The 144,179-nt window shown below is 38.8% G+C and overlaps 2 protein-coding genes and 1 pseudogene across 4 annotated transcripts; 2 read left to right on the top strand and 1 right to left on the bottom strand.

Moving 5' to 3' along the window:
- Positions 1–17,954: 17,954 nt before the first annotated feature.
- Positions 17,955–19,811, bottom strand: LOC149822620 (protein NEN1 pseudogene; annotated as a pseudogene). The gene has a single exon (XR_016426236.1). The product of XR_016426236.1 is annotated as a protein NEN1 pseudogene (transcript).
- An 8,387-nt stretch (positions 19,812–28,198) lies between these two features.
- On the top strand, positions 28,199–128,974 carry LOC149822619 (uncharacterized). 2 transcript variants are annotated; one of them, XM_089981676.1, is made up of 17 exons: positions 28,199–28,259; positions 29,298–29,433; positions 29,511–29,696; positions 59,190–59,375; positions 60,003–60,411; positions 60,617–60,735; positions 84,561–84,638; positions 84,773–84,916; positions 85,105–85,149; positions 85,631–85,797; positions 92,197–92,275; positions 92,395–92,480; positions 109,778–109,907; positions 110,066–110,198; positions 127,300–127,463; positions 127,602–127,800; positions 128,339–128,974. In XM_089981676.1, the coding sequence occupies exons 2-17, from the start codon at positions 29,314–29,316 to the stop codon at positions 128,539–128,541; spliced, it is 2,448 nt and encodes an 815-aa protein (XP_089837802.1). In that variant the 5' UTR covers positions 28,199–28,259; positions 29,298–29,313; the 3' UTR covers positions 128,542–128,974. The 2 variants fall into 2 exon arrangements, with proteins under 2 accessions (XP_089837802.1, XP_089837801.1); XM_089981675.1 differs by lacking the exon at positions 28,199–28,259 and adding an exon at positions 28,724–28,861.
- A 1,848-nt stretch (positions 128,975–130,822) lies between these two features.
- LOC149822618 (uncharacterized) lies at positions 130,823–133,245 on the top strand. The gene has a single exon (XM_089981159.1). It carries the CDS (start codon positions 131,246–131,248, stop codon positions 132,914–132,916), a length of 1,671 nt encoding a protein of 556 aa, XP_089837285.1. The 5' UTR covers positions 130,823–131,245; the 3' UTR covers positions 132,917–133,245.
- Positions 133,246–144,179: the final 10,934 nt, after the last annotated feature.

Raw genomic sequence — 144,179 nt, 5'->3', positions numbered from 1 at the left:
GGAGAAAAAAAAAAAACAGGAAAAAGAAGAAGAAGAAGAGAGAGAGAGAGAGAGAGAGAGAGAGAGAAAGAGGAGAAAGCAAAGAAGAGTGAAGGAGCTAGAAGAGGAGGTTGGAAGCTTCGAAGCTCAGCCCACACGCCCTCCACAGCCTCTATTCTCCTTTGTTTTCCAAAAAGGTACGGGTACTCCTTCTTGAAACGAATGAGAAATAGGGTAAAGATTGGATTTTCCATGCATCTTTTGATGGAAATCCATAGAGGAACAGTGGACCCTCGATTTCCACCGTTATCCCTTTTCGTATAGGCTGTATTTTTGTTGTTTCAGAAAAATATATATATAGATATATATATGATATACTAGGGGGCAGTTTTGCAAAATAGGTATTTTGCTGTTGTTTTTTACAGCATACACAGGTCCAATCTGGACCTGTGTACATGTTTTGGACCCAACCGACAGGGTCGGCTGGGCTGGGTACCTTCTTTAAAAAGAAAATTTCAGTTTTTGTGATCAGTGGTGCTGTTGTTGTTGACAGCATACACAGGTCCAAACTGGACCTGTGTACATGCTATTGGACCCAGCCGACAGGGTCGGCTGGGGCAGGTGTGTGTTCTCTAAAAAAAAAAAAAAAGTTTTATGCAGTAATAAAAACCAGTTTTTGTGTGGTAGGTTTTGTTGTCGTTTTTGACAGCCTACACAGGTCCAAACTGGACCTGTGTGTATGCTTTTGGACCCAGCCGACATGGTCGGCTGGGCTGGGTGTTTTCCCCTTTTACCAAAAAAAAAAAAAAACACATGATATTTTTGGCAGGCAGTTTTGCGTAAATAGAACTTTTATGCTGTTGTTGTTGACAGCATACACAGGCCCACACTGGGCCTGTGTATATGTTGTTAAGCCCAGCCAACAAGGTCGGCTGGGCTGGGCAGGGTTGTAAAAAAAAAAAAAACATTTATAAAAAAAAATCAGTTTTCTTGTAACAGGTATGCAGTTGTTCTTTTGACAGCATACACAGGCCCAAACTGGGCCTGTGTACATGCTGATGGACCCAGCTGACAGGGTCGGCTGGGCTGGGCAGTGTTCTTTCAAAAAAAAATATAATAAATAAATAAAACAACTAGAACTTTGAAATCTGTTTTGTTTGAAGTATCGGCTGTTGGATTGGCTGGCTGGCAGCCAGCCGAGTGGTTCTCGGCTGACTGCCAGCTGCTGGCCGAACCGACAGGCCCAGCCAAGTGCTTGGCTGGGTGTGTGGTTGGCTGGGGCAGGCCCAGTCGACCCCGTCAGTAGGAGCTGGCCTGGGTCTTGGCCTTGAGAAAATTCTTTTGTTATACTTTATATAGAAAATTTTTCTGTATAGGAGGGGTTTCCTGACAGCATACACAGGCCCAAAATGGGCCTGTGAATACCTTGTCAGACCCAGCCGACCGGGTCGGCTGGGCTGCGCTGTTAGATACATAATTTTTCTCATGTGGGTATTGTAGCATGCTAGTGACATAAGTGTGTTAAATTATTAAAACAGGGCTGGCTGCGATTAGTAAAGTTAGGATTTTAAATCTCTTACTGCATGTTAAACCTTGGGAATAAGTCATGTACCTGAAATTTTAATTTCCACATATGTTAGGCGTTGATGTGGTTCATATGTGTGTTGGAACATGCTTACACATTACTCCATGACAAAGTTGTTTTGAGTGCTTACTTATTGATGGACTTAACAGGTGTGGTTGCATATACATAAACACATGAATGCTCTTTTGTTCATCTCATTACAATTCATGATTAGAACCATATGTGGTGATAATTGCATAAAGATGCATGCATGCGCATACCATGCATATGCGCAGGAAAAGGGGGTATAACATGGGTTGTGTAATTTGCATATGGGAATGTCATATTTCATGTTTATTATCAATGGGTTAATTTGGTACATATATGATTATACCTTGCAGGCATGTTAATACCACTGCATACATATGATTATGATTCTTGCATCAGTGCTTCGGTGATCGTAATGAATCATCGAGGGTTTGGTAAACCCGAGTTGTGGAATTGTTTTCCCTCATTCATTTCAATGCATTGTAAAGATCATGCTTTATTAATATTTCAGCTTTATTGCACTGTTCTATATGTTTTCACAGGCCGGAGTCCTGTGATGGCTCTCGCGAGGTAGATGCGAGCTTTTATCTTTCTTTTTGCATATGATGTTGCAAAACTTAAGAAATTAATTAAAAAGTAATAACAAAGCACACTGTAATATACCTTCTGGGATCACCCATCTGGAGAATGGGAATCTTAGAAATCCGGTCTTGGGGAGACTGTGAGGATACAAAACTCCGTGTGCGTAATTTTGGTCCCCTGAACCCGATATTGAGGTTTCTTCTCCTGGCCACGGTTTTAGGGAGAGTCCGCCACTTTACCCGGGAGTGGTGTGTTTGACACAGCTGTTGTTTTTTTTTTTGTACCAAGGAAGTGGCACTTGTGGGCGTGGGGTGTCCCTTGTGTCCCCGACATTAAATGTGGAGGTCTAATGTTCCGAAGGTGATTCGGTCGAGGGATAAGTTGGGAACCCAGTAATAAAATATAAATTGTGTGCTAAGCTACCCTGGGAACCTAACTTGACCTCGGGGTTTGTACCCGTTTGGTGTATCCGCGGGCAACGGTAATTAAAAAAGAGAAACTTAAAACTGTATGCATTTAATAGGGCATGCATAAGGAAACAAAAGACTTAATGGAAGATAATAAAATGATTCATGCATTGCACAAAAGACATGCATTTTTCCTGTTATGCATTAGATCATGCATACTTTAATGGTTTTCTTACTCAATACATGAGGGTAAGTGTTGAATGTTTAATTCTTGTTGCATGCTGAAATTTTAGTAGATGCTACTACTTTAATGTCCTTGCATGCTTAGCATTTATGATTGTTGCATGAATAAATTCTCAAATGCTATAAACTGTCTTGTATGTATTTCCCTTAATTGTTGCATGATATCTCATCTTAACTCTTTATCTCACTTGTTTCATTAAGAAGTAGTTGTGCTCAGGATTTCGATTCTGACACCTTACTTCATTGGTTTTTCGCAGGAACAGGTGATCAGTGAAGTCGACAGCTACTGCGAGGGCGCGAGAGTCACAACGAGTTTTGACAGTCTTCTTTGTGGACAGAGTGGCTCTTTATTTTGGTTTTTCAGTCTAGTGTTCTTGTTATTTGCTTATTGTCATCAGTGGTTACTTGAGTCAGACACTTTATTTTTGAGATCAGTTTTAATTCATGAATAAAGGTAATGGTTAGTTTATGGATGTTAATTGCAAGTTCTTTTGTGGTTTATGGCTATCCAGTTGAAATTGGAACTGTGAGGACCCCAGGTCTCTGGGAAGTTTTTCGCACTGTTTTAGAAAAAAAAAATTCCGCATTTTCAAAGGGGATGAGTTGGGGTCGTTACAGGTTTGGTATCAGAGCCACCACAAATACTTGCAATTTTATCGTCTTTGAGTGTTTAATTTTTATAATTGGTATGTGAGCCCTGTCCTGAAGCGTCAACAAGTTGTGACTCGTCCTCTAGAACAGTCTTCTTCACTGGTATGGTTGCTTAATACTTTTACTTAATTTATATAAGTCCTGTGTGATTATGTTACTTATAATTTAATGTTCTTTGGTGTGAATTAAAAGGCTAGTGTGATTACGGGGACGATTATCGTTCGCGATCAACCCTGAGGCGGTAGTATCAATAATAGTCTAATTTGAAAAAGGTGGTGCATTGTAGATGTCGCACTATACCCGTAGAGGCGCTTCGTCTTCTACTGCTGCTCCCACAAACTGGCAGGAGCAAAGAGATTTCATGATGGAGGTCATTCATACCCTGACAGAGACTATGACGGCTCAAGCGACACAGACAGCGCAGGCGCTGCAAGAGACTCAGAACCTTCAGGCGGCACAAGCTGCACAGACGGCCCAAGCGGCACAGGCTGCACAGGCAGCTGCACAGGCAGCCGCGCAGGCAGCGACTCGTGACCCTCCGGTCAATATTGTTCCCAACGCAGGTGGCGTTTCGTTCGAGAGGTTTCTGAAGTTGGACCCGCCTTCCTTTTCAGGAAAGGCAGACCCAGAGGCTGCCGAGAGATAGGTCGAGGAGATTGAGCGGGTGTTTGACGTCTTACTTGTCCCTGAGGAGAGAAAGACACCTTTTGGCACGTACCGCTTAAAGGGCGATGCCAAGAACTGGTGGGACACCCTGCGAAGGGTGAAATTTGCTGATTGGGATGAGATTCCTTGGGAGACGTTCAGGGAGGAGTTTCTGAACGCCTACTTTCCCCCTTACGCCGAGGAGCAGATGCAACAAAAGTTCCTCGATCTGACTTAGGAGACCATGAGTCTCGTGGAATACACTACTAGGTTCCGGAGTCTTGAGAAGTATAGCCCAAACCTCTTTAAGAATGAGAAGGCAAGGGCAGCTAGATTCGTGCGTGGACTGAAGGACGGGTTACGGACTCGTGTGCTCGGGGGTCGTCCTTCTACCCTGGCCGAGGCGATCGAGTCAGCCACTGTTCTGACCGAGGACTGGGAACGATCCAAAGGTGGTTTTCAGAAGAAGGGTGGCAACGGAGGAGGTTCTTCAGGCGGGACCAGGAAGAACCCTCCAACAGGAGGAGGAGTGCAGAATGGGAAGAAGCAGCGTACCCGTGACGGGCGACAGCAGGGCGCGCAACAGGGCCGACCTCAGCCGCGGAGACAACAGGGGAAGGCTCAGCCGACATGTCGCAGGTGCGGCAAGAACCATCCACTAGGTTTTTGCCCATCGTTCAAGGGGGTCTGCTACTAGTGCCAGCAGCCAGGGCACATTGCCCCCTTCTGTCCGAACAAGCCTGCGGTTCCGGGTGGACAGCAGCAGCAACCGCAGCAGCAGAGGCCTCAACAGCAGCAGGGTCAGCGCAAGACCAATGGACGGGTCTACGCAGCGACAGCAACCTCCCAGGATGATCAGGCTGATCTGATCGAAGGTATATTTTTAGTTGCCGAACACTTTGCACGTGTTATGTTTGATTCGGGTGCAACACACAGCTTTATTTCTTCCTCGTTTGCAAAGTTGCTCGATTTAGTTCCATCTAGCCTCGAAAGGGCTCTTGATGTGATGTCACCTATGGGTGCATCATCTTCCTGCGGGAAGTATTTTCCATCCTTATGCGTGGTGATAGAAGGCCATGAGTTGTCGGCCGATTTGGTCATTTTGGATATGACATTCTATGATGTCATCTTGGGCATGGACTGGTTGTCCAAGCATAATGCGACCCTCCAGTGTCGGGGCAGGAAGGTAATCTTGGAGCACCCCAAATTGTCTGCATTGTTGTGCCATTCGACGAGACCAACCGATGGGGTGAAGATCGTGTCAGCTTTGAAGGTCTCCAAGTACCACAAGAAGGGTTGCATGGTATTCTTGGCCAGTGTTTCTGCTCAAGACAGTTAGGCGCCGTCCTTGGAGCAGTTAGACGTTGTCCGCGAATTCCCGGATGTTTTTCCCGAGGATTTGCCGGGTTTGCCTCCGCATCGAGAAATTGAGTTCTCGATCGAGCTAGTGCCTGGTACAGCACCAGTTTCTCGCGCTCCGTATCGCATGGCACCTGCTGAGTTAGGGGAACTGAAAAAGCAGTTGCAGGAGCTTCTTGACAAAGGATTTATTAGACTGAGTGTATCCCCTTGGGGTGCCCCGGTCCTCTTTGTTAAGAAGAAGGATGGTGCAATGCGACTTTGTATTGACTACCGCATGTTGAATCAAGTAACGGTGAAGAACAAGTACCCTTTGCCTAGGATCGATGATTTGTTTGATCAGTTGAGAAGGGCCAAGGTGTTCTCGAAAATCGATCTTCGTTCAGGATATCATCAACTGAGGATTAAAACCGAAGATATTCCTAAGACAGCGTTCAGGTCCATATATGAGCATTATGAATTTCTAGTGATGTCGTTTGGACTTACAAATGCCCCTGCAGCATTTATGGATCTGATGAACCGGGTTTTCAGGTTGTGGCTGGATTCTTTTGTCATCGTGTTCATAGATGACATTCTGATATATTCAGAGAGTGTGGAAGATCACTGAGAGCATTTGCGACTCGTGCTGCAGACACTAAGAGAACATCAGCTTTATGCTAAATTCTCAAAGTGTGAGTTTTGGATCGATAGGGTGATGTTTCTTGGTCACGTGATATCCGAGAGAGGTGTAGAGGTTGATCCAGCCAAGGTAGAAGCCGTTTTGTCATGAGAACAACCGAAGACGATGACAGACATTAGGAGTTTCTTGGGATTGGCGGGTTATTATCGTCGATTCATTCAAGATTTCTCGCGTATAGTGGCTCCGATGACTCGGCTGTTGCAGAAAGGAGTGAAGTTCGAGTGGTCCTCTCGCTGCGAAGACAGTTTCCAAGAGTTAAAGAAGAGGTTGACCACAGCGCCGGTTTTGACATTGCCTTCCGGGATGGGTGTTTTGGGGTATACAGTGATGCGTCGGGGACTGGACTGGGTTGCGTTCTTATGCAGCATAGAAAGGTCATAGCATACGCTTCCCGACAACTAAAGGTGCATGAGAAGAATTATCCCACGCATGACTTGGAGTTAGCGGCAGTAGTTTATGCGTTGAAGATTTGGCGCCACTACCTTTATGGGGAAACGTTTGAGGTCATGTCCGACCACAAGAGTCTCAAATATATCTTCACCCAGAGGGACTTGAACTTGAGGCAACGTAGGTGGTTGGAATTCCTAAAGGATTACGACTTCTCCATCGCTTACCATCCGGGTAAGGCGAATGTGGTGGCTGATGCACTTAGTAGAAAGGCGTCAGTCACAGCAGCTAGCTTAATTGGCGTAGTTGGAATCTGGTCGAGTTCGTGCGATGGCAACCTTTTTCTGATGACTCTGAAAGCATCCTTTGTGCCGGGATGCAGGCACGACCAGAGATCATAGATCGAATCGAAGAACTCCAATCAGAAGATCCGGACTTTGAAAAGTTGTGCGATAGTGCTCAGAAACCAGATGCGCAGTTTCGCCGGAAGGAGGGCGGAACCATTATGTTCGGGGACCGATGGTGGGTTCCAAAAGCGTTACGGGAAGAGTTGATGAGTGAAGCTCACAGGTCGAAGTATTTCGTTCACCCTGGTTCCACCAAGTTGTTCAAAGATCTTCAGAGGACTTATTGGTGGAATGGGATGAAACGGGACATCGCGGAGTTCGTATCTCGGTGTCTTACTTGCCAGCAAGTGAAGATTGAACACCAGAGACCAGGTGGACTTTTGCAGCCTCTTGAGATTCCAGAGTGGAAGTGAGATGATATCTCGATGGACTTCATCGTAGGGCTGCCTAAGACCCGACGACAACGAGATGCCATATGGGTGATTGTGGATCGTTTGACAAAGAGTGTTCATTTTCTTCCGATCAGGATTAGTCAAAGCTTGGAGAGCTTGACCGATCTCTACGTAGAGGAGATTGTTAGGCTTCACGGAGTGCCTTGTTCGATAGTGTCAGATCGGGATCCGAGGTTCACATCTCGATTTTGGTGCCAGCTTCAGAAAGCCCTTGGCACTACCTTGAAGTTTAGTACTGCTTTCCATCCACAGACAGACGGGCAGTCAGAGCGAACGATTCAAACGCTCGAGGACATGTTGAGAGCGTGCGCTTTGGATTGGGCCGGTGATTGGGACAAACATGTAAAGCATGCAGAGTTTTCTTATAACAATAGCTTTCATGCTAGTATTGGCATGGCCCCGTATGAAGCACTGTATGGCCGACTGTGTAGATCTCCGGTTTGTTGGGATGAGGTTGGAGTGAGAGCAGTAGAGTCTCCAGAAATTGTCCAGCACTATGCGGATCAGGTGCGTTTAATTCGGTAGAGGTTGATTGCAGCTCAGAGTAGGCAAAAGAGTTATGCCGATCAGCGGCGTAGAGAGCTCAGTTTTGAGGTAGGCGATCACGTGTTTGTTCGAATCTCGCCTACGAAAAGTATCTTCCGGTTTGGGAAGAAAGGCAAGTTGAGTCCTAGGTATGTTGGACCCTTCGAAGTCCATGGACGTGTCGGAGAGACTGCGTATCGGGTAGCCCTTCCTCCTCAGTTTTCGCAGATTCACGATGTTTTTCATGTCTCGATGTTGAGAAAGTACGTACCTGACCCCTCACACGTAATTCACTATGAGGCAATCGAGGTACAACCTGACTTAACTACGAACGAGAAGCCGATAGAGATTGTGGAACGCCAGGAAAGGGTATTGCGCAGTAGGACGATTCCGTTCGTAAAGGTGCGTTGGCAGCATCATGGGCTAAACGAATGCACTTGGGAGCCTGAGGCGGATATGCGTCAACACTATCCTCTTTTATTTGGTATGTTCTAATTTAGAGGACGAAATTCTTTTAAGGGGGTAGGGATGTAAGATCTCGTGTTTTCAAATCTTAGTCGCTTCATGAAAACTTAGAAATTTGGCTAAGTCTGGCAGAAAAATCGTTTGAGGCTAGAGTCTTAGACCAAGGTCTTAGAGTTTGGGTTTGACCCAAGTCTCATCAACAAGGTCTAGACAAGCCAATCGAAGTATGTCAAAGAGTTTGAATTTCAATCTTTAAATTCAAGCGAAATTCAAGCGACATTCGGGTTATTTTCGGGCGAAATTCGGAATTTGATATTCATGTAATATATCATTGGATGCGTCTCGAAATTCTGAGTGCAATGGTATTTTACTTTTTCAAATCCGAGTTCCGGTTGGCCCAGAAATCACGTTTTTCTAAAATTTTAGCAGTTTGTTGGAACGGATCCGAAATTGGATCGGATTGAATCCAAGGTGTAGGATCCAAATTTTTATGGATTTGGGTCCTAGTTAGGTCCTATAAAAATCTGGAGTTGATATAAGTCTTAATCCAAATCTTGTATGAGTATGGGTTTGGATCTTGGATCCGATCCAAAATCCAAGCTTAACATTTTTATGACTTTAAATTCAGCTGGGAGCTTTAAATTGGGGTTATTATCATATAAAAAGTCTCCAGGGTCAACATGACCAATTTTGGGAACTTTTGAATACCTATTAATAAGTAAATTCAAAAAAATATATTTATTAAATTAATGATTTTTATTAATTTCGGGAATAGAGTTAAGAGGGTTTAGGGTTAGCCCTCTTCCCTAATTAAAAAGGGTATAGAGGATTCGCTACCTTTTAGGATTAGGAGGTCAAATAGTCAACCAAATGTTAATTAGTGGAGTCAAAAAAGTTTTGGAAACTCCCTAATGTGGGAGACCCAAATCTGGAAACTCACTAAAGAGTTTCCAGCTTTATATAGGAGAAGGAAGGGGGGGGCGGCAGCCTTTCTCTTTCTTTTGGCTGGAGAAAAAAAAAAACAGGAAAAAGAAGAAGAAGAAGAGAGAGAGAGAGAGAGAGAGAGAGAGAAAGAGGAGAAAGCAAAGAAGAGTGAAGGAGCTAGAAGAGGAGGTTGGAAGCTTCGAAGCTCAGCCCACACGCCCTCCACAGCCTCTATTCTCCTTTGTTTTCCAAAAAGGTACGGGTACTCCTTCTTGAAACGAATGAGAAATAGGGTAAAGATTGGATTTTCCATGCATCTTTTGATGGAAATCCATAGAGGAACAGTGGACCCTCGATTTCCACCGTTATCCCTTTTCGTATAGGCTGTATTTTTGTTGTTTCAGAAAAATATATATATAGATATATATATGATATACTAGGGGGCAGTTTTGCAAAATAGGTATTTTGCTGTTGTTTTTTACAGCATACACAGGTCCAATCTGGACCTGTGTACATGTTTTGGACCCAACCGACAGGGTCGGCTGGGCTGGGTACCTTCTTTAAAAAGAAAATTTCAGTTTTTGTGATCAGTGGTGCTGTTGTTGTTGACAGCATACACAGGTCCAAACTGGACCTGTGTACATGCTATTGGACCCAGCCGACAGGGTCGGCTGGGGCAGGTGTGTGTTCTCTAAAAGAAAAAAAAAAGTTTTATGCAGTAATAAAAACCAGTTTTTGTGGGGTAGGTTTTGTTGTCGTTTTTGACAGCCTACACAGGTCCAAACTGGACCTGTGTGTATGCTTTTGGACCCAGCCGACATGGTCGGCTGGGCTGGGTGTTTTCCCCTTTTACAAAAAAAAAAAAAACACATGATATTTTTGGCAGGCAGTTTTGCGTAAATAGAACTTTTATGCTGTTATTGTTGACAGCATACACAGGCCCACACTAGGCCTGTGTATATGTTGTTAAGCCCAGCCAACAAGGTCGGCTGGGCTGGGCAGGGTTGTAAAAAAAAAAAAACATTTATAAAAAAAAATCAGTTTTCTTGTAACAGGTATGCAGTTGTTCTTTTGACAGCATACACAGGCCCAAACTGGGCCTGTGTACATGCTGATGGACCCAGCTGACAGAGTCGGCTGGGCTGAGCAGTGTTCTTTCAAAAAAAAATATAATAAATAAATAAAACAACTAGAACTTTGAAATCTGTTTTGTTTGAAGTATCGGCTGTTAGATTGGCTGGCTGGCAGCCAACCGAGTGGTTCTCGGCTGACTGCCAGCTGCTGGCCGAACCGACAGGCCCAGCCAAGTGCTTGGCTGGGTGTGTGGTTGGCTGGGGCAGGCCCAGTCGACCCCGTCAGTAGGAGCTGGCCTGGGTCTTGGCCTTGAGAAAATTCTTTTGTTATACTTTATATAGAAAATTTTTCTGTATAGGAGGGGTTTCCTGACAGCATACACAGGCCCAAAATGGGCCTGTGAATACCTTGTCAGACCCAGCCGACCGGGTCGGCTGGGCTGCGCTGTTAGATACATAATTTTTCTCATGTGGGTATTGTAGCATGCTAGTGACATAAGTGTGTTAAATTATGAAAACAGGGCTGGCTGCGATTAGTAAAGTTAGGATTTTAAATCTCTTACTGCATGTTAAACCTTGGGAATAAGTCATGTACCTGAAATTTTAATTTCCACATATGTTAGGCGTTGATGTGGTTCATATGTGTGTTGGAACATGCTTACACATTACTCCATGACAAAGTTGTTTTGAGTGCTTACTTATTGATGGACTTAACAGGTGTGGTTGCATATACATAAACACATGAATGCTCTTTTGTTCATCTCATTACAATTCATGATTAGAACCATATGTGGTGATAATTGCATAAAGATGCATGCATGCGCATACCATGCATATGCGCAGGAAAAGGGGGTATAACATGGGTTGTGTAATTTGCATATGGGAATGTCATATTTCATGTTTATTATCAATGGGTTAATTTGGTACATATATGATTATACCTTGCAGGCATGTTAATACCACTGCATACATATGATTATGATTCTTGCATCAGTGCTTCGGTGATCATAATGAATCATCGAGGGTTTGGTAAACCTGAGCTGTGGAATTGTTTTCCCTCATTCATTTCAATGCATTGCAAAGATCATGCTTTATTAATATTTTAGCTTTATTGCACTGTTCTATATGTTTTCACAGGCCGGAGTCCTGTGATGGCTCTCGCGAGGTAGATGCGAGCTTTTATCTTTCTTTTTGCATATGATGTTGCAAAACTTAAGAAATTAATTAAAAAGTAATAACAAAGCACACTGTAATATACCTTCTGGGATCACCCATCTGGAGAATGGGAATCTTAGAAATCCGGTCTTGGGGAGACTGTGAGGATACAAAACTCCGTGTGCGTAATTTTGGTCCCCTGAACCCGATATTGAGGTTTCTTCTCCTGGCCACGGTTTTAGGGAGAGTCCGCCACTTTACCCGGGAGTGGTGTGTTTGACACAGCTGTTGTTTTTTTTTTTGTACCAAGGAAGTGGCACTTGTGGGCGTGGGGTGTCCCTTGTGTCCCCGACATTAAATGTGGAGGTCTAATGTTCCGAAGGTGATTCGGTCGAGGGATAAGTTGGGAACCCAGTAATAAAATATAAATTGTGTGCTAAGCTACCCTGGGAACCTAACTTGACCTCGGGGTTTGTACCCGTTTGGTGTATCCGCGGGCAACGGTAATTAAAAAAGAGAAACTTAAAACTGTATGCATTTAATAGGGCATGCATAAGGAAACAAAAGACTTAATGGAAGATAATAAAATGATTCATGCATTGCACAAAAGACATGCATTTTTCCTGTTATGCATTAGATCATGCATACTTTAATGGTTTCCTTACTCAATACATGAGGGTAAGTGTTGAATGTTTAATTCTTGTTGCATGCTGAAATTTTAGTAGATGCTACTACTTTAATGTCCTTGCATGCTTAGCATTTATGATTGTTGCATGAATAAATTCTCAAATGCTATAAACTGTCTTGTATGTATTTCCCTTAATTGTTGCATGATATCTCATCTTAACTCTTTATCTCACTTGTTTCATTAAGAAGTAGTTGTGCTCAGGATTTCGATTCTGACACCTTACTTCATTGGTTTTTCGCAGGAACAGGTGATCAGTGAAGTCGACAGCTACTGCGAGGGCGCGAGAGTCACAACGAGTTTTGACAGTCTTCTTTGTGGACAGAGTGGCTCTTTATTTTGGTTTTTCAGTCTAGTGTTCTTGTTATTTGCTTATTGTCATCAGTGGTTACTTGAGTCAGACACTTTATTTTTGAGATCAGTTTTAATTCATGAATAAAGGTAATGGTTAGTTTATGGATGTTAATTGCAAGTTCTTTTGTGGTTTATGGCTATCCAGTTGAAATTGGAACTGTGAGGACCCCAGGTCTCTGGGAAGTTTTTCGCACTGTTTTAGAAAAAAAAAATTCCGCATTTTCAAAGGGGATGAGTTGGGGTCGTTACATTGAAATCCTTTGAAAATAATTCATCACATAGCGGAAAGAAATATTTTCAACAAAACAATGATTCTATTGATGTATATAATAATGTTTACAAAATTCATTGGTGAACTTTTACGGTCTTTTTACAAAATTTACATCCAAACAATAATTGTGTTAACCATCCCAAAATACACATAGCATTCCTAGGAAGTTAAAGGGTCCACAATTCAGCTTCAAGTATACTCTAGTTCACTGCATCTGCCACCACCACGTCCGTCTACTCGTGGGTACTTGAAAAAGGGAAAAATAATCTAAGGTGAGACAAACCACATGTCTCAACAGAAAACGAAATCACCCACCTCACAGTAGCCAACATGGGTAGGTTACCAAACCAAACTGGACTCTAGCCAAGTCCAAGGCTCACCACGAGTCCCAGACCCCGACTCCCTACAGGATTTTACTCAACACGACCTATAACTTGAGAGGCAACTATGCAGAAACTAAATGCATGCATATCTTTTATTTCTTTTGCATTTTACCAATGCACACAATAATTAAATTAAGTTTTGATAAAACTATTATCTCTATGAGGGCACCACTGCCTTGTGTCACTATAAGCTTGTCGTTCTACATGGGGGTGTATATTCCATAGTTCGCAAACTCGTGACTCGAGCTCGAATCGGACCCCTATTGGGTCACTGAGTCAGCGGGTTGACTCGATGACTCGGATGAGTCAGGACTCTATATTTTATAGTGTAAGCACATGAATAAGACATGAAAATAATTAAACTCTAATATGTCGATAGGTAAGTTACAAAAACATATAATTATACATGATTATTAACTTTTTTCGTTGAACAATATTAGATTCATTGTAACAAGTGACTTTATATAAGAATTATGCATTGAAATAATAAAGTGAGGAGAAGCCCATAAAGCATCTGAGGATTGTACTGCAAACACTGAGGGAACATAAGCTCTACACTAAGTTCTCAAAGTATGAATTCTAGCTCGATAGGGTTATGTTCCTCAGTCATGTCATCTCAGGGAATGGTGTGGAGGTGGATCCGGCAAAAGTGAAACCAGTATTGTCTTGGGAGCAGCTTAAGACGATCACGAAGATCAAGAGTTTTTTGGGATTGGCTAGATAATATCATAGATTTATCCAGGATTTCTCTGGTATAGCTGCCCTGATGACGAAGTTGTTGCACAAAGGGGTGAAGTTTGTTTGGATGCCTCGTTGTAAGGAGAGCTTCAAGGAGCTTAAGGAGAGGCTGACCTCAGCTCCAATTTTGACGTTACCTTCAGGATCAGGAGGGTTCATGGTGTATAGCGATGCCTCAGGAACCCGACTGGGTTGTGTCTTGATGCAGCATAGAAATGTTATCGCATATGCTTCTCGGCAGCTGAAGGTATACGAGAAGAACTACCCGACGTACAACTTGGAGTTAGTCGTCGTTGTTTTTGCGCTAAAGATTTGGCATAATTACCAATCAATACTTGTACCCTTACAAGGGCAGACATGAATCCACATTTGAACATGTATATGTAGTTCCACAACTAGTGTCTACGTACAAAGAATCACATCGTGAACCTTTGTCCATGTTTTGGAGATAAAAAGGTGTTAATGGCAATTTAGCACTTCAGGTTTGTGTCAAAAGTTGAGCCAGTAATGACTACAAATAGTAAGGGAAAGGGTCTTGACACAGTGATGGAAACAGTCTTGCCAAGAAACATAGAATGGTTGTATTTCATTTCCTTTTCAGGAAATGAGAGCACATGCAACTAGCTTTTTGTGCATGTGCTCTCATCTACTCTGCAGCTTTTAGCATGACTGTTGTTGGCATTTTGTGGTGCTTTAGTGGATGTGCAGTTTGCGCTTAGTTAGCCACTAGCACCACAGAGTGATGGTTGTGAGTCTCCAAATGCTTAAAGATGCCAGTATGCTAGAATACAACTGGTTGAACTAAAAAGGACTTTGTGCAGTTGCTAGGTCATCAGTTAGCTAGGTCTTACCACCTACTGCTATTTTTGGCTTTTGCATTAAAAGATTAGAGAATCCAGTTTATCAAGGCATTGTTTTTAATATCTTTCCAATTTGGATTTTATTTGTGCCATTTTTGAATTTCATGGTTAATGGAATTTTCTCATGGTCTGTCTCTTCTCAACTGTGGAAGGTTTTCTTCTCCTTTCATAATCTAGTTGATGAATTGTTAAACGTTTTTTCTATTTTGGGATATGTGGCACAGCATTTTGGGGAGGAATGGCAATTCCCTAGTCCCGCCATTTCCATTTCGCCCTAACAGAGTAAAATCGGTCTACCCTTTGGATTTGTAGTTAAAATTTAGTCTACTTCAGTATGCAAGAGCTTGACAAGATACTTTTCTTCTCCAAGTCTTTTTATGTTCTGATTTGGTAAATTCTTTGTCCTCCAATTACATTGATGATCTCTCATCCATCCTTTGTAAGGGATATAACATCAGAATTCCACTTTTTAATGAATTTTTAGCAAGATCAAATGTCTCCAGATGTGTTGAACCGAAGGAAACAATAGAAGTAATTGCAAAGGTAATTTAAAACCCGATCCATTTTGGTGTGTTCTCTCAAAACAGCTTGAAAATTATGCATTGTATCAAATTCTACCTGCAATAAGCAAATTATATGAACTGTACAGGGGAATTATTTCAATAAGTTTGTGTTTTACTTTCATCTTCTTCTCTTTTTGTTTAATACGTTGTTAGCACACACTATCATCTTAGTGCTTGATTCACAATCTCTATTTGGAACAACCAAAATTTTGAATTGTACACACACTAATATTTTTGCTTTTTCTTTCATCTTCTTCTCTTTAAATGCAGTTATAACAAGCTGTCAGATATTTTTGGACATCCATACTGATCTTTGCCACCAAAAAACTATGAAATAGAGTTCAAATAGTTGAATGGTTTAAAAGAATTGAAGTTGTCTACCCAGAACCAGATGCACTTGATCTCTTCTGATATCGAAGTCATGTGCTTCATTATCTTGATTTTCATGAAGAATAAATTTGAGATTTTTTTTATTTCAAGTATCCTGATGGGTGGGTACAATGACTTCCGTTGAAGAGGGATTCAACATTTTGTGCTATGTAAGTTTTAGTTTCAGCTTACATTTCTGACGAGGAGATCCAATAAATTGACTATATGCATTGAGTTATTCTCTTTTTGGCCTTGTGTCCAAGGTAATAAGACTGCAGTAGCAACTAGCAAGTTTAAATGTATAATAGTAGAATGCCCATTTTCATAGTGATTTGAGGTTCCATTTGATAATCTGCTACATTTGTCGCAGCAAGTTGTTATTTATCACTTATGGTGCCTGTAAAACTTCAAGTAACTGCATTCTTCTTCTTTTGATTATTTTGTTTGTGGAGAAAAGTCTCCTTTTAAAGGGGAATAACAAAATCCAAGTGGTTTTCTTTTGTAATATTTCAATCTTGCATGTTGGTTCTAGAGTTGCATACTACTGGACTTCTTTTTTTTCCATAGCTCAAACATTATAAATCTACTTTTCATTAGGTTAACCTGGCTTGTCATTCATGTAGAGTATCTATACCTGCCATGTGACCTGCATCTGATAGAATAGTGCTAGGTTTCAATGCTGAAATTATGTGAGAAATACTTGCTTCTACAAGGAGGTGCTGTCATTGCGACCATTTGATTTTTCGGTGCCTGATTTAGCTTTTGATATTTCTTTTGTCTTTGTTGATTCAGTTGTTGTTAGTGCAAAAATCAGAGATTCAGAGGCTAGACTTTCTATAAGTAGTCATCCTGAATTTTGCTATAAACGGAATTTCCCAGCTATGGATCTGAGGTTGGTTTGTTAATGATGTTATTCTTTTCTTTGATCTGATTCTGTTTCAATTTTACCTTTTTCTAGCTTCAGGGAGGTCTTCATTCTAGGGATTCAGGTTCTTGGTGCTTGGTTTGCTTAGGGTGAAGTGATGGTTAGGGTTTTGGCTCTCTTCTTCGATTGATCTGGTCGGTTTGGCATTGTTTCCTTGAATTTTCTCTATTAGGAGAAGGAATCTGATGTTGCTTCCATGAGTTTCTAATACTTAGAGCTTGAGGTATGATTTTCATTCATGTTTTCTTCTCAAAGTTATTAAATAAGTTGTTAAATATTTCAGAGTTTGTTGCCTGTAAAGTTTTTCAGGTTGGAAGTAGGTCTGAATTTTCTTATACACGAGCAGAAATTGAATTTTACTTTTGAAAGCTTCTGAATTTCATTAAATTTGTTATTGCTGATTGCATTGTTCTGTAATTGGTCTCAAGTATTTCCACCTTTTCCAACTGCCCTTCTGTTTGAACTCAACTTCTTGTTTTTGCCACATGCATGGTTCCTAAGTGCCCTTCCTATGCAAATCCAGCTTGTTTCATTTCATGTCCATTTGTGTTGCTTAATTAGATTGCTTTGATCTTCTAATGTTTCTCCACCTTGTTATTTGTTTGTTTTGCTTCATCTTTTGTTCTTACATCCACTGTATGTATTTGCATTTAAAGTATTTATTGATGTGATATCAACCTCGCTTCAAATGCTCTTAATACAGCCTGCCTTTTGAAGCTTAACTGCAACTGTTTGTAGATGCATTCTAGTTTAAATTTGTCTTTATCTTGCTTGCTGCACTAAGTCTGATGGTCAGTGTCAAAGCATGCTAGGTTAAGTGATGTGTCTATTGAAGTCTATACTTAAAAGGGGAAGAAACACATGGACCTTCCTTGAACAGGGTTTTGCTGCTTTTTTTCTCTGCTTTCCTTCCAGGTGATCACTCACGACCTTTTGTCGTTTGTAAGTCTTTCAATCTGGTAGTAAAATTTTTTAATTCAAACAAAAAACTGATGGCTCATCCTGTAATTTTTGACAATTCTTTAGCCATGTTCCTTGGAGTACGGGTCTCATCATTTGACTTAGGCTGGGTGTCATACTACATCCAATCTTAGCCGTCCAATCATCAGTTGGTCCACAATTTCACATTTATGTGGATTGATCCTAGGGGTAGGATCAACATAGGACGGATCTGGTAGGGGTGGTAGGGGTCTGCTTAACCCCAGCTTGCCTTTCCAAAAAAAAAACAAGGGTTACACGAAATTTCAATCACTTGCAGTGCAGATCACCATATAAACAATTCAATATTGAAATTTCAATCACTTGCAGGTCACACATAAACAATTCAGAACGCATCCTAGGCTTCATTTCTTCTGCAGTGAGCCAAGAGTCGATTACATTGAATAAATTTCTAACAGCATAATTTACAGCATCATTTGTTTTTATTAGCAAGCTTGGGTTAGACAGACCCCTACCGGTGCATAACAAGATACAATTCAAGTCATCGTGCTCTTAGTTAGCATACATCCAAATTTATTAATCCAACTATAATACATGTTGAGAGAATCGTGTCATTGGTGTATGCATCGGCAGGCATTGAGAAGGTGGTGGTGTGGGGGTGGGGTGCAGGAACAACCTTTTTGCTACCAACCGGATACCAGCATTCTGCTGATAGTCATACACGTCCAAGCAGAAGCAGGCATCCACAACAACCCCAGGGAAGAACACCAACTCCAGTTCAGAAACATCTATTTTTGAGAAAACTAGTTTCTCTGATGTTCCTGCAGGACCTCGCTGGTATATTTCTGTTGAGTAGGCACCATTCTCTCCATTTGCTACGATGGGAATGTGCAAACGAATGGTAGGGGCCGACTTCGGGAATCCACTCTTCCTGATCACTACGGCTCTCCACTCCGAGTCGCTACCAGCATCTGCGGATAATCGCCGAGCAAGTTGATCGCATCTGTCCAGAATCTCACACAAGGCCAGCGAGGGCTCAACTACGATACTCAACCGTGGCCGTCCAGCATGGTCGACAAATTTTGAGCTCACACCAAAGCGAACTTTCAGATCCAGACCATAAATTTGCAAGGGGACCCCGTTGTGCAGCAGGACAATCTTCTGACACCCCGGAATGAAGGGAACAAGGGATGCATTCAAAGAAAGCAAGGAAACTTCATGTGATTGCAGGATGCCAGCACAAGTACTGCCACAGCCCTCAGAGGTAGTAGGAGATATGTTGAAGGGCATTTCCGATGAACCTGTTTGGGCGGTATCTGTTTTCATTGCATCAATCAACCTGGATAGGTCAAAAGGATCTGCGTTGGCATTTACGGGACGATTCGGCTGGACCTTACGCCTTGACGATGCTACGGAGCTCGGACCTGCCTCTTTAGGACATGAAATTTCATCATTAGAGGAGGGTACTGTCAAAACGTCAGGGAGACTCGACTCCAAGAACAAGACGGTTGAACAGTTCTTGATAACTTCCAGGTTCAACCGAACGTCATCCAAGCTCCTGTGTTTCTGTTTGCCGAGCCCAAAATAAGAGGCCAGAGTGGCCATCTTCATGTTTCCCGCCCTCCTTCCGAACCTCTGCGTCAAGAGCTTCAGGGAATCGATGATACCCTTGGGTTGAGGGGAAGGACGACCGACATCCGCAAAAGCTTCGCGAATTCGAGCGCAGTCGAACCTCGCGATGTTGTGCCCCGCCCACACCCGCCCATGGAGCAGATCATAGACGTGGTCTGCGATCTGGTGGAAGGTGGGAGCGGTGGAGAGGGCTTCCCTCGTGATGCCGTTGCATCGGACGGAGGCGGAAGAGACGCAGGACAGGTCGTGGGGCCTCACCAGCGTGGAGTAGCTCTGCAGCTCCACCAGCTTCCTAGGGCACACCAGGATCGCCCCGAACTCCAAGAGCTCGAACTTTTGCCCGCTTCGGGTGGGCACGCTTGTTTCTACATCGAAGAACACAATCTCTGTGCGATCTTCCATGGCCCCTATCTCTCTCTCTCACGCCTTATCGTTTTTGAGATTGAAGGAATAAGGGGGAGGCTATGATTAAATTTGAAGGATGATGATGATGGATGGCAAGGAGAGGCAGAAAGGAAGGGATTGTTTGCAGAGTAAGAGCGCTGTGCGTTTACGGGGGCGGAGGAATGTATGCCTTGTGTGAACGATAGGAGGAGATGTGACTCTTCTCCTAAGGTTCCCACAGAGTTAGGGTTACTTAACTTCCCTTCCATTTCTTTTGTTCATTTGACCGGTTCACCCCTGACTAACTTTTTTTTCCCTTTTTTTCCATTAAAAAGTACTACGTTTTTTTTATTGAAATATTATAAATAAGCGGAAAAGACGTGGATAGGATCTGCTTCCACACTGATCGTGATTTTGGTTCTAAGGTTGCCAACGGATTGGATATGGCTGGCCGCCACACTTGATCCAAATTATATTCCACAGATCCAAATCCTAGCTGGATCGAAAAGAGATATGTTGAATTAGGATTGAATCAGGATCCTAAATGTTTATTTGTCATATTTGTGATCCATTAAAGAGAAGAAGGAAACAAGCTTTGTATATGAAAAATTACAAAGAGATCCAATTTGATATGAATGGAACACAGATCTGATAGAAAAAGTACTGAATCCAAATTAAAAAGTAGTCTCGCTGACCAAATACGAATCTAATCCAATTTTGCGTTTGGATCTTGTTTTAAACATTCATATAAAATGTTGAGAGAGAGAGAGGAGAGAGAGAAACACGTTGGGAGAGAGGAGAGAGAGCAAGGAAGAAAAAGATCGGTTGACATTAGGTAATGATTTCGTTCTCGCAAATTTTTTTGGTGATTGATTATAGGATCTGATCATGCTCATTTTTTTTTGTTTTTAGGTGTTTGATCTCATACAAGGTCTATACCTTAAAATTTTTGGAGATATTTCAGACATATGGAAGCAATCTCAAAAAAAAAATGGGCTCAAATGAGTTTTGGGTTTAAAAATATAACCTTCGCAAGTCAACAGAGAGTTTTTGCTTCGATAGAAAATTTGTTTAGGCTACATATTTTTGTAAAAAATATATATTTCAAAATATTTAGGATTTATGGTTGATATTCTTATGTGTCAGCCTGTATATGTCAGAATACACACTAAAAATCGTGTGTGCTCATTCTTTACGGTTTGAGAATTAAAAATCAAGAAAGTTCATTCCAAAACTTGTATTTTTTGAAAAATAGTTCATTAAATAATATAAATAAATTTCATCATATTATTTTTAATTATTTTTTAGGAATGATTTGAGTTTGGGTTTTTGGGAACTTTTGTGAGACATATCAAGCTACCCACATAAAAAACTTATAATTTATTTATTTTTATGTGATGCATGGTTGATTTTTCTTTGCAAATATTGAATCGGACAAAACTATTTTATGAACAAAAAACAATCGGTAGTTCTGAAAATTTTCTTTTCTAATCTGAAATGAGTTTAGGTAAGAGTTTTTTTTATAGACAACTAACATGAATATCAATATAAAGATAAAATTATATCTCCAAAATAGTTCTGTATGATTTATAACTGATTTTCTAAGAACATGTAAGATTATATTTTTACAATTTTGCATGTAAACTATTTTAGCATATTTGCATGTGATGTATTGAATTGCATGCATGTGATGGTTCTGGATTTGAACCAAGTGTATTATGTGCAGTATGATGATAATGTATAATATAATGTGATGCTATATATGTTTATGATGACCATGTATGTAACGCTCTGGATTTCCAAAACAAAGCTAAGTTAAAATTTTCATGAATTTCTTTTTTTTTTCTTTGTAGCGGAACTTAGAAAATGTTCTAGCAGCGGAATCAGACGATAATGAGTCGTTGATTTTAGAAAACTTCGAGCACGTTGCAGGTATGTGGCCAAGCAACTCATTGACCACTAAAGTGTTCCATTTTATCGAAAACCACATGTTTATTACAACACTACTGCTTGGAAGAACAATGTAGGTTCAATAAAAGGAAGCAGTACAACTCTGTCTAGAGAAACCCTGAAACTTGATGTCGCCTTGCTTTGCATATCACAACGCAGATTCAACACCTGAAATCCCCACAAAACGGGGTCAGAACCACTGACGGTCTGGTAAGCAAGCAAATGCATATCCATTCAACTCAAGTAAAAGCATGACCACTCAGGGTCGCAGTTCGCAATAACGACGCTCTAGTCTCCACGACTTAACGTATATCGTAAGAGCCTCCTCAGGGCTATGAGTTGAACATCCACGCAAGTCTTTATGACTTCGCGTAAGCCTCTTCAGGGTTGTGATTTAGAATAACTGCTTAAGTCTCCACGACTTAGCCTTGACCTCTTTAGGGTCTCGAATGGATGTCTAACTCAAGCCTTTATGCTTGGAACATCCGTATCCTACGAATCTAAGGACAACTCTCCGAGCTTCGCTTAGTTGTACGGATATCTTTTGGGTTCTTTCCCAATCAGTCCAGTAGTATACCGACCATGACACCTTCACAAAGGTTATTCATGATTGACTCAACAACGTTCATACACTCATACATTCAAAGTATTGTTGTACCTAAGCTAATGCTTTGTTTCGATAATTGCACCTCCCCCTGGGCTTATGAGACTCATATCTGGGCGACAACGCGATGATCTGGGAGTTGATTATTCTATGTATTTTAGATACCCCAGAGGTTTGTTGACACCATCTCCCTAGTAGGACGGTACAACATACCAGAAGAGACCCTTACTAGATAGTCGGATGCATCCTGCTAGTGCAGTAGTTGAGTTCAATCCTTAGATATTTAAGGATAACCATGACTTCCATACCTCTGAGTGACGGAGGCCATCAATGAACTCTATCAGGTTCAGGTGAAATCTATGTCACTCAAGGTTGCGCCATCACCGTCTTCCTCGGTGAGAAATTCTGAAAGGGGTCTGACAGTCTTACAATTACTTGACGAACATTGCAAGGGCAACCTTTGAGAACTATGTACCCGACCCCAATCACCCACACTGCTTTCACCGTGGAACAAAGGTTTTATTCATATGCATGCTTAACTCTGCTCTCGACACTTCGACCTTGACAAGCACTTCACCTCTTTCGGGTGGAAACAACACACTCTGGCTCAGCGGCCCTTATGAGTCCGGTTGTCTAATAATTCTCAATGAGCATGCACATGACTCGATCTCTACGGATTAGCTACTCGGCGTATTTTTACGCAACGAGCTCAGGACCTTGTCAAGGCGCTACCACTACTTCGGCGCAACGACTCTTACAAGTACGATGCCCTTATAGGTATTAGGGAGATGAGTCATTCTGACATCGTTTCAACAAACGACATCGTTGTGCCGCTTATCTGGTTCTGGCAATTCTCCTGCCAAACATTTCATCAACACCTCCTCTGCTCCATCGACAATGGTGCGACGACTCTTTCTACATCGTAGAAAGTATTCCATGAACTGGGTAGCACTCCGCTATATGACAGAGTATTCTGCTACGTTCTTTCTGAGCTATTCTTAGCTTCTTCAGAAATTTTAGCAGCACTTCCTCTCTTTAACAGATAAAGCGTATGCTTATTTTATCCATTTCAGCGGCATCTCTCCTCTTTGGCGGAAAATCACTATGCTTAACTTGGGAAATGGATGTGCACCATTGTGCGTACCTTGGAACCCTGGGCTATAACCAGCCCATACGTAATTGACTTAGTCTTTACGAAAAGAGCATTTTGCCAAAAAGTGAAGCCTTTCAAATGGGAGCTTCATTCGTCAAACATAATCTTGAACGAGGAGCAGTAAGTGAATCACATTGCGATTTGGAGTTGATCTCTATTTGAACGCTCATTTACGCGCCATATATGTCGTATAAGCAGAAGCTTGTGCTTTATACAGCGGCGACATAAAGGAAATGCATATACTATTATTCAGGGTGTGTAATTGAACGAAATATTCTGCGTATATATTTGCAGAAAGCAGGAGCCTTGGCGTCTTTCAACGCGACATTGTAAATAAATGCATATCAGAAGTGCATTAATCGGAAATTACAGAAAGCACAAGCCTTGGCATCATACAATGCGACGACAAAGGTAAATTACATAGCCTATGCGATATAAGACGCGCCAGCAGTATCAACAGATATACATCTAGATCTGTATCCAACGATAGTTACGAGACGAGCGAGTGAACAACAAAGTGTCCTAGAGGGCTCAACCAAGAACTAGGGCAATATACTATTTTGAAGAACACATATACTGCGCATTCGAACATATATATCCGACGATAGTTACGAAGTGAGCGAGTAAACACCGAAGTGTCGTAGAGGGCTCAACCAAGAACTAAAGCAAGATATTACTTCAAAATGTATACATATATACAAACAAACAAATACTTGAGAGAGATGGATTAATGAAACAAACTTACTTCAAATTACGGAAAAATGACTCTGATATGCTCTGATGCTTCGAATGAGGTTCGATCCTTCCTTTGAGAGGTCCGACTAGGTCTGGGTTCAGAAAAATCCAAATCAGAATCTGGGACGAGAAAGGACTTTGACTTTGACTTTAAACCAAACCAGGTTCAAGTCAAGTCAACTGGGTTTGGACCAAGTCAAGTAGGTTCAGACCAGGTCAGGCAGACCCAGGTGGGCTAGGCTAGGTAGGGGAGGTTTGGAAAAGAAGGAGAGAGAGAGATAGACGATTTTTCAAAGGAGGGGGGCTAGCTCCTCTATTTATAAATTCTGAAACTTGGGCCCCAAAATTCAAAATTTCCATTTTAGTCCATAGCTTTCTTAAAAATTCTATTTGATCTTATCCAGATGAGGCACTGATCTTATCCAGGTGACTCACTGATCTTATCCAAATGAGTCACTAATCTTATCCGGATGAGTCATTGATCTTATTCATTCGACTGTTTGATCTTATCCAGAAGGAATATTTTATGAAATATTCCCTAGAAGGTCCTGGAAGGCTCTGGAATATTTTAGAATATTCTAAAATATTTTTTGAGAAATATTTTCGTGGGTCTCACAAATATTTTCGTGGGTCCCGCAAAAAAATTGAGTTTTCGGCATTTTTTTCCAAATTTTTTTGAGTATGCCATTATTTTCGTATTGACGTAACTAAGAAAGTTGGCTCGTACAAATCTCTTGATTTCGTTTAGGTAGAAAGTTATTACTTCTAGAGTGTTTGAGCATATATTCATGAAGATACAAATATTTTAAGTATATTTGGGTCGCAGGAATCAGTTTGATTCACTTTACAGTAAAAACACTATTTTTTATTGAAAAATGCCTCAAGAATTTATTCAGAGTTTGAACTGAAAAATTGTGGGTACATGTTATTATGATATATGACTTGTAAGCATGATATGCCACATAATATGAAATGTTTACTTTAATGCATGAGACAGTTTGAGAGATGAACCTGATTATTTTATAGCGTATGATTGAACTACATGTAGGCCTATTTAGGCTATGTGCTAATGCAATATTGTTGAAATAATCATGTTAATACATTGCTTATATTATGTTATGATGTATATGATTATTTGCACTTATTGGCATACAATGATAAACTGTTATCATCAAGCAATGTGGTAGCCTAATCAGATGGTGCATGTTATGGATGTGTGGATCCATTGTGTTTTTGTGTAAATAACGTATACTAATTTAAAAGTGGTATCAGAGACCTGAATAATGTATTAATAAACTTGATTCCTTGATTGCTCTCTGTTGGTGATTGAATCCTTAGATGACAGTTATAGAGGACCATGAGAATACTGAAGGTCATGCGTATTGTTTATTCTAAAAACTTGATATCGAGGTTCGTGTTTCTAGCCATGATTGTAGGAAACTTTCTACCATTTTGCTTAGAATAGTAATGTTGGGTCAACTACAATGTATTAATATACCAAAGGAAGTGGCATTAAAGGGTGTAGAGGCTCTTGTTGTCCCAACATTTGGTGATAATGCACGATGTTCTAGCCTAAGTTGATGATGCTCGAAGTCGATCGAGGAACATGTGTGGGATCCTAATGCATAATAAAATATAATTGTGAGTAATTAAGATATAATTGAGATCTACCTTGGACCTGAGGATTTTACCTGTGCCAATATTCACAAAATGGTCAGGAGAATAACTTAAATTGGTTTGTATTAAACATGAACATGCATTCAAAGACAAATGCCAATAAGGAGATAAAAGTTATTTATGCATTTTGCATTGGTTCATGCATCGTATATGCATTGGTACATGTATCATATATTCATTGATTTTTGTATCATGTGATATCACAAGTATGATTAAATTTGTTTATGTTGCAAGCATATCTGAATTATTATGTTCATAATTTTTTCTAAACTTGATGTTTGGTTGATTTATATTTTATTCTCTGATATTGGATAATATGAGACTTTATATAAAAACAGTGAGTTCTCACTTGTCATTTAATATTTTTCAGATGTTCAGGCTTTGGTTTAACTGATTAGGCGATGGCGAAACTAGTTTGTTGGAGATGGAAAACTTTATGATTGGTTGTTGGATACTAAACTTTATGGGATCGATTAAACTTTGTGAACTTAAAGGTAAAGTTTATTAAGTTTTAATTAGGGTTTAAACTATTTCAATTTAAATTAGGGTTTGAAATTGATGGTTGCTGTGTTGGGATGTGAATCTGTGATGCGCCTCAGATTCGTAAGATATTTTTTGCATTCATAAAAAATATAGTTTTTGTATTTTTGATATAGGCATTTTTATTTGGTGTCTCTTTTGCGAACTTAGTTCTAGTAGGTTAATAAACACTAGCATTTGTGTACAAGCTGACCTCCTAAAAAACAATCTAATTGGAGAAGGATCATATATCAATTATTATGTTATTCATTTTCTTTTAAAAAAAATTATGCATTTTTAAGGGTGAATTTGAGGTCGTTACACCGATACAGATGACATAGTTAGAACTACACCTGTATGCCGATAGTTGTGCGCCTACAATGTTCTAGTTTGAGGGACGATGCGATGACGTATCCCACACTCTGGTCTTAGTCTATTGTTCTCCAGAGGATTAAGATGTAAAAAATAAAAATTGTAAACACCCCCAGTAGGTCTGAGTACCCATAGTTGGCCAGTGCCTCGAGGTAATAAAATAAAATTTAAAGTTTGGTGTTTGAAAGTATAACATGAATTGCAAAAGAAAATTAATGAAAATAAAGGAAAATACTCATACACGAGGTAAGTCATGACATGTCTACACAATTGTATGCATAAACTGTTTATAAGTATATTCATAGGATTAAATATGATACCTGCATAATTGTATGCATAAGGTATGTGTGAGTATAGTTGCATGCTTAAATAAAATAGATGTTTAACTGTATGCATGAATTTGCATGTGAGCGTAAGTGTACAGTCAAATGACCTGTGTGCATAATTGCATACACAAATACAAATACATATAATTATATGTGCATAAGAGAATACATGAATTATATCTCATATATGCATAAATGTATGCATGCATTGGATGATTGATTTACGCACGAGAAGATGCATAAATGGTTTGCTTATGTATACATTAAAGAATGCGTGCATTGTATGTGCATGTTTTTTATGTTTACCTAATCATAAAATGAAGTAAGGGTTATGTAGATTATACTGTATTCAATATATACTGTGTTATTTGCTTATGAGACCTAATAAGGGTATGCAAAATTGTGCTGAGATATGATGTATCTTATGTTTTTTTATTTTTATTTTTTTTTATACTTTTCAGATCCACAGGAGTAGGCGGACGAATGTCAATGCACATGGGAACCATTTGTTGGATTTGACTGTACTCTTCTATTTTTTTTAGGTTTTTGTATACAAACTCTGGAATTTCATTTATAAAGTAAATAATTTTTTTTTGTAATATTCAAATTGTCATAGTTTGATTCTAACTTTGTTATGCACCTTCCTTTGAAAATAGTTTCGAATTAATTCAAAAAAGTCTTCTGTTGTGTTAAAAAAGTTCTCTTTGAGTCGAGGTGAAACGTTACATGTGGACTTTTCTCGTAAATAAGGTTCAAGCCGGGATTGATTCTTGGGTAGGGCCTTATTTGGCTAAGTCAGGTAAAACAACATTGATTTGTCATGTTCTTAACTGCATACCTTTGCATCATTTGCTGTTATTTTTATATACCCAATAATCTTGAAGCACGTTTAATACTCATTTTCAAGATATTTTTATGGGATGGTACTGGTGCTTCTAAAGTTTTAGTCAATTGGAATCATGTCACTTGCTCATTGCAAAGGAGAGGTCTTAGCATTAAAAGGCTTGCACAGTTCAATATCGCCCTTTTAAACCAGTGGTGGGGATGGTTGGCATCGGAGGAGATGCCACACTTTTATTTTCTACAATTCAAATATAAAGATGTTAAGCTCTAGAAAGATACTTTTTAAAAACGAGCCACCTCATGATCGGCTCGGCTGATGACAAGCTCAAGTTCGATCTGGGTTATACCCTTAACGAGCCTAGCCCGAACAGCCCAGCTTGGCTCGTTAGTCTCGTTAACCAGCCCTAGAGTCGCAACCCCTAACCCTCGGCCCTTTTTTGTTTTCTCTTTTCTTCTTTTCCCCTCCTCCGTCGGTGGCCCCTACTGCTTCTGGTAACTCTCTCTCTCTCTCTGTGGTTCAATAGACTCCACCGCCATATTCATCATCATAAACATCACCGGCATTATGATCCAGAATGGCTTATTGTGCCTGAAGATAGTGAACTCTATGATGCCTTGCACAGCTTGCTTTTCAAGTTTATTTCCTTTACAAGGACAAGTGTTTTGCTGCTGATGAAAATGCTTGACATACTTATGGGTGAATATTGGCATTTATTTTTGTGTTAATTTTTGCATTTATTTTAAAAAATATTTTTTTCTTATTTTAATATTTTTGTATTGTTTATGTTTTTTATTTAATTTTACGTTTTTTTAATAAAAATCATTTTTAAATATACCATTCGATTATTTTTTTTAAGAAACCGATTCACCTAGTGAACCGATTTTAACAACAATGGTTTGAAGGGCGAGAGTATAATTTTTTAGTTTTAAGAATTTGTAAGCAGCATCCGTGGTCCGCCGCTCTCCGCCTGCCTCCCGTAAAGCCCTCTCTCTCTCTGGTATCAGCCAGAATCCTCTCTCCCCACCTTGACTTTCCTAATCTCACCCACCTTCTCTTCTCATCTCGGACGTTCTCCCTGCTCATACTGATCAAGGTTAGTTAGTCCCGTTTTCGATTTTTTTTTTGTTGGTGTCAATTTTTCACTCACCCTTTTGCTCTATTTCTCTACACGTTTCATGAGTATTTGCGTTCTCCATATTGAGCACACCACGTGTTCCATGAAATGCCTTAAAGAAATTCGAGCTACCATATAGAAATCCTTTGTTGGTCTGATATATTTAGCATTTTCAGGATACCAACAAAATATTTTACATAGAAAAGCATATTGGTTAATTTAATTACTCGGTTTGAAGAATGGTAGCCTCCATTTTTTCGTGTAGTTAAGATTGGTGAAAGTGTACGCTTAGACTGAGACTTTTAGTTAAGTATTATTGTTAGTTCAGAACTTCTATTCTATGTTCCTATCTCATTGGTGCCATATATGACGCTAACCTTCACTTTCTCTTTCTTCTATGCACTGTTTGATTTAGAAATATATTGACAAACATGATAACCGGAGGAAAGAATTTGGTGTCTCGGCCTCCGGCTTTCTCTAATGATGGAAAGAAATTGCTTGTCTGTACGGGGAATACTGTTTCAATCTTCAGCACCTCCACAAGCTTGCTGGTAATCTTTCATACCCCACTTAATCTTCGGTTAATGAGTAATATGGTCTTCTCAGTCCGTGAACTCTTGGTTTACAGATATCAGAGTTGGAAGGTCATACAGCACCAGTTACTTCTGTAATTGTTGTACGAGTTTCTGGTCCTGCAAGTAAGCTTTTATGCAACTGCTGGACATCGTCGTTGGATGGTACCGTGAGATATTGGGACTTTGCGTCAGCAGAATTGATTAAGACGGTGGATGTTCGGCTTCCGATCTTCTCCATGGTGAGTCGTTTTTGTGCTACATCTCCCCATTTTCTTTTGTTCAGTTTTCTAGATCAATGTAATGAACATTAATGTCCCTCCTGATTTTACCGTGGCATTCCTAACTATAAGAGATGCTGATTCAGATGTGTCATGTGTATACTGAATTCTTGTCCATGTATTCTACTGTAATTGTGCCAAACGATCTAAAACTGACTTCTTGTAGTGGATCTCTAGTTCTTCGATAAATGACACATATATCTGCAGGTAAAGGTTTTGTATACCTTAGCAGAATGTCCATGTATTCTATTTTAACTGTGCCAACTGATCTAATTTTTTTTTGTACTGGGTCTCTAGTTCTTCAATAAATGGCAGACAAATACATGTGAGAAAATATCCAGTTTTCTCTGCTAAATTTTGTCCGTAGATGTGTGCATTAACATATATGAAATGTGGAGCGTAAACACATTTCCTGCATGTGCAGAAAGCTCTTGAAGTCCTAGATGAGGTTAAAGTAGTGATTGGTAAATGACATGGTGTGGAAGAGGGGCGAGAAAGGAACCCTCTCGTTTAATTTTTTTTATAGGCATCACTTGAATATTAGGTTGGTAACACCCCCTTTTAGGCTTTGAAATTGGGGTCCTGATCTGGATTATGATATTTGTTTAGTTGATGCTCAAGGGGAAGCTATTGTCTGACATCTATGTAACACAGACTCTTCTAAAAGGCCAACACACCCATGTCACACCCGCATTCGTGCACGTGTGACACTTGGACATGGCTTCCTTGGTGTCTGGTGCAGTCAACCTCATCGGGTTCCATTTCTGTCTAAAAATCTATAGTACACACATGCACACACACACACACACACATATATATAGAAAGGCTACTGAACGTCACCCCACATGTGTGTGTGAAGGTTGGGAATGTCTTTGTACGTGTATATGCGCATGCATGCTAAGTAGAGTGTTATCAAGGTAGATGATTTAAATGCAGTTTGTCACTTTTCATGTGAGTACAAGTTTTCAGCTGTCTTTCTTACCTACAAAGAGCAAGTTTCGATTAGCTGAATGGACTTATTTGGTTCATGGATAATTTTGTACACAATGGAGTGTAAACTTTGATGTGGCTCTTTCTCTTTCGTCTTCTTCCCTCTCCTCCTCTTCCTCTTTGGTTTTCTTCTTCCTTCTCTTCTTCTTCTTCCTCCCTTTATCTCCGACATAAAAAAAAAGGAAAAAACAACATTGGGTCATGTTTTTTTTTAATGGTCCAAAATGGACTCGGTCAAAGTTGACTGAGTCCATTTTGGATAAATATAACCTTGGGTGAGGGTTGACCGCACCCAGGGTTATATTGACCGCACTGGGTGTTGCACTCGTGTCGTGTCGATGCGGGTGTGACACCCAATTTAGCGAGTCCCTGTGACATAGGTCATTCCTTATTCCTTTTCTCATTTATATTAAATAAACATCTTTTACATTGCACAAATACCCCTATAAGCAAATAAAACAAAAACTATACAGGATGGAGTAATAAGGTAATCAGACAATACATGTAATATGATAACACAGTGAGACTAGATCTTGGATCCACAATCCAATCCAGATTTCAGCACATCACGGCTCAATAGCCTCCCTCAAGTTGTACATGGTATTTTACCATGGACAACTTGCTCTTCAAAAACCAAAATCTTCATCTGGTGTGCCCTTCTGTGAACTAAGTCAGCAATCTAATTTTCTGTCCCAACAAATCTTGCTTCTAACTCTTGGGCCTCATTTGTTTTATCTTTTCATGATAAATAGGATTGAGAGATATTTTGATTGCTCCTTGATTGTCACAGAACAACACAAATTTGGAAATGACCTCACCCAAGTCATTCAACAAATGTCTACTCCATGTCGTTTTAGCTGTCACAACAACCATCGATCTGTATTCAACCTCTATACTTGATTTGACTATTGCTTTCTGCTTCTCCAAGATACTAGATTTCCACCAATAAAAATATAGTACCCTGACACTGACCTTCACTCATTTGGGTCTCTTGCTCAATCTGTATATGAACAAGCCAGAATGGTCAAAACATCTTCTCCACTTGATCTTTTTATATACATCAAACCATCTCGTATGGTCTCCTTTAAATATCTCAAAATCCTTTTTACGACCTCCATATGCGTGGTTCTGGGCTCATGCATAACACCTGATTAACGACAAAAAAATATCAGGCTTAGTGAAAGTAATGTACTGTAACCTACCAACTATACTTCTGAACTGGGTTGGATCTTCTTATATTTCTCCATCATTCACACTCAACCCTTGATGGATTGGAGTAGGGGTCAACACGGGTTTGCAATCCTTCATTCCCATTTTAGTGAGTAGATCCACTTGTATTTGTGTTGGGTCAGTATAAGGTTGTTGTGCTTCTAGTCTACCTCAACCCCAAGAAAGTATCTCAATACACCAAGGTCTTTCATTTTAAATTTTCTACTCAATGACTCATTAACTTCATTAATGTGCTGATCAAAATTCCCAGTAACAATTATATCATCAACATATATGAGAAGCAAGGTAATAAAGTCATATTATTTGTAAATGAACAAAGAATAATCCAATAGATAGTGATAAAAACTATAACTTTGAATCACCAATAAAAAGCTCTCAAACCAAAAACGTGAAGCTTGTTTTAAACTGTCACATGGGTGCGGGTGCGGGTGCGGCACAATTTAAAAATTTTTGGACACGGGGACTCAGCAAAAAAAAAAAAATATATATATATATATATAATTTTATTTTATTTTTAAAATGCCACAACATAGTCTGTGTGACTGTGCACAGGCACAGTCCACAGCACTGTGACTGTGCACAGTCACAGTCACAGACTGTGCGAATGTGCACAGTCACAGACTGTGCGACTGTGCACAGTCTGTGACTGCAGCACAGTCACAGTCTGTGACTGCACTGTGCACAGTCACATAGTCACAGACTGTGCACAATTTATATATATATATTTTTAAATAAAAAATATAAAAAAATGATTTTTTAGGGACATTTTTGGACTCGGTGAAAGTTGACCGAGTCCAAAATGTGGATGGACTCGGCCTGGACTCGTTGACCGAGTCCGACTCGGCGTTGATCGAGTCCGGGCCGAGTCCGAAGCCGCACCCGAGTCCGCACCCGTGTCGGGGCGTGTCGACTCGGGTGCGGCACCTCCTTAGCCGAGTCCGTGTGACATAGGTTTTAAACTATAAATTGCTCTATTTAATTTACACACGTGTTCTCTTATCATTCTTTATAACCTGGTGGTTGCTCCATAAATACCCCCTTGAATCTCAATGTAAGAGTGCATTTTTGACATCTAGGTAACTTAATTTCTAACCATGATCATCTGCAAGGGACAAAATAATTTGTATTGTCCCCATCTTCACCATAGGATTGAAGGTTTCTTCGTAATCCTGACCATACTCATGCGTGCATTCTTTTGCAACCAACCTTACTTTATACCTTTCGATGCTGCCATCTGTGGATCCCCAAATTTTTTTAAAACAAAAAGGGTTTTCACGAAAAAATTAGAAAATAGGTCCGAAAAGTCGGATCCAAATTCTAAAAGTTGTGGGGTCCTTTCTTTAAGGTAGTGTGCCTTTCCTCCTCCGTTGAGCAGAAATCAATTGTACTAGGAGCTTCAGATTTTCGTATTTGGGGTGATGACTTTTGAGTAGACGTACCTCGTACGCGAATCCTAAAAAATGTTGAGTTCAGTGGCGGGAGCTACCAAAACTAAAAAAAATACGAAATAAATAAAATATACAAACATTAGAGCTTTCAAACATTATAAAAATGCAATAAAATGAACAAAATAATAAAAAGAAGAGGAATCGAATCTCACCTCGAGCTTAGGTAGCCCTTTCTACGTTTAATGAGCATGGGGGAGGATGGGCGACACTTTGGCTAGGCGCGAGCTCCAAAAAGGGTGTGAGATAGGGGATCTGGGTCCTAGACTAGGCTAGATAATGGTGGACTAGGCTAGGCCATATAGGGATTTCTACATAGTAAGTTTAGAGCTAGAAGTGAGAAGACCAGATGCTGAAATAAGAGGTGGTGGTTGTGGTACTATTTATAGTTATTCGGTGGATTTGGATACGTTTCTTGCGTATTCGAGATTCGTCATTCTGGACCTTGTCCAGATTGGGATGTACGACTCCCATTGGGCAACTTTTGAGTGAACGATTGAGATTCGGCCAAGGCATGTTGCCTTGGATAAAGGTTTTAATTTTGTAAAAGGGTTTTGGATTTGAAATATTTCGTTCCGAGTTTGGAAGGAGGGTATAACGGTTTTTCTCCAAAGAACGCACAAAAAAAAAGGCGGCTGATGATAAAAGGTGTTGACAACAAATATTGTTGACGGCAAATTGATTGTTGTTAGCAAAATCAGGTCAAATAAGCTCGACAGGTTCGACCATAACTTCCTGTTTTGATGTCTGTTTGAGGTGATTTTTGATGTGTCAGAAAGCTAACATCCTCAACTTTAATTCTACTTTTAAGTAAACAACCAAATTTAATTGTTCTGGAGGTCAAAATGCGCTCAAGATGGGCCTTACCTGAGAATGTGACTTTTTACTAAAGTCACCTTGTTTTGGTCATAACTTTCTACTCCGATGTTGTATTGACCTGATTTTTGGCTTATTGAAAACTAAGATCTTCTAGTTTAATTTATTTTTTAAACAAAAACCTTGAAGATGTCATTTTAGAGACAAAAAATAAATGTGAAGTTAACAAAATTTTGGAATGGGCCAAAAGCATTGGATTTTTGTACATGACTCTTGACATGAAATAACTCGGTCAAAATTAGGGTGTCTAAAGAAATGGACACACTGGGTTTGAAAAGCGAAAATATTGACTTTGACATTGTGTTTTGAAAAAGTCTTGTGAAAAGACAAAGACATAGATGGTTGATGCTGCGGGATGACAACTAAAGGCGTGTACATAACTTAACACAAGGATCTCTCTGTAATGCCTGTCTATATAAGTAGAGAGGTCTTGCCAAACGAGATTGAACCAATGACTAAGCTAGTACTTTGTTTCACACGAGGGCTTTCCCTTGAACTCGGTAACAGTGAGCGAAAAATCTTTGTTAAGCGTAATAAGACAAAAGATGAAACAAGTGCCTTGTAGCTTGAGGATCGCAAAGAAAAAGGACTGATAAGTTTTGTAAAGACAAAGACAAAGACAAAGACAAAGACAAAGACAAAGACAAAGACAAAGACAAAGACAAAGACAAAGACAAAGACAAAGACAAAGACAAAGACAAACCTTTTGCAGCAAAAGTATAAAAAAGACAAAGACATTTTTTAAAATGGTGTTTGTTTTAAAGAAGCACTTTTGGAGAAAATGATTGGGGTAAGGACGATTTACATACTCATCAAATGAGTTTCAGATAGCGCCATCAATCCGTTGAACAATCTATGGACCTAATGTTCATTTATCTATAAGTTGATCCTAAAATAGGATTGGGTAGGCTTTTCCTAATGGTACAATTAGGTTCCTAATAACTATGTCAGTTGCAAGAGAATTAGTTAGTAACATGCGCAAAAAAATGCATATGACATGACATGCTGATGCATGATGAAATACTTTGATTTGATCAAGTGATCAATAAGAAAGTTCTTAAGACAATTTTTTTGTTGCATAAAAGATCAACTTTTTGAGAAAGCAATGCAGAAGATACTTGACATTAGTTTGCTTGAAGTCAATATTGTCATCTTTGACAAAAAAATGATTATGTTGACAAAATGCATTTCTAGGCGCTCCTCACTTCCCGACTTAATGATTAGTCGTTCAAGGTAGGGGTGGCAATCGGGTCGGGTTGGCGGGTCAGAATACCTCAACCCGAACACGACCCGTTTATTAAACGGGTAACCTGACATGACACGGTTAACCCGTTTAATAAACAGGTCGGGTCGACACGACCCGATTACACGACACGGCGACCCGTTTATTAAACGGGTCGACCCGATAACATAGACACAATTCATGTAGTTCTTATTAGGTCCGAGTAGTTCTTATAAGCCTCTCTCTCTCTCTCTCTTCAGTAGCATTAAAATAAAACCCTAACAAACTCTTTAACCATCAACGAGCAAACCCAACAATTAACCCACGACCATCGATCGATCATTCATCAGAGAAATCATCCTCATCGGCCGAATCAACTTCCTCACCATCACCATCACCATCATCGTCGTCTTCGAACACCATGTCTTCCTCATCATCGACGTCCTCCTCATCCTCTTCGGTGCCGGAGCTCCAGCGACCACTAGCGGTGAAAGTTCGAGGGCTGTTGGCGAAGAATCGGGGAGCAGCGGTGGGTCTGAGGACGGTGCTGGGTGGTGGCAGATGCGAAGGGGCGGAGATGTGCCGAAGGAGGAGGTGGGGGATCAGGAAAAGGGGAGGAGTCGACGATACCCTCCGCAGGATGATCGGAGAGAGCGCAGAGGCCGCAGTTCGCCACATCCTTTCTCTCTCTCTCTGGAAAGTACTCGGGGGTTTCCGAAGGGAGGGGCAAAAGTTTAGGGTTTTAGTGGGTTAATAACTTAATATATTATATAAGAGGGAATATTTTTGTTCGGTCAAAATGGTGCATGATCTTTTCCATCAAAGACATTAGTGTCCCTAAACTTGTGACTTGGGTGGGTCGGACCTGGGGGTGTTAATTGGTCGGGTATAACCCGCCCGCCTAACCCGTTTATTAAACGGGTCAAACGGGTTGGCATACCCCTAACACGAACCCGACCCGTTTAATAAACGGGTTAGGCGGGTCGACCCGTTTATGACACGAACCCGTTTAAGCCAAACCCGAACCCGCCTAAGAAGCGGGTTGGCGGGTCGTGTCAGGTTTTGCCATCCCTAGTAGTAGGGTCTTGCCGATGACCAATCATCAGTCTCAAGACAAAACAAGAACATTGTTTCACACAAGGGTCTCCCTGGCATAATAAATAGTTGTTCAAGGTGGGAGGTCTTGCCGACGACTAACCATCATTCTCAAGACGAAACAAGCAAGAAGAAATGGATAAAGACAAAGACATATTTTCAAAGATTGACTTAAAATGACATTTCTTGCAAAAGCTATGACAATGATTTGTGCATTGTGAAAAACCCAATTTGGATAAAATTGAGAAAGATTGCAATTTTTTTTTATCAAAACAAACCTTGTTGAAGGAATAACTTATAGACCTTTGTGGTCAAATGAGACAATCAAATCATGATGCTAAATAACTTCATGACAAAAATGACAAGACAAAGATGATAATGCTTGAATGCCATGGTGAGACATGAAATGCAATGCCCATGATGACCTAAGTCTAAAAATGATGCTCCATTTTTTTTTAAAGAAATTGCCCCTTGCCATTTTTTTTAGAATATGGGTGTTTTGCTGAGTATTATGGTATTTTGCAAGATTAAGCATGTTTTCTATAGTTCTATAATAGGCGATAACCAATTTTTGGTCTTTGATGTGTGTTGTTGTGCTTGCTCAGATTTGTTAGTGCGCTCACTCTTTTGATGATTAATGTGTAACTAATGAGTAGTTGATGGCTGGGCTGTGTTTTGAATGTTGATTTTGGCTTGATTTTGTGTGTCGACAACTTGGTATTTTGGTTTTGTTGGTGTTGTTGCTGAATATCTACTTGTGCAACTTATTAGTCTGGGTACTTTATTATGTATCTAGCATTTTTGGTGTTTCTGTGCAATTTTGCATTGTAGTTTGGGGGTTGGTGTGAATGGAGAAAGAGACATTATTTAGTTGATTCCAGTGAAACTGGATGAGACCAATTATTCATTTTGGTTTGACTTCATGGTGGCCATTGTTGATGGCAAAGGGATAGGAGGATTTCTTGATGGGACTACAGTAAAGCTTAAACTGGAGACCAAAACTGTGAGAATGCATCAGAGAATGAAAAATGAATAATGCCAAGGTTAAGTCATGAATTCTTGGCTCTTTAGAGCCAAGAATTGCTTTGAATATCTCAAAATTGTGGAGGCCAAAGATGCTTGGGGCTATCTCAAGCAAGTCTATATGCAAGAGAATTGGGTAAGACAATATCATTTGATGCAAGACCTGAGAGCTCTAAGGCAGAGAAGCAAATCAGTGAAAGAATATCACTTTAAAATGCAGCTGATTTGGGATTCCTTGGCTTTGATAGATAGTAATAAGAAATGTGAAAAGTGCAAGGACTGCAAGGCATGTATGGAAGCAAAAGTGCAATATAGGGAGACAATGAGAGTGATTGAGTTTCTTATGGGTTTACGTGCTGAGTTTGATAATGTTAAGAGTGCTATCATTCACAGAGTATCTCTTTTGCAGGTTACGCAGGCTCTTTCTGAGATAATTGTTGAGGAGACTAAGATAAAATCACTTCAGTCCTACTCTTCCAGTGACTCAGTCATGGTTGTAGCCAGACAATTCAACAACTATGGTGGAACAAAGATGGGAGCTCGAAAGTATGATATGAGTAGTGTATGTTGTTACTATTATAAGGAGATGGGACACATGAAAAAATCCTGTCTCGTATTAGGAAAGAAGGGGATGAAGATGGGAGGGAGTGCAAAAGGAAAAATGAATGCTGTGAAGGAAGAAAATCAGGTCTCAACTGTTGCTTCCACCTCCATTGATTCCTCTGATGCTCATGCTTCTGTTACCTCTTGACTTGATCAACTAGCTCAACAAATCTAGCACCTTCTCTCCTTATCTACCTCCTCTAGCTTGTCTACTCTTACTGATACGTATGATTGTGCCTATGCAGTTATTCATAACTTTGGTTTCAGACAGGTTGATAGACTATGAGTCTATATTAACCAATTGTAAACCATGTTGCAGTGCCTTTCACACTGCAAATGGCTCTCTAATGACTATTTCAAAAGTTGGTTATGTTACCTTTGAGTCCAATATGTTTGAAAAACTTAATGTCCCCGAAGTATTTCTTGTTCCTTCTCTCGCCATGAATTTAGTTTCTGATGGTAAAATTACCCAGTATAACTGTGATGTTAATCTTCACCCCTAATGGTTATTATGTGCAAGATCGGTTGTCAGAGAGGAGGATTGGGACTGGGCGTAGGTGGGGCTATCTTTACTTTCTGGATCAGTTGGATTAGAGTCCAAGAGCTGCTGATGGATGTAGATCTGGTGTTGCAGTTTTCTATTCTTCAATTTTGTGGCATCGGCGGTTGGGTCATTTTTGTAGTTCTAGGCTTCAGTCTATGCTATCCTCTGGTTTACTTGAAAGCATTAGTACACATGATGTTTCTAGTGATGTCAAGTGTTGTGAGAGTTGTAGGTTGTCTAAAAGTCTTGCTCTCTCATTTAGTTCTAAGAAAATTGAGTATGTGCGTGTCTTTGAGATAGTTCATTCTGATGCATGGGGTCCTTCCCCTATAGTGTCCAAAGGAGGGTCTATGTATTTTGTGACATTTATTGATGATCTTACCAGGTATACATGGATATATTTTATGAAAAATCATAGTGAATTGTTTGATATTTTTAAAAGATTTTGTGTATGTTGAGACCCAATTTACAGCCAAAATAAAAACCCTGTGTTCTGACTCGAGGGAGAATACATAAGTATACATAAGTAATGCGCTGCATGAATTCATATTTGAAAAAGGGATTGTGCATTAGAGGTCTTGTCCTTACACTAGAGCAAAATGGGGTGGCAAAGAGGAAATAGACATATATTGGAAACCACTAGACCATTGTTATTCAACAGTGAAATGCCTAAGGAGTTTTGTGCATAAGCAGTGATAACAGTTGTGCACTTGATAAATCAAATGCCCTCCAAGGTGGTTGGAAAAGTCTTCCTATAAAAGACTGTTTGGAAAAGAATCAGATATGACATGCTGAGAGTATTTGGGAGTAAATGCTTTGTTTCGGTTCCTCTACAATTCAGAGATAAATTATCTCCTAAGGTTGTAAAGTGTTGCTTTATAGGATACCTGGAAGGACAAAAAGGTTATAAATGCTTTAACCCTATGAGCAGGAAAGTATGAACATCAAGACATGTGGAGTTTCAGGAACATGTGTCATTTTACAGTCAGAATGACCTAAAGGAGAACATGGAGTCTACTTTGTCCTTCTTGGTACCTTTTTTAGTGACTCCAGATAAAGGTAAAGACAAGGAATGGGTTACATATAACAGGAGACCATTGGAGATTCCTACACAGTCATTCCTTGATCAACATGATCTAGATGAAGAGTCTTTGTCAGAGCCAAGTCCCAATGTCCCTCAGACCGATCCTAATAAGTCAACATCTTCATCTTGTTCTTCAGGTGCGTAAAAGTTCTAGACCCTATATTCCTCCCTCTATATTTGTTTCCTATGATTTATTTTCTGCTACTCATCAGGTTTTTCTAGCCCTGATTCAATCTTATTACGAGCCAAAATCCTATGTTGAATATGCATCATATCCAAAGTGGCAAAAGGCAATGACAGAGGAATTGAAGGCATTGGAAAGGATGAATGCGTGGGAGCTAGTTAAACTACTAGAGGGGAAAAATGTAATTGGGTGCCAGTGGCTGTATAAAATCAAGACAAAAGCAAATTAATTGATCGAAAGATATAAGACTCGTCTTGTAGCAAAAGGTTATAATCAACAATATCAAATAGATCTTGCTGAGACCTTTGCACCAGTGGCTCACATGACTACTATTAGAACTCTGATGGCAGTGGCTGCAGTCAGGAGATGGGACTTGTGGCAGATGGATGTCAAAAATTCCATTTTGAATGGCGAATTGAGGAAGATGTGTATATGGAGTTACCTCAAGGGATTGTTGATGAGGAGGGTAGAGTGTGCAAGTTGAAGAGGGCTTTATATGGGCTGAAATAGGCCCCAAGGGCTTGGTTTGAAAAATTTAGTTCAACAATGGTAAGCTTGGTATTTAGATAAAGCTATCTTTGACTTGCTTTGTTTGTGACATCTTTTGATAGGGGTCAATATTCTTCTTTTGCTTTATGTGGATGATATGGTCATTGTTGGAGATGACAGGGCAATGATTGCCAAAATAAAGACACAACTGGCCCAAAATTTTGAGATGAAAGACTTGGAAAAAATTAAATATTTCCTAGACCTAGAAGTTGCATACTCTAAGTGAGGAGATCTGTTGACTCCACAAATATGCATCAAATTTGATTATAAAGCAAGATTGACTGATGATAGAAAACAAGTACACTCCTATGGAAGCCAAACTGTAAATTAAAGCACACTGATAGTGAACTACTCAGTGATCCTACCGTTTATAGGCAACTGGTTGTGAGTTTGATTTATTTGGCTATATCACGATCAGACATTACCTTTGCAGTTCACATGGTAAGTCAGTACATGAGTACCCCTAGGTCATCCCACTTAGTAGCAATCCTAAGGATTATCAGATATATTAGGGGCACTATGCATTATGGCTTTTCTTTTCTTCTACCTCACCATTGGAGTTTAAGGCTTACTGTGATGTAGATTTTAGAGAAGCTTCTCAAGATAAACATTTCACCTCTGGATTCTGTGTATTCCTAGGTGAATCTTTGATATCATGGAAAAGCAAAAAACAACAAAGGATTGCTCTATCTGCTATTGAAGCAGAATATCGTGCTATGGCTCAGGTGACTGCAAAAGTTATTTAGTTGAGGTAGTTGTTGCAGGATATGAGAGTGAACATAGCAGCTGCAACTACTTCGCATTGTGACAATCAAAGTGCTATTTCATATTGCTAAAAATTAAGAATTTCATGAGAGGGCTTTGCATATTGAGATAGATTGTCACTTTACTCAGGCATATCAAGATGAAATCATATCTTTGACGTAAATTGGGACTCAGGGTCATATTGTAGATTATTTTAAGAAAAATTTGCCTTTGAAGGCTTTCCAATCATTCCTTTTCAAGCTTGGGTTTATTGTGTTCTCATCACCTCAAGCTTGAGGGAAAGTGTTGAGGAAATGCCACATTATCATCTTTTGTAATACCCTTTTCATAAGTTTTGTGTACACAAATTAGCTTGTACACTACTTTGGTAGTTTTGTCTTATAGTATTCCTTATGAGGGTCGACCCCTCTTTAAAATGTTGTAAGTTGTAACCCTAGTTAGTCAAATATAACGAAACTTCAAGTTCTTCCTTTCTTTCTTCTTCTTCCAATTGAGCACGGGCAACAAGAGAATCTTCGTTGAAGATGTACATATTCTCACATTGCTCCCCTTCATCAAACATCTTTTTTGTTTGAATGTCCTTAACATACACAAAAAGAGTGAATTCAACGTAAGAATTAGTATCATCAACAAGTTTAAACATAGACACAATATTCTTTTTAATGTTGAAAGCATAAAAGATCAGATAACTGAATGGAATTTCTTTTAGACAAGGGAATAAACACATTTCCAGACTGAGTTATGGGGTGACAAGTATCATCTCTAATAATAATATTGTTTCTATCAAAATATGGAACTGTAATGAAATATAAGAAATACAAAGAATTGTCTCTTAGGGGCTTGAAGAATACAAGTAGGAACACCATCGAGGACTACTTATGGGTCAATATAAAAACACAAGCACAATGCCACTAATGGGCAACACAAGAGCATAAACAATATATATTTATATTCCAAAGAGAGCTTGAAACAGGTATACGACAAAAAGGGATTACTCCCCTTTATATAGAGAAGAGGCCATACAGTCCTTGAGAACCACCTCGAACAACTATAAATATAGTTGTTGGGGAGACACTAACAACTCTAATGGCTAATGACCAGAGTTACCGAAAGCTTCTTAGATAGGTGGAAAGCTCGCTTCGAAAGCTCGATACTCATCGCTTCCGAAACTTTGAGAAGCTCGATTCTCCCATGCTTCTCCTATGTTTTACACATGCTTCATCCATTCTTCTTATATGTTCTCTCACTCTACTTTTCATGTTTTTTATGTGTTTCCTCTCACACTTCTCACTCACTTCCACGTGCTTTCTGTAAATTGGCAATCATCATTTTTGGATTTCGTTAAAAATTTAATTTTTATACTAAAAAATCATGAAATTTAAAAATAGTCAATTTTATTTTAGTTTTTATTTGCTTTTCATTTCGATTTCCATTCAATTCTTATATTACTTTTTTTTATTCCTCGCTTTTCGCTTCCTATACATTTTAAAATGCATTGCTTCTTGCTTTCGCTTCTTGTATCGTTTTCTGCTTCCTAGTCTGACAACCTTGCTAAGAACCATTATGTCCTTATCTAGAAATAAAAAAAGAACAAGAAAAAAGTAAAAAGTAAAAATGCTAAAGTGCCCCCAATGGGCACAACCTATTACACAAAGTGAAATGACAACAATATCCCTAATGGGTATCATATATGCATATATAAACCATATTATATACCTATATATATACAATTTAATACTCCTCCTCAAACTTACGGTGTAATCACCGAAAGTTTGTCAAGTAAGAAATGAAATCGGGGAGAAGAAAGTGCCTTTGTGAAGTAGTTGGCTAATTGAAATTCCGATGTTACATATGACAAGTTGATAGCCTTCTAAAGGTATTCTTCACAAATATTGTGGCAGTCCTTCTCGATATGCTTAGTCCTTTCATGAAATGTGTGGTTGTCAGCTATATAAATGACGCTCTTGTTATCACAACATAACCTCAAGAGTGACTTCATCAGCACTCCCATGTCTTCTAATAATCTTCTCAACTATACAATCTCGGACGTCGTGGTAGCCATGACACAATATCCAGCTTCAGTTGATGACAAAGAAACTTTCTGCTGCTTCTTTCACTTTCAAGACACCAACGAGAGACCTATAACGACACAAAAACCAGTGGTTGAATGTCTATAATTGGGATCTCCTCCCAAATCTGAGTCAGTATAAGCAATTAATTCAAGTGGGGTGGAAGAAGATAGTAAAAGTTCTTTGGACATAGAATTTTGTAAATATCTAATGATACACATAATAACACTCATGTGCATGGTAGTAGGAGAGTGTTGAAACTGATTGGCTTTGTGCACTTGTGAAATATCCGGTTTGGTAATGATTAAGGGCCTCTGTCGATAAGGAGTGGGGTCATCCAAAGGGGTGCCATCATCTATCTTCATTTTGGCATTGATCACTTCAGGAGTGTCCACCCTTTTTGCATATGTAATTTTAGTCTTGTTGATAATATCAATAGAAAACTTGGATTGAGTTAGAAAATAGCCACGTGCGGAGTAAGCAACCTCAATCCCTAGAAAATATCTCAAAAAACCTAAATCAATCATTTCAATACTTTGTTTTAAAACATTTTTAATAAAACTAACTCCCCGTGTGCCCCCTTCTATGATGAACATGTCGTCAACATAAAGAAGGAGAATAACAATTTTCTTGCATCAGATTACTTAACAAACATAGTAGTGTCAGTACGGCAGGATATAAAACCAAGTTTAACCATAACATAACTGAACCTATCATACAAAGCCTTAGGAGTTTGTTTAAGGCCATATAGGGCTTTATGTAAACGAAAAACCTTTCTTAGTGAAATCTCATATCCTGGTGGATGATCAATATATACTTCTTCCTTTAGTTTACCATTTAAAAAAATATTTTTGACATCTATATAATAGATGTGCCAGTTCCTAATGGCAACAACAACTATATGGGTTCTGACAGAATTCATCCTAGCTACTGGAGCAAAGGCTTCTTCATAGTCTATACCGTATTCTTGAGAATAACTTTTAGCTACTAACCTAGCCTTATATCGCTCAAAGGAGCCATCATTCTTGATTTTGACCTTGTATACCCACCTATATCCTATAGATTTCTTTATTTTAGGTAAATTCTCTATCGTCCAAGTACTAGATTTGTCTAAGGCTTCAAGCTATAATTCATTGCTTTTATCCATTCAGGATGATATTTGGCTTGTTTGTATGTATTGGGTTCAAAGTAGGAAAAGATTTTTACTAGGCATGCTGTATATTGAGGAGAAAATGATTCATAGGACACAAATCTATCTGTAAGTCTAGAGTCCTTAGTGGATCTTCTAATTAAGCTAGATTCCTGAGATTCGAGTTTAGAATATTTTTCTAAAGCACTAGGCCCATTATCAATGTCTCTTCTTTTATACTACCTAACAGATGGTTCACGATTATCTATTTTATACTTTCCATCATCAGGAGTATTTAGTTGAGGTTCGTCATTCACAATATCTATGCATAAGGAATCTTCCTTATCATTAGGGAGCAATTCAAACAAAAATAAGTAATAACTAGATTTTTAGGCACATCTTGATCCAAAAAACTTTCTTTTTCCAAAAAAGTCACATGCCTAGAGATATGAAGTTTATCATTTTTTGCATCATAATATCTAAAGCGTTTGTGTTTCACCATATCCAAGGAAGACACTAAATGGCTCAAAGTTACGAGAAGCTTCTTAGATAAGTGAGAAGCTCGCTTCAGAATCACGATACTCGCTTCCGAAACTTAATGAGAATCTCGATTCTTCCACGCTTCTCCTATGCTTTCCACATGCTTCATCTATTCTTTTTATATTTTTTCTCACTCTACTTTCCTTGTTTTTTATGTGTTTCCTCTCAAACTTCTCACTCACTTTCATGTGCTTTCTTTACACTCATCATTTTTAGATTTTGTTAAAAATTTAATTCTTACACTAAAAAAATCATGAAATTTAATAATAATCACTTTTATTTTAGTTTTTATTGGCATTCCATTTTTATTCCCATTTAATTCTTACATTGATATTTTTATTCCTTGCTTCTCGCTTCCTATACATTTTAAAATGCATCGCTTCTCGCTTCCCGCATCGTCTTTCATTTTTGCTTCCTAGCCTGGCAACCTTGGAATGGCTCTAGGAGATAATTTGTCATTTTTTGTTGTAAGAATAAAACATTTGCAACCAAAAGTTCTCAAGGTAGAGTAATCAGGAGAAATTTTGTAAAGTTTTTCAACGGATGAAATATTTTGAAGCTTTACAGATGACATTCTATTTATGAGCTTCAACCAAAATTCCTTAGGAACATTTTTTCAAATGAGAAGAGTTCTGTTAGTTTCTATGATATGCCTATATTTTTTTTAGCCAAACCATTTTGTTGAGGTGTATAAACACAAGATCTTTGGTGTGTAATACCATTGATTTCCAAATATTTTTTGAAATCATTTGACATAAATTCCCTCTTGAATTGGAGCAAAAATTAACAATATTAGTTTTAAATAAATTTTGAACTAAATTGTAAATTTTTTAAAAATCTTATTTTTATGCCTAAGAAATGAATCCAAGTATAATGAGAGTAGTCATCAACAAATATCTCATAGTAAGCATAACCATCCTTAGAGACAACCGGAGCAGAACCCCATACATCAGAATATATTAATTCAAGTTGCTTAGAAGCGAAGAAGGTTCTTTCTTAAAAGGGAATGGCCTTCATTTTACCACGAATACAATACAATCAAAATTTTCATTACAATTTTTTTTAAATGTGGTACATTGAATAATTTAGATATGCTAGGATGACCTAGCCTTTGATGCCACAAAACAATATCAAAATCTTGTACATTGCAATAAAAAATATTTTAAGGAATGATCAACTGGTCCATTGTAGTAAAGATCTCATTCTATGACCTTTCCCAATCTGCAACCCGGACTGCAGATTTTGCACTAAACATTGGTTCGATGAGGAGATTTTAAAACCATGATTGGCTATTTGAGAAACAAAAAGAAGATTTAAATTGAGTTTTGGAATAAATCTAATTTCAAGTATATAAAACTTTGAAGAATTTTGCAAATTGTCAATTCCTTTAATATCAAGGGAAGAACCATCCGCAATAAAGACATTAGACCCACTTGAATTATTTTTATATTCGAAAAACAAAGAGATATTCAGAGTCATGTGAAACGAAGCACAAAAATCTAAAGCCAAGAACCTTACCTAGGGGAGAAGAAAAGGAAACCACGACACCCGAGATGTAAGAGGACGAACCCTTGAGAAGCTGTTGTAAGGTCTCCACTAGTTGGGTCAAAGACATGTTTTTAACAAATTTTTAATCGCCATTGATTTCATTCTTGTCCCCTTGAGAAACTTCCATACTCACCACTCTTCGCTCATCCTTTCCTTTGAATTCAGAGCAATAAGGCTTAATGTGCTTTGACTTTCCACAATTCTGACAAATAATCTTTTTTCTCCCTTCTTCAATACGTTGCCTCCAGTAATTAAGCTTGAAAAAATGAGGAGGCTTATAGGTGTTGGTGTTGGCTTCGGGTCTTGAAACGACTAACACATTCTCTTTGAGTTCCTTATGCTTCGAGATAGCTTTCAACCTAGTTGCCTCCATGCAAACTTCGGCTAATACTTCGTGAAGGGCTGAAGGTTCATCCTTCTCACGATGGGCAATGTTGACCCTTACATTTTCGAATTCGGGTCCAAGTCCTTGCATAAATTGGAAGAATTGATCTTCTAATACTTGCTTCTTCCTTTGGGGAGCATCATTAGTGGTATTCCAAATGGGCTCAAATTTGGCCATTTGATCCTAAAGTCTCTTTGAAAGCACCATAATATTCTCGCACACTTTTGTCACCTTAAGTATATTTGTAGACTTTGTTACAGATTTTCCATTTGTGAGCGGCATCCTTTTGGGTGTAGGTTTACTTGATAAAAATCCAAGCCTCATCCGCTCTCTACAACAAACAACAACAACAACTACGCCTTCATCCCAAAACAATTGGGGTCAGCGATATGAACCAAAAAAGAAATTCATTTTGGGTCTTCCACATGAATCCTATTCCTCCAATCATTTCTATCCAATGCCATGTCCTCGGTGAGGTTCAAAGCATTCATATCCTTTCCTATCATCTCCATCCAAGTCTTCCTAGGCCTACCTCAACCTCTTTTAACTAATATATTTTCCCATTTCTCCAACCTTCTAACAGGAGCATCATTAGGCCTTCGCTGAATATGTCCAAACCACCGTAAACGATTCTCTCGCATCTTATTTTCAATGGGTGCAACACCTACCTTCTTACGTATCTCCTCGTTCTGAATCTTATCTTTTATTGTATTTCCACACATCCATCTAAGCATCCGCATCTCAGCTACACTCATTTTTTGAATATGATGTCTCTTGGCAGCCCAACATTCCGTACCATATAGTAAAGCGGGTCTAATAGTCGTCCTATAAAACTTTCCCTTCAACCGCAATGGCATTCTACGATCGCACAGCACTCCAGTTGCACTTTTCCATTTCATCCACCCAACCTTTATCCTATGATTTACATCTCCATCAATTTCTCCATACTTTTGAATGATGGATCCCAAATATTTGAAATAATCATTCACCGGTATTTCTTGCTCACCAAGCTTCACTACACTCCCATCACTACTTCGTTGCTTACTAAACCGACATTCTATATATTCAGTCTTACTCTTACTCAACTTAAAACCTCTAGCTTCCAATGTCTGTCTCCATAATTCTAACTTAGCATTAACCCCAGCTCTAGACTCATCAATCAAAACAATATCATCAGCAAACAACATACACCACGGTACATTTTCTTGAATTGATCTCGTAAGCTCATCCATCACTATCGCAAATAGGAAAGGGCTTAAAGCAGATCCTTGATGTAACCCCACCGTTATTGGAAAATTGGTTGTCACCCCTCCACAAGTGCGGACATTGGTTACTACTCCTTCATACATATCTTTAATTATACTAATGTACTTGAGAGAAACACCTTTCTTCATCATTGTCCACCAGAGAACGTCCCTAGGTACTCTATCGTATGCCTTCTCTAAATCAATAAAAACCATATGCAAATCTTTGTTCCTCTCTCTATATCTTTCAATAAGTTGTCTAAGAAGATGTATAGCTTCCATAGTTGATCTTTCAGGCATAAAACCAAATTGATTCTTCGATATCATGACAACCTTCCTCAACCTAGACTCAATCACCCTCTCCTAAAGTTTCATAGTATGACTCATGAGTTTTATACCACGATAGTTTGTGCAATCTTGTATATCACCCTTATTCTTATATAAAGGCACCAAAGTACTCTTCCTCCACTCATTAGGCATCTTATTTGTTCGCCAAATCAAGTTAAAAAGATTTGTCAACCATTCTTCACCTTTCTCTCCCAAGCATTTCCAAGCCTCGATAGGAATACCATCTGGGTCAACTGCCCTTCTTGATTTCATTTTCTTCAAAACCTCTGCAATTTCTTTCTTTTGAATCTTGCGCATGAAGTCACGATTAATCTCATGAAAAGGAATGGAGAAGTCTCCAAGATCTTGTGCATGACTATCATTAAATAGCTTATCAAAATAATCTTTCCATCTCTCCTTAATCTCCTCATCTTTGACTAAAACCCTTTGCGTTTCATCTTTGATACATCTAACCATACCCAAATCCTTCGATTTCCTATCTCTCATCTTTACAAGCCTATAAATATCCTTCTCGCCTTCTTTGGTATCCAACTTGTCATAAACCTCCTTATATACCTTAGCCCTCGCGTTTCGAACAACTTTTTTAGCTTCCTTCTTTGCTATCATATACTTCTCCAAATTCTCATTATCACGACTCTTACTTAGATTTCTATAACACTCTCTTTTAACTTTAATAGCTAATTTGACATCCTCGTTCCACCATGATGTATCCTTACCTAGTGGTGCACCGCCTTTAGACTCACCCAATACCTCCTTAGCCACTTTTCTCATGCCACCCGCTATCTTATTCCACATTGATTCTGAATCCTTCTCGAGACACCAATCAACTTCGTTAACTACCTGCTCTACAAACATTCATTGTTTAGCTCCTTTCAGTGCCCACCACTTAATTCTAGGATCTATCCTATGTCTATCCCTTTTGCGACATTGTCTAATTCTAAGATCTAAAATTAAGACTCTATGTTGTGTAGCTACACTTTCTCCCGGTATAACCTTACAATCGATGCAACAACCCCTATCTCTCTTTCTAAGTAGGAAAAAATCTATCTGACTCGTATTAACCCCACTTTTAAATGTTACTAGGTGAGACTCCCTCTTCCTAAACCAAGTGTTTGCTAAGATCATATCATAGGACAAACAAAAATCTAAAATCCTTTCTCCACTTTCATTTCTTTCTCCTATACCATAGCCTCCATGGATACTCTCAAATCCATCCCTACTAATGCCTACATGTCCATTAAGGTCACCGCCGATGAAAAGCTTTTCTCCATAAGATATCCCTTGTACTACATCTAAATCTTCCCAAAATTGATGCTTAATGGAATCATCTAAACCTACTTGAGGTGCATAAACACTAATAATATTAATAATATCCGTACCTAATACTAATTTAATAAGTAAAATTCTATCACCCTTCCTACGGACCTCAACTACATTATCTATAAACTCACGACTCATAACAATCCCTACGCCATTCCTATTCCTATTTATTCCTGTATACCAAATCTTATATCCCCAAGGTTCTATCACTTTAGCTTTCTCACCTACCCATTTGGTCTCTTGAAGACATAAAATATCAATCTTTCTCCTACACATAACATCTACTAACTCTACCAACTTACCAGTTAAAGACCCTATGTTCCAAGTGGCTAACCTAATTTTATGGTCTTGGACTAACTTCTTTACCCCCACCCGTCCAACAAAGTGAGGGAACCCTTGCCTATTTGACACCACACCCGGGCGCCGGTGTGACGCGTCGCTTCTGGGCGACGACCTAGCATGCCTTGCCCATTTATCACTGCCTCCGGGCCTAGAGAGTACAGCCCGTCGCTCAGTAGGGAACGCCCCAACGAAATTCTCATATTGGTTCATTTTCATAGGATATGACAATTTTTATGCTGGCTGTCACAGGCCTACCGCAACCCTCCTCCTTTATCCGGGCTTGGGACCGGCAGTGTATAACTAAACAGTTATACACAGGCGGAGTTAAAATATTTTTACATGGTTTCTCACACATGCTCCTCATGAAAAGAGATAAAACTTTAGCATGCCCTACTTCACATGCTTTATATGCCTTTTTGTACCCCAGGAGACCATTTCCCCTCTCTTTTCTTTTAAGAGTCGCCTCTTTAGTTGCACCATCCTCTCCCATGACAAATTTAGTAAAAATGGGTTGAGGTTCAGGGGTATAACCATCAACCAAGTGCTAAAACTCCTTCCTTACTAGATTCTTTTTACCGTAGTGGCCCACAAGTTGTAGTTGGTCCCATCAAATTTGATGGGAGCAAGAGTAACAATTTTCTTGTTGGCTATGGAGGTAAAGAGAAAGATAGAGAGAAAGAGGTAAAGAGAGGAAAAAAAAGTTGGAAAGAGGTTGAAGAAGATAGATGGAATGCTTCCCAAAGAAACGAACGAGCGTTCCTCCGATCTTCATGGCCCACCATGCAATCTTCAAACTCAAAAAAACAAGAGAGCACCAAGGCTCTAATATCATGTAATGAAATATAAGAAATACAAAGAAATGCCTCTTAGGGGCTTGCAAAATACACAAGTAGGAACACCATTGAGGACCACTTATGGGTCAAGATACAAACACAAGCACAATGCCGCTAATGGGCAACACAAGCATAAATAATATGTATTTGTATTCCAAAGAGAGTTTGAAACAAGCATACAACAAGAAGAGGATTACTCCCCTTTATATAGAGAAGAGATGTCATATAGTCCCTGAGAACCACACCCAACAACTCTAATGGCTAAGGACCATTATATCCTTAGCTAGAAATAAAAAAATAAAAAGACAAAAGTAAAAAGTAAAATACTAAAGTGCCCTTAATGGACACAACCTATTACACAAAGTTAAATGTCAACAATACCCCTAAAGGGTATTATATATGCATATGCAACCATATTATACCCTTATACATGTACAATTTAACAAGAACCAATTTAGAGAACTTAACCACATCACCGGTGACATGGTTTGTTGCACTCAAATTGATATACCGTACTCTTTGCTCATTCTATTTGAAACTCAACTCTGCCAATGCTGCCAATAAAAGCTCTTTATGTGGACCACTCTGAGAATTGCTGCCTTGACCTTTGTTCTGACTCAGATTATTTTGGTGCCCTTTGTTCTGTGCCGCAGAATTGTACCTAGGATCCTCTTTGAACCAGCAATTTGCCTTCACATGCCACTGCTTCTTGCATATGTAACACGTGGAAAATTTTCTTTTAGGGTTATTATTCACAAAAGGAGTCATGTTGGCGTGGGAAGTAATCCACGACCACCTTGATTACTATCGCGACCACGGCCACACTGTCCTCAGGCTCCTCCTCGTCCACGCCTTGCAAAAGTGCCAGTGATCAAAACTTTGTCTGCCTTTGCATTCTCTTTGTTAGCTTCATTAGAATCCCTTTAAGAGACATCTCATAATGCAACAACTTAGCCTTCAAATCATCAAAAGTCAATAAGTTGGATGAATATTGTAATGTGGTGGAAAAAACATGATACTCTGGACCCAAACCACATGTCTGCTGAATTTTGTCTTTATCCTTATATTCATGTCCAACTAAAGCCAGTTGGTCAATGAAACTTTTGATCTTGTTGAAGTAGTCCAACATCGACATAGACGACTCTTTCTTAAACAATTGAAATTTCCTCTTCATATATATTAATCTAGCATCTGAGATTTGAGAATAGGTTTGAACCAACCTATTCCACAATTCCATAGTGGTACAGTCATCTGGAACACCAATCAACACCTTGTGACAAAGTAGAGGTGATATAAGCCACCAAGGCTTGATCACACTTCATCAAACTGACAAATTCAGGATTTTGGACGGTCCTCGATGCAATGACTGCCCGTTTGTCATCCTTATCCTCCTGCAGAAGAAATTCTGGCGGGATGGGTATTGTTCCGTCTGAGCCACCAGCAATATCTTGACTCCTAATGAAAGGAATGGTCTGCCTCTTCTAGGTGAGAAGGTTGGTGTTATTCTGTTTCTTAGATACTAGTTGATTAAAGAAACTAGAAGAGAGGGACGCTTGAGCAGAATTTGGATCCATGGGCAGTTATGGCAACAAATGAAATGAAAAATACCACACAGGAAAAACCAAATAAAGATGCATGAAGGAAAGTAGGAATAACGTGTATGAAACCGAAACCAAGAAATGCAGGCAAAAACCAAAACCGAAACTGATAATAAATTCAAAATAACTGCTAAATTAACATAAATTTGTGATGCATCTTTGTGGATAAACAACGACAAATGATCTGCATTTTTTTTGCAGATCACTAAGGACAGCATCAGACTATGCTATGAAAGTAAGTTGAACAAACCTAATTGATTTCCAGTTTTGGTTTGATTGCATACCCTTGAAGATAGGAAAGTGCAAAGTCGTGGGGTGTGAATATAAAGCAAACATCAAAGAAGGATTTCATGACCAGGAATAGAAAAAGAGAAAGAACCATTTAGGAAAAGTCAAAGGTAACTAGTTCAAAGACAGATTTTAAAAGAGGAGATGCAAATTAAGAAGGGTCGTGAACAAGGTTTTAATGATTGATGATATTAGGAACCAAAAATGAGAGTTTCTCAAGCGTTAAAAATGGAAAAGGAATTGGAAGAAACAGTAGATGAAAAGATTGAAAGGAATAGAGAAGAGGAACGATACTTTGGAGTGGAAGGAGATCTCGATGGTCACTTAGACTTAACAATCCCATATCCCATATATCATGGCCTGCTCTGATACCATGATAAACCGTGGGTCATACCAGAACTCACTGCAAGAAGAGAGAGTATGACACCACATAGAGGGGCTGAATCTTGCACGATCCCCAATATATGTTGTGTCCTATTCCTTTTCTCATTTATATTAAACAAATATATTTTACATGACACAAATATCCCTGTAAACAAATAAAAAAAAACTATACATTAAGGGGTATGTATAGGGGTAATAAGGTAATCAGACAATAAGTGTAATATGATAACACAGAGAGACTGGATCTTGGATCCACGATCCAATCCAGATTTCAGCACATCATATCTCAATAGTGTGTTTGTGCGTGAGAGAGAGAGAGAGAGAGAGAGAGAGAGAGAGAGAGAGAGGTATATTCGAATCTTACATGCTTTTTCAAAATTTCAAAAACATTTAGGAAAGCTTTCATATCAAGATAAAATCAATATGCTCTGATATCATAAAATTAACATGGTGACAATTTTCCATATATTTTTTAAGAGGAACAATCAGTCTTTCATTTTGTGTTTTTTTTTGAAAAACTGTACAAATTTTCTCAATGTTTTCCACTGAGTGAACAACTTATTTTAGAGATCACATTGCTGATTTCCATGTGCTGAGTCTGGTAGGTCATGATAGTCAAGACTCAATCAGAGCACTGTTTGAATTATGTTGGTTGCTAAAATATGTGTATTATCGTCATTTGTAATCTCGTATATATTTATATTCATATATATATAGATACATATACATATATATATATATATATGTATATGTATATCTATATATATATATATGAATATAAATATATATTCTTTATTCACCCAAAAGGGTATTTCTGTAAATTCCTGTTTTGCGCATATTCCACTTTGGAATATTGCTTGTAATTTTCCATTTTTATTTTTTATTTTTCTTCTTTTTTCCCTTTTTAATTTTCGGCTTTTGTGCCACATAGGGAGGCTCCCCAAAGAGTCGTTGGGGAGCCTCCAACGGTCACATATGTGACCGTTGGGGGCTCCCAACGACTCTCTTGGGAGCCCCCTTTGTGGCTCCTTTTCTTGCTTATAAATAGGGGCTCTCCCCTTTGTATTTTTTCACTTCTTGAGGGAGCTTATGCTCCATTGTAATGGGGTTTTTACCCCTTGTCCATTGTTTCTTCAATGATATGCAACTTATGACTTTATGTCATATTTTTCCCTTTTTATGGGTTTTATGGGTTAGCACATTATGTGCTTGTGTTGTTTCCCTTTAATGGGTATATTTGCACTTCACGTGCATATGTATGGGTTCATTATTGAACCCAATGTATTCCAACTCACTTTCTAACATGGTATCAGAGCAAGGTTGAGATCGAGTTGCTCTTTGATGCATCGGGAAGCGTGGTATTCAAGAATTTGTTAAAGAAAAATGGTGAAGTATTCATTTCTCTCTATTGTCTTTCTTATAGTTATTCGGTATGCATTCTATTTCTTTGAGTATTGTATGAAGAATGGAATATGTTCTTTTCTTTATGTGTGCTTTTTGTCATTATGTCTTTTTTGAGTTTCTTGCTACTCCATTGAATCGTTTTCATATGTTTTTCTTTGAAAAACTTTAAATGATAACTTGTTTGGCGAAAAATTAGATATATGATTGCTCAAAACTTGCTTTAATGGATCGGTAAAAATTTATGACCGTTGGAACTTTGAATTTACATTTTAAACCTAACCTTGTTTATGAAAATACCTTTATATGAATGTTTAGTCTTTAAAGAAAGGTATGTTAAGATTAAAATGCTTGTGAAATATAGTTTTTTGAAAAATGTTTGGCATATATGAAAAATTCCATATTATGTGTCCGTTTTATATGAGCAACATTTAATTAAGAAAGTTTTTTTTTTAATACCGGTTGAATTAAGTTTTAAAATGGTCTTATGGAATATGGTGATTTTCTTTCCATCTTTACACTCTTAAGGATGTTTTCAACATTTAGAGAGTTCTCTCTCTTTTCAATAAGAGACATTTATATTTTTATGTTGTGATTGTCTCTTGTGGGTTTTGGTGTTTGCCCTTTTGTTTGTTCATTAGTGAATGTTGTAAGTGCTTAATGCACTCTTTTGCTTTTCCGCATATTTCATTACAAAAGTTATGGTCTTCACTAATGTTTATTGTGTACTTATTACATTAGGAGTAGGTAATAATCTATTAAGTCATGTTTTTTGATAAAACTTAAGAGTGTTAAATTTTTCCTCAATAAATGTTTACTTTTTATTTAAGCCATAGTACAATCTTATTTATCATAAGGTTTTGTTAATGAATCTATTTTGTTGGGATTTCTTCCACTTTAATGGAGTTTTCTCCTTCTTTGGGAGTTGTATATGTTTTTTTGTTCAAACTCTCCTCAAGGAGCCTTTCGGTCCTTATAATCTTCTTGTGAGTATATACTCTTTTATGAAGATTTCATGATTGTTTATCATTTTTAAGTTGCAATAGTAGATTTCATAAGTTTTTCGAAATTCACCATCTTTATGAATGCCTATATTGGCCTAAGTTTGTTATTTTTGAACTTCACCAACTTCACCGTTTAATTGCACCTTATGTCTTTCATAGTTAAGGCTTGTTTGTTCCAAATCGGTTCATACACATGATGTTGCTTAATATTTCATGTTATGTTGCATAGTAAGCCTTTTTTGGTGTACAAGACTTCTTTTGAAGATTAAGCATAATTCGTGTTTATGCAAAATTGTTTTGATGGATTATATTGGACCTTTGATTCAATTTGTTAATCGGTCCTCTTTGTAAAAACTTTTATTTGGAAAATGATTCCTTATGCGTTTATTGCCCTTTTGTGGCATTTATGTTTGTCCATCACATGTTATTTAATGCATCATTTATTTGGCCTTAGTATTGTTATATTAGAGATGTTTGTCGAGGTGAGTTATGGGCACCTCGTGTTGTATCATTTTTAGATTGTCCACCTTCCATATTATAGATGGTTGTTAAGGTGAGTTATGGGCACCTTGGGACTCTAAAATGATTTGTTATTTGATCTCTAATTATGAGTGTGTCACTCATTTTTTCTCTTGTGCCATTGATATTATGGATGCTTCTATGTAAATGTGATGGACATATGGTATTTGAAACCTTAAATGTTTTAAGGTACTTTTAAAATCAAGATGTTTTGGGATTATAGCCCAACCTTTTATTTGTTTATGAATCTTATGAGTGCATTTGCACATTTGTGATTCCGTATGTTGTGCTCGTTGTGCACATGTGTTCTTGTGTTTTTTCACAAGTGTTCTTGGTGTGTATGTTCACACATTTGTTCTAAAGAATATTATTTTATCGGTTGTAGTATCTTGTTGAAGATACGTTTTACTTGCATCTATTCCAAAATGTTATTATGAGTATTCTTTTTTAAAAAAGAATATTGTTTCATTCGAGGTTTATTTTCATTACAAGTTTATTGCCTCAAAAGTCTTTTCCTTTTATGCCTATTATCTAAGTGTCATCATATGTAGACAAGAATTTTATTACATCTTCGTGTGTTTTTAGCCCTTTGTTGGCTTTTTGCTCTCTTGGTCTAGTAGCTGAACACATTTGACTTGAGTGTTTTTATATGTAGACAAGGCACGTTGATTCACACCATGGTGTGTGATTTTTAGCCTATGTTGGTGTTTGTGTTCTTGTTCTAGTCGCTTAGATGTATGCCATGGTTGGCTTATTTCACTTATTTCAAGTGCCATCTTATGTAGACAAGATATGCATTGTGTTTTAGCCCATGGTTGGCTTATTACTCTTGTTCTAGTAGCTGAACATACTTGGTTTTAAGTGTATTTTTTACGTAGACAAGAGATACTTTTTAGTCCATGTTGGCATGTATTCTCTTGTTCTTGTCGTAGATGCACTTATTTCAAGTATTATTATATGTAGACAAGAGGTTCTTTTACACATCTTTGTGTGTGTCTTTGGCCTTTAATGGCTTTTATATTCTTGATCTAGTAGCTTATACACTTGATTTATGGGTCTTGGAGGACTAATGAGGTAGTTGTTTGTAATGGATGAACTATTGTTGAAATTTGCAAAATTTCATTCATGACTTGTGTTTTTCAAATGAATCATATTTTTTATATGCATATCAAGTTGATTTCTTAGCATTTAATCGATATATTAAGTGCTTATGGTTTTTGCCACCCTTATATGTAGAATGTGTTTTTTGTCAATTAAGTGTGACTTTCATAATCAATTTTAAAACCTTGTGAACTCTTGGGTTTATTTTGCCTAAAGTATGCTTGGAAACTTCGTTTCTCTTGTTTGGGACTTCATTACATGTTTGAAGCATGATCATTAATGAGTTCTTTGAGTATTAATTTATTTAATGATAAGTATATGCATATGCTCTTTATGGCCTTTTTTGGGCTCTCATTCAATAAAGCATAGGTATTTTATGCCTCTTCGTAGGCTTCTTGTGGTATCCTTTTGTGGATCATTTTGTTATTCCCCGTTATGGGGTTATATTTGTCCAATGTTGGACCTTATGAATGCATTATGCATTCTTGCAATTTATTTTTGCATAATTTGCTTCCGCTCAGTTTGTTTTAACATGATGTATGATTTTGAAACTTTAAGTGTCATTTCTGCATAATTTGCATAATTTTTAACATAGGTCATCCATAATTATGCTAGTTAGAAATGGTCCATTTGAGTAAAAGTGCAAAGATATGTTTTACTTGTTTCTTTGTTGATTCTCTACAGGATCGCTAAAGATGTGGAACATTAGATGCATCATGGATTCGATCGATGGGGAATTGGACTTGAAGACCTAGCTCAAACTGTCATGAAGATGGAGTTTTTTCTTAAAGACTTTTGAAGAATTGGACTTCGTCTCAAGACTTCCCTTTGATTTTCCAAACTTTCGGGTTTTTTCCCCGCAAAGTTTGAGGGGGGATGCTAAAATATGTGTATTATCGTCATTTGTAATCTCGTATATATTTATATTCATATATATATAGATACATATACATATATATATATATATATGTATATGTATATCTATATATATATATATGAATATAAATATATATTCTTTATTCACCCAAAAGGGTATTTCTGTAAATTCCTGTTTTGCGCATATTCCACTTTGGAATATTGCTTGTAATTTTCCATTTTTATTTTTTATTTTTCTTCTTTTTTCCCTTTTTAATTTTCGGCTTTTGTGCCACATAGGGAGGCTCCCCAAAGAGTCGTTGGGGAGCCTCCAACGGTCACATATGTGACCGTTGGGGGCTCCCAACGACTCTCTTGGGAGCCCCCTTTGTGGCTCCTTTTCTTGCTTATAAATAGGGGCTCTCCCCTTTGTATTTTTTCACTTCTTGAGGGAGCTTATGCTCCATTGTAATGGGGTTTTTACCCCTTGTCCATTGTTTCTTCAATGATATGCAACTTATGACTTTATGTCATATTTTTCCCTTTTTATGGGTTTTATGGGTTAGCACATTATGTGCTTGTGTTGTTTCCCTTTAATGGGTATATTTGCACTTCACGTGCATATGTATGGGTTCATTATTGAACCCAATGTATTCCAACTCACTTTCTAACAGTTGGTGAGACCTGTTTTGGGTTTATTAGATTTCTGTCCTTTTACGTTTCTTTTGCTGTGGAAAGTGCAATGTGCCTGATAATCACACTTGATACCGTGAAGTTGCCAAGTCATTTGTGTTACTAAGAGTTGCTTTTATTGCTTTCTGGATTTTGACTTGGTATTCAGTTCACATCTGGTGCTTGTCTTGCGAACTTTATTTGAAGTTCTAGCTTTGAAAGCAATCACAGTTATAACTGATTTTGAACGTCTTGTTCTTGCAGGTTATTCCAAAGATCTCAAGTTCAAATATAGATAGCAGCGATAAGTTATCAAACTTACATGCTGTTGTTTCTGTTGAAAGTACAGCTCTTGTAAGCAATGGTAGTGGGCAGCATAACGTAACAAGCGGGCAAGTTCATCTGGTTAACTTGACAAAATCAGTTCTACTTCGAGGGCTCTTAACAGAGGTTGGCTTATTTTCATGTGCCTTTGTTTCTCATTTTTTGTGTCGGTGTGCCCATGCTGTGTTGTACCTGTGTGTGTCTGTGTGCATGTGTGGCGTAGGATTTTCTGACAAAAGGAAATAGCAAAAACCTTACAAGAAGATGGTAAATTGGTAATAAAAGATTTTACTGCATTAAACTTTCAGAGTGGTTCCATTAGAGTTTTGAGTCTTTTGACTTCTAAGAGTGCCACGGGAAAAATCTTGTGTGAAAATATGTGCTTTTTTTGGTTTTGAGGCTTCAACTGTGTGACAAAGGTTTCTTCCTTTAAACTTTAGGGTGTCTTGCCTCTGCCTTGCATTCAGCTGAATTCTTCAGCTCAATGTGAGTGCCTTTATTACCATGACTAGTTGGAGTAGAAGTAAATGATCTCTTAATGGATGTCAAGAGTATTCTGAATAGGACTGAAATGCCCCATTAAACCTGAAATCCGATAGGTTGACCTGACTCAAGCTAAGTCAGGTCAGGTCTGGGTGTTGGTGACTGCATTGTTTGATATTTTTCTTCTTGTTGACTGCCATTTTTATTTCAAGCCTACTTGTACCGGTTATGTTTCCTCAAATTGTTTGACACATGCTTCTCATCTTGTAGACGTCAAACATTGAATCTTTGGTTGTTAGCAGCTCTGGTGATTTCTTTGGCATGTGCAATGTGAACAAACTTCTTGTATGGAAGGTTCCCATGAAATATTTCAATCAAAACGAGGTCAGGAAGATAAAACTGCACCATACCAAAAAGTTGACAGTTCTGGCATTTCACCCAAGTGAGAGGATTGTTGCTGGTGGTGATATCACAGGAAGAATTTTGATTTGGAGAGGGTTTGGAAATAAAACTTTTACTCAGAATGGACATTCTCTGAGTAAGATTATGACAAATGTTGAGGACAAAGGGCCTGGTGTGAGAGACAATGATGATGCTGACTCTTGTTCAACATGGCATTGGCATCCAACTGAAGTGAATCTTCTTTCATTTTCCTCTGATGGGGCGTATCTATTCTCAGGTGGAGAAACTTTTGATTCAGGCTATTCTTGTCCTGTTGAATATTATATAAGATAATCAAATATTTGGTTAATAGATCCTGTTAATTGGGTTCTACTTTTTGATGGGTCACCATAAGTGGTTAAATTAAAAGAGTACAAAATAAAAGAATATCATTGCTTAGTATTATTTTTATCAATTCGTTTATTTTATTATATATCTTGTAGGCGGAAAGGAAGGGGTTCTTGTTTGTTGGCAGTTGGATACACAGAATAAGAATTTTCTTCCACGTATTGGATCCCAACTTCTCTATTTTTTGGAGTCCCCAGATCCTGGGCTTTCGTCTGTAAGCTTTTCGCTTCATACTTCCTTTGTGTTAATTGATCTTTGGATTCTTCTCTTGCATCGAGTTCTGTGTAATTGGAAACTGACATAAAATCTTCTAAACATATGTAGAGATCATATATGATGTGTGTTTCTCTTATAACTCTTAGAAGATAGTATAATAAGTTGTTTTTTCAAGCCAAAGGGTTTGGCTGGAATCTTTGAGCTGCAACATAAGTTGTACATTGCTGCACATATAGATCGGAGATATGTTGGGGTGTCACGTGCACATGCAAAAGTGCACATGTTCATGGACACTATTGCACACACCAACGTACCATATTTCTTTCTCACAAATATCATAACTAATTTCAAAGCAAGAAGTCTTACTAGAAGGCGAGGAAAAAAAGACTAATAATGCTATTTTTAATAATCTGAAAAACTAGAAAATACTAGAATTTTTTCAGAAATTAAGTAGATTTTTTCATATATATTGTTAAAATATGTACATATTCTTATATATATATATATTATACATATGTATGGTCAACCAAGTTGACCTTGACTAGCTGTTAGAGCTAGTCTAACGGCTAGTAGTCCTCTCTCATTTGCGTGTGTGTGTGTGTATATATATATATATATATATAGTGTTCCCTCTCATTTAAGTATGCTTCTTGCATACTTGGGTATTAATAAAATATTATTTTTTATATTGTGATAGCTTCCTTTGTGTGTGCCCATTGTGGGTTTTGTGAGTGTGCCCTTTGTCGCTCTCTTTTGTGATTATCCATTTTGAATTTTGTGGTGGACATTCTTATTGGTGTTTGAAGGTTCTCATTTCCTTACATGGTATAAGAGTCATAGTTCTCTTGGCCTTTTGAAGTTGTTCATCACAAGTTTGTGATTCGTAAAAGCTTTCCAACTGTTTGTGTGTTCGTGGTGACTCAAGTGAACGTGTTCATCCACGTCTTTCTCTTTCTCTCTCTCTTTATTCTTTCTCTCTATCTATTTCTCTTATCTTTCTCTATCTTCTCTATCCTCTTCTCTTTTGTAAAAAATGGAGGACAAGGAGAGTGCTACCATTATTTCTACTAAGCTAAATGATACTAATTATGTAATGTGGTATTCAATTACGAAGCACATCATATGGGTAAGGGTTTGTGGGGATTGGTGAATGGATTCAATCCAGAGCCTAAGTTTTTTCTCATCAAAATAGAGAACTTGAAGGATGTAGCTCTAAATGATGATGAGAGAAACAAAGCAATAGACGACTACGAGAAAAAATGGAAGGAATGGAAAATGGGTCACACAAAAATTATGTCATGGCTCATAAATAGCAGACATTAAAAAGTGCTCTAGTCTAGCTAAATTTGAGCATGCCTCAAAAATATGTATTCTCTAAAAGATATTATACATTCTTTTTCATGAGATGAATCGTGACTTCATGCGCAAGATTCAAAAGAAAGAAATTGCAGAGGCTTTGGAGAAAATGAAATCAAGAAGGGCAGTTGGCCCAGATGGTATACCTATCGAGGCTTGGAAATGCTTGGGAGAGAAAAGTTTAAAATGGTTGACAAATCTTTTTAACAAGATTTGGCGGACAAATAAGATGCCTAATGAGTGGAGGAAGAGTACTTTGGTGCCTCTATATAAGAATAAGGGTGATATACAAGATTGCACAAACTATCGTGGTATAAAACTCATGAGAAATACTATGAAACTTTGGGAGAGGGTGATTGAGTCTAGGTTGAGGAAGATTGTCATGATATTGGAGAATCAATTTGGTTTTATGCCTGGAAGATCAACTATGGAAGCTATATATCTTCTTAGACAACTTATTGAGAGAAATAGAGAGAGGAACAACGATTTGCATATGGTTTTTATTGATTTGGAGAAGGCATACGATAGAGTACCTAGGGACGTTCTCTGGTGGACAATGATGAAGAAAGGTGTTTCTCTCAAGTACATTAGTATAATTAAGGATATGTATGGAGTAGTAACCAATGTCCGCACTTGTGGAGGGGTGACAACCAATTTTCCTATAACGGTTGGGTTACATCAAGGATCTGCTTTAAGCCCTTTCCTATTTGCTATAGTGATGGATGAGCTTACGAGATCAATTCAAGAAAATGTGCCGTGGTGTATGTTGTTTGTTGATGATATTGTTTTGATTAATGAGTCTAGAGCTGGGGTTAATGCTAAGTTAGAATTATGGAGACAGACATTGGAAGCAAGAGGTTTTAAGTTGAGTAAGAGTAAGACAGAATACATGGAATGTCAGTTTAGTAAGCAACGAAGTAGTGATGTGAGTGTAGTGAAGCTTGGTGAGCAAGAAATACCGGTGGATGATTGTTTCAAATATTTGGGATCTATCATTCAAAAGTATGGAGAAATTGATGGAGATGTAAATCATAGGATAAAGGTTGGGTGGATGAAATGGAAAAGTGCAACTGGAGTATTGTGTGATCGTAGAATGCCATTGCGGTTGAAGGGAAAGTTTTATAGGACGACTATTAGGCCCGCTTTACTATATGGTACGGAATGTTGGGCTGCCAAGAGACATCATATTCAAAAAATGAGTGTAGCTGAGATGCGGATGCTTAGATGGATGTGTGAAAATACAATAAAAGATAAGATTCAGAACGAGGAGATACGTATGTAGGTAGGCGTTGCACCCATTGAAAATAAGATGAGAGTGAATCGTTTACGGTGGTTTGGACATATTCGGCGAAGGCCTAATGATGCTCCAGTTAGAAGGATGGAGAAATGAGAAAATATATTAGTTAAAAGAGGTCGGGGTAGGCCTAGGAAGACATGGATGGAGGTGATAGGAAAGGATATGAATGCTTTGAACCTCACCGAGGACATGACATTGGATAGAAATGATTGGAGTAGAAGGATTCATGTGGAAGACCCAGAATGATTTTCTTTTTTGGTTCATATCGCCGACCCCAATTGTTTTGGGATGAAGGCGTAGTTGTTGTTGTTGTTGTATCTAAAAGATATTATACATGTGTAACCTTCAAGATAAAATAAGAACCATGACACAAGGGGATATGAGCATAAGAGAATATTACAGTGTTCTATGTAAAGTTTGAAAGTAGTTGGCCATTTTTGAGCCCAAGTGGCATTGCCGGAAAAACATTGAGCTCCGGCAAAGGCAAATTTATGTGGAGCACTTTTATAAATTCGTTAATGGTTTGCGACCCAAATTTGAGACTACCAAGTCGACTCTCCTCCATCGAAGAAAAATTCCTTTTATTGTGGATACTCTTCAAGAGGTAAGTTTGAAAGAAAATAAGTTGAAAAGATGCACTTTCAAGAATGAAGATGACTCGGTCTTAGCCGTTTCTAGGCTGAAAAATTACTCCCGCACATATAAGCCACCTCACTTTGGAAGATAAGACAATGAGTATAACATCGAGAGAAAATCACTTGTCACTGTTGCCATGAACCGAGACACATCAAGCCTTTATATCTCAAATTAAAAAGGAGGAAAGAGAAAAAGGTGGCTTTGGTTAGACCACTTCAAGAGACTAATGACATAAGCAACCCACAAGATACATCTATTGGAAGCATGTCCTTGTCTCAATTGGTGGAGGCACTTCAACTTCTTTTTTAAGGGCATCATCCTCAACTAGAGCCGTAGTCTCATCTTCTATGATCCTGGTAAGTTTTCTTGTTTTTTTATTTCGGTGCATCACTCCATATGATCCCCGATATTGATATTTTGTTTGGATGTCATATTAACTCAAATATATCAAATGTCTTTATTGCCGATGATACATCTCTTGAAATAAAAGGAATAGGAAATTTTGAAAGTAATTTTCAAAACAATTATTTTTTTAAATAGATATATTCTTAATTAAATTTAAACCTTTTGTCTGTTTCTCAAATATTAGACCATGAATGTAATGTCTTCTCATCTGATAGTTATTTTTTTGAGAGAATAATATTTGCATTTAAATGAGAAAAACCGTACAGATTTGGCGAGTATGATGAGATATCACACTCAGCCCAACAACGAGGGGAAAACAGAATATCTCCAAGAAGAAAAAGAAGGAAAACACCCATTAAACATAGTGGCAGCGGGTCTAGCAGAAAATTCTGTTTTGACCGATCCAAAGAATAGGTTGGTCAAGCCACTTCCTGCGTGCCCTACAAGTGAGTTCTCATCTGAGTTGCTCAAGGGCGAAGTTCAGACTGCTGTTAATGTTTCTGAAAATACGTTGGTTCCGCTCCATCCATACTAGTTTCCAAGCCGTCAAAACCCAAACACGTCACAAAAATTTCCATTTTTTCCCTCTTGAGTGTAGATGGCTTGCTATAAGAACCTGTCTAGGAAAAGAGATATTGTCCCAGCCGAATCCAAGGTCTCCCCATGCTTTCTGCAACAAGAATCTCATGAAGTCGCAGTCCCAAAACAATTGTTGGGTCGATTCCTCTTTTTGGTGTCATAGGGAACATCTGTTGCACAAGTGGAAACCCAGTTTCTTAAGTGATGCAGAGCAGGAATGGACCCGGATCCATACAACGTGACCCAAGCCGGGGAACTTGATCTACACTCTGGGGATCGGATCCAAACAGCGGATCCAATCCAGGTATTGATTCCAAGACATGGGGAAGAGGTCCCGTCGCGTGCCAACTCCAGATCCAGTAGCACATCGGAGCGGCATCGGGTCCGGGGCCAGACCCAATACCCCGGATCCAGCCAAAAGCCTTTAAAAACCCTTCTAGGGTTTTGTGCGCAGAACAAAGAATATTGAATTGGAACAGCCATATTCTTTTTTTCAGCAGTTTCCCTTTGTTTATTCCAGTTTCCCTTTGCTTTACATTATTTCAATTTATCATTCGATTCCTTGTTACTTGTTCTTTGATTTTATCATTGCAATAAAAGAAAGCCAACCTTACCTATTATCGGTGGGGGTTTCTTCTGAGCTTTTGCGCATCAGGCGATCTGGAAGGATCAGCCTTCACTTGTCAACTGACTGGTGTTTCCACAGCCAACTCCTCCACTGCATCAAAGGTAGGTCTACCCTATGACAGTCCCTTAACGTGGCTGTTGGGGGGTTCTCACGTGATAGCAAAGAGCAGCCACATCAGATTCAAAACACCGTGAAGGCTTCATCGTGCCCTCGTTGCATCAAATTGTTATCAAAGCGCCAGCATCTCCTCCGTCATTAGCAATATGGTTCAAGAGGCGAGGAGCGATCCGGCGATCGGAAACGAGCAAGAGGTTGCCGACAGCAGGGATCCGCTGTTGCGTATGCTTGAGACGATGACCCGAATGGAGGAAACTGTGCCGACGATGAACATAGACATAATGGGCATATCAAAACGACTGGACAAAATGGAGGATCGACTGGTCGCCCTCGAAGCACAGGGAGAGGGGCGCACAACGTCAACCCAAACTCAGGGGGCAGATCTGGGTTGTCAGCCGCTGCACGCTCAGTCTGTCCAAAACAAAGTTCCAACGTCCGCTCTCCCTCCCTACTCTGATTTGTCTCCTCCGCTCCAGACGAGCCATAGAGGTATGCTGCCTCCCTCGGGTGTACCCCTTTCTTTGCAGCAAACCCCTGCGGCTGCACCGCAGGCCAGACCTGCTCTTCAGGACCCCAACTCCACGTTGGGTCCTGCCGAAGGTCCAGTCCCGTGGCCGCGAGCTGCTGGAACGACCCCACTGGGTGGGTCGTGCCAGCAGGGTCCCAGCAACTCGCTAGGCTTGGCTGCTGATCCAAGCGTGGCGGCACGACCTGGGAAGGTTTTTTTTTTTTGAGGATTCTGTGCGTGGAGGCAAGAGGGCAGCAAACCACGGACCGGGGCCGGACCCGAGAGGGTCCATATCCGAGTTCTAAAATACAGGGCCCGGGCTCGGGTTTCGGGGACCACCCTTTGGGTCCTAGGGAGCGGGTCCGAGTGTCGAACCCTCTAACCCGACTTACCCAGTGGGGTTGGCTTCGCGGGTCGTCCCGAATCTGACCCGACCCAGTAATTTTGAACCTCAAAATGGACCCTTACTGACCCAAACCCATATCGGGCCCGGACGGAGCTCCAGTTTGGATTTGAGCCGGGTCAGGACCAGACCCATACTCATCTGGATCGTGGATCGAGTTCAAACCAGACCTTTTATCTCCACAACTCGATCCACGATCCAACCTATCCATATCCGGGTCTGACGCATAGCTTAGGATTAGACCCGATCCAAATCCAATCGGGTAATTCTTCCCAGTATTACACTACCCAAACCCAGTACCCTCACCAGACCCAGGCCTTTAACCCAACCCAAATCCAAAATCCTGTACCAAACCCAATCCACTGCCCCTACCCTAATTCAGCTCATAACCCAGGCCTGTACTACCCAGTTCCTACCCACCTCGAGCCCAAGACCCAACAACGCCATCCACCTTACCTTGGACTTCCTGTCATCCCGGTGCCCCAACGCCGTCCGCAGATGGCTCCCGCCCACGGGCAAGCCAGACCGAGGCAGAATCAGAAGGGACCGACGCGACATGAGCGTTGGCCACCCATCAGTGGAGTTCGTCAGCACCAGCATCCAGGCGGGCAGTACCGCACAGAGGGCGATGAAGCAGTATGGGACGATGATACTTTTTGGAACGAGTACCCAGCAGGCATGGTGGAAGCCCGACAACAGAGAGCACCAGAGCGCCCCTCCACGTATGGGGTGAAGTTGGAGCTTCCAGAGTTCGCAAGTCGGTTCGATGCAGAGCAGTTCTTTGATTGGTCATATGTCTTTCAATTCTTCTTCGACTACCACGATGTCGCCGAACACCGTCGTGTCTCCCTAGCCTGTACTCGGTTGAGAGGCCTAGCACAGACATGGTGGGTCGAGATGCAGAGGTCGAGGGAGCGACAAGGATTAGAGCGCGTACAGACTTGGGAAGAGATGCATCAGTTGATGCAGTCTAAGTTCGTGCCTTTAGATCACGCCGAGAGAGCCTATAAGGAGTACCTGACCCTGCGTCAAGTCACCAATACTGTGGCGGATTACACTGCTGAGTTTCATCGTCTTTCCCTACGAGTGCAGATCGAAGAGACCGCCCGCCAACAGGTATTTCTGGTCTTCGTCCTGCTATTTTTGACGACTTCAGTTGTATCACAGTCGAGCCATTGGATCAGGCCAGTAGTTATGCCATGAATATGGAGGAGAAACTGAAAAGGAGGCAAGAACATATGACTTATCGTAGTGACTATTCCAGTCAACCCAAGTCGAGTTTTCCAACAAGGGGAGCGAGCTCTCCTAGGAAAGAAGACTCAAAGTCCACCCCAAGAGTCGACCCTAGCAAAACTGACTTGTATGGACCCGCATACCACACCAAGTCCAAAGGTAAGTCCAATGAGTCTACCATTTGTTGCTTTAGGTGCCAAGAGTTTGGTCATGTTGCATCCAAGTGTCCCACCACGATTTAGAACACCCATCTAGCAGAAGGCATTGTTGAGTCTGCGTCCGATAGTGAGAGCGAGGGAGAGTCGCCTGTTGAAGGAGATGATGGGATGAAAGTTGTAGAGTTCGATGGTAGCATCAAAAATTTGATAACCATTCGTCATGTTTTGACCACCTCTCGAGAGGCAGCACCGACAAATTGGTTGTGTAATAATATTTTTAGAACCTAGTGCAACTGTGAGGGGCACATGTGTAATGTTATCATTGATACCGGGGCATGCGAGAATATGGTGTCCGAAAACGTCGTGTCCACCTTGAACCTAAAAACGAAAAAGTTATCCCAACCTTATAAGATGGCATGGTTCAAGAAGGGGAGCGAAGTACCTATCACCCTACGTTGTGTAGTTTGGTTTTCCATGGGAGAGCATTACCACAATGTAGTGTGGTGTGATGTGGCCCTATGAGTGTGTGTCACATCTTTTTGGGGCGCCCTTGGCAGTTTGACCGTAATGGCACCCATGATGGCCATAGGAACACGTACACATTTGTCTTTAAGGGGCATAAGATAGTTCTTCCCACCAAGGAGGTCGGGTTTCCCCGGCTCGCAAGCCTGTTAGACCGATCTTACCTCCTTGAACTGCCCGAAGATCGGCACCATTCTCCTATATCTACTATGTTTGATCTAATTGCTTACTATGGAGGCAACAAATTGTCAGAGTCGACTTTTCCCAACCAGGGAAGAATGATGCAGAGTAGGAATGGACCCGGATCCATACAACGTGACCCAAGCCGGTGAACCAGATCTATACTCTGGGGATCGGATCCAAGCAGCGGATCCAATCCAGGTATTGATTCCAAGACATGGGGAAGAGGTCCCGTCGCGTGCCAACTCCAGATCCAGCAGCACACCGGAGTGGCATCGGGTCTGGGGCCGGACCCAATATCCGGATCCAGCCAAAAGCCTTTAAAAACCCCTCTAGGGTTTTGTGCGCAGAACAGAGAATATTGAATTGGAACAGTCGTATTATTTTTTTCAGCAGTTTCCCTTTGCTTTACATTATTTCAATTTATCATTCGATTCCTTGTTACTTGTTCTTTGATTTTATCATTGCAATAAAAGAAAGCCAACCTTACCTATTATCGGTGGGGGTTTCTTCTGAGCTTCTGCGCATCAGGCGATCTGGAAGGATCAACCTTCACTTGTCAACTGACTGGTGTTTCCACAGCCTACTCCCCCACTGCATCAAAGGTAGGTCTACCCTGTGACAGTCCCTTAACGTGGCTGTTGGGGGGTTCTCACGTGACAGCAAAGAGCAGCCACATCAGATTCAAAACACCGTGAAGGCTTCATCGTGCCCTCGTTGCATCATTAAGTCTGATTTCTGTTTTCATTTTTCCTTCAGAATGATCCATCCCGTCAATGAGCCATGCAAAGGCAACCCATTTCCCCATAACACTTTAGTGGGCAGCCATTGCAAAGTAGGGATTGATAATGCTGTGTAGAACGAGGATGTGGGAAAAAACGCCATCCTTGGACAACGTCCAAAGTAAGTGGTCAGTTCTCTACGTCAAGGAGAAGTTAGCCAATTCATTCATGGCAAGTGTCCATTGTTGAAATACATCAGTTGGATCCCTTCTCAATACGATCTTCCATTCATTGGTGGATGATGACCACCCTACAATACTTCTTGTGTGCAACATGGTATAAAAGAGGATATGTTTTCCGTAGGGATCACTCTCCCATCCATACATCATGCCAAAAGGGGGTGCTACTTTCATTAGCAACCATGATCTTCGAGAAGCAACAAAATTCCTCAATAACCGTCATCCAGCCCTTCCATATACCCAAACCTCCTTTCCCTCTATACGTTTCCACCTAATTCTATGGCCATTCCACTAAATCATATTTTTCCGAAAAAAAATTCTACAACCTTCCTTCTTGCAAATAACCCACAACCATTTTGTGAGTAGTGCCTTGTTAAATCTACCAAGGTGATGTAGCCCAAGGCCACCAACATCCACATGTTGGGCAATGACATCCCAACGAACTAAAGAATAAGACCTCCCTTCCATATTGCCCTTCCAAATAAACTTTTGAAACATGGAGATAAACCTCTTTTCCACTTTTTTGGAATGACAAATATTTGCAAAGAATGAGTAACCATAGTGGAGATATTGTGATGTACCAGACTTACGTGTCCTGCCTTAGATAATTCTCGAGCTGCACACGATTGTATCTTCGCACGAAGACGATTCTCCACCTTACCCCAATGCAATTCGCGGGAGATGCCCAAATGAAGTGGTAGGCCTAAGTCGTTGAATGGGAGAGAGCCCATCCCACATTCAAAAATATGTGAAACCCTTGTTTGTAGCATACCTGAGGAGCTATGTCACAGGGATTCGGCTAGGAGGGTGCCGCACCCGCGTCGACGCGACTCGACGAGGGTGCGGGTGCCGCACCGGGTGCGGGTGCCGCACCGGGTGCGGGTGCCGCACCGGGTGCGGTCAACCCGATCCTGGGTGTGTTGACCGCACCGAGGATCATTAAGGTCCATTTTTTTTTTAAAAATTGCCCAAATGGGCTTCTCGATTTTTTTTTTAAAAAATTATGCTGAGTCAGCTGCTGACAGTCTGTCAGCTGCTGTCAGCAGCTGTGCTGACAGCTGCTGCAGCTGTCAGCAGCAGCTGTTCTGTCAGCTGCTGACAGCTGCAGCTGCTGACAGTAGCTGACAGCTGCAAAATAAAAAAAAAACCCCTATTCCCCGACCTCCTTTATATATATATATATATATATATATATATATATTACATTTTTGCCCCTGCCGCACCCCCGCACCCGGGTTTTTTGGAAGTGCCGAATCCCCGCACCCGCACCCGCACCCGCACCCATGTGACATAGCTGAGGAGTCATTCATGACAAAAATATGACTCTTCACCCCATTCATATGCAGCCCCCATATCTCCCTGAAACACCTTAAGATAATCCACAATGTCCACATGTGGTCATCCACAAACAAAAGGTGGAAAATGGTAACACTACTTGAGACCTGAAAACCATGGTATAAACCCATCCCCTCAGCCGAAGTAATCATAATCGATAAAGCCTCCATGGCCAAAATAAATAGCAAGGGAGAGAGAGGGTCGCCTTTTCGTAGGCCTCTCCTAGGCTTGAAAGGTTCCCCCTTCTCACCATTCAAAGAGACCACAATCGAAGTAGCTTGGAGTAAGCATTCAATCCAACAAATCCATTTTTCACCAAATGCCTTGTGTTTTAAGCAACATATCAAAATATTTCAATCTAAAGAGTCAAATGCTTTCTCAAGATCAATCTTCAAAATGAATGAGGGCTTACCCAATTGTTTGATGGAATGGATTGTTTCATGCGCCAAAATGCATGTATCATGCAACCTCCTCTCTGGGATTATGGCACTTTGCAAAGGTGAGACAAGATGGTTGATGATTAATTTCAACCTCATGGCCAATAATTTTGTGATAATCTTGAAACATTTGCCCACTAAAGCAATGGGCCAAAATCTACTAATGTCTTTAGTTTGTGGCTCTTTGGGTATGAGAATAAGGGCTGATCTACCCATGATGCTTGATACCCTTGCATTTGAGTGAAATTCTTGAAGCATATGTAATAAATCTCCTTTTACACATTTCCAATTGATTCTAAAAAATTCAATAGAAAAGCCATCCAAGCCCGGGGATTTTTCATTTGGTAGGGACCAAACTGAGTTCTTCATGTCCTCCAAGCTGAAATTAGATTCCAAACCATTTCGAGCAGCATCACTTAGCCTCATGAAACCGTCCCTTGTCATGTCATAGGATGACGAAACGAAGGATCCAAAATGATGTTTGAAATAATTGGAGGCTGCCAAGAGTATAGATGGTCCATCATGTCGTTGTCCTTCAATCATCAATGACACAATGAGGTTCTTCCTTCTTGTAGATGCACACATGTGGAAAAACTTGGTGTTAAGCTCCTCAGATTGTAGCCAATGTGCCTTTGCGCGTTGATTCCATCTAATGCTTTCCCTTATCCTCCATTTGCCAATATTTCTAATTGACTCTTCACCCTTGGCCCTCACCTCCAAGGCCTCAAATGCGTCCCTACTGTTTGCCTCAACTTGTTGTAGTTCTTTTAATTGGTCCTCTTAATCATGCAAGTCTTTGAATTTCGCTTCAAATTTCACTTTGTTCCATTGAATAAAATTTTTTCGCATAAAAGCAAGTTTCACAATCAATCTTTGGGCTGCCCACCTCCCACTCGACGACGACCCCTCCCACCATTCTCGAATAAGATCCACTAATCTCAGGACTCACAACCACCGTAGCTCTGTAATGAAACAAGGTGAAATGAAACAATAGTGAAACAAACACACTGGCAACAAAGGGCTTTAATAAACTCACTAAAGGTTAGTCACTAATGGACCAATTACAATATCAAAAGAGATAAAATACCAAATAGCAAAAGAGGCATGAAAGCCTATAAAACAGAAATCACTAATATAGAAGCCTACTAATGCTTCTAAGAGATTACGATTAGCAAGGGAGAACCTCACTCAAGCTAATGGAAGGCAATCCAGCTTGTTGGACTGCCACTCAACAGTCATAATATGACCGTTGGAAGCAGACTGCCATCCAACAATCATATTATGACGGTTGGAAATGCCTTTTATTAAAAGTCTAAAAACCTAAAAAGAAAATAGAAATTACAGAAATAAGTAATAACAAAAATTACTGAAATACCCATGGGGGTATTTGAATACAATTTTAACACTCCTCAAACTTATGGGGAAATCATCGAAAGTTTGCTAAGAAGATAAAAAAATTGGGGCAGTGAAAGAGCTTTGGTGAAGAAGTCTGCAATCTGAAATTCGGACTGGACATATGGCAATGTAATAGTCACCTTCAAATATTCTTCGCGAACATAGTGACAATCCATCTCAATGTGTTTTATTTACTCGTGAAATGTGTAATTGCTGGCTATATAAATGACACTTTTATTATCATAACATAGCTTTGAAGACTCTGAGACATCAACACCCATATCAGAAAGTAGTGCTCTCATCCACACAACTTCAGTGGTTGTGGTAGCCATTGCCCTGTACTCAACTTTCGTTGAGGATAAAGACACTTTCTTTTTTTTTGCATCGCCAAGAAATAAGATAATCACCTAAAAACACAAAAGCCAATAGTGGATTGACGGTTATTGGGATCTCCTTCTTAGTCAGAACCAGTATAAGCAATAAAACTTAAGGATGAGGAAGATGATAAGAATAGTTCTTTAGATATGGTTTTCTTGATATATCAAACTATTCTTAATATTGCATTCATGTGGACGGTTGTGGGCGCATGTTGAAATTGACTTGCAGAATGTACGACATGCGCAATATCTGGCCTTGTAATGGACGGGTACATCAAGGATCCAATAAGTTGTTGATAAGGGGTTGGATCGTCTAATAATACTCTATCTTTAATTCACATTTTCACATTTATTACTTCGAGAGTATCAACATGTTTTGTGTCAGTGATTCCCGAATGCTCAACAATATCAGTTGCAAACTTGATTTGAGATAAAATGTATCCTCTTGGTGACTAGGCTACTTCAATTCCCAAAAAGTACCTCAAAAAGCCAAGATCAGTCATATCAAAGGATTTTTTAAGCAAAATTTTAATATCTTCAATTTTCTTTTGATTATTCTCTGTGATGATCATATCAACATACAAAAAAAAAATGATCAATGAGGCACCTGTAGATCTCACGAAAAGAGCAGTGTCAGTGTAACAAGATTTAAATCCAAGTTTTAATATCGTACCATTGAACCGATCATACCATGCTTTGGGGGCTTGTTTAAGCCCATATAGAGCTTTTTGAAGACAAAGAATCATGCATTTTTCAATAGACAGACCGGGGGGAGGATCCATGTATACTTCTTCATTTAAGTTTTCATTCAAGAATGCATTTTCGGCCATTTTCGAAATGGATGCTACAACAACTAGAGTTTTAACTGTAGTCGTACGAGCTACTGGGGTAAAGGTCTCCTCGTAATTTATACCATATTCTTGAAAATATCTTTTTGTAACAAGTCTTGCTTTATATCTCTCAAGAGTCCCGTCACTTTTTGTTTTAATTTTAAACACCCATCTACACCCTATTGTCTTCTTTCCGATAGGAAGAGGTTGAATTGCCCAAGTGTGAGCCTTGTGTAATGCATCTAATTCAAGGTTCATGGCTTCAACCCATTCATTTATATTTTTGGCTTTGTTATAGTTGGATGGTTCATGATGGGAATGAATGGCTAGAAGACATGCCATGTGGTTTGGTAAGAAGGATTCGTATAAGACAAACCTACTTGGAGACCTATGTGTTCGTTCTGACCTTCTAACACTATTTTCTTCAGTATTTGTTAGTTGATTATATCTGTCAGGGGTACATGGATCCTCCCCAGTATTTCGTCTAGAGTATTGAAGAAGGTCTTGAGATGGTTCGCTACTTGAGTCATTAATAGACTCGAAAGTTTCAATATCTTTACTGATACCTTTATTGTGTAACAAATCAAATAAGAAAACATACTCGAATTCTTTCTTAGAAACTTCAAAATCAAATCCAGTGTCATTTTCTAGAAAGATAACATTTCTCGAAACGTAGAGTTTATCATTTGTTTTATCATAACATCGATATCCTTTTTTATTATCAGCATAACCAAGAAAGACACATTTTATGGCTTAGGAGAGAGTTTGCTATATTTTTCAAGAAGCACGAATACCCTTAGCCTTTTTAAATCAGGAGAAATTTTAAAGAGTTTTTCAATAGGAGACTTGTTTTTCAAAGTTTGAGAAGACATTCTATTTATCAAATAGACTGCTGTTAGGGCAGCTTCAGCCTAAATTTGCTTTGAAATTTCTTTTGAAATAAGTAGAGTTCTAGTAGTTTCAATGATGTGACGATGTTTTCTTTTAGAAATCCCATTTTGCAGAGGTGTCCTAGGGCATGATTTTTGATGCATAATTCCATGATTTTTTAGATATAGTTGAAATTCATTTGAAAGAAACTCTCCCCCAGAGTCAGAGCGGAAGACTTTGATGTTTGTTTTAAATTGATTTTTAACTAGATTATGAAAGTTTTTAAAACATGAAAAAGCTTCGGATTTGAGTTTTAGAAAGTAAATCCAAGCATGTCTACTAAAATCATCTATAAATGTAACATAGTACGAATAACCATCTTTTGACATTACAGGAGCGGGACCCCACACATCCAAATGCACTAATTCAAAATTTTCATGTGTCACAGAGGTTCTAGACCCAAAAGGTATCATTTGCATTTTTCCAAGTATGCAATCTTCACATACAAATTTTTTATCTTTACAGAATTTTTTCAAAAATGGAAAAAGAGATAATTTGGATATACTTGGATGTCCTAATCTTTTATGCCAACGATCTATATTAATGTCTTTGACATGATTACAAAATGAGTGTTTTGATAAACACAGAAAATCCATATAGTAAAGGTCTCCTCGTCTATGGCCTTGCCCAATTAGCTTCCCTGATTCGAGATCCTGCACCCAACAAGCCTTAGATGAGAAGGATACTTTACAACCATAGTCAACAATTTGAGAGAACGAAAAAAGATTTAAATCCAGTTTGTGAATGACTCTCACTTTTGGAACAAAGAATTTTTTTGAAGTATCATCAAGGTTTCCTAAGCTTTTGACTTTTAAAGAGGTACCATCGACAATTGTTACACATGAGAAATATGATTTAGTGCAATCGGATAATAGAGACTCATTGTGAGTCATGTGGAAAGAAGCACCCGAGTCTAGAATCCAAGAGGTCTTACCTTGAGGAGACGAGGAAGAGGTGGCAGCCCCAGATGTAGAAGGTGTGGCTTTGAGAAGTTGTGAGACAACCTTTGCTATTTGAGCAAGATTTAATTCATTGAAGTTACTCGCTTTTCTTGATTCTTGAGGTTCTTCACTTAATGCGGCCATCTTTTTAAATTTGGGACATTCCGGTCTTATATGTTCGGGTTCCTTACAATGATCACAAGTAATTTTACCTTTGTATCCTCCCTTGTATCCTCCATTAAACTTCTTCTCAAAGTGAGGTGGTTTATATGTTTTCACAATTTTTTTGGGTCTTGCCATGGCAAGGACCTCATCAGTAGACTTGTGCATTCCAAGTCTTGTCTCTTCTTAATAAATTTGAGCAAGGTCCTCACTTATAGGATTAGTGGTCCTATGAAGTAAGGGAGATCTTACTTGCTCAAATTCTGGTCGAAGGCCATAAAGAAAGGAAAAAAAATTCTCTTTCGATTTGGGACCTTCTCAAATCAATAGCCGAACCTTTCCACTTTGGTTCCAATATGGCTAATTCATCCCAAATAGGAGATAAAATACTGTAAAAATCTCTTACACTTTTATCTCCTTGTTTTGAATTACGTACCTTGTCTTGGAGATAATAAAGTCTAGCCATATCCTTTTGGATAAAGGTACTTTTTAGAAAGCTCCATGCGTCACATGCCTTCTTGAATTTGATGATATTGATGGCGATCTTAAACTCCATGGTATTCATAAACCATGAGAGAATTTGTTCATTATTTGCCTCCCAATCTTTCAATTTATTTTGGTATTCTTTCAAGGCTTTTTCTTTTTCTTCTTCAGACAAGGCTTTGACTTGATCTCCTTCTCTTCGGGTAAATTTGAGTTGTGGTTCACTAGTAGAACCACTAACAAAACCCCACAATTTTTTACCTTTGATGTGATTCTCCATAGTCGTTGCCCACATCAAGTAGTTGTTTTCATTGAGTTTGCAAGAGATGACAGTGGCAGACTATCTTTCTCCTATAATGAATACTTTGAGTTTTGTATAGAGGAGATAGGAAATGGCCTAGAATCGAAGAACACTTTCTTCACGCGATTCTCCTTCTTTCAAGAGCCAAGCTTTGATACCATGTAATGGAACAAGGTGAAATGAAACAATAGTGAAACAAACACAATGGCAACAAAGGGCTTCAATAAACTCACTAAAGGTTGGTCACTAATGGACCAATTACAATCTCAAAAGAGATAAAATACCAAATAGCAAAAGAGGCATGAAAGCCTATAAAAGAGAAATCACTAATATAGAAGCCCACTAATGCTTCTAAGAGATTACGATTAGCAAGGGAGAGCCTCACTCAAGCTAATGGAAGACAGTCCAGCTTGTTGGACTGCCACCCAACAGTCATAATATGATTGTTGGAAAGCAGACTGCCATCCAAAAGTCATATTATGAGTGTTGCCTTTTATTAAAAGTCTAAAAACCTAAAAAGAAAACAGAAATCACAGAAATAAAAAATAACATAAATTACATAAATACCCTTGAGGGTATTTGAATACAATTTTAACAAGCTCCATGCAAAACCCATTCCTTGAAGAGTGTCTGGGTTTGGCCCAAGATAACCAAATAGGCACTTGATCCAAGATATACAGGATCAGCATACACCCACAATTCATGGTTTTGCTGCAGCATATGGGAGGAAACAAAGTACCGATTCAATTTGCGCAGGATAGGTGTCATACACTTATTGGACCATGTGTATGTGGATCCTTGCATAGGTAGTTCTGATAAGTTCCCTTGATCCAAAGAGGCAGATCTCCACATATTCCGTGTGTACTGCGGGGGTCTATTAGAGTCTTCAATTCGGAGTGCATTGAAGTCACCACCTACGCACCAACAATTCGTTGTGCTAGGTACAATCTCTTCCCTAGGGATGGCAGTGGACCGGGGGAAAGCAGGGCCCCGGCCCGCCTCGCCCCGTTTGGACCGGGGATGAAGGGTATGAAACGGGGATGGAGGCGGGGACGAAGGTTAAAATCCATCCCCGTCCGGGGATGGAGGCGGGGATGGACGTGCACTTTTCCCCGCCCCGCCCCGTCCCCCCCACGATCCCCACCTCATCCCCGCCCCAACCTCGCCTCGACCACTTTTTCCCGCAATATCCCCGCCTCGCCTCATCCCCGTTTGAATCGGGGATGGAGGACATGAAACGGGGATGAAGGCGGGGGTGGAGTATAAAATCCATCCCCGCTGGGGATGGAGGCGGGGGTGGAGGATAAAATCTTGAGGCGGGGAGGGGGTGGAGACCTTGTCCCCTGCCCCGCCCCACTGCCATCCCTACTCTTCCCCAGTCATACGGAGCTCTGACCAAAATAATTGTTTCTTTTTGCTCGTGCATGGGCCATAAACCGTCGTTGAGAGGACAAAAGTTGGTTCGAAGTTGGGAAAGTATACCAAAATTGAGAATTCACTAATATATGCCACTGACCCGTTTATGTCCCTCCAAGCAACAAGGATACAGGCCGTGCATGTTCCACATGACCATCCGCATCACGAACCATTTGTACCCTTTATGCCCGAGGAGCCACCACCTCAAACAGATTTCCCAGGCAGCCCCATAATTTTCTCTTTATTTCAAGTGCGATCTTGGTTCGGGCTGGAGTTGAGATACGTAGCTTGATGGCCTCCAAGACTTCATTCAGCGTTCATTCTTCGTCGAACTTGTCTACGTCTACGGTACACGCCTGCCAGCTCTCCCTCCACTGGACATCCTCTACATCAGCCAGCTGCGATCAAGGTTGATGCTTCTCGGGTTTGGTTTGCACACTGGATTGGATTCGGGTCACTCCAAAGCTCTGATGTGGGTATGGTGGCAGTTTGATCAACACCCGGGTCCGGATCCGAAGAAGGAGATCCATCCAAATGCAACGGTTCCTGGTTGGGAACGTGTTTTGGATAGTTCCCAAGCAGAGAATCGTTACAAGGGGGTGTGGTAATGTGAGTGGGCCCCACACGTGTTGACAGGACTGTGTAGGGAATCTCGCACACTCCACGCTGGCATCTAGAGAAAGACATTGAGCTCTGTCCTTGACCAAATGAGGGGCATTTAAGGGTGGGGATTGAATCAACTTTTGGAAGTAATTGAGGAGATAAGCGCCACGTGTCAGCCAACCAAGGTCCACCCGACGGTTTGGCTCCATACGAATCTCCAGATAGGTGCCCCTACTTTGAAACCCTATTTTCAAGGGATTATGAGCCACTCCTATTGGTTCATATGATGGTCTGGTTATGAGGGGCTCCTCAAAATGTCTCCATGGAGTTATGATTATGAAGTTCAGTAAACTGCCCAACTGCCTGTAAAATTTTTCAATTCTGACCAGTCATGGGGCTAGACGGTTCCTCTTCCCATGCCAGGTGTCTGCCATCTTCTGCCATGGAAATGATTGGTGCCTGATCGGAAAATATTCCAGGTTTCTGACTGGCGAAGTGTATTCCAGCCAAGCTAGTTGGCTGAGAGGCTGAACCAGTGAGGGAAGGCACACGATCTTCCTCTTGTTCGTCCGAGACGTTCATCTCCGATAACCTGCAGCGGATCGATCCGAAGGGGATTGAATCCTTCTCTATCTCACTTGGGTGATTCTCTAGTCGATCGAAAGCCCTGAGGTCATTCAGATTCATAGCAGTAGGACCCTTACTGCCTTGGATCGATGCCGATTGCTCAATAGCCACTGTCGTCGTGTGTTGCTCTGCAACTTTAGGACCTGCAGATTCGGCATTGTCTCCTTCGCCGGAAGTTGCTATATGCACATAGGTGCACGTGCGGATACGGGTGTGGATGCGGCGAATGCGGCACTTTAAAAAACCTTGAGTGCGGGGGTGCATGGATGGTATATATATTAACAGTTTTAAGTTTATATGTATATATATATATATATATATATGTGTGTGTGTGTGTGTGTGTGTGTGTGTGTGTGTGCATTTATGTATATATATAATATTAGATAAAACTGGACTTGGTTAAGGTTAACTGAATGGACAGAAATTGTCCTCAGTGTGGTTGACTTCACCTGACACAAAGGAAGCTGTCCAAGTGTCGCACCCGCATGGATGGGGGTGCGGTGCCCTCTTAGAAGAGTCCATGTTACATAGATTTAGAGTTTTAACCCCACATCAGAAATAGTGGAATCTGTTCGTTTTGATAAAATGAAGAGCTGGAAACTTTGAATTTTTTTATGATAGATGAATATGGTATACATGTCCCTTCATTTTTCTTTCTTTTTCCTTTTCTTGAAATAGGTGTGGTCATTAAGTGCATGTACAAAGTCTTGTTTGTGAAAGATAATGCGATTTATTCCAGATGTGAAATGAAATCCTGGATTCTTATCCTCTCTTTTTAAAGTGATCAAGAAGAATAGTGTTTGTGAACACTGTTGATCTAATCTAACCTGTTGGAGCATATTTTTTTTACATGCTAGCTGTAACTATTATTTGTTAGCTTGTTCATCAATGAAAGGAAAAATCACATTTCATTACACCCTCAGGGCCATGATCATCATTATTTGAAATGTTTTTACTATAACCTTTTTTAATATATCAATTGATTTGTGCTGCTTTATGAATACAGTTCTAGAATATCAATAATATTGTGCTTTATCGGTATAATGCATGGTTCCATTTGTGGCCTTTACTCTATCTCATCAAATCTCATTTGTGGTTTCCTTTTGATAATTCCTGTATTTTTGCTCATGTACCTCTCATCCTAATAAGTGTATTCTTTTGCTTCACATTACAGGTGTCACTCTTGATACTTCTTTATCACATAAATAGTTGTACAATAAGCTACCATAAGTTTTCGGTGATTTTCTCAGCATTAGAGCCACAACTTTCAGCATCTTCAAACTTAAGGGTGTATTCAAATGCACTGGGATAAAAAGTTATGGGCAAAACTTCTAACCCCCAAAAACGATGGGCCCACATTTTCCTTGTTGCAAATCAAACAAGGAAGAAACTTTGCAGACGGACAAATCTCAAAAAGCGAACAATTTCCAGAAAATATAGTTGCACCACTATAATGTATGGTGTTTTATCTCGGATAAAATCTCTTATCTATGGACGCCCTGGGATGGAGTATGAGACAAAAGGGCTTCCTAAATAAGCATACTGTAAAAACCGTGTCTAATTTTAGTTTAAACCTTGATGGCACAATTGAATATCTTTTATGCCACTGCCACACCCATCCCATTGCTTAATATCATTGCCTAGGATTTTAAACCCATTTATTCTCATGCCATTGTTTGATGATTTTTTAAGTTGAATACCCTACCAAAACCTACACTTTCAAAGCCATTACAATCATCTGTTCATGTATATCAGTCTTAATTGAATACCTCAATCATAGTTGCATCACCAGTATACTTATAATGAAGTCTCTCATTGATTGCCATATTATTTTCTTCAACTCCTAAATTCCAACACCTACGTATTTGGTTAAGCAATGTCTTGCCTTCATGAATAAAATTTTCACTCATATGGTATGGATAGGTATAATTTGGAATTAATGATTTCAATATGTTTATTTTTTTCTGTCGTGTTCAGAGTCATGCTTTGAATGTTCAATGTTAAAATTGGTCTGAATAAGCCTGAATTGGCCAAATCAACCCAGTGATGATTCAAGAGGGGCCAATTCACAACTGATTCAATTCAGTTTTTAATATTTTTTAAGGGGGTTAAATTTTTTAATATATTTTAATATTTGTTATTGTTTAATGATACGTGTCATCTGATGGTAAAATATTGTCGATTCACAAACAATTCGATTCTTAGGTTTTTTAAGAAACCAATTCATCTAGTCAACCAATTTTAACAATATTGAGTCACATACATCACTATCCTACATCATCTTCTTACCTCTCTTTAGGTTTGTGCTGGCTTATTTTATGATATTCATGGGGGATGCCATGAAAATCACCAAATAGCCTAGGAGAGGAGCCATAGAGATAGGTCAACATCCTTTGTGATCCTTTATTATCTGAGGAACAGTCAAAATTAGCTGCAATCTTAACATATCTTGCAACATGTTTGAAGGAACTTAGATTCTAATATGGATTATCGGTCTTGTACTTAACGTTGCATTCTTGAAAGACCTCATTTTCATGGAGACATTCTTTAAAGATCAGTAACTAGATCTCTTACCTTAAGGGTCTAGTTGGGAACCGATGTTGGGAGGGAAATGAGAGGGTGTTGGAAGTGGATGTCAACTACATCCTCGTCAGGATGTAGTTGACATCGGGAGAGGGGCAGCAAAATTCCCTCCCATCTCCCAAAATATGAGACCCCAAACAGCTGGGGGTGTAGGGGATTCAGTGAATCTCCATCTCCCTCTCAAATCTGGCTCCCGAAACAGAGCCTAAATGTATATGTCAAAATGTTGCATTAATCTTTTCAATGTGTACAAGTTCTTAAACAATGGTTTCCTGTTATAGTTTTATTTCATAATTATTCAAGAACATGAATTCAGGCAGTAGGATGAAACTTAATAAATGGAATGGAGAGATCACGTTCATGCTTTTACCTGAATAGATTAAGTGCAATAAATCATTGTTGTCATAATTACCTAAAAGGTAATTAGAAATATTAGTTATTCCATTTTTCTCTATTCAAGTCATGCAGAGGCTTTGAAGAAAATGAAATCAAGAAGGGCAGTTGGCCCAGATGGTATTCCTATCGAGGCTTGGAAATGCTTGAGAGAGAAAGGTTTAGAATGATTGACAAATCTTTTTAACAAGATTTGGCGGACAAATAAGATGCCTAATGAGTGGAGGAAGAGTACTTTGGTGCCTCTATATAAGAATAAGGGTGATATACAAGATTGCACAAACTATCGTGGTATGAAACTCATGAGTCATATTATGAAACTTTGGGAGAGGGTGATTGAGTCTAGGTTGAGGAAGGTTGTCATGATATCGGAGAATCAATTTGGTTTTATGCCTGAAAGATCAACTATGGAAGCTATATATCTTCTTAGACAACTTATTGAGAGAAATAGAGAGAGGAACAACGATTTGCATATGGTTTTTATTGATTTGGAGAAGGCATACGATAGAGTACCTAGGGACGTTCTCTGGTGGACAATGATGAAGAAAGGTGTTTCTCTCAAGTACATTAGTATAATTAAGGATATGTATGGAGTAGTAACCAATGTCCGCACTTGTGGAGGGGTGACAACCAATTTTCCTATAACGGTTGGGTTACATCAAGGATCTGCTTTAAGCCCTTTCCTATTTGCTATAGTGATGGATGAGCTTACGAGATCAATTCAAGAAAATGTGCCGTGGTGTATGTTGTTTGTTGATGATATTGTTTTGATTAATGAGTCTAGAGCTGGGGTTAATGCTAAGTTAGAATTATGGAGACAGACATTGGAAGCAAGAGGTTTTAAGTTGAGTAAGAGTAAGACAGAATACATGGAATGTCAGTTTAGTAAGCAACGAAGTAGTGATGAGAGTGTAGTGAAGCTTGGTGAGCAAGAAATGCCGGTGGATGATTGTTTCAAATATTTGGGATCTATCATTCAAAAGTATGGAGAAATTGATGGAGATGTAAATCATAGGATAAAGGTTGGGTGGATAAAATGGAAGAGTGCAACTGAAGTGTTGTGCGATCGTAGAATGCCATTGCGGTTGAAGGGAAAGTTTTATAGGACGACTATTAGGCCCACTTTACTATATGGTACGGAATGTTGGGCTGCCAAGAGACATCATATTCAAAAAATGAGTGTAGCGGAGATGCGTATGCTTAGATGGATGTGTGGAAATACAATAAAAGATAAGATTCGGAACGAGGAGATACGTAAGAAGGTAGGCGTTGCACCCATTGAAAATAAGATGAGAGAGAATTGTTTACGGTGGTTTGGACATATTTGGCGAAGGCTTAATGATGCTCCTGTTAGAAAGATGGAGAAATGGGAAAATATATTAGTTAAAAGAGGTCGGGGTAGGCCTAGGAAGACATGGATGGAGGTGATTGGAAAGGATATGAATGCTTTGAACCTCACCGAGGACATGGCATTGGATAGAAATGATTGGAGGAGAAGGATTCATGTGGAAGACCCAGAATGATTTTCTTTTTTTGGTTCATATCGCCGATCCCAATTGTTTTGGGATGAAGGCGTAGTTGTTGTTGTTGCAAGTCATGCGTTGCTCATCAAAGAGTCTCATACTCCATCAATAGGCATTATACAATGTTCTTGCTGAGTTTAAAGTCTGGAGACTTATGAGAATTGGGAAACAAGCCTTGTAAGGTCATCATATCCAGAAATAGTAAAACCTTATTTAAAAAGGAATATATAGTTGTTCATAAAATAAATTTGTTTAGTTGGAATTTTGAATATCTTGTTAAGTTGGTGAAGTTTGTCATATTTTCATTTCCCAAGCTCTATTGATATATTTTTGCATCTTTTCTCTATTTCTTTTATATTTGCAATATAGAGGATTTTTCATGAAATTGCATTATTAAACGGTTATTCAGTCCGAGTGCATGCACTCTTTTGCTGATTTCAGAGGTATACCCAAGGCATTCTTCCTGAAAGTTTTATTTTGTCTTTTTGTTCTTGTGTGTCTTAGATCTCATGTGCAGATAATCAAATCCACCTTCTCAAAATGCCTTCTATGGAAACTTTAAAGCCCATCACTGGTATTAAGGTACCTTGTTTTGCCTTTATTCTTCTCTTTTCTTTTTTTAAAGATATCACATGAAGTCCTTCTAAGCAAACATCTTTAGTTAACAGTGAATACACATGTTATTGCTAAACTAGCTAGTTATGTGGTGTCTTCAGCTTTCTTATCCAATTCCAGAGGTTTACAAGGGCTTATGGGGAAATAAGTTTGCTGTCAGTTCTGCTGCCAGTATCATTGCTCTGCTAACTGAAAGCTATCATGTACAGTTCTACCATTTATTCTACAATCGCGAGATGTCAGAGGTGTGTGTAGGATGTACTGTTATCTGTTCCATTCATCTGATGGAGATTTTTATAATTATGGGTTAGCAATCTAATGAGGTTTTCATGCTGTGATCTGATTACACTTGTGAGATTATCATGATGTAATCTGATTGCTACAATTTTTTGTCCAGATATAAAACACAACTTTTTGTTGATGAATCTTGCAGGTTCAGGTTTGTGAAAGGAATTATCAACCTGTTGATGATATCACGGTATGAGCGCATAAGCTTTGTCTCTCTCATTGATTGTCGACTTAAAACCTAACAATTATGCATGTCAGAGTAGTTAAAGCAATGTGTGGACTTTACACTAGCTTTGCCTGTGACCTGCAGCCAAAACAGATAATAGAAACTTTATATGAATTGTCTTAGGATTGTGGATAAACAGGAACTGCCATTTACTGATGGTTGCTTGTTGGTTTTTCAGGAAAAAATACCATGGATAAATTAAAAAGATGTTTTATATTATGACAAAACCAATACTTTTATATGTTTAGTTTCAAATTCAGTCTTAGCCTTGTTATGTTGGCTACCCTAGATTGCAAAATTGTTGCTGCCATCTAAAACCGTTAAATATATGTTGTCTGTAGCCTTTCCTTGTACAGATTTGTTCTTTATAGGATTCTCTTCTCTTTCTCTTTTAACATTGTCACCAAATGGCTTATATGATGAAAAGATTACATGATGGTTGCAGGTAGTTCTTCCTCTACTTGCACTCTCTTCAGATGCATCCGTGATGGGCACAGTGGAGGTTAGACTTCCAGAAGAGGAAATTGGTGGACTTATCTGCCTCAAATTTTGGGAACGTGGAGCTAGAAATGAAGATTATACGTTGTCTACTGTCATCTATGAACCGCATGGGTAATCTGGAATATTCATCTAAAGTTGAAAGTTTTAAGTTATTTCATCTGGGGTGGTCTTCTTCAACATATTACCTTTATATTCTGTCTACATGCCAGAGTTCAGATTGTGTTCTAGATTTAATTCTTTCTTCATGATTGGCATCATTTCATTTAATGTTGAAAAAATGTACACATTCTCATTGTTCCCTATGTAACCGTGACATGCCATTTGGGCCGCCGTACCCGTGTCGACACGGGTATGGGTACCGGACGCAGTGCGGGTACCCCATGGATTGGGTCCCGCACTGCACCGAGTTGGGTCCGTCAGGTCTAATTTAGACCCCCCCGCCCAAAAAAAAAAAAAAAGAACAATGCCCTTCCCACCGAAATCCTCAACTCTCTCTCCCTGGTCTCGCCCCCCAAACACTGTCTTCCCCCTTCTCTCTCATCTTCTCTCCTCTTGATTTCCCTCTCTCTTGGTTCCCCTTTTCTCTGGTTTGGAAAACGAGAGAGAGAGAGAGAGTAAACAAAGGAGAAAAAACAAAGGAGAAAAAAAGTGGTGGAGAGCGAGAGAAAGGAGGAGGAGGAGGGGGGATGCGTACCTGGCTTCCTCTCTTCCTCTGTCGGTGCTGGAGGGAGAGATCCCGCTCCTCCTCCTTCACTGACAACAGCAGCAGGGTACCCGACTGTAACGCCCCAAAAATCCAGGACTTGTAACTTTTAGAATAGTTTAGAAAGCTTTGAAATCATACAATTATCAGAGTTTAAATAATACTTCAGCGGAAAAATAATATTTTTAAAACCACAAGTCAATGGACCTTGAGCGCATTACAGTGTAAACTTTTCTTTGTCAAATCTGGTACAACTATTGAAATCAAATGGTTTTGAAATGCAATTTCAATGATGGAGAATTTGTTTGTTGAAACCGAAAAGAAGTTTACTAAAACAGCTTTGGTAACTCAAGGTTTAATAAAAAGAGAAATTTTGGAATACCCTTCATACCCAATTTACCAACATGTCCTCAGGAACGGAACGTCAGGGAAAAATCTCTATCTTGCTCTCATCACGCCATCGCAGACTGTATTACCTATCCAAAACCTGCCCATAAAATGGGTCAGTTTCACTAAAAACTGGTAGGTGCACAGACATGACAATATTGAACATAATTAAGCAGAATAATTTAATATGTCAAGTAGACAGACAATTATATAGCAATTTAATTTCAACAGATTCACAGAGCAACTATCATGAACACAATGTTAAAATTATTACACGCATTATACTGGCACCAGTAGGCTAACTATTACAAGCAAAGCACTGCACAAGAAAGTTAACTAGCAAAATACAATGCTTCATCAACCATACACACAATTCCATAAGTATTGAACCTGTTGTACCCTATAACTTTAATACATGCATAACTGAACACATTGCGATCAGATTTAACTTATGTTTCGATATTAACTGGCCAAGCGGGTACGCACAAGGCACGACTCTAGAAACAGCCTAGACTGATCCGGGGGTTTATTATGCTATGTATTTTATGATAACCCGGATAGCTGACTGAGTCCGCACCTAAGGGGACGGTCGGTGACCAAGAGAGAAATCCCCAAAGCAGCATAAACAATGGATGCATCCCAAACATGGAGAGCTACCACCTAGGATAATTATGGTAGTCTCATTCCCCTAACTCCGATGACTGGGGAAGCCGAGTCTTTTGCTCGTAACTGCCATTAATGGCCTGTCCATCAAAGTTTTGTACCTTCCTGTCCTCTCTCCTGACAGGAGTCAGCGATTCGAATGAGTACATCAGGGGTAGTTAACTGAATACTCATTCTACATACTCTGGTCTTTCGACCCACTCGAGTATCTTGCCGGTGAAGGCGAAAACATCACTTATTTAGGTGATCACAACATTTTGTTATTTGCGCTCATCGAGGTTGTCACAACCTACTCATCCAATCATCGCAACGTAAGAAGACGTACTTGTCGAAAAGTACGGTCGTACATGTCATAAGTACGACTACGATGAAAGGGATATGGTTCCACAAAAGAAACCCCAACAGATGTTATCTGCAAAAGAATTAATACAACACAGCCTGGCAAGATAAATCTTGAATTCACTTCAACAACATTTTTCATATTTCATGATGCAAGGTCATCTCGGATCTCTCGTCCGATCAACAAAGTACTTAACATGTTGTGCATGTCTAAAAGTACGCCATACTGAACCAGGGAGGTCTGTGGGCTTCTCAAAAGGAATACCCAACACCCAACTTCAAAACAATTCAAAGAATATAGGAGTGCTCATTTGGCACGATTCATCCTTAAAAGCCATAATGCCACATTAAGTCATTCACACAAGACACAACACTATCAATCTTACATCCAAAATTTATCTTAGTATCGACATGTTACACTAGATTGATACATAAGGAATGGGTCCTTCAACAGAACCCCACTCATTCATATGCTCATGCCCATGATCAGGGTTATTCAAAATGAGCCGCAACTTGAGTCAAGGTTATAAAACATTTCTCCCAAGTGTGTGGACTTGGGAGGGGCCAAATGTGACTTCGCAATCCTACAAGACTTAATCATACTTTGCAAAAGTTGTGCATTTTGAAGAGCCCTGGGTTTGCAGAAGGAAATCCTCTTTAAAAGAGCTATAGTGCACAAGTGCAACTTCTAGTGTTTTGAAAACAGGTGATAACAGGATAGGCACAAGACTACATTTATGTAAGTATATATTTACCATGAGTGTGAGCATATGCAGGTTATAACATGTCAACAAACAACTCTCGACTTGCGATGCCGTACATTGAGGGAAAAGCACATAAGTAATACATGAGGTGTCAAACCATACATTGACCACTTAGACAGGCAAAACATATAAGCTCATAAGTAATACACAAGATACGAAGTCGTACCACACTCAAAGGAAATGTGCAAGCAAAAATGGTTGCAAGCAAACAAGGGCATATGTATTTCAAGAAATACGAAACCACACCTCAACTCATAAGCAACTATGCAAAATAATGATCGAAGAATGAAATTGTACATCGACCCATAGGAACGTACAGGCAAGTATATATACAAGCAATTAAGGGCATAAGTATTGCAAAAAGTATGAAACCACCTTCAACCACATAAGCAAATACGCAAATTAATACTCAAAGAGTAAGATCATACATCGACTCATAAATATGCAGACAAGAAAATATGCAATGCAGAAGCAATATAAATCTAAGCATATCTAGCATGGGCATCTTAATTATTTCAACTTAACTAGGTTCATTTATTGCCCTCTGTGCGACTTTACCCTACCTTGGGATGTCGTGCAGCTGCGTACGCCTACGCGAGAGGATAATACGAGGGTTGAGCCGTGGAGCACGATCGGGACCTGTTGCGTAAATAGGCAAGAGTGTTAAATATTCAATTTTTGCTAATATAATTAATGGTGCAACGGGGCAAGGGTAGAATTAGGCGATGGCGGCACCGACGACAACGGGGCGACAGGGAATGAGCCACTGTCAAAAACAGCAAGGCGACAGGGGGTCAGCCCCTGCCGACAGCAACGAGGCGGCAGGGGCCTACCCCTGCCGACAGCAGCGAAGCGGCAGGGGCTGAGCCCCTGCCGACCGCAACAAAACAGCAGGGACTGAGCCCCTGCCGACAGCCATGAAACGGCAGGGGGGGCAGCCCCTGCCGACAACACGAGACGACAGGGGACCAGCCCCTGCCGACAGCATCGATGCGGCAGGGGAGGCAGCCCCTGTCGACAGCCACGAGACGGCAGGGCTAGCCCCTGCCGACAGCAACAAGGAGGCAGGGCCCAGCCCCTGCCGACAGAGAGAGGGAGAGAGCTCGGGACGGGGGGGGGGGGGGGGGGGGGACAGGGGGACAAGCCCCCTGCGTGCAGAGAATCAAGGGGCAGCAGGGGGGTTATCCCCTGCCCTCCCAAAAGCCAAGAGGCGGCAGGGGGGTGAGTCCCTGCCAGCCCCACAAAACAAAGGGCGGCAGGGGCATTGCCCCTGCCAGCCGAGATAGGAAGGCGACAGGGGCACTACCCCTGTGCGCCAAAACCCCAGAGGCAGCAGGGGGAGCCCCTGCCTGCCGGGAAACATGAAGCGGCAGGGGAATTGCCCCTGCCTACAGGTGATCTAGGGGTGGCAGAGGGACTGACCCCTGCCAGAAGAAGAGGGACCGGGGCGGGGGTGACAGGGAAGGCAACCGACCTTCCGTCGGTTTCCCTATCACCCATAGGGGTGAGGGGGTGTCGCAGGGGCCATTGGTCCCCTGCCGGCACTCCGGCGCACCCCCAGAGGGAAGAGGGGACGACAGGGGCCCATAGGCCACCTATCAGGCCCCCGATGGGCACAGGGAAGGTGGGAGGCCGCGGCAGGGGCTGTGAGCCGCCTGTCGGCCTCCCGACGAGGTGACGGAGAGAGGGGGGGGGGGGTGAGGAAGAGAAGAGGGAGGAGGAGAAGTGGCGTACCTGGGAGGCGAGGTGGCTGGCGATCGCCGGCGTGCGCAGGGAAGGAGGAGGCGTCGGTCGTGGTTGCCGCCTGCAGGGAACGAGAAGGGGGGCGGGGCATCGTTCCTCCCCTCCCGCAATGCTCTTAAAGAGCTCGGGGAGAGCGACAAAAGGGGAAACCCCGATGGGTTTCCCTATCCGGCAGAAGGCGCGATGGGGAGGGCGGCGCTCGGGAAGAGGATTGCGTCGGGTTATCTTAAAACCCTATCGCAGGCGGGCCCGGGTCGGGTCCGGACCCGACCTGGCCCGGGTCCGGTAATTTTTTTTTTTTTTTAAAAAATGGGTTTTACACCGACGGGTCAGGACAACTCTCTCTCTCTCCATCTAATACCTTTCATAACACCTGGCGCAAACTAGGTGTTATGATAAGGTCTGAATGGACCAGATTCAGATCCAGATCTGTTTCTCTTTTTCTCTCTCATGTTTTTTCTTTTTTTTCCCTTTTTGCTAATGTCTTTCATAACACCTAGCACAAACCAGGTGTTATGACAAGACCTGGGTAAAGTCAGGTCTGAATTATTCGGACCTGGGTCAGACCAGATCCAGATAAGTTTCAACTTAGGTCTGAATCAGACCTGTGTCAAAGCTGACCCAGATCAGAACTAGACCTTTGTCAAAGTCCAAACCCAAGTCTTATTCAGACCAGATCCAGATTTGTTTCAACCTAGGTCTGAATCAGACCTGTGTCATAGCTGACCCAGATCGGAACTAGACCTATGTCAGTCCAAACAATTATATATATAGCTGTGTCCCCGTACCCACATTTTTTGGAATTGCCGTGTCGTACCCTCCGTACCCATACCTGTACCCAGGTGACATAGATTGTTCCTATTTTGTATAATTTTTTTCATCTTCATTATTTGTGCTTTACTGCTTTAGAACCAAGAATTCCTTATTTTGTTTGTATTATATCATAATTGAGCTTCCTCATGATCATTTGAAGTGGCTTTTGTTTATGTGCATTTTGGGAAGAGGTTGGTGTTAAAGAAACTTAGGGATCTGTTGATTGCAACTCATTATTTTCTCTCTTTCTCCCTTTTGCTGGATGTTTTTTGGCATTTGACCATCCACCTTGTTCATATATGCTTTTTACGTTTTAATTATCTTTCATCGGGCTGTTGATGAAGAAGATAGGGAAATCCAGGCATCTGATAAAATTGTAAGGAGACATCCGTGGAAGAAGAAAAAAGTTCTATTTTTGTATTTGGAGGGCAATAGTTCCATAACAGTTGGTAAAAACAGAAATACCTGCTGGATACAAGATGGCATATGATATACATGGACAAGCACAGTATGCACATGTATCTTGTCTATTGTAATGTTTGAATTGTCTAAGTTCTAATCTGCATTTAAGGCTGTCTATGTCACATGTACACGGCTGCGGATATGGAGATATGGCCATTTTTGTAAAGTTTTCAATATGACCAGTGCATAAGGGAACATGGAATGGGAGCCAAAATGGAGTAGCCTTGTAAGACAGAAGGCTGCCTTGTCCATTAATTTGCTGTTCAATATGCCAGTTGACGTACTTCCCCTTTTGGCAAAGTTTTCCTATGATTTATCGTATTATATGTATGTATAAGCTGGCATCTCTTTTATTAAGAAATTGAACTTATAATGTTTATAATTACTAGATATGATTATAAGACATAGTCAAAGCATAGTCGTAATTGCTTTAGTTTGAAAACCATTTTTTAGTGTAAATATTTTCATTGTCTTCTGATATCTTACCACTCGATCCCTGCTTCCTTAATTCATATTTAAGAATATGGTGACTTCTAGATTTTGTATTTAGGGACATGCTGGAAGTATTAATAATTTGAAACTGTTTCATTCTGTATTACTTAGTTATTAGTTTTTTTTTGTTTTGTCTTTTTTAAGTGATGCTGAAATTTCTGCTCTTGCTTTCCATCCTACTCGTTCCATGGCAGTAAGCTCTTCTTATGGAGGTAACTTCAAGGTACTGCTTTGTTTGGTCTATGGTTGTGGTAGCACATTTGGGGTGTCATTTTGTTGTCTTGGCCATGTTTATTTTTTTTGGGTTGCCTACTGATATTAGATTATTTTGTTGTTTCCCAGATTTGGGTTAGAAGCGGCCATGTTCATCATAACGATGAAATGTTTCAGAAATCTGGGTGGAAATGCCAATCCATTGGTTCATACAAGTATGCTTCTTTAATCTGAAAAAGGTGTAGTTCATTGAGGACTGCACCTTCCTGGGGTCTTGCTTACAATCATATTCTCAATGAAATTGAACCATTTTGACTTGTTTAGTTCATCGGTGCCTATTATCTTGGAATATTTGATGTGTATATCCACATGATGAGTAACAAAAGATGTGGGGTTACCATGGTTAACACCAAGCAGTAGATTTTAATCACTTCAGCACTTGTTATTCATCTTGTTCCCTCCTTTTTGCCTCAGGGTGAATTTAGCCATTGGCTTCTTCTATGTTGTAGATATCTCTCTCCAAGTCCCCATCCTTATAAATGTTTTCAGTGTTGTAGAATATTTGACTTTCATTTTTGTTTTATTCTTATTTCTTAGGACTTTCTTTTACTTTGACATACTATGTCACAGAACACACTTAGTATTGGGTGCATCCTTAGTGACATTACTTGTCACAACATCCAACAGGGACACCATGCAACATGCCCAAATGATATTTTTTTATATATTTTATATCATATTTTGTGGTCCAAACCTACCATTTATAATTCTTTCTGTGGGCATGGTTCTTGATGCCCAAATAAATAAATAAATCACACAAACATACACATATATATAAGACACAATGATCATGGCAGAGCCCAAATCTAATGGAGAGGGGCTGTTGCACCTGAGTTGCTGAAATTTCCCTGTTCGATGTCTGAGCTGGAACTTTTAAACAATTCCTTCCATGAGTCAATATAGATAGATCGTAATGTTTTCTACTTCATTGTTAATTTATAATCATCACATATCTCATAGATTTATCTCCTAAAAATATGGACAAATAACTGATAACCTTGTCTCTCAATTATTATACCCTACCCCACTTGAATGTGATCTTGTCAAGTGAATTTAGTTTATTCATTCCTCAAAATACTTTTTGTTACAATGTACAAGAATTTAACCTTTTTTTGTGGCATCAAAGGCTAGATTATCGTAGCATATCCAAATTATCTAATGTACCACATTTAAGAAAATTTTGTAATAAAAATTTTGATTGCACCAATTTCATTGGTAAAATGAAGGCCATTCCCTTTGATGAAAGGACCTTTTTGAAATGAAATGGGGATCTTCGAAACACGAGCTTTGATTAACAAGAGCAAGTGTCAAGAATGACACTAAAGCATAACCCTTAAAAAGGGTATAACTGGAAACAAAATAAAAATAAAAATGTATTCTTTATTGATATGAAAAACCAATTGCTTAAGAAGCATTGGAGTAAAATACAAGAGGGGCTGCACCCCTTTATATACACAGCTGAAAGATGACTCAATAGAGCTGTTGGGCACAGTCCAACAGCTCTATTTAGAGCTGTTGGAATATGTCAGTCCAACAGCTCTATTAAGAGCTGTTGGACTGTGGCAGTCCAACAGCTCTATTGCTAGTCAAGTCTGGACAGGACTTGACTAGCAACAGTCATTCTAGTTCAAACTGAACTAGATGACATAAAGACAAAAAATAAAAATAAAGGAAAAAAAAATATAGAAAAGAAAGAAATTAAAAATGTATTTATATATATATATATAATAATATAATATTATTATATATACATATATGTACAGTTTTACATTTTAACACTCCCCCTCAAACTTACGGTACAATGAGCGAAAGTTTGTCTAAGAGAAAGTGAAATCGGGGAGCAGCGAGAGGCTTTGTAAAGAGGTCTGCTAACTGATATTCTGAAGTGACATATGGCAGATCAATTATCCCGTGTAGATATTCCTCTCTGACGTAGTGACAATCCATTTCGATGTGTTTGGTGCGTTCGTGGAATGTTCTGTTACTGGCAATGTAGATCGCACTTTTGTTGTCACAACACATTTGTGAAGCCTTTGTTGCTTCAACTCCCATGTCAGCAAGCAGTCGTCGGAGCCAAACTACTTCCATGGTCGTGGTTGCCATGGCTCTGTATTCAGCTTCGGTGGATGAGAGAGATACCTTCTGCTGCTTTTTACACCTCCACGAGATTAATGATTCCCCTAAAAAGACACAAAAGCCAGTGGTTGAGTGTCTGTTATTGGGATCACCTCCCCAATCAGCATCAGTATATGCAATTAAATCAAGAGAAGAGGAGGAAGATAAGAAAAGTCCTCGTGAAAGAGAGGACTTGATGTATCTGATAATACGCATGACTGCTCCCATATGAACAGAAGTAGGAGCATGTTGAAATTGACTTGCTGTATGAACAACATGTGCTATATCTGGTCTGGTAATGGATAGATAGGAAAGTGCCCCGACAAGCTGTCTGTAAGGAGTAGGGTCTGCAAGAAGTTCTCCATCATCAATCTTCATTTTAACATTAACAACTTCTGGAGTGTCAACTTTCTTATCATCAGTAATACCAGACCTGAAAACAATATCAAAAGCAAATTTAGTGTGAGATAATAAATATCCTCTAGGAGAATAAGCAACTTCAATGCCTAAAAAATATCTCAACAAGCCCAAATCAGTCATTTCAAAATGAGATTTAAGAAGTGTTTTGATTGTTTCAACTCCCTGTTTATCGCTTCCGGTGATGATCATATCATCCACATAGAGAAAAAACACAATGATCCCTGCATCAGAATTCTTAATAAACAAAACAATGCCAGTTAAACAGAATTGAAAACCAATATCAATCATAACACGACTAAACCTATCATACCAAGCTTTTGGTGCTTGTTTAAGTCCATAAAGAGTTTTTTCTAAGCGAAGGACTTTACCCTTATGAATACTTAGACCAGGAGGGGGTTCTATGTATACTTCTTCAACTAGCCTTCCATTTTAAAAAGCATTTTTGACATCTATTTGAAAAATAGATCATTTTTTGATAGAAGCTAAGGCAATTAAGGTTCAGACAGTTGTCATACGAGCCACCAGAGCAAAGGTTTCTTCATAATCAATCCCATATTCTTGGGCATAACCTTTGGCTACTAAACGAGCTTTATATCTTTCAAGAGTACCATCACTCTTGGTTTTAATTTTATAAACCTATCGACATCCTATAGTTTTCTTCCCTTGAGGAAGATCTTGAATATTCCATGTAGAAGTCTTTTCAAGTGCATCTAATTCAGCTTTCATGGCTTCTATCCATTTGATATCATTTTTTGCTTGAAAATATGTGGATGGTTCTTCATATGAGTGAATTAATGCAATAACTGCCCTATATGTGGGTGAGAAAGACTCGTATGATACAAACTTTTCTGGAGGCCTCGAGATTCGGGATGATTGTCTAGTTGGAATGTTAGAATATTTCTCAAGTGCACATGGAGTATTAGACTCTTGTCGCCTGGAATATTGAATACTAGTATCTCTATGAACTTCTTCATTTTCAACATTAAGATCAATAATTCTTGGATCATCATCAAAGTTACAATCAAGGTCATATTCATCAGATGTTGATGTTAGATCTAGCAAAAAGGAGTACTCAGTGACGTCTTTTAATTTTCTAAAATCAAAGAAGCTCTCCTTTTCAAGAAAGGAAACATTTCTAGACACATATAGTTTATTATTTTTGAAGTCAAAACATCTATAACCTTTCTGGTTTTTAGCATATCCTAAAAAGGCACAGGGAATCGCACGAGGGAAAAGTTTATCATTTTTGTCAGTAAATATGAAACATTTGCACCCAAATATTCTTAATCTAGAGTAGTCTGGAGAAATGTTCATAAGTTTTTCAATGGGAGTGATATTTTGTAACGAAGAAGATGACATCCTATTAATGAGATAGGTGGCAGTTAAGGCAGCTTCTGCCCAAAAGTCTTTAGGGACTTGATTTGCTATTAATAAAGTTCTAGTGGTTTCTATAATATGGCGATGTTTTCGTTCTGCCAGTCCATTTTGTTGAGGTGTATAAGGACAAGATCTTTGATGTGTGATGCCATGCAATTTAAGATAATTTTGAAAATCTGTGGATAAAAACTCTCCCCCTGAATCTGTGCGAAAAATAGTAATATCATTTTGAAATTTGTTTTTAACCATATTATGAAAAGTTTGAAAGTATGAAAATACTTCAGACTTATGTTTGAGAAAGTACATCCACGTATGTCGGGAGAAATCATCGACAAAAATAACATAGTAAACAAATCCTCCTTTAGAAATTACTGGTGCAGGACCCCAAACATCCGAGTGTATTAATTCAAGTGGTCTTGAAGAGAAAAAGGTTCTGTTCTGAAATGGTAATCTTTTCATTTTGCCGAGAATACAATCTTTACAATCAAATGATTCAGAGTTACAAAATTTCCCTAGATTTGGAAAAAGTTGGATTTTGTCTATATGTGGGTGACCAAGTCTCTTATGCCACAGTTCCAACTCTATTTTTTGAATATTATAACAAAAAGCTTTCTTCGGCATTTCCAAAAAATCCATGTAATAGAGTCCTCCTTCTCTATGGCCTTCCCCAATCAGCTTGCCTGACTGGCGATCCTGTACCCAACAACCATGAGAAGAAAAAGAAATATTACACCCATAATCAGAAATTTGAGATACAGATAAAAGATTTAAATTTAATTTGGGAACATGTCTAATTTCTGGAATAAAAAAAAATTTTGTTTTATAAATTTTTTCAAAATCTCCTATTCCTTCTATTTCAAGAGACGTCCCATCAGCAGTAAAGACCTTTGACACACTTGTTTTATTTTTAACACATTTGGATAGACTTTGATTATTTGGGGTCATATGAAAAGATGCACCAGAGTCAAGAAGCCAAGAAATTTTACCTAAATCAGAAAAAGATGAGGCTGCTGCGCCGGTTGTAGCTTCAAATGAGGAAGAGACACCTTTCATGAGAGGCTGAAGGATCTCCATTAGTTGGGCCAGGGAAACTGGTGCATCCTGATCTTTAGGCTCCGATCCAGCAATTGCAGCTCTTTTTTCTCTCAGCTCCTTAAGTTTGGGACATTGTGGCCTGTAGTGTCCCGGTTCATGACAGTGATGACAAATAACTTTCTTCTTATCATAGTCACCATTTTGTCGGTTAAAGTGAGGAGGCCTATATGATCGAACATGATTCCCTGGTCTAGACACGGCTAAAACAGAATCATCTTCAATTTTTAAAGAACCTTTCCGGAGACGATTTTCTTCCATTGTTAACTCTTCAATAGTTTCAACAATAGAAGGATTTTTTCCCCGGTGAAGTAGGGCCGATTTAGTGGCTTCAAATTCCGGCCTTAATCCAGTGATAAACTGGTAAAAATGTTCAACATCGAGTTGTTTCTGACGAAGCTCGATGTCTTCGGCACAATGCCACTTTGGTTCTAAAAGGGAAAGTTCTTCCCAAAGTTCGGACAACCCATTGTAATATTCACGAATAGTTTTGTCTCCTTGTGTCATCATTCGAACTTTTTCTTGGAGGTTGCACACGTGTGCAATATCTTTAAGGGAATACATATTCTTAAGGTATTCCCATGCCTTATCGGCATGATCAAATTTGGCAAGACTTGAGCATTTTTTAATGTCAACGCTATTGATAAGCCATGACATTATCTTTGCATGAGATATTCTCCATTCTTTCCATTTCTTCTCGTATGAGGCAATAGCCTTGATTTTCTCTTCTTCCGATAGAGGGACGTCTTTATCTCCCTCCTTTTTAGTAAGAGATAGCTTAGGTTCCGAATCGGAACCATCCACAATCCCCCATAAGCCTTTTCCCCATATATGGTGCTTCATGATTGAAGCCCATGTTACATAGTTCGTATCGCTTAGTTTCATAGGCATGATGGTGACTTTATCATTGTCATCCATCGATTACAAGGAGAGAAAGAATATGGATAGAAGAGAAACAAGAAGGAAAATGAGAAAGAAAGAAAAAAAAAAACAATACAACAAGATGTGAAATCTTCTCCAATGAAGTGATAAAACACTTCTCTTCAAGTGGCGAACACTTTTGCAAACGGGCACGAAAACCGAGGCAGCTTTTTCTCAAGATTTAGTACTTCCGCGGCTTTGATACCATGAAATGAAATGGGGATATTCGAAACACGAGCTTTGATTAACAAGAGCAAGTGTCAAGAATGACACTAAAGCATAACCCTTAAAAAGGGTATAACTGGAAACAAAATAAAAATAAAAATGTATTCTTTATTGATATGAAAAACCAATTGCTTAAGAAGCATTGGAGTAAAATACAAGAGGGGCTGCACCCCTTTATATACAGAGCTGAAAGATGACTCAATAGAGCTGTTGGGCACAGTCCAACAGCTCTATTTAGAGCTGTTGGAATGTGTCAGTCCAACAGCTCTATTGCTAGTCAAGTCTGGACAGGACTTGACTAGCAACAGTCATTCTAGTTCAAACTGAACTAGATGACATAAAGACAAAAAATAAAAATAAAGGAAAAAAAAATACAGAAAAGAAAGAAATTAAAAATGTATTTATATATATATAATAATATAATATTATTATATATACATATATGTACAGTTTTACATTTTAACACTTTTTTGCTTCTAAATCACTTGAATTAATACATTCAGATGTATGGGGTCCATGTATGGAGTCCTGCACAATTGTATCTAAAGGTGGTTATGCTTATTATGTGTTATTTGTTGATGATTATTCTTGCTATACTTGGATTTATTTTCTTAGGCAAAAAAACAAAGTGTTTCAAAATTTTAAAACTTTTCACAACTTAGTCTAAAACCTATTTAAAATTAATGTCTATTCTTTGGTCCGATTGAGGGAAAAAAATTATCTGAAATTATTTAAAAAAATATTTAGATCTAAATGGAATGACCGAAAGATCTTATGCTTACAATCAACAAAATGGATTGACCAAAAGAAAATATAGATATATTATAGAAACTACTAGAACTCTCATTTCAAAAAATGTTCCTAAAGAATTTTGGGTTGAAGCTGCACTTCCCGTTGTCTATCTTGTAAATAGAATGCCCTCTATCAAGCTTTAAAATATCTGAAAAACCTTATAAAATTCCTCTGGATTACTCTAGATTAAGAACCTTAGGTTGCAAATGTTTAGTTTTTACTACAAAAAATGACAAATTATCTCCTAGAGCTATTCCTTGTGTCTTGGATACAGAGAAACACAAAAATATTTTAGATGTTATGATCTCAAAAATGATAAACTTTATATCTCTCAAAATGTGTCCTTTTTAGAAGGAGAAAGTTTTTTTGATCTAACATGTGCCTAAGAAAACTAATAATTATTCATTTCTTTTTGAATTGTTTCCTAAGGATAATGTACTTTGTGCATTGATATTATGAATGAAGAACCTCAGTTACATACTCCTGTTGATGAGAACCATGTAGTAGATAGCCATGAACGATCACTTACTCAGTATAGAAAAAGAGGCATTGATAGTGGGCCTAGTGTTTTAGAAAAATATTTCAATCTTGAATCCTCATAATCTAGTTCCTTTAGAAGATCTACTAGGGAAACTCGACCTTCAGATTGATTTGTCTTACGAGTCCTTTTCCCTTCAATATAGAGCATGCCTAGCAAAAAAAAATTTCTACTTTGAGCCAAATACATATAAACAAGCCAAAGATCATCTTGAATAGATAGATGCCATGAACTAAGCTTGAGGCTTCAGAAAAATCCCATACCTGGACCATTGAAAATCTTCCTAAAGAAAAAAAGACCTTAGGTTGTAGGTGAGTATATAAGGTAAAAGCCAAATGTAATGGCTCTTTAGAATGATATAAAGCTAGGTTAGTGGATAAATGTTATTCACAGGAATATGAAATTAATTATAATGAAACTTTTGTCCCAGTATCAAGAATGACTTCAATTAGAACCCTCATCGCTATAGCTGCTATTAGAAACTGTGATATTTGTCAAATGAATGTCAAAATTGGAAATTAGAGGAAGATGTTTACATGGACCGTCCACTAGGATATGAAATTCCACAAGGAAAGGTTCTTCACTTAAAAAAGGCTATGTATGTATGGTTTAACACAAACCCCTAAGGTCTGGTATGATAGATTTAGTTTTGTTATGGTTAGGCTTGGTTTTAAAGCTGACACTAATATGTTTGTTAAGAATTTTGATGTAGATGTTATCCTTCTTCTCTATATTGATAATATGATAATTATTGGAGGAGATAAGTAGGTAGTTAGTTATATAAAAATGTTTTAAAACAAAATTTTGAAATAACAGATCTAGGCTTCCTTCGTTATTTATTAGGGATTGAGGTAGCATTTTTTGCACGTCGTTATTTTCTAACTCAATTCAAGTTTGCAACTGAGATTATTGACAAGTCCGCCATTAATGTTGAAAAGAGGGTGGATACTCCTGGAATTAATGCAAAGATGAAGATCGATGATGGAACACCCTTGGAAGATTTCACTCCCTATAGGCAGATGATTGATGCTCTTACTTATTTGACTATCACCCGACCTCTCATGCAATGCGTACAGTTAGTTTTAACTTTCTTCTACAACTCTGCGCATGAGTGTTGTTATGCATATTATTAAATATTTACAAAATTCTGTCTCTAAAGGGATTTTTTTGTCTTCTTCTCCACTTGAATGGAGAGGAGACCCTAATGATAGACTTTCAACTACTGGTTTTTGTGTGTTTATAGGTGATTCATTGGTGTCCTGAAAATGCAAGAAACAACAAAAGGTGTTTATATCATCAACGAAAGCTGAGTATGAAATCGTGTGGTTAAGAAGATTAATGGAGGACGTGGGGGTGCATATGCATTCACCTTCAAGGTTGTGTTGTGACCAGTGTTTTAAAACTCGTCGAGTCAACTCGGTGACTCGGCTCGGTTCGGCCCTCCAGCGAGTCAACCCGACAAGCTAAACTCGGGCTGCTAAAACTCGGCTGCTGACTCGGCCTGACTCGGGCGAGTTCTGGGATGTTTGAAATTTGATTTTTTGGGTATTTTACACACACATATTCACTTTTCTACTGAATAATACATATTTCCCATGGACTGTCAGGAAAGATCTTTTTGAACAAATAACTGTTATAGTATATAAATCAAACAACAAAGCATTCTAGTCTATAAACCCAATTAACAAAGAATTCTATGCATCTAAAAACAAGGATTTCTTTCAAGACACATGGAGATTGGAGAGTTAGGACCTAAGGATTCCTTATCTGAATATTGTTAAAATACATGTAATTCATATATATATATGTTTATATACATATATATATATATGTATTATCTAAAATACCCGATAGGGGTATTTTAGTTATTTCACAAGTACCCGATAGGGGTACTTGTTTCTTTTCTTTATTTTTTGTAATTTCTTTTTTTTATTTTTTATTTTTTGTATTTTTGCCCACCTAAAAGAGGCCCCACCATGGAGTCGATGGGGCCCCCAACAGTCACATTTGTGACCGTTGGGGGCTCCCAACGACTCCATGGGAGCCCCTAGGTGGCTCTTCTTTTAAGGCCATAAGGCCACTCCTCCTCTCCTTTTGTGTATAAATAGGGGTGAACCCCTCTTGTATTCTTCACTCTTGAGAGCTCTCTCTCTTTTCAATAAGAGACATTTATATTTTTATGTTGTGTTGTCTCTTGTGGGTTTGGGTGTTAGCCTTTTTGTTTGTTCATTAGTGGATGTTGTAAGTGCTTAATGCACTCTTTGCTTTTCCGCATATTTCATTACATGGTATCAAAGCCTTGTGTATGCTCTTCTTCTTAATATAGCTAGTTGTGTAGCTATATTTTTTTTCTTGTTGTATCTCTCTTTATTTATCCTCTTGTGAGCTATTAAAATGGAAGGAGAACAAAAGATTGATCTCTCCTTCAAGCTCAATGGCTCCAACTACATAATGTGGGCTGCCGCCATGGAGAACAACCTCAAAGGTAAAAAACTTTGGGGATACGTTATGGGCACCATTCCGGAACCACAACTCCAACTAACTAAGATGGATGGTGATCAAGAAAAAACTCTTGAAGGAAATGCTCGCATGAAGGCCATTGAAGATCACCAATCTAAAGTGGAAGATTGGGAAAGTAAGCATGCCAAGATTCTTGCTTGGTTCATGAACAATGTGGAGCTCAAGATTTGCGCCAACATTGCCAAGTTTCGGATGGCTAATGAAGCATGGTTCTTTATGAAATGTATGTTTACTCAAAAAGACCTTGCTTGTCAATTTTTTCTTCAAGAAAAAATCCGGACTATCAAGCAAGGAGAAATGAGTGTAAGGGATTACTTTAGCACTCTTGGACCCCTATGGGATGAACTATCTTTACTAGAACCAAAATGGGTTTCTAGTGTGGATGTGGAATTAAGGATAAAACAAATGGAAAAAGAGCAGTTTTTCCAATTTTTACATGGGCTTAGGCCCGAATATGAACAAGTTAGATCTTCCCTCCTACATAGATCCAAGTCTCTTACCTTGGAAGATGCCATAGCCGAAATATGCCAAGAAGAAACTCGTCTTGGCATGATTAAAGGAGGAGATGATGTCTTGGCCGTATCAAAACCCGACAACCATATGAAAGCTTACAAACCTCCACATTTTGGAAGGCAAAATAATTATAATGACAACTATAGAAAAGTCATTTTCCATCATTGTCAAGAGCCGGGTCATATAAGACCTAATTGCCCTAAGTTGAATGAAGCACCTAAAAACAAGGTTGCTTCCGTTGAAGAAGCTACTCAAAAGAAAGAGGAAACCATCAAAGGGAAGAAATCTTTTTCTCTTGCTCAACTATCGGAAGCACTACAAACTCTACTCAAGATACCATCAACCTCGAGTGCCGCCATAGCTTCTTCCTCTCCTCTAGGTATGTCTTCTTGGATCCTTGACTCTGTAGCTTCCTTTCATATGACTCCGCTTGAAAATGAGCTTTCCGATTTGTGTATTAACTATAAAAACTCCTATGTTTCAACTGCAGATGGTACATCTTTACAAGTAAAAAGTTTTGGAACTTTAAACTTTTCCAAAGATTTCTTTGTGTCAAACGTGAGAGTTGTACCTCAACTTAATTTAAATCTCCTCTCTGTTGCTCAAATATGTGATCATGAATGTGAAATCTCCTTCTCAACTAAGGATTGCTCTATACAGGATCTCCGGTCCGGGAAGCAGATTGGGCAAGGCCATAGGAGGGGAGATCTCTATTACATGAGCAACTTGAAACTCCCTACTAACTCGTTTTATAACCATGTCCAAGATAAAAATATTGAAATTTGACATCAAAGACTTGGACATCCAAGTTTCTAAAAAATATACTCCTTTCCATTTGGAAAGAAAATTTGTAATGAGAAACATTTTGTTTGCAAGAATTGTATTTTTGGTAAAATGAAATCCACTCTGTTTCCAAACCGAACTTTTGTGTCCAAAAGACCTTTTGAGTTAGTCCATTCGGACGTTTGGGGTCCTTCCCCGGTCATGTCTAAAGGAGGGTACTCCTATTACGTTACCTTCATTGATGACTACACTAGGTATGTATGGATCTACTTTCTCAATTTAAAATCCGAAGTCTTTGACTTCTTCAAAAAATTTCATATGATAGTTAAAAATCAATTTTCAAGTAATATCTCTACTCTTAGATCCGATTCGGGTGGAGAATATTTATCAAATGAATTTCAAAATTATTTAGAAGTAAATGAAATTTGTCATCAAAGATCGTGTCCTAGGACTCCCCAACAAAACGGCTTGGCCGAAAGAAAGCATAGACACATCATGGAAACCACTAGGACACTCCTTATTTCCAAAGAAATTCCGAAGAGTTTTTGGGCCGAAGCGGCCTTAACCTCAACTTAATAAATAGAATGATATCTTCATCCTTACAAAATACATCTTCATATGAAAAACTATTTGAAAGAACACCCGATTTCAATAGATTAAGAATTTTTGGGTGTAAATGTTTTGTTCTTACACATAAACGGGACAAATTATCTCCTAAAGCTATTGAATGTGTTTCTTGGGATATGGAGAAAATCAAAAGGGTTTTAGATGTTTTGACTTAAAAAATAACAAACTCTATGTATCCAAAGATGTAACTTTTTTGGAAAATGAAAATGGTTTTGTGAAAACTAAAGATATTGACGAAAGTGAATATGCTTTTTTATTTGATCTTCTATCTCAAGAAGATGAGACTCCTCAAGAAGAGGAAATCTCTAATGAATCTTTGAATGACCTAGAGGATATTCCTCTTGACAATGTTGTAGATGAAAGTGATAGACCAATCCAAACCTATGTTAGGCGTGGTCAACAAACTCAAATGAGCGCCTTAGAAAAATACTCTCAAGGATCCAACATAGAAGAAACCTCTTTAAGGAGATCCGGTCGAATCTTCAATCCTCCTAATAGGTTTGTTTCCTATGAGTCCCTAATTCCAAGGTATAGAGCGTGTCTAATTGCGTTGCACTCATTTCATGAACCTTCACACTATAATGAGGCAAAAAACATTCCCCAATGGGTTGAAGCCATGAACTTAGATCTTAGTGCCCTTGAAAAGGCAAAAACTTGGGAAATAACTTCGTTACCCACTGGAAAGAAATCAATTGGATGTAGATGGGTCTTCAAAATTAAAACTAAGAGTGATGGTTCATCAGAACGTTATAAAGCCCGGTTAGTAGCTAAAGGATATGCTCAAGAATATGGTATAGATTATGAAGAAACCTTCACTCCTGTTGCTAGAATGACTAGTGTTAGGACTCTTATTGCCATTGCGTCAGTGAAAAAATGACCTATCTATCAACTAGATGTTAAGAATGCATTTCTGAATGACGAATTAAATGAAAAAGTTTACATGGATCCCCCACCAGGAGTATGTATTGGTAAAAATAAAATTCTCAAACTTAAAAAGGCATTATATGGTTTAAAACAAGCCCCAAAGGCTTGGCATGATAGATTTAGTAATGTAATGACAAGTTTGAATTTTTGTTCATGTTATACTGACACTGCTTTGTTTGTGAAAAGTGCAGGGTCTTCAGTAGTTATTTTACTACTTTATGTTGATGATATGATCATTACTGGAAGTGATGAGCAAGGAATTTATGATATTAAGAAGTTTTAAAAGAACATTTTGACATGTCTGATCTTGGTTTCTTAAGATACTTTTTAGGGATTGAAGTGGCGTACTCTCCTCGAGGGTACATTCTCTCTCAGATGAAACTGACTGCTGACATTTGTTCCAAATCTGGTATCTCCGATGATAAGAAGACATAAACCCCTGAATTCATCAATGCAAAATTAAGGTTGTAAGTTGGAACACCTCTCGAGGATCCTACTCCATACCGGCAACTTGTTGGGTCTCTAACCTACTTATCCATTACTCGGCCAGACATAGCTCATGTTGTCCACTCTGTCAGTCAGTTTCAACATGCACCTACAACCGTGCACATGAGTGCAGTCTTAAGGATTGTCAGACAAAAACACCATAACTAAAGGAGTTTTTCTTTCCTCCTCTTTATCACTTGATTTAATTGCTTATACTGATGCTGATTAGGAAGGAAATCCCAATGATCGAGTCTCAACTATGAGATTTTGTGTTTTCTTAGGTGACTATGATTTCTTGGAGATGCAAGAAGCAACACAAAGTATCCTTGTCCTCAACGGAAGCGGAATATCGTGCTATGACCACTACAACCATGGAACTTGTATGGCTAAGAAGTCTCCTCAGTGATATGGGCATTGTCATCTCTACTCCTTCGAAGATGTGTTGTGACAACAAAAGTTCAATTTATATTGCAAGCAATCACACCTTCCATGAGCGTACTAAGTATATTGAGATGGACTGCCATTACGTACGTGATGAATACCTGAGAGGAACCATAGCACTACCTTATGTCACATCTGAGTACCAGTTGACGGACTTCTTCACTAAGGCCCTTGCTGCTCTTCGTTTTTTGTTTCTCCTTAACAAGCTTTCGGTTATATCCCCGTAAAGCTTGAGGGAGGGTGTTAAATTACATGTAATTCATATATATATGTTTATATACATACATATATATATATGTATTATCTAAAATACCCGTTAGGGGTATTTTAGTCATTTCACAAGTACCCGATAGGGGTACTTGTTTCTTTTCTTTATTTTTTGTAAATTCTTTTTTTCATTTTTCATTTTTTATTTTTTGTATTTTTGTCCACCTAAAAGGGGCCCCACCATGGAGTCGATGGGGCCCCCAACGGTCACATTTGTGACCGTTGGGGGCTCCCAACGACTCCATGGGAGCCCCTAGGTGGCTCTTCTTTTAAGGCCATAAGGCCACTCCTCCTCTCCTTCTTTTGTGTATAAATAGGGGTGAACCCCTCTTGTATTCTTCACTCTTGAGAGCTCTCTCTTTTTTCAATAAGAGACATTTATATTTTTATGTTGTGTTGTCTCTTATGGGTTTGGGTGTTAGTCCTTTTGTTTGTTCATTAGTGGATGTTGTAAGTGCTTAATGCACTCTTTGCTTTTCCGCATATTTCATTACAAATATCACATATTACTTTACATACATGATAATACAACTTCATAAAAAAACTTTGCCTCCATAACTAACATTGCCCCATCACCACCCTTTTGTGGACCACTAGAGGTTCAAGGCAACTTCTAGTTTTCCACTTTATGTTCTTGTAAATGATAGTTTATCTTATAGAGTGATACTTTTCCCCAGTCTGTAGCATTTGTTGCAGCTTCTGTGCCATTTTACCAACATCATTTGTCTCTGTTTCTACCCTTTGTCTAATTGGAATCTTTTTTATTTAAGAGCTGGGCATCATGAATCTAAGGCCTGCAACAATTTCACTTTTCCTAACCTCTAATCTTAGGCATTGAAAATTTTATTCTATCTTCTTTCGAGCTGCTAATAGCTGTTTGAATTCTTTCATGGTGCAGAAAATCTGTCCAACTCCATTATGTGTTCTTTGTTTTTCCAAAATAATGAATCTCTTAACTCAACCTGCCATTCTCTGTATATTGCATGATCCAAGTGATTGCAATCCATAATCACACAGGATACCAGTGCCATTGGGATCATGTAGTTTCCAAGGGCTATGAAGGTGTTGGCGTGATGAATCACTCTTGTACTGAATAATACATCTTTCCCATGGACTGACAATTTATATATTGTTTTTCTTTTAAAATCAAAAGTTAACAAAACCCGGTCCGAGTCACCGAGTTGACCCGCCGAGTCACGAGTCAATAAAGAATGAGTCGAGTTCCGAGTCACGGGTTTTAAAACCTTGGTTGTGACAACAAGAGCATCATCTATATAGTCGACGATCATACATTCCGTAAACGTACCAAGCACATCGAGATGAATTACCACTATGTTCGTGAAAAATACCTTAACGAGACTATTATCCTGTTATGTAGCATCATAAATTCATAATTCCAACTAGTTGACTTCTTCACAAAAGCGCTTTCATCTCCCTGGTTTCACTTGACAAACTTTTGGTGATCACCGCGTAAGTTTGAGGTGGAATGTTAAGTTGTATCATATATATATATATATATATATGAGTGTAATAGGTAATATCCAATAGGAGTATTTTAGTCTTTTTATTGTATAGGTTGTGCCTGCTAGGGGCACTTCTGTCTGTATATATTTTGTTTTTTTTTTGTTTTTTTTTGTAAATTCCTTTTTTGTAATGGGCAATATTATTATTGCCCAAATATAGTTGTTGGGATGCTCCCAACAGCCATATTGGCTCTCCTTTGTGTATATATAGGGGTGCTTCCCCTTAGATAAGTGGCTTGTATGAATGTTCTTTTGTATTGACCCATAAGTGGTCATTGTGTTCTCGTGTTCTTGCATTCTTGTAAGCCCATAAGAGGCATCTACTTGTATTTTTCTTCTTTCGTTACATTTAGATGATTCTTTAACGGTTGCTACATTCTTTTTAAGTTTGGGACATTCCGGTTTGATATGTCCCAGTTCATTAAAAAAATGAAATATTACCAAGTCGGTTGTACGGTTGCCAAAATAAGGATATTTATATGTTTTGATATTGTTGCCGGGTCTTGACATAGAAAGAACTTCCTTACTCCCTTTGTTCATACCAAGTCGGGTTTCGGCTTGGTATACCTTGGCAAGGGCCTCATTAAGTAAGGTAGTAGTGGTCCTATGCAAAATTGAGGACCTAACTTGCTCAAACTTGGGTCTCAACCTTAATAGGAATGTAAAGAGTTGTTTCTTCTCCAATTACTTTTGCCTCATCTCAATGGCCAGGCCTTCTCATTTAGGCTCAAGCAAAGCCAACTCATTCAAAAGATGTGAGAGAGTTTAATAGTAATCTCTCACACTCTTATCTCATTGTTTTATTGTTTGAATCTTCTCTGGAACGAAGTATTGTTGTGTCAAGTCTTGTTCTTGAGAAAGATCCATGCATCACAAGCTTTCTTGAACTTCACAGTATTGGTGACTATCTTAAGTTCCATGCTATTTAGGAACCAGGATAGGATTGAGAGTTCTCGGCTTCCCAATCCTCCACCTTAATATGATATTCACTAGGAGTTTTTTCTCTTTCTTCATCATCAAGGACTTTAATTTGATTTCTCTCTTTTGGTGAGTATTAGTTGTGGCTCACATGTGGTTCCACTCACAAACTCACAAAGCTTTTTGGCCTTAAGATGGTTCTCCATAGTGGCAGCCCATGTTAGGTAGTTTGAGTAATTTAGCTTGAATGCAATCACCGTCATGGATTCTTTTTGGCCCATCTTTGGAGGAGAGAAAAAATGCTTGAAGAATATCCCTTCCATGCCGCAACCCCAAACTTTAAAGAAGTATTACACGATCCCAAATGCCTAAGGATATGATACCATGTAATGATACAAGAGGAAATACAATAATGAAGCCAATAAGGGCATACATTATATAAAACAAAGTGCACAAGCAAAAGTCCGCCAAGGGACAATACAAAATCCAATCAATGGCAAATACAAAAGCACAAAAGTGCATACAATAGCCACTAAGGGCAATAACAAGAGAGCACAACACAAAAAATATAAGTTCTTATTCACTAGAGTATGCTTAAGAGAAGCATACTTGAATGGGGGAATAACCCCCTTTTTATTGAGTTTCATACACAAGAGCGGCTAGCCGTTGGGCTAGTTCCTAACAGCTAGAAACAAAAAAAGAAATAAAATAAATAAAATAAATAAAATAAAATAAATAAAAGGTCAAAAGTGCCCCTAATGTGCCCTATTTCATGCATATGAAATGAAAAAAATGCCCTTGGGTAAAACCTATTACAATAAAAAACAGTCAAATATATATATATATATACATCTTAACAAATTTTGCTCTTTTTCAATCATTTCCGTTGTGATTCAGAATTCAGATGTAAAACTCTATTTGAATTTTGCTGGCTGTTTTTTATAACATAATGATTCTGGCTGCGATCCAGAAAGAAACCTATGACTGCCGCTGGATTTTCTGTGGATGGGTCTGTCCTGGCAGTTGCTGAAGAGACTAGCATTACATTGTGGAATCCAGACACAAATGCCCTCATTGCTGTAGTTGGGGAGACTCTTAAGGTAATCTTTTGGGTATATATATGTTAAGGTAATCTTTTAGCAATTATATATGCCTGAGATACTCGTGTACATGCAGGTTTATGTGTTTCTATATGTGCAGAGTCTGCAGACATGCGTATGTGCTAAAATTTTCTGTTTTCTATTCGTTTATTGTTCAGCCAATTGCAGCACTTCTTTTTGTACCAAAATCGGATGATCTTGTGACCATATCTCGTGGTTCAAAGCCTCAACTATCTGTGTGGAATCTTTCAAAACTGTCTTTGACCTGGTCGTATCAGTTGCTTGTAGAGGGTATGCATCTTAAACTCAGTGCTTGTAGAGGGAATCAATTATTTGAGCATTATTAAAAATTATGATAGGGAATCTGCAATAAATTTTGCAATATGTGGACCGGTTTTCTACCTGTTTTGAATCCAAGATGTATCACTTTTAGTTTTGGATATATATGGAGATTCAAACTCGCTAGGATATGTTTGCTTGTGCATGTATCCATACATATCTGCAGAAGAATTTTTGGAGGGGCGTGCTGGAATATATGCTGACTTAATCATACTCACGAGTATTTTTTTTGGTCTGTGTGCACATTTCTTGTTGTCATGCATCATAGAAAAAAGACTTATCAAGTCCAGTCCCATAGCTTGGGATGCTGAGAAGGGGTATTCCGGGTCAGTCTTATCCTTCTGCTTGTTTTTTGCAAGCGGTCACTCTCAAGACTGAAACACAAGTTTCCAAAGTGACATTGAGTACTCTACTATCGCACCAAGCAGTGGCCCTTTTGTTGTTAAACATTATAATGGTTGCCATTATATGTATCTGTACTTTTGAAAGGAAAATTGCCTATAGCTATCACCTCTTTCTCACAAGGGAAAATTAAAATAAATAAGCAGTTATGGTTCCAGTTCTCGTCCGCAATCAAATGTGCTCATCTTTATTCAGCTTCAAATGTAGTTAATCCCATACAAGCATGCAACTCAGAATATAGTAACTCGTCTACGAGCATAGTTCTATTTTCTTTTTATTTTCTCCCCCTAATTGCTTAGAATCAGATTGCATTTTCTAAAGGATAAGTATTTGTCATTTGTTATGTGCATGAGGTTAGGCCCAGCTGGCTAGCAATGAGTTGGGCCAAGTTCTATTCATGTTAAAGCTAGCACGAAAATAACTTATCTAACTGGTTTAGGCTGGGTTGGATTGGGTTGAAAGTTGATAATAGTTGGGTTTTATGACACTAGAAAGATACCTTGTCCAACTGGTTTAGGCTGGCTTTGGTTGGAATCAGTGTTGTTAGTCGAGGAAGCAATTCGGGAAGTGAGGTACTTTTAAAATTTTAGGAAGTGGGAAGCTCGCGATGACTTAGAAGCGAACCAGGAATCGTCTTAGAAGTGAGAAGGGAAGTGGACCGGAAGCAACCTAGGAAGCGAACCGGAAGTGAAGAGGAAATGAAGAGGGAAGTGACCTAGAATTCTAGTGGGAAGTGAACAGGAATCAAGTTTTCCCGATATTGGGCAAAATTTTTTTTGTTAAAGGCTCTAAGCCCCCCCCCCCCCGTAATGAAGTGCCAAATGAGTGAGGCGATACCTCCAAGAGCAAGCACAAAAGCACGTACATACACAAGAAGCCACAAATGGGCAAGATTGCAACAAACCACAAAAGTGGTAAAACACACAAAATAAGGTGAAAAAAATATATTCCACTCACATAAGGCTTCACAAGAATTTTGAAGAATACGTGGGGCCAAGCCCCTTATTTATACACAGTAAGCGACCCAAGGAGGGGCTCCCATAGAGTCGTTGGAGCCCCTCCAACGGTCATATTTATGACCGATGGAGGGGTCCAACAACTCTTTGTAGACCCCTCTCAACCAATAAAGAAAGAAAAGAAAGAAAGGAAAAAAGAAAAAGGGAAAAAGAGCATATATTTTAGGATATGCATGTACAATGTGAAAGGATTAATTTGCCCCTATTGGGTATTACAAAAGAAATATATATATTTATATATGTAGAGAGACACATAGACATATATATGTAATATATATGTGTGTGTCATAATATATATATATATATATATATATATATATATATATATATATATATATATATATATATATATATATATATATGTATATAAAACATATTTTAACACCCCCCTCAAACACATGGTGCGATCACTAAGAGTTTGCTAAGGAGAAAGTAGAAACGAGGCAATGGCAAAGCTTTGGTGAAGAAGTCCCCCAACTGATACTCGGTAGGAACATATGGCACTTGAATGGTGCCCCGTAAGAACTCATCATGAACATAATGATAGTCCATCTCAATGTGCTTTGTTCGTTCATGAAGGGTGTGATTGCTGGCAATGTAGATAAAACTCTTATTGCCGCAACACAACTTCGAAGGAGTTGAGAATGAGACGCCCATATCCTTAAAGAAACTTCTTAACCATACAATCTCAATGGTGGTAGTGGCCATCACACGATACTCTGCTTCAGTAGAAGAGAAAACTTTCTGTTGCTTCTTACACCTCAATGAATAAGTGACTCTCCAAGTAACACACAATAACCTGTGGTGGAAATACGATTATCGGGGTTACCCCCCCCAATCAGAGTCAGGATAAGCAAGTAAAGTAAGAGGTGAAGAAGAGGGTAATAATAATCTTTTAGTTATGGTGCTCTTCAAATATTTGATAATTCTCATGACTGCGGCTATGTGAATGGTAGAGCGAGCAGTTTGAAATTGACTTGCACTATGAGCCACATGAGAAATATCGGGCCTGGTGATAGATAAATATGATAGTGACCCAATCAACTGACGATAAGGTGTGGGATCTGCTAAAGGAGTGCTAAAGGAGTGTCATCACTGACTCTCATCTTGGCGTTGATCACTTTTGGAGTATCTACCTTCTTGTCATCTGTCAGCCTAGACCGGGCAATAATGTCGGAGGCAAGCTTCATCTGAGAGAGAACATACCCCTTGGGGGAGTATGCAACTTCGATTTCTAAAAAATACCTTAGAAAACCAATGTCAGACATATCAAAATTTTCTTTAAGAATATTTTTAATAAGGTCAATATCAAGAACTACTTTGCTAAAAAGATCATACAAAGCTTTTGGTGCTTGTTTAAGACCATAGAGAGCTTTATTTAACTTCAGAATATTTCTTTTACCAATTTCAAGACATGACAGAGGATCCATAAGAACTTCTTCACATAGAGTTTAATTTAAAAACACATTTTAACATCAAGTTGATATACCGACCATTGCTTAATGGAGGCTAAGGCAATTAATGTTCACACACTAGTCATTCTAGCTACTGGAGCAAAGGTTTCTTCGTAGTCAATCCCATATTCTTGGGCGTAGCCTTTTGCAACCAAACGAGCTTTGTATCTTTCTAGAGATCTATCACATTTGGTTTTGACTTTATATACCCATCTACACCCAATTGCCTTTTTTCCTAATGGTTGACGAATAATGCTTCAAGTTTGGGCTTTGTTAAGAGCCTCTAATTCAATTTTCATGGCTTCAATCCAATGTTGATGATTTTAGCTTCTTTAAATGAAGTAGGCTCATGATACAAATGTATTAACATGAGACAAGTCTTATTATTAGGTGAAAAAGATTCATAAGACATAAATTTTTTTGGTTGCCTACTATTACGAGAAGATCTCCTAGGTGGATCAATAGGTTCTTTTAAAGAGAAGTCTTGAGAATATCTCTCAAGAGCAGGTTGATGTTCATTTCCTAACCGCCGGGTATATACATTTATATCATTAAGGGTCTTATTTTGAGAAACATTACCATGCTGTGGTATATCATTATGATGTAAAATGCCATCACAAGTATTATCGTAAATAATTGCATCAGGCGACTCAATTCTATGAGCTAAGTCAAATAGGAAGGAATAATCAATGTCTTCTCTAGATGTGTGGATATCAAAACCATCTTGTTCTTCAAGAAAGTTTACATTTCTTGGCACATAGAGTTTATTGTTTCGAATATTATAGCATCTATAGCCTTTTTAATTTTCACCATAACCAATGAACACACATTCAAGCGCTTTAGGTGATAATTTATCTTGTCCTTGAACAAGCACAAAGCATTTATATCCAAATATCCTTAGTCTATTAAAACCTGGAGTAATTTTAAATAATTTTTCAAAAGGTGATACATTTTTTAAAGAAGAAGAGGGCATACGATTGATAAGATATGTTGCGGTAAGAAGAGCTTCGACCCAAAAGTTTTTAGGAACATTTTTAGATACAAGAAGTGTTCTTGTAGTTTCAATTAAATGTCTATCTTTCCTTTTCGTAAGACCATTTTGTTGCGTAGTTTTAGGACAAGATCGTTAGTGCAAAATTCCATTTATTTTGAAATAATTTTGAAAATCTTTAGACATGTACTCACCTCTAGAATCAGATCTAAATATAGCTATATTGTTTTGAAATTGATTTTGAATAAGAATATGGAATTCTTTAAAATTAGTGAAGACATCAGATTTGTTTTTAATAATGTATACCCATGTATATCTAGTAAAGTCATCAATAAAAGTAACATAGTAAGAATATCCCCCTTTGGATATAACGGATGCAGACCCCCATACATTGGAATGCACAAGTTTAAAAGGTTTTTTTGACACAAAATTACTATACGAATACGGAAGCGAATGAATCTTTCGAAGAATACAATCATTGCATGTAAATGTATTTGTATTACAAAATTTTTCCAAAAAGAAAAGAGATACAACTTGGAAATACTAGGATATCCAAGCCTCTTTTGCCAAGTCTCAATATCTTTGGATTGAACATGATTACAAAATGATTTGGATGGTAAAGACAAAAAATTCATATAATAAAGATCCCCTCTTCTATGGCCTTGCCCAATCCGCTTCTCGGACCGAAGATCTTGCACATAGCAATGGGTAGGTGAAAAAGTGACATCACATTCAAAATTGGTAATTTCAGAAACGAAAAAAGATTTAAATTAAGTTTTGGAATAATTCAGATTTTGGGAACAAAAAAAATCTTTGTTTTGGTCATAAGTTTTCTCAAGGTTTTCAATGCCTTCAACCTCCGAGGATGTTTCATCGGTGGTGGAAACATATGATTTGAATTTATTGAGACTTAGTTTTGTCAAAAGTGATGCATTTGGAGTCATATGAAAGGAGACACCCGAGTCAAGAATCCAAGAGGTCATACATAGAAAAGAGGAGATGGCTGCATCAGAAGTGGAGGGTGAGGAGGATGCAGTAGAGGAATTCATCTTTATAAATTGTTGAAGAGTTTCGGTAAGATGAGCGATCAACTCCTTTATGTCTCCATCCTTCTTTGAATCTTCATTTGTGTTTGGAGGAATTTCACCAACAGAAGCCACCTTCTTCTTGAATTTGGGGCAATCCAGACGAATATGGCCCGGTTCATTACAATTATGACAAATAATTTTTCTTCCTCCACCACCATTATTCTTCCAAAAATGGGGTGGTTTATATGATCTTACATTGTTGCCGGGTCTAGACACAACATGAACTTCATCAACATCTCTTTTCAAGGCCAAACGAGTTTCTTCTTGACATAAGTTGGCCAAAATGTCACTTAGAGGAGTAGACGCCCTATGAAGAAGGGATTCTTTAAGTTGCTCGAATTCGGGACGAAGCCCATGAATAAATTGGAAAAACCTCTCTTTTTCCATTTGCTCTTACCTCATGGCAATAACACTACCTTCCCATTGAGGTTCGAGAAGAACAAGTTCATCCCATAAAGAAGATATGGCACTATAATAGTCCCTAATACTCATATCACCTTGCTTGGTAACTCTTTATCTTTTCTTGTAGAAAGAAATGCTTAGTAAGGTCTCTTTGAGTGTACATGCTTTTCATAAAGAATCAAGCTTCATTAGCCTTCTTGAACTTTGCAAGATTTGCACAAATTTTTAGTTCAACATTATTCATGATCCATGCTAGAATTTTAGCATGCTCACTTTCCCAATCTTCCATTTTTGAAGAGAAATCAAGAATAGCCTTCTCTTTTTCATCTTCATTTAATGCTCTTTCTTCATTACCTTCAAACTTAGTTAACTTCATTTGTGGTTCCGGAATGGTTCCACATACATAACCCCAAAGTTTTTTTACCTTTAAGGTTATTTTCCATAGCGGCCGGCCACATTCGGTAGTTGGTCCCATCCAATTTGAATAAGAGGTCAATTTTTGCATCCTTGTTGGCCATTTATAGAAAACGAGTTTGAAAACAAGAAAGATGAGTGATATTACTTGTCAAGAGAGGATCTGATGAAGCTTTCTCAACCAAGGCTCTGATAACATGTAATGAAGTGCCAAATGAGTGAGGTGATATCTCCAAGAGCAAGCACGAAAGCACGTACATACACAAGAAGCCACAAATGGGCAAGATTGCAACACACCACAAAAGTGGTAAAACACACAAAATAAGGTGAAAAAATATATTTCACTCACATAAGGATTCACAAGAAGCTTGAAGAATACATGGGGCCAAGCCCCTTATTTATACACACTAAGGGACCCAAGGAGGGGCTCCCATAGAGTCGTTGAAGCCCCTCCAACGGTCATATTTATGACCGTTGGAGGGGTCCAACGACTCTTTGTGGACCCCTCTCAACCAATAAAGAAAGAATGGAAAAAAGAAAAAGGGAAAAAAGAAAAGGAAAAAATAGCACATCTTTTAGGATATGCGTGTACAATGTGAAAGGACTAATTTGCCCCTATTGGGTATTACAAAAGAAATATATATATTTATATATGTAGATAGACACAGACATATATATGTGTATGTGTCATAATCTATCTATATATATATATTAACACCGCCCCCCCCCCCAAAAAAAAAAAAAGAAAAAAGAAAAGAAAAAAGAAAATTCACTTCTTGATATTGGGAAGTGAGCAGGAAAGCAAGTGGGAAGTGTGCTTCACCATAATAAAAAACATGCTTCCCATTTAAAAGGTCCGCTTCGCCGCACGTTTCGGAAGTGACACGTTTTGGGGAAGTTTGCTTCCCCTAGTCTTATAGTGTTTCCAGTAACCGTGGTTGGGATTGGGCTCCATCTAGTTTAGGTCACCCTTATATTTAAATAGATCCTATCTTTTTGCATTCCTAAATGGATGGTTGTCTGATTCCCGCTTCTGGGTGTCCCCTGTATTGAGGCCCATTCATTTAAATGGTCCAAGTTGCTCTCATATTATGAACTCCTTGGTATCTTGAACTTAAATGTTGCATACATGTTTACAGCTTACTTTGTTCTATTGCATTTATTCACGGCCAAATAATATATTTACAACCATCAATTTAAGGGGGTTCTTTTGTTATTTTTATGCACTGGCTGTAAGCATTATAGAGGTCAAAATTGGAGTTATTTCACAAAGGTTTTTGAACTTTGGAGCTCATGCAGCGAAAGTTAATTTGAACATTAAACCTTTTCTTATGACTATATTTTAATTTGCCACCCAAACTGCAATCTGCTTTAAGCTTTTTTGAGCTTATATATATATATATATATATATATATATATATATATATATATATATATATATATATATATATATATATATATATAAGGTGGGTCCGGGGGTTCTTCTCATTAAATTCTTGTGATAAAATAAACATGATTTTTGTGATAAGCAAAAATGGGTCTTTTCATGGTTTTTCCTTAACCAACCATTTCTTTTTTATGCCTGAGAGTGTTAAGTTTATGAAATTTCATATGGCTCGGCTCGAGTTCCAATTAAGTTAGTATTTTTCAATGTAAAAATGATGAAAAATATTATTTCTGATTTATCATTTATGTAACCTTATAAGGTTCGGGTATGGTTTCTCTTATGATGGGTTCAATTAGACTCTAGTCCAGGATCCTGGTATGGTTTCTTATGATGGATTCCATTAGACTCAAGTCCATAACGCGGTAGTCGGTACCATTATCTCATATAGGGTTTGAGTTTGATTTTGTAACGCCCCAAATTTCAAACTTGCGAACCTTTTTCAGAAAACAGGCAAGAGACTAGAAATATCTCTTTCCTTCAGAGTTTGTTTATGAAATCAGCGAAAGATTTTTCTTTGATAAATCATAAGGCAAGCTGACAACTTTAGGCATGTTAGCTAAAAGAACCAAAACTGACAAGATTCGGATATCCTAAGGGAAATCCGATACGAACCCAAGCGTCCAGGACGCGAGCTAAGAGCAGGAAGAAGAAGTCTTAAAGCCATCTTGCAATCGCGCCATCGCCCGTAGTGTACCTAATAAACACCTGTACCCATAGAATGGGTTAGTTTCACGAAAAACTAGTAGGTGCACAAGAAAGACTACAAGGAACTGAAGGCTACGCAGTTTAAAGCCGATATGCAGTTAAACAGGTAAGCAATGCAAGCAGGTGAATAGTGCAAACACGTAAGCAGTACAAGCGAATAAGGCGTGCGAGCGAGTAAGTAGTGCAAGCGAGTAGGCAGTGCAAATGCGTAAGTAGTGCAAACAGTACGCAGTTCAACGCAAGTAAGCAGTGCAACTGACCAACGCAGCATACGATCCATTTGATCGTAAATTGAGAACTACTACGCAACAAGCTTGTCCTCGTTCCTAGAACGAGGTCTCTGCATCTAATCACCATCAGGACATCGTTTGTCGCTCACTACTTCTAATAAACGCATTGTCCTGAACAACCTTAATCTATCATCATCTCTCAAAGTCTTACGCGGCTAACCGTCACCGGTTATGACGCACTAAGGCGTCATACTTTCTCAGAGAAGCTCACCCTTCCGTAGAAGGTCCAAAACATGATCACTAACTCAAATCACTAACGATCTGATTCTCACATCTGAGTCATGCACGTAATCATGCTAAAACAGAAAGCCGAAACTATGAATTCATAGTTGGCTATCACAAACAATCTCAGAAGATCGTCACAGCTCACCATAACTTTTTATGGTAAGCGAAAACACAAGATCCACGTCGGATCGTTCGGTCCGAGAGATATACGACCGGACAAGGAATTACCGCCCTAGAGGGTATACCTGATCTTGGACCCTACACTTCCTCACAGGAGTTCACCGTCTTTGCGGCTATCCGTTCGTGGACAATGTACATCCTCACAGAGAATCTCTCTGTCTAGCCGGGTCACCCGATCTGGGAAAAGTATAACCTCACAGTGAAACCTTTGGGAAACTGGTCCCCAACAGATGCCATATCCAATGAAAATCATTGCGATACACACATCAACACAAATGACCCTTCTCGGAGTCGATAGCCACTAATACGAACAACAAGATCAACGCCCGGATCACTTGGTCTGGGACATGTATAACCTCACAAGGAATTCCGCCCTAGATGGTATACCTGGTCTTGATCATACACGCCCTCGCAGATAATCCTTTGGAGATCAGGTGCTCGACAAACACCCTACTCGGTGATACACGCATCTATACAATCAACTGGTCCGAACAGTTTACTACTCTCGATGTCAGTAGCCATAATATGGGCACAAACATGTATATCAGCAATATGCATCGTATCACTCCATGCAGAAGCATATAATCCTACGCATCATATGATTGCCACAAGGAATATTGCAATCCTCAAATAGGCCCTCAAAGCATGTGTAAACGACACATGAGAACACCCAGATATGGCAATTCAGTTGATTCTATGGGCGAAGGGTAACTAACTCTACCCGTCAGCCAAATAAAACAAATGAATAAGACAAGCACTCATAACAATGCTCGTAAAACATATAATTACCATAAAATGGCTCGATCCATCAACAAGTAATTAAATTAATCGTAAGGCATAAACCATTACATCATAAGCCATTCATAAGCAATCATACGGCAACAGTTATATCACACTATGTAAGCAGCTTATACGACAAGCGGCCACATCAATCCTAGTTGCCACCAGTTCGTAGATTATGAGCTGTATGCAATCACATCAATCATAAGAGATGCAAGCCAACAAGTGCTACGCTACAATAAGCACCAAATAGTTCGACCAAGGGATAAAGCAAGTCACATGCTAATATGTAGCAACTGGTATAATGCTATTATTATAAGCATTTAACTAGTATGAGAAACTCCTTATTACTCCGCAAAGAACTGCGTAAGCAGTTTAACCAACTAGAGTAACGCCTTGACAGGCGTGCACAGTTCAACGAGTAGCATATTGAACTATCGAGCAAGCAAGCGAATTAGTAGTGCAGGCGAAGCAGTAGTGCAAGCGAATCAGTAGTGCAAGCGAATCAGTAGTGCAAGAGAAGCAGTAGTGCAAGCGAAGCAGTAGTGCAAGAGAAGCAGTAGTGCAAGCGAATCAGTAGTGCAAGTGAATCTCACGACCCGTGACCAGTGTGAACAGACCTTATGTTTTGATAATTACTGGCCTGCGGGTACGCGCAGGCAAAACATAGAAACAACTGAGACTAGTTCGGGCGTCTGTTATTCTATGTATTTTCGATAACCCGAATAGCTAGTTGAGTCCGCTCCAAAGGGGACGGCATTAGCCGAGAGAGGATTCCCCAGAGGCTGAAAAGCAGTGCCACGGATGCATCCAACTTCTGCAGAAGTGTTGAGCTAACTTGTGTAGCCCCTATCCCCTAACTCCAATGACTGGGGAGGTCGGATCTTTGCCCGTGGGGTGGTTGTTAACAACCTGTCCATTGGAGTTTTTGTACCGATCTGTCCTCTCCCTTAACAGACAACCAGAAGCAAACGAGTGCGTTAGGGGTTGCTTAACTAACGACCCATTCCATGCTGTGGTATTTAAACCACTCGAGCATCTTGCCTGTGAAGGCGAATGTGAGGCCATTTATGTGATTACTGCATTTTGCATTTAGCGTTGTTCGAGGTCGCACGACCGTCTCATCCGATCATCGCAGTACTAGATGTGTCGTGCACGACTACAAGTACTCTAGGATGAAGGGGGTATAGCTCCTCAATAGAAGCCTCAACAGGAGTGTTTCACAAAGATGTAAAGTTTATCAACTTTACTCTATCTTTTGAAACAACAGTACCTTGTGCCAACATAATGCATGTGATTATCTCGAATCACATCCGCTATCGGGGTATCTACATGTCTCGCATGACTCGATACCGGCCTCGATAGATGGGATACGAGTTTCTCAACAGAACACCCGCTAAGAAGTTCGCTCGAACCTCCAATTCGGGATCACCCGAGATAAGCCAAGAAGGCGAGCAAAGCCAGCCAGTCACATCCTTCCAAATGCTTCGATTTAGAGTAGTCTTTGATGCTTTTGCGCAGCTCCCAAAAATCTCAAGTCGACTCTGCAGGACTGCGCACACGAAAAGCCAGGATCCTTGCGAGGTATCCCTCTCCTTAAACGGAGGTGTATCGCCAGCTCCCAACTGAACTCTTGTCGCAAGAGTGAGTGATAGATGTCTCTTGCATCCTCCACGAGGATGCCTTTAAGGCATACGCAAAGAGCAAGAACCTGCACGTCATCTGCAAAAGCAAGGCAATACCAACACATGCAAAAGCAAGAGCCTAGGCGCAACGACAAAGTAAAGGCGGTAAGTAGAAGTGCAACGCAAACCCTCGCACAACGCGCGACGGCAAGTAAAGACTGTAAGCAGGAGTGCAACGCAGAACCTTTGCACGATGCGCAACGGCAAAGTAAAGGAACTGTAAACAGGAGTGCAACACAAAACCTGTGCGCGATGCGCAACAGCAAAGTAAAGGCGGTAAGCAGAAGTGCAACGCAAACCCTCGCACAACGCGCGACGGCAAGTAAAGACTGTAAGCAGGAGTGCAACGCAGATCCTTTGCACGATGCGCAACGGCAAAGTAAAGACGGTAAGCAGAAGTGCAACGCAAACCCTCGCACAACGCGCGACGGCAAGTAAAGACTGTAAGCAGGAGTGCAACGCAGAACCTTTGCACGATGCGCAACGGCAAAGTAAAGGAACTGTAAACAGGAGTGCAACACAAAACCTGTGCGCGATGCGCAACGGCAAAGTAAAGGACAAGGATCGCGAAACTGCGTCCTTGAGTTAAATGTGTACTCGTATAAAAATATATGATATATATGCATATATATTTATTTAATTGTCCTTTTTAGTTAATTGAACTCAATTCAATTGTCTAAGTCTTCTGTGCAATCTTCCCCTACCTTGGAGGGTTACGAGCTTGCTGACATCTGCGGACGTACACGATTAACGGCTCGGGTCGCGGAGCGCGAGTGAGATTCGTCGTAGCTGCAAATATGCGATATTTACAAGCAAACTCAGACAAAAGCAAAAGCAAGGCAAAGACTCAACTTCTCCGATACATAGGGCTGGGGCAAACCGTCCCAATTGACTCGAAAAGAAGATGGGGCAGGGTCAAATGACCCTTGCAGCCAAAAGAGGGGTGTAGTCAAATGCGAAAAGATGACTCACGCTACTAGGAATTCCTCGTTGGAGACCAACAATTGTAATGATTTGTCCCCATCACGATGTAGCTTCCAAAGATTCCCCGAGCTTGTCGGCCAAGGGTATCGGCTCGCGCACAAAGGGCAGGGGGCCATCGGCCCCTGCTGGCAAACAAAAAGGCAGTGGCCATCGGCCCCTGCTGGCATAACAAAAAGGCAAGGGCCATCGGCCCCTGCAGGCATAATAAAAAGGCAGGGGCCACGGCCCCTGATGACAACCCAAAAAGGCAAGGGCCGATGGCTCTTGCTGGTATAATAAAAAGGGGCAAGGAGGAGGGGCTCGGCCCCTCCCCTGCCGTAGCAGAAAACAGGGAGGAGGGGCTCGGCCCCTCCCTTACCGTAACAGAAGCAAGGAGGGGGCTCAGCCCCTCCTCTGTCGTAATGAGAGAAGGGAGGAGGCTCATCCCCCCCTCCCCTACCGAAACGGAGAGCAGGGAGGGGTGTCGTGCCCCTCCCCTGCTAAAAGGGGGCACAGGGAGGGGGTTTGACCCCTCCCGTGGCCACACAGAGAAGTGAGGGAGAGAGAGACGGGAGAGGTAGAGAGGAGAGAGAGAGTGGCGAACGAAAGAGGGCGTACCTGGTGGTCGCCGACGGCGGCAGCGGTGGCGTCGGTGGCAGGTCGCAGGTGGCGGCAGCGGCGGCGTGGTCGCAGAGGGGGGCTGTCGCCGACGACGGCCTAACAGTCCTCTTCGGCAAATCACCGAAGACGAGGGAGAATCGGGGAGAGAGAACGAGAGAGGAAGAAGGGGGCGGGGGTTCTCTTTGAAACCCCTGCCTCCCTGTGTTAAAAACACGGGAGGCGGTGCCTCCTTTCGGGTCCGGGTCGGGTCCGGGTCCGGATCCGACCCGAATCCAAACTTTTTTTTCGGGTTATTACAGATTTCACTTAAATCTGAACCCAACCCAACCCGTTGACACCATGAAATTGAAAGTGGGCCTAACCACGAGCGATAATGTGGCGGGGCCAACGCTTCACACTCATAAGAGTAGTGATAATAATCTCTCTCTCTCTGATGCGATGATCGAGGTGGAGAGCTGGAGAGGTGAATGTGAAGTCTGTACAACTCATTTAATTCATGCCTGACAGAGCGCAACATTGAACTAGTAGTCATTTAATTCATGCCTGACAGAGCGCAATATGGGTCACCTTTCATTCATTGCTCTCTCTATGTCGCCTTTGTTTTCGTGCTGCTTGTAGTCTTTTTGCCTCCTGAGGAAGAAAGAGCAGCAATTGGGGTTTTCGAATCCTATGGAATACTTTTGAGTATTTTATAGCTAAAGGAGTCGATCACACAACACTCTTTTGGCTCTCCGTCGTCCGAGAGAGAGAGAGAGAGAGAGAGAGAGAGAGAGAGAGAGAGAGAGAGAGAGAGAGAGAGAGAGAGAGAGAGAGAGAGAGATCCATGTTGTGAAAAGAAAGGGTTGAAAAAGGGTCTGTGGACGGCTGAAGAAGATGAGATCTTGGTCGATTACATCAATAAGAATGGCCATGGCAGCAGGCGCTCTCTTCCTAAACTTGCTGGTACTCTTTAATTTCCTACTTGTTCATTCTTTCTTCTTCTCCATCTTTGTTTTCTCTATTATTTTTTTCTCTTTTGCTTCTCGTTGGTTTTAGTCCGTTTCATGGGTTTCTTTTTTTTTTTAAAGGATGTCTTGTCAATGAAAATGTTGTACTTTGTTTAGTGTCACCCATGGTATTTCTTGAGTAAAAAGAAGAAATATATGAAGGGGGCTTTAAAACCCCAAACAAGCAGTACACAATGAATTATGTACGGGTTGTAAAACATCACTTTCACAAACACCGAACACTATAGAGTGGGATTTCTATATCGGTTTTCATTGTAGAGATTTGCAAGCATCCAAAATGGGTTTCTTTAAATTCCGCAGCCCATTTCATAGGGCAATTTTTAAAAAAAAAAATCAAAAAAATGGACCAAAATGACCCTGGGTGCATTGACCTCACCCAGGGTCGGGTTGACCGCACCGGGTGCCGCATCCGCACCAGCACCCGCGTCGACGTGGGTGCGGCACCTGTCTGGCCGAATCCCTGTGACATAGTGTATATATATATATAGCAAAAACAAGAAGACACGGGAATAAGAAAAAAACAGGAGAGAGCTAACTGAGAGAAGAACAAGAAAAAATTAGTAAGGGAAAACAGGAAGAAAAAAAGGAAAAAAGAAAAGTGAAAAGGAAAACATAGGAAGAAGAAGAAAAAAAGAAGGAAAAACAAGGAAGAAGAAGAAAAAAGTGTGTGTGTGTGTGTGTGAGAGAGAGAGAGAGAGAGAGAGAGAGAGAGAGAGAGAGAGAGAGAGGGTGTACCTTCTTTTTCTTCTTCTGTTTCACCAAGTTTTGCTAAGAGAGAGAGAGAGAGAGAGAGAGAGAGAGAGAGAGAGAGGCACTGCCCTTCCCCTTTTTATACTTTGGCTTGGTTGACCACTTTGTCAACCAAGTTAAAATAAAAGGAACAAGTATAGGCTTAAAGCCTGGGTGGTAACAGCATAGGCATCACCTAAGCGGGCTAGGCGACCCCTAAGAAGTAAACCCAAATCCAAAAGCCTAGGTGGTGGGGCTGTGCCTAGGCCGCCTAGGCGACGCCTTTGACAACCAAGATTTAAAGCAATAAAAAATTGATGGCTCATATTGCACCAAAACTTGGTGAAATAGAAATCAAGGTTTCTCATCAAATCAATTTGATCCAATCATGATTTTTAGCGAATAAATAATGATGAATGCATCCACAGGTTAGGATTAAGCAAAAACATATGCAACTATGCTATGTCACAGGGATTCGACCAGCTAGGTGCTGCACCCACATCGACGGGACACGACGCAGGTGCGCGTGAGGGTGTGGTCAAACCAACCCTTGGTGTGGTCAACGCACCTAAGGTCATAAATGTCCAATTTTTGGACTTAAAAAAAATCGCCCGATGAAATGGGCTGGGAGGGGGATTAGGGCACAAACATTTTGCCCCCTCCTCCCGATCCCGATGCCTCTTCTCCGTCTCCAACCCAGCAGCGATTCTAGCGTGACGATTCTGACCTGAAGATTCTGGCAGGTATGTCTCCATTCTCTCTCTCTCCCCTCGTCTCTATCACTCTTCTCGGCTAAACCCTCTGTGTACCTCTCTCTCTCTCAATCTCTTTCCCCTCATCTATAGAGTAGGGGCTAAACCCTCTGGAGCCTTGGATACGAATTCCCAAGTTGGCATACCTAATTTGATTTTAAGAGAAAAATCTCTTTTGTTCTTTCTAATAATAAGAAAAACCTATTCAGTGTATCAAAATGTAACAAACGGGTTCGAAACCAGATAGACCATCTCTTGCTTGGACACTAAGGGGGTGTTTGACTCCGCATCCCGTGCATTGTGTAGGACATCACGGATGCGTGGGATGTTGTTGCTGTCAAACGCAGGATGCACAAATGTGCTGTTTCACGCGCCTCTGTGCATCTCGCGAAACAGTGTGTCCCGGATAAGAACATGTCAGCTTTGACACGCTGTTAAACGATCCCTAAAACCCCATGATCTCCCCTTCTTATAACTCTATACTCATTAGACTGTTCCACACCATACCAGGCCAATATTGCGACTTGTGAGAGACCCGAGGGGTTTGGCCATATTGTTTTTTATTTCATTAGTGTTACTGTTAACTGTTAATATATATATATATATATATATATATATATACACACACACACACCCTTCCGCACCCCTGCACGCCCGCACCCAAGTTTTTTTAAAGTGCCACATCGCCGCACCCGCACTTATGTGACATAGCAACTATGTCTTCCAGTAGCATCTGGATGGTTTAGGAAATAAGCTCTTTGGGAGCTACTCTCTCTCTCTCTCTCTCTATATATATATATATATATATATTTCTGTGTGTGTAATTCATATATAATTTGTTTTCTTGTCTTTTTCATAGTCTACACTTCACATGCACACAAACAGATGTTGCACACACATATATATCTGTTTCTGAGTTATATATATGCGTGTGTGTGTGTGTGATTCATATATAATATATTTTCTTATCTTTTTCACACTTCACACTTCACATGCACAACTCAGAAATTCATATATAATCTGGTTGACTGTTTTTGTATTTCACTTTTATATATATGTGTGTTTGTGTAATTCATATATAATCTGTTTTTTTTGTGTAAATATATATAATTATATATTAACATATTATCTTATAAGCGTATGTAATTATGTATATAATATATATATGCGTGTGTGTGTAATTCATATAAAATCTGTTTTTTTATGTAAATATATTTAATTATATTATATTAACATATTATAACTATAAGTAGTTCAGTTATGACTTATGTTTGTTTATTGAATTGTTCATTTCTTCTTCTTATTTGTCTATTGCTTATTTTATGTCTATTGTTGTTAATTCTTTTGTATATGTGATTTTATTTTTTGTATATTGTTCATTCACATTGTTAATTGTATGGTTTGTTTATTAAATTGTTCATTTATTCTTAATTTTTTAGTAGGTTATTTAATATAATTGCTTTAACAACATATGTTTTGTCTATTGCTTATTGTTGATTGATTTTATGTTGTATACATGTTTGTTATTAATCTTAGCAGTTTGTTTACATATTGTGTATTTTTTTAATTTGGGTACCGACTAGTCTGCCTAGTACCTCCTTGGCCCCACCTAGTCTTTTTAGGGGCTCATCTCCTATGCTCCGCCTACCGCCTTTGATAACTAAGCTTTAAATGCACATCTAAGCACGGAAATGCCTAATCTAATGCATGTGTTTCACCAAGTAAGCTATATAGAATACAGCTATGAGGTTGGATTAGTAACTTTGTCCCTTTGAAGCTTTTTAGGACAGTTTAGGAGATAAAGACTGTTTAGGAGCTATATATAGTGATCCAGCTTGCCCTTTTTATTTTTTTCTCCAGTGATGGTTTCATTATCACACGTCTCTAACGCACCTCTTGCAGGTGTAGCATGTAATATGGAGACTTCACAATTTGCGGTTCTAGTCCTTGTTCCCAATGTTTCTCAAAATACGTCATCTGTTGAAAGTTTGTCTGGCAGAGATGGACTCATTTTGCTATTCAGCACTGAAGATCCAATTCCTGTTGCTACATGGTCTGTCAAGAAGGTATAATATGTTAAAATGAGGATAATTGTACAATATAACATTGCTACTTTTCTTGCTTTTATTTTTCAGGAACATTGTTACTTTTCTTGCTTTTATTTTTCAGTCAAATAAATTTATCCCTCCTTTAACATAAACTAGGCAAAAGGAGGTGGAATTGCATTTGTGTCAGCACGTCCATTGGCTCAGAATGAGGAGATTTCAGAGGCTAATTCATCAGGAGCAGTTCTCACATATATAAATGGTGACCATGAATACGTCATTTTTGATCCCTATAGCAAAGAAGAAGACCAGCTTTCCACTAAACCTTCACAGCAATTCACTGCCCAAGAAGAAAATGGTACTAATTCACGTGTGTTTTGTTCATTTATCATTCTGGTTTCCATGATTATCATTACATTAAGGTTGTGTGCTGGCATCTTTTCTTTTTATAATTGCATGATCCTCTGATTGTATTTGTCTTTGTAATTCTTTTTTTTATGATCTCTAGTTTGTAAGTCCAAAATTCCTACATTTGTACCATTTTGCAAATTGGATGTCTAAAGCAAGTAGGATATATTAACACAGAAGGAAAATAAAACAAGCAATTCCTAAAGCCTGTCATGTTACAACCATATCCTTTGCCCTCAATGTTGAGGTTGGTAATGCAGAACAATAGTAGAAAATGTTAATACAATAATGATAGCAATTATGATTATTTAAAAGTAAATGTGTTTTAGACTTACTATGTTACTGGTAACACACACGAACAAATGCATGAGTACGCACATACATACACATGGTGTTTAATTCCCCTGCCTGTGCACGAAAAAGTAAATGAATATACACATTAGTTGTGCTTGAAGTAAACATGGCTACTGATGTTGCTTTCTGTCCAGGTGCACTTGGATATGAGTCTATCTATGGAAAGCTTCCACCTGTCAACACTGAAAAGAAGAGCTTTCCCACTATCCCATATATGCCTTCTGGTAAACCTTGGGAGTCTGTTTTTGATGGACCTTCGCATATTCTACCACCTCTTCCAAAATTATGCTCAGAATTCTTGGCGTCCCTCTTGGAGAGAAGAACAAACCTTCAGTGATAATGATTGCAAACTCATTGGCAGCGAGTTAAGAGTAAATGCGTTGAATGCATGATGGATTAGTTTCCCAAGTGGACAATTCAATGAAATACCAGCAGGGTTCCTCGGACGGTGTCATCCTGCAGGAGCATATATATCTCAAGGTTGGCTATCAGCTTGGATCAACTGTATGTCCATTGCTTTAGCAGTGGAAGACGATGACTGCCTTCTTGGAAGTGGGATGGAGCTGAATAATCAATAGCCAATTAAGAAAATGACAAGGGCATGGGTCTGCTGAAAATATCGTTTCAGATGAGAGGGTCTTTTGGATCTGAGTGTATTATGATTTATCAGTAAATGACTGCTGATTTTGCCTTGTGTAAAATTTTGCATTGAAGAGAACTGTTCTTGTTTTGGATTACTTAATTTTTTTTATGGAGTATTTATTTCTGAACTTTGTACATTGGTTATGATTTGTTTTTGGTGGGGCCTTCCAACAATCAGAAAAATTCAGTGAAAAATGGTTTTAAATAGTTGAAATGGATAATCTCATGTATGATTGATAACTTGTGCCAACATTCATTACTCTTTCCATTAACTGTAAATAGGTTCCCACAGATCATTGTGGGATTGTTTCTTGTTAAGATGGTATATTCAGATGGTTGGTTCATCTAACATGCATTGGTAGCATACTCTCTCAAATCCATCTCTGATAGGCATGCTACTGGCTGCGGTAAGGAAGACTTGGTGATGCTGATCGCTGGTTCCATTTTAAAATGAAGCCTGGGGAATGGTATGTGCTACCATGGCATGGTTAGAACCAACAGTTGGTAAAGGCTTGGCTAGAATTTTTGGAGTGGTCAATGGATTTATAGATGTGTCAGCACATTGTTGCTGTCTTCATCTTTAAACGACCTGGAAGTGATCGTATGTGTTGCTTTCTCTTTCGAGAACTTTTTGTTTAAAGAAGAATCGCCGGTTATTTCGTAGTAGCCTATTGCCATAATTTCCAATTAGGAACTCCAAAGGTATGGATTTGGATCTGATATCTGTTTGACTTGAATCTGTTTGATCGGATTTAGTATGGATTTAGGATTTGATCAGCTAACTGGGAGTCAGATCTGGGTTCAATAAAGGCTTTCTTCATTTGTTTCCAAATCTAACTATTGACATCCCATTTGGATAACCCTCTCACAAAAAAGAAGAAGAAAGGTTCCCTCTCAGGACATCCCAATTGGATAAAGCTTATAAAGATTGGACATAGCTGGATAAAGGCTTATGAAATCATACAAGGGATTCACTCTGACCAGACACTAAGATGGGTTGCCAGTGACTTAGTTAAAACTGTATGATTTTGCGGCGACAAGGGCTGTCAACAGGCCGGGTATCTGACCCAGTACGTTGCTCATTTGCCCAAATATCATAGAGCCAGGTTCGGGTTACAGTGGGTCAAGCAAATGGGAACCCAGGCCATCCCATATAGTTGTATCTTCAAATATGCAGGAAAATACATATGTAGTAGGTAGGGTTGGTCATCCAACAAAAGATACACTCCAAACATAATATTATTATTTGGATCATGTTTCTAAAATTCGGATTAGAATCTGATCAGCATTTTTATTCCCGTATCTGGAATTTCAGATACAGGTTGGGTTGGATAGCTGATCCACAACTAAACTAAGGCTCTGCTTGGGAGCCGGAGATGAGAGGAGAGATAGTATTAATGAGGATTTAATACATACCACATGCATTTACATGTGCTTGGGATCTCCCTTTTGGGAAAAGAGAATGGTGTTGGGAGTTGAGATGTGCTATTTTGGACATCTTCACAAGATCATCATCTCTCATTTTCTTCTCCACTCCCATCGCTCATCTCATCTCTTCCCGGCTCCCAAACAGAGCCTAAGTCAGACTCCCATGATGCCAATAATGAGACTGCTTCCATGGTTCCTATATAAAAGTGGCTAGGAAAAAGAGAGCATGCAGATCATCTGCTTTTGAAGAACAAGGGTAGAACGGGTAGCTTGCCTCGTTTTCCATCCAATTATACCACGAATTGGAACCCAAGGTCCAGATATGTCTTTTTCATCAAAACGTCAGTCCTATATTTGAGCATTTTAGAAACATGGGTCCGTGTTTAGAATTTAAGGTAAAAGAAGTGCTCTATAATTTGTGGATGTGACTTTAAAATATGAGAAGCCAGGTCGCTAAGGGAGAAAGTGAAAAAATGTTTTTTTTTTTATTTGTTTTTGGATAATGGAAAAGGAAATCCTTTTATATTCAGTGGCTGACCACTCAGATTGGATGAACCTGCGTGGCGCTGTAACTTGCACTACCCTCTTCCAAGAAACTACGTAGGTTCCTCTAAACTCGGTGCCTCTTCTTTGCTTCTCTTTTTCTTTGGTTTCTCTTGTTGTGATTATATTCTTTAGACTCAAGTTCCTGCAAACTTCGACCGACCCACAGAAAAGCCACGTCTAACAATCTCAGATTCATTTTGCTCTGCTTCAGGATTTCACATATCTGTCTTTCTTCAGCTCACCATAACAAAACCCAGGTCAAGAATCTCACTGAAATCTGTTCTTTTCTCTATTTTCCACCAAATTCACCTAAACCTAGATCAAGTTCATCTTACAAAGTGTTCATTTTCAACACTTTTAGCATGACCCAAAACCCCATTTCTGTTTCTTCTGCTTGAGATTAATTTGGTTGGAGATCTTTAGTCATGGTAGCTCTTATTCAGTCCATCTCTTCATTCCCAAATATCCCATCTATTAGTACCAGTAGGAAAACTAGATATGCCCATATACCCCACAAGTGTTTTTCCAGGGTTTTGGCAGTGAAAAGCGTCTCTGTTCCTTCCCAAGAGAAGGATGTTTTCACACTGCCCAATTGGAGAAACGGGAAGAGTGACCCAAAGGCCAAGGAAATCAGGCTCAATGATGCCTTCCTTTACTTGAAATACATGTTTGAAAGGGGTCATACCCCAGATGCCCTTCAGTGCACTGAACTCTTGTATGACCTCTGCAAATCCAACAAGATTAGGAAAGCAGTCTGTGTCTTGGATATGATGGTCGATTCGGGCAACCTTCCTGATGTAGCCTCATACACCTTTCTTGTTAACCAGCTGTGCAAGAAGGGCAATGTTGGGTATGCCATGCAGTTGGTGGAGAAAATGGATGAGCATGGTTGCCCCCCTAACACAATTACATACAACTCTCTTGTTAGGGGCCTGTGCATGCATTCCAACCTGCAGCAAAGTCTTCAGTTCCTAGATAAGTTGATGCACAAGGGTCTTACACCAAATGTCTTTACTTACTCAATCTTACTGGAGGCTGCATACAAGGAGAGAGGCATAGATGAGGCTCTAAGGCTCTTGGATGAGATTATGAGCAAGGGTGGCAAGCCTAATCTTGTGACTTACAATGTTTTGGTAACTGGGTTTTGCAAACAAGGCAGATTGGATGAAGCTATTGAATTCTTCAGGGGATTGCCGTCGAAGGGGTTCGAACCAAATGTAGTCACATACAACATCTTGTTGAGAAGCTTGTGTTTTGATGGTCGATGGGAAGAAGCAGAAGAGTTGCTGTCTGAGATGGGCAGTAGGAACTGCACTCCAAGTTTGGTCACGTATAATATTTTGATCGGCTCACTTTCTCTTCGTGGGAGAACGGACCAGGCAATTGAGATTTTGGAAGAGATGATTAGGAATAAGATCAAGCCAAATGCTGCGAGCTATAACCCAATAATTTCAAGTTTCTGTAGGCAGGGCAAGTTGGAACTTGTGATTAAGTTCCTTGATCAGATGATGTCTAGACATTGTTACCCTAATGATGGGACCTATAATGCACTTGCTGTTCTTTGTGAGGTGGTGAAGATAGAAGAAGCATTCTCCATTATACAATTACTGGGCAACAGGCAGAGTTCTTCAATTCATGAATTTTATAAGAATGTTGTAACCTGTTTGTGCAGAAAAGGGAACACACTACCTGCATTTCAGCTTCTACATGAGATGACAAAGAGTGGTTTCACTCCTGATTCATACACGATATCGTCATTGATAAGGGGCTTATGTTTGGAGAACATGTTGGCCGAAGCCATGGAGATTTTTACTATCATGGAAGAGTACAATTACAGACCTGAGATTGAGAACTATAATGCCCTCATACTTGGCTTATGCAAAGTTCAGAGGACGGATATGTCCGTGGATATACTCGAGATCATGATTGAGAAAGGGTATGTGCCTAATGAAACTACATACACCATTCTTGTAGAAGGCCTTGCTCATGAAGGTGAAAATGAATTAGCATCAGAGGTTCTAAAGGAATTATATTTTAGGAAAGTTTTGAGTCAAAACACTCTGGAGAGACTAATGATGCAGTATGATTTGGAGTAGGAATGGATCAAAAGGGATTCAGTATCATGTTAGATTCCGATGACGTGATGATGGTCATCAGAAAGCCACTGAAATGAAGGAAGCATTTCAATTCACAATTTTTTGAATAATGCTGAAGCACCTTTCATCTATTGACTAACTTGACCTTCTTCAGGTGTTACTTCCACTGATCCCACTGTAAATAAGATGTTTATCCTTTAGAAGACCACTTGAAATCTTGTGGGATTTAGGCAGCAGTCTCTATATTTGATTGAGATAACATAAATCGCTTGATTATTCTTTTTTTTTTTGGTCGCAACCTTTTCTCACACTTGGTATAAATTTTCCCACGGATTACCTTTCCAAAGTAATTTCTGAATGTAGTGATAATGAATAAAAAAGAGTGAAAAAGTGCAAGATCAAGGAAAGCAAGACTAAGTAGCAACAACATATCGAATGATTATGTCAGTAGAGCATAACAGAATAGAGACAGCTGCAACTAACAATATTGAGGCTTTTGGCTTGTAAACTGACACTGCTTTGGCGCTGGTGGAGTTAGGTATTGGAGAAATAGCGTGGGATGTCCCAAACATCTCCCCTCAGGGACGTGTCTGCAAAATCTGTTTTCCTCTCTCATTATGGTAACAAAGGGTGAAAGTTGTCAACCATAACAGGAAACACATGAATTGTATTGGGTAGTTTGGTTAGTTGAACCGGATTAGTTACTTCTTCTTTTCCTCAAAATACTAGTTAGCTGCATTGGTTTAGTTACTTTTTCCTTTTCCAAAATACAGTTAATAGTATCAAATAGAAAAATATCTTAAAAGTAATAAAAAGTTAAATGTATGTATCGCATAATTCAAGTTATATATATATATATATATATATATATATATATATATATATATATATATATATATATTGATGAGCTATGTCAAAAAAATAAGAGGACACCTGACATGCCTACGACTTGCAAGCTTGGAAATTTTTTGGAAGATAGGACACGATGACACTGAATTTTTTATTTTTAATCAATAAAAAACTATTTTGATGTTATGGTAAAATGCATTTTTATCGCAAAATATAAAAAGGTATTAAACTGTTATTAAAAATATTAAAATATTTTCCATGCATGACGTGTCCGTGTTTGCGTGTGCAAGGACACAGACCCAAAATGGTGTGTCCCTATGACAGATGACGAAAGATGGACACATATTGATTGAGAAAAAAAGGGACATGGAGAGAGAGAGAATAAAAACTACTGTTATGGTTCGTTCGGACATCCTGGATACAGGTTGAAAAATGCCAAATTGAACATGCCCTGTTTCGGTGTTGGTAGTGGAAAACTCCCAGGTACCTGCTTTCTGTCCACGAGGAAAATCTTCACCACTTCTCATAAAATATCCCATAATTTAGTGTTTATTTCAAGTACTTTAGGACTCAATATATATCATCTTAATGCTCTTGTCGTTGATTACTAATATATCAGCTCAACTTGCTCATGCTAAAAGCTATGTCTGGTCTGGTTTTATTCATAACATGTATGAGGCTGCCAATAATACTTGCATACTCTAATTGAGATATACTTTTTTCAGTATTAATTGATGGCTTAATACTATGATCAATCAGAGTAACAACAAGCTTACAATCATGATTATTATATTTTCTTAAAATTTCCTCAAAGTAGTGGGATTGAGTTAATGCATAATCATTCTCATATCTAAATAACTTAATATCAAATATAACATCAACTAGTCTCATATCTTTCATGTCAAATTTAGATGAAAGAAAACTTTTGGTATTATTTATGTATTCTACATTATTTCTCATGTTTAACATGTTATCCACATAAAGACAAATGATTATAACATGGTTATCTTCTACTTTGCTATAAATGCATTTATCAAAGCCATGCATTCTAAATCCATATGAAATGATTACTTCATAAGTTTTTTTATGTAATTGTTTAAGTGATTATTTCAAACCATATAAGAATCTTAACATTTTGCAAACTTTCTTTTATTGACTTGATGCTATATATCCTTTAGGTTGTTCCATAAAAATTTCTTATTCTAAGACACCATTCAAAATAACAGTTTTAACATTCAATTGATGAATTTCAAGATTGTAAATTGATGCCAAAGCAATCATAGTTTTAATAGATGCAATCCTACTTATAAGAGCATAGGTGTCAAAATAATCAAATTCAGGTTTTTGTTGGAAACCTTTAGTTATAAGTCTAACTTAAAAATATTTAATAGAGCCATCAGTTCCAAGTTTTCTTTTGAAAATCCATTTGTATTCCAAGGGTTTAAAACCAAGGGGTAAATCAACTAAAATCAAAGTTTTATTTTTATAATAAAATATAATTATCTTTATATCCTCTTTCCAAGAAGGGGGTGTCAGGAAAAGTCATAGCTCCCAAAAATGAAATAGGGTTTCTATCTATCATGTAGAGATGAAAATCTTGACCAAATCTTTTGGTTTTCTTTATCTTTTACTTTTTTGAATTTCAGGGTTTTCGAAAACATAAATTTTTTTCTTGGATTATTTTCATTGACTTTTTGAGTTTCAAGTGATTTTAAAGTTAAATCTTCTGTAATTAATATTGGGTTGGATAGATTCTAAAATCACTTTGGTTTCAATATCTATAAATCTATATGTCTAACTATTTTAAAAATATCCAACAAAGACACATGTTTTATTTTATGGACAAAGTTTGATTAATTTTGGCTCAGTAAGTTTTACATAAGCATTACAAACCCAAACTTTTAAATAATTTAATTTGAGTTTTTACCTTTTCAAAGATTATAAGGTAATGTGTCAGACTTAGAATATAAAATTATATTTAAGATATGATATGAACTAAGCAATGTATTATCTTATAGTTTATAATCTATACCAGAACTTATAAGCATTGAGTTAACCATATTTACTTGAGTCTTATTCTTACGTTCAACTACACATTATGTTGATGAGTATATGGACTAATATTTTGTCTATATATTTTATAAATTTTATAAAATTTAATGAATTCACTTGAAAGATATTTACCACTTATATCAAATCTAAAAGACTTTATTTTACAATTATGAAATTTTTTAACCATGGCTTTGAAAATCTTAATTTTTTTAAATGATTCATCTTATATTTTCATAAACTAGACATAAGCATATTTTGAGAAGTCATCAATAAAAGTTATAAAATAATTATTACTATCAATAGTTTGATTATTTTTTAAATCACATACATCATTATGTTTTAAGTTTAGTAGTTCTTTCAATACTTAGAAAAAATGTTTTTGCAAACTTTGCTTGAATACGAATATCATATTTTCTAACATGCTCAACTTTGCATTTAGAAATAAGTCTTAAGTCACACATGCGTCTTAAATACTTATAATTAATATGTCCTAATCTAGGATACCATAAATCATGCGAGTCTATTATATAAATAAAAAAATCAATTTTATTAATCAAACTAAGCTTAAATAACCCATTGGTGGAGTAGCCTTTGTCTACAAACTTGTGGTTCTTTGACAATAAAATACTATCGAATTTCATTACAACTTTCAAACTGAGTTGTAAGAAGATAGGCAAATACAATTTTTTTTTTTACGCTAGGTATGTGATACATATTTTGGAGGGTTAAGCATTTCACGGAGGTGAAGTTGAGCACCACAATTAATTTTTCATAAAACTTAACTTCATGTTTATCTTTCATATATATCTTATGGTCTTTCCTCATAGTTTTGTATGTTTTGAACATACTTTTATTATTGCATGAATAGATCATTGATTTAGGATCCATATACCACTATTTATCTTAATTAATCATGAATATCTCACTAACTACAACCACCAAGTCATCATCGGGTTTACTAACTTTATTTCCTTGAAATTTCTTCAAAAAACAAAATTTATCTTCTTAGCAATAAACTTGAATTTCTTGTTCTTGTTCTTAAGTCTGTATTTGAACTTTGGCTTATGTTCAACCATGTTTACCTTAACACAAACTTCTTTTACTTCATCTTTCTTATCTCCAGATCGAGTTTTCCACTCGATTCTAAGATGTTGAAGAAGTTTTAATGTAAACTCTTCATTCTTATGTTTTAATTCATTTATATAATCTTTTTAAGATGGGGGCAATCTACCAATGATTGCAACCACCTAGAATGATTCATCAAAGTTCATATTCTCAGACTTGATCTGATTAGCCAATATCTGCATCTCATGGACTTGAAGCATCAATTACTTATCATCAAAGAATTTGAAATCCATATACTTATTAACCAAAACTTATGATTTTTTGCATCCTCTATTTGGACTTACTTTCAAGGGCTTGGCACAACTTTTTTGCCATGTTAACTTTCGAGTAGAGGTCCAACAGGGTGAGATAACATTAAGAATATGTTCGTGACACGTAAAGTCATCTTACTTTCACTTTCGTCTCTTTCAGTTTTCAACGATGGTTTTATCTCCTGTTCTTCAGGACAGATCTTCGTGAGCACGTACACTACATTTGCAATAGTGAGAGAGATGAGCACCTTGTGTTGTTACCTTTTAAAATTGGTGTCATCGATCTAGAATAACAGGGGCAGCTCCAGGTTTCCAACCTTCATAGTCACCATATGTAGAACTATCACATAAAAATTGTTGGCAAAATTATGCTTTAATATAGTAGGTCAGACAATTGAGCTTAAACCAAGTATGCTCGAAGCCATGCATGTACAAGTGCTATCTTTCAAAAGATAGTTGCCCCACATAGTATCAAGTACTCGGTGCAATGGGTATTCATGCGACTATGCTCTTAGGATATAATCAAGCTTTTGCCTACTTGCAAAAAATCAATCCAAATCTTGCATTAGGTGAGACCGATAACCTTAACAAAAACCACCTTGAACAACCTCTTATTTAGGTTAAGATGTTCCAAGCTTAAATTAGATATGGATCTTGGGTTTAGATATGAGTATAGATTCTGTATACAAGTGTGTATGGATCAAAACTGTAAGCAAGTATAAATTCGAACTACAAGTGGTATGGATCTGAACTGCAAAAAGGTATGGATTTAAACAACAAGCGGGTATGAATCTAAACTCTAAGTGAGTATAAATCCGAATTACAATCAAATCTGAATCTTAGGTATGAATCTGAACTGCAACCAGAGCTAGATCTTAGGTATGAATCCAGATTGCAATTAGATCTGGATCAAAAAATAAACTCTGAAAGAGCATAGCTCACGAGAGAGGAGCGTCTAAGAGTGAAAAAAAAGAAGTACTGAGGGATGAGAGAAATGAGAGAGGGTTGGGGTTTATATATGCCTAAGCACAACAACTATCAATAAAGGCTATAAAGGGCCTTGAATATTCTCAAACAACCATAATGGGTCATGGTTGGCCAAACGTCCAACCATAAACGCCCAAATAGTTATATAATAAAGAGCACCAAAAAGAGTTTGAAAATGAAAAAATATGGTCCAAAATGACCTTGGCAAAGGTAAGACCGTAAAAAAAAGTCAAATTATCAACAATCAAAGTAAAGGGCGGCTCTTGGATTGTTTGGACCTTTAATGCCCATGCAAAAACGTTGGGCAAGGTTTAAATGAATTCGGATAAAAACCAAAAAGATTCGAAGAAGATTCAATGCAAAGTCAATGACAATTTTAAGGCTCGGTCAAAGGTCAATTTTAAACTTGGTAATTAAATCCGATAATTTCAAGACCAAAGTTCAAAGTCCAAAGTCCAAGAATAAAGAGATCTACAAAAGGGCACTGCCATTTAAGGCACCACCTCTTCTCTTTACACAAGGACAAACAAAGTTCCTACAACTTCAATATGAGACTAAATAAGTAGGAAAGACAAAAAAAACTCATAAACTTAAAAAACTAGAAAAGTGCATAGGGAACTTAGGAATAATTTTGAGCCAAATCCAACAATTGACTGACAGCTGGTTTGTTTAGTTCCCAAGTGAAAAAAAGCTTTACGAGCACATATTTATTAAAAATACTGTCAGCTCAACCATCCCATGTGAAAACTTCCATAGAGAGAGGTATAAGCACACATAGGTGGTGGAAAAAAACTGGGGCTTACTTGTGCGAGCATGACACTTTAATTTTCCCATAATGATGATTTGCTGTTTATTTGATTCATGGTGGGAAAGAATTGCATAAGATTGTCAGTTCAGCACATTTTCATGAAAATTGCACTAAACAAATGAGGCTCGAGTCTAGAGACCCAGTTCTCAGCATAACTTGATTCTTATGCGTCATGGCTTAATTGTCCTGCAACAACAAATTTATGAACTATCATAATTGATTACCATGCTAAGTTGACTCAGTAGCTCGGCGAGTCAGTCATAACCACAAGCCACAAGCCACAAGCCACAAGCCAGACGGTTTAGTGCAAAACAAGCAGAACTCGGGAGCTCGTTGCAATTCAACGGGCGCACACCTATAAGAAATACAAAAAGAGAGAGATATGTCCAAACCAAGAAAGGTACAAGCTATCCAAACTACCTTCAACAATCAGTTTTATTTTTTGACAAATCTGACCCTACATATTTGATCTCCATTTTGAAAATTCTAAAAATAGACTTTGTTATCTGTTTTTTTATACATAAATTAGATTTTATAATCTAAAAAAGTTAAAATTGTTGATTTTTTAGCACATTATAAATCTTATTTATGTATCAAATTTTTTTTAGCTGAAAGCCAATTACTAGGTTTTTGATCATTGAGGTCACATTTGTCTGGTCAGATTTGCCAAAAAACAGTTATAAATTATGTTTAGCATGTTCTAGTTCTTATTTTCATATTTTAAGGTTGATTCAAATATGATGTTCTATATTATTTTTAAAACACCCTTATTTTCATGAATTGTAAGTTGTTTGCTCTCTGTCTCAAAACTGGAATGTTGTGGTGTATTTATACATGATAAAACATTCTTAGCAAATAAACCATGCTTAGTTAGATCCATACAAGAAAGAGGGTGTATCACAATATGCTATCGTGGGTAACAAAACCACCACACACACACACACACACACACACACACACACATATATATATATATATATATATATATATATATATATATATATATTAGTAATGATAGGTGCTCCAAGAGCACCAAGTTCCACCTAGTAAAAGCTTTGATTTTTTAAAATTCTTGAGTTGTTTTGTTGATCAAACCTTATAGATGTGATCTTCATGCATTTTTAAAGTGAAACCAAGTTTTAGATCATGTTATTGTAATGTTTTATAGGTTTTTTAGGACCTTAAAAAAATCAGTGGCCCACAATGTACCAAAGCTTTATGGTTAAAAAAAAAATCATTTCATGTCCACAAAACATGATTCTTGTCAAAGAAACTGTGTTGAACACATCTGTGAAGCCTAATTGATAATTTGATATGATGCGTGGATGTAGGTTCTCCCGCAGCATCAGAGCATTACTCTCTCTCTCTCTCTCTCTCTCTCTCTCTCTCTCTCTCTATATATATATATATATATATATATATATATATATATATATATATATATATATATATATATAAGTGAAGCCACGTTAATGGGAGGGTGCCCACCCTGATTTTAAGAGGGATATGAGTAATGATCGGGTCAGGGTGGGCACTGGTGCCCGACCCAAACACCCCCCGTTTCATGACTTCATTACCAATCCCCCCTCACTGATTTTGCCTTAGCCGACTCTCTCTCTGCCCTCCGCCCTATGCAAGGCTCTGCCCCTGACCCCACCCAGGCACTGCGAGGCACCGAGGGACGATACTTTTTTGAGGAAACGACCACAAGTGAGGCAGCTGGCTTGGTTGCTGGAGCCCTGCTGTTTCTAACCACCATGGCAGCTCCCAAGGTTGATGCCTTCATTGCAGCCTCTCAGAGGAGGTGACATTTCTGAATCCTTATGCTTCTCTTTCTTTTCTAACATGTGTTTGTTCTTTATCTGCTTTGCTCAGGATAAAGCTTTGAGAAGTACTTTTGTTAAGTTTTGGTGTTATAATCTGCTCTTGGTTGTTGGTTTTGCCATTAAGTTTATGTTTGGTGCTCTTGGTTTTTCTGGCGGGGGCTTTATTTCGTAAGGTTAATTGTAGATGGTCATAATCTACATTTGGTTGCTACTGCTACTTGATGGTTATCTTGAGCATCACCTTAGTCTCTCTTATTTTGTGTGATTCAATTGCTGAGCATCAACTGCTTTCTCTTACTTTGAATGGTTCAAACAAACAATCTGCCCTTCATGAAATTGGAGCCCTTAAAACTTACACTTTTTTTTAATTAGAGATTTCAGGCATCTTCTTACTGCTTTATGTTGGTCGCTGGCGGTATAATTTCATTGGGCACTTGGCTAGTAGCTTCCGATTAAGCAATGTCGCTTGTATGGTCGATTTACTAGCTCCATATAAGAAGGAAATGGTGACATAAAGTTCACTAAATTTTTTATCAAGAGAGCACAAGCTTGGCAGATCGTGTCAGTTTCCTACTTTATGTGTTCCTCTTCTTACTCTCTCGTAATGTCACTATTGTTATACCCCTTTGTCATGAACCATTTTGTACCTTGAATAAGGAAAGACTGCTTGATTACTTCCTCTTTTCCTAAGTTTCATACTGCAGGCATCTTGGTTCCTGTGAGATGCAGGACAAATTATTTTTCTAATATTCTACTTCATGTGCATTATTGCTTTTTGCTTCTTTGTCAATTTTGCGTGCTTATTCTCAACAAGGTTCTAGAAGTTCTTCTGTTCTAGAAGGTTTCCTGTCATGGGAGACATTTAGTGCCTAATGCATCTCTGTGGTGCTCAGCCCTAGTTGCTTTTATTTGCTAGAAGTTCTTCTGTTCAAGTTGTGGATAAAGGTCATAAAGTTCTAGATTCTACTATAGCTATGGGAAATTTGGGAGAAACACTTGACCATATATCCCATTTTATGTTTTCTTTTTCTCTATTTGATCTTCACATGTCAATTTGAAACATCCCCTTTCACTTGTCATGAACCATGAAATGCAATAAAAAAGTCTGAGCCACATCTGACTTTAGATGCATATGGGCTTTGGATGAAATAGAAACCATTAGAAAAAGTTAATTTCAAATCCCTATGGAATAATTTGAAGGTGTGCTAGAACAAAACAACTGGGATCTTTTAGTTATATACAATTTGTTAGTAGCCATAAGCTCTGTCTTTGGTAATTAATTAGGCCATCTTGATTTGTTGGGCTTATAGGTTTCTTAAAGGCTTCAAGAATCGACAACCCATAATGCACTAAAATTTCTCAACTCAAAAAATTCATATTTTTGGATGGAAATAATATGATCCAAGGTTTGATCCTAACCATGCTAAATACACATGTGATTTGGTGGAGTCAATAAAGCTTAACCATATGATTTTCAGCTCAATAGGTTTGTGCTTTTAATAACACCAAATATTAACCCTATATAGGGTAATGTTTTAATAATGACGCCCATTAAGTACAAATGCCTTTGGATGTCTGTCTACGTATAAGGTAATGTTTTTTTACTAATAGCACCATTACATATAAACAGCTCTCGATCTCTATTCCCATATGTAGGGTAATGTGTACGCCATTATGTTCAAACACATCTGGACCTTTATGTCGTGGGTTGTTTTGATCCAATCTGACCTCATGGATGGATTCAGCATGTTCAAAATAGTGTGCACGGGCCTTTGGATTATGTTTTTTTTAATGAAAAAAATGTGATTTTTATCGCTCAAGAAAGTATCGCATATTGTAGGCCTTCAATTTTTTAAGCCTTATAAAATCTTTTCTAGATGATGCAAGAGTCAATTCTCACTAGGTGATACATGTAGATTACGTAAGGTTTGTTTCATGAAAAACAACAAAAAATAAAATAAAAAGAGGTATTTGTAAGTAATGGCTACTATATATATATATATATATATATATATAGGAAAACATGTATAATTGAATGCCCAATCCTTGAACGCAGGGTCGGACACATCTATTCTGTACTTTTTTTTTTGATTTTTTGGTCTTTTGCAGTGTGTGAAACCACCTCTAAAGACCCTGGGCAGAAAACAACCTTCAACACTGTAGGGCATTTCCGCCCGGGGTATTTAGCCGCGATTCAGTCCGCTGCTAAAGACCTTGTTTTTTTCCACCGCTAATCATGCAGATCAGATGCGGATAGTCATCCGACCGTCATCAAACAATTTATGTGTCTATATATATATATAGGTATTTTTTTCAAAATTCTGACCGTATAGATGTGTTCAACATCATTGATTTGCTATAAATCGACACTTGGATCATGAATTTTGAATGAAAAAATTAGTATTTGGAGCATTAAAAATTTATAAAAATTGAACGCCCATTGATTTTGAAACTTATAAAAACCTATCCATGCATCAGAATCAAATGCTCCAAGAACTGATTCCTATAAAAACAAGCATATAGATCACATCTGTAGGGTTGAAATTTTGAAAAAGGCATCAAAAATCTAATAAAGCGTCCATTGGGGAGGTTTGAGAGGATTTTCCATTGTGAAGGTTTTCATTCTTTTATATATATATATATATATATATATATATAGAGAGAGAGAGAGAGAGAGAGAGAGAGAGAGAGAGAGATGACCATATTAGGCCCCATATCTCATTCTGCATCGTTCTGTCCTATAGGTTTTAAGTGCTTTATGTTAGATCTAAACCGTTAGATGTGTTTTTCATGCTGGATTTAGTGAGAATCAACTATTGGATCATGTTTTTTCGACGAAAAAAAAAATTTATGAGAAAAAAAACTGATACTTTCATAGCCATTGATTTTGGATCACCAGAAAAACTTGTATACAGGTCAGATTTTGGTGATCCAAAAGTCGGTTCCCACTAAACAAAACCTATAGATCACATCTAAGGTGCTAGATGTGAGAAAAAAACTTAAAACTACCATTTTTGAAGGGCCTAAGGAGACCTTACAAAAAAGAAGGCCTAAAAAATAAGAACCCATTACTCTCTCTCTCTCTCTCTCTCTCTCTCTCTATATATATATATATATATATATATATATATATATATATATAGAGAGAGAGAGAGAGAGGGAGGGGGCACATAAGTGAAACATCACCAATTGTGACGTTCTTCCAAAAGATGCTAAAGTTAAAGTACTTGAACTTGTTGATGTTTTCATGGATTAGCGTTGAAATTGTCGAATCTAGATCTCTCGCACTTTCCAGTTGGTTCCATCTTATGTCGCAATGATTCGTGGACTGGAAGATGCAGGATTTGGATTCAATTGGTTGGATT

This window comes from Nuphar pumila, chromosome 11 (assembly GCF_984573655.1).
Source record: "Nuphar pumila chromosome 11, dmNupPumi1.hap1.1, whole genome shotgun sequence".
Lineage (NCBI taxonomy): Eukaryota > Viridiplantae > Streptophyta > Magnoliopsida > Nymphaeales > Nymphaeaceae > Nuphar > Nuphar pumila.
Note: the sequence above shows the minus strand (reverse complement) of the source record. Positions and strands in the feature narration are given on the sequence as shown.

What these genes read in the sequence shown, in the direction of transcription:
- LOC149822619 (XM_089981676.1), top strand. Translation starts at nt 29,314, where the DNA reads ATGATAACCGGAGGAAAGAATTTGGTGTCTCGGCCTCCGGCTTTCTCT. An exon ending in GCACCTCCACAAGCTTGCTG is followed by an intron (nt 29,434 to 29,510) that starts GTAATCTTTCAT and finishes CTTGGTTTACAG; the next exon opens with ATATCAGAGTTGGAAGGTCA. An exon ending in CAGATCCTGGGCTTTCGTCT is followed by an intron (nt 60,736 to 84,560) that starts GTAAGCTTTTCG and finishes TGTGTGTCTTAG; the next exon opens with ATCTCATGTGCAGATAATCA.
- LOC149822618 (XM_089981159.1), top strand. Translation starts at nt 131,246, where the DNA reads ATGGTAGCTCTTATTCAGTCCATCTCTTCATTCCCAAATATCCCATCT.